Source organism: Scyliorhinus canicula, chromosome 13 (genome assembly GCF_902713615.1).
Source record: "Scyliorhinus canicula chromosome 13, sScyCan1.1, whole genome shotgun sequence".
In the NCBI taxonomy this organism is placed as follows: Eukaryota; Metazoa; Chordata; class Chondrichthyes; order Carcharhiniformes; family Scyliorhinidae; genus Scyliorhinus; species Scyliorhinus canicula.
In genome coordinates this window covers 92,544,002-92,688,180 of record NC_052158.1, presented here as the reverse complement: position 1 = coordinate 92,688,180, position 144,179 = coordinate 92,544,002, and the positions used below count along the sequence as shown (strand labels likewise).

At 45.6% G+C, this 144,179-nt stretch overlaps 1 protein-coding gene across 2 annotated transcripts; it reads right to left on the bottom strand.

Moving 5' to 3' along the window:
- Positions 1-68,585: 68,585 nt before the first annotated feature.
- On the bottom strand, positions 68,586-129,785 carry mfsd1 (major facilitator superfamily domain containing 1). Of its 2 annotated transcripts, none has more exons than XR_005462927.1 (17): positions 129,567-129,785; positions 116,162-116,214; positions 111,592-111,704; positions 111,459-111,501; positions 109,054-109,121; positions 106,639-106,747; positions 102,391-102,493; positions 96,912-97,010; positions 92,361-92,472; positions 88,164-88,220; positions 84,806-84,962; positions 83,637-83,734; positions 81,802-81,914; positions 79,765-79,812; positions 79,613-79,673; positions 69,808-71,405; positions 68,586-69,162 (listed from the first exon to the last, which is right to left on the bottom strand). XR_005462927.1 is itself a non-coding variant. In XM_038816948.1 (17 exons), the coding sequence occupies exons 1-17, from the start codon at positions 129,736-129,738 to the stop codon at positions 69,103-69,105; spliced, it is 1,578 nt and encodes a 525-aa protein (XP_038672876.1). In that variant the 5' UTR covers positions 129,739-129,785; the 3' UTR covers positions 68,586-69,102. The 2 variants fall into 2 exon arrangements, 1 of the variants encoding a protein (XP_038672876.1); XM_038816948.1 differs by having other exon boundaries at positions 69,808-69,919.
- Between the last annotated feature and the right edge of the window lie 14,394 nt (positions 129,786-144,179).

The window sequence follows — 144,179 nt, the reverse complement described above, 5'->3', positions numbered from 1 at the left end:
AACAGTGCTCCCCACTGTGCTACCATGCTGCCCTAAGAGCATGAGTGGCCATATGCTCCCTTAAGCATACACAACCGTTTAATAATAGCTGATGATCAACTTCAATTCCTCTTTCCTGCTATATCCATGTTAAATATGAATGCTTTATTAATTGGCAACAGATTTATTTTCTTGCCGTGCTCATAAAAAATCAATAAAGCTGTCATCATCACAATAAAACTTCAGTGCATCAAAATGTGATTTGTAGACAGTCATGACGAAATGTCTTTTATACTCCCATGGACAACTTGGCTGCCTCCAGCGTAAAGTATGAAATTGATTAAACTTTCATTAATCATTCATATCACTACTTAAGGCGGTCTTATGGCACAGTGGGTATCATCCCTGCCTCTGAGACAGTAGCTCTGGGGTTCAAATCCCACTCCACGACTTGATGGTCAAGGAAGGTGCATTCATACGGCAGCCAAACGGGTTGAACATCAACTTGAAAACTTTCCACCAGCTGCCAAAGGCAGGCGGTAAGAATAGGAGAGATTTCTGGTCAGCCATGTGATGGAAAGAAATTGGAGCTTCTGCCATCACTATCCATAGCTCCAGACGAGAACTTGCCTGTTAAGAACATAAGAACTAGGAGCAGGAGTAGGCCATATGGCCCCTCGAGCCAGCTCTGCCATTCAATGAGATCATGGCTGATCTTTTGTGGACTCAGCTCCACTTTCCGGACCGAACACCATAACCCTTAATCCCTTTATTCTTCAAAAAACTATCTATCTTTATCTTAAAAACATTTAATGAAGGAGCCTCAACTGCTTCTTGGGCAAGGAATTCCATAGATTCACAACCCTAAAGGCATATGTTGCCACAGCAATGTGGACTTCTTGAGGACTGACTGGCTCAAGTTGGTTTTTGACTGGTGTGAATCAGATTAATGCAACTATCACAGGGTTAGATCCCTTTTCCAGCTGGGATGGATTCGACACCTGCCCCCTTGTTCTACCAATGATGGAGGTTGTGGCAGATAGCCCTAAGCAGAGAACTGAAGAAAAAGAAGAATAGGTCTTTATACAGGTGTGCTAATCAAGTGTTGGTTGCATATCAATTGTGCTTAATGGGATGCATGTAGTGGGCATTAACCAGGAAATCAGTCAGGTTTTGTTCAATAGAAACCAACTGGAATTAGAACTGGGGTTGAAGTTTCAGTGATGCATGGGGAGGCAATGGTGTGGTGGTTCTGTGATCCAGAGACCCAGGGTAATGCTCTGGGCACTTGGGCTCAAAGCCCACCATGGCAGATGTTCACATTTCAATTCAATGGGAAAAAATCTGAAATAAAAACAATGACCATGAAATCATTGCTGATTGTTGTAAAAACCCATCTGGTTCACTAATTGTAGCACAGTGGTTAGCATGTTGCTTCACAGCTCCAGGGTCTCAGCTTCGATTCCCGGCTTGGGTCACTGTCTGCGTTGTCCTTCTTCCGGGTGCTCCGGTTTCATCCCACAAGTCCTGAAAGATGTGTACTGTCAGGTAATTTGGATATTCTGAATTCTCCCTCCTTGTACCCGAACAGGCAACGGAATGTGGCGACTAAGGGATTTTCACAGTAACTTCATTGCAGTATTAATGTCAGCCTACTTGTGATAATAAAGATTATTTTAAAGATTATTATTATAATTTCCAATTGGGGAAGGAAATCTGAAGTAGTCAGCAGTGAAACTATCAGAAAGCACTTAACTCTGTTTGTTGTGGTCCAGGAACTGTCAATCAAAGCTTGATGTTTATAAACATTGCGGTTAGTTTCAAAGCTGACCACTTCAAAGTCACTCAAGCATGAAGGGAGATGAACTGACAGCAGGGTGTGTGGCAGTTGTCAGTCACAACCTAGTAAAATCAATAAATAAGAGAAATGAATGAATGGCTTGTAGATCAAAGATCTGAAGGGATTTAAACCCAGCTGACTGTTTTCTTTCTTTCCAGGGATTGACAGGTGCTACTTCCCGTACCTACGCCAGGTGGATTGCCCAGGTTAGTTTTAAAGCATGATTTTTGTCACTGCATCAGTATGGACTGCTTTCTAGCTTCCAGACAGGAGTCTCTCTTCTGGTGTGGGGCTTCCAGTCAACACGGGGGTCTCTCTTAATTTAGGGAGTCTCTGGGGGGTCTCTTTTTTTAAGAAAACATTTTATTGAAGGATTTGTAATTTTCTGGGGTCTCTTTAATTAGGGGCTCTCTGGGGAAGTGGAGCAGTAGGGGGATCAGATCAGCCCTGTTCTTGGGGGGCAGGTCAAGAGGGTCAGAGGGCTGACCCAGAAAATCCAGAGGGGGGGGGAGAGAATTATGATGCCGGGGGGGGGGGGGGGGGGGGGGGGGGGGTGACTGAATTGCTTAGTGGAGCAGTAGCCATGGGACCTCGCTATCAGGCTGCCCGCTCACAATGGCAGCCCGATAGTGGGATTGCCTAGGTAATTCCTCGTAATCCTCGCCATGCCAAAATTTGCATCGCTAAGGACTGGGAATCGCTTTGATTTGTGCTTCCAGAGAATCCTGCACAATATGTTGAACTGAAATTATGATGGCATGGTGGATACGGCTGTATCAGTTCTTTCCAATTAGATACAGATTGTGTAAGTTATGTCAAGTGTCTCTTTTCTATGTTTGTTCCCACATATTTTCAATTTCGTTTTGTTAAGACAGTTCGTCAGGATGAGCCCTCACTGCTGTTACAATAGCCCCATCTTCCCACTCCTTCCCTCAGATTCTCTCCAGGGATGGTAGACTTTCACCATAGTCTACCTCAATGCTATGTAACTGAATATGTATTCTAAGTTATTTTACCACACTCCTTTCAAGTAAACCAAGTGAATTTTTGAGAGGTATGCAAAGCGAGTATGTATGCATCTTTCTAAAGCTGCAGTGCCCATGAAAGTGCTGCCAGGATGAAGTGTCAGTGTGTGCTCAACATTTGACAGGTTACCTTTCCGAGTTAAATCAAGCAGGCTGACAGTGCAATCAATGAATGACAGCAGATCTTGTATTGAATAAGTTACTGCTGCAGTCACTGTGCTAAAGTGCCAATTCCCATTTTATATTAGTGCAATACACACATTTATTGTGTTTTTTAATGAACAACGCAATTATCTAATATGCTAAAAATTGATCTGCTTTTAAGCAGTCTTTTGACAGTGGAAATTACTGATCCAACATAATGATACCAGTAAAAGCCAAATCCAATTAAATAAATTGGAAATGGATCTTTGCGGTAGGCATAATCATCAGAAAAAGAACCATTCATATAAAGCGATCTATTGGCAAAGATTTTGGGATGCTGCAGGCTCTACTTGATGATTCAAATTCGGTACAAGAAAGTTAGATTGAGAAAGTTACCTACAGTGGATGTTCAACAGGACAAGATGCTGCCAAGACAGATTTTATGTTGATTCTTTAACATGTGTCTACCTTCTTTCTGTTAATTGAGTAATTAATAGGAATAAGTTGAAGGGACGGAACAATAAAATTACTTCCTAAATGTGCATCTGTCTGATTGTGGAGTCAATGACAAAGGCTGGGATTTTCCAGTCCCAGTTTGGCGGCACAGCCAAAAGTCCATTGACTTTCTGCGGGACCAGACAATCCTGGCAATGAGTGGGGCCACAAAATCCTGCCCAAAGAGTTTTGGGGAGAGAGGTTAAGAGAAATGTCTTTACTCAGGGTTAATAGAGCATGGAATGCTCTGCCACAGGCAGTTATCTATGCAGGGATGCTATCATTTTTGAAGCGAAAAGTAACTAAACGTTTTAAGCAGTATAGTGAAGAAAACAGGTCAGAAGTATAAGTTTAGAATTGCTGTTGAAAGGAGCCATCACAGACGGTAGCCCAAATGGCCTTCTTCTGTTCTGAAAACTGTCCTGAAAGACTATTTTGTTAAATCCAATCAGATGGGGTAGAAAGCTCACTTTGTGATAAGTACCTATGATTATATTTTCGATCGTGTCAGTCATTCAGTTCTAAATGCTTTCAGGATAACGTGTAAGAATTGTTCATTTCCTTGCTTCATGTTTCCTTCTTGTTTACTCATGGTGAAGAATGGGACAATACAATGATTCTTAAACAGTGTCTCTATTTGAAGTATTCTGAAGTCATTTTAAAGCTTAACAATACTTGAAGTATGTTGACTGAAGCATGACATCAATATTTTAAATGTAGGCGTAAGCACCATCATGCATGTGGAATACAGTTCCATCTGTTATTTCAATTGTATGGATGAACTAAACTGTGGAAAGCTTGCACCAATAACAAGTAGTCCCATGCGAACAACAAAGAAATAAATAATCACTTTTATGCTACTTCTGTGAAGAACCAGCATGGCTTTGTAGAACACTGTCTATGTGGCATAAACAAATCAGATAATAGGTCAATTAATTAATTGGAAATTTTTCAGCAAGTCTGGCAGCATCTGTGGAGAGAGAAACAGAGTCAATGGCTGAAATTCTCCACTTGGGAGATAATAGGCGCTATCTACCGGCTGTGTCCCACCGGAACCAGGACGCAATGCGGCCGGCAGGTCCCGGGAAACGCCTGCCCTGGGATTCCCAACGGCTGTTACGCCTTATGAGATCTCATCAGATCTCCTGAGACGCCATGATCTGAATCCCGCCCACCAGTCTCACATGGCAAAATGAACTCCTCTGCAAGGAGTTACCCCCTTGGCCCACCGCAAGGTCCACCATGCCAGGCCCACACTGGTAGGGACCATCTGAGGGCCACTGCTCTCTTCCCCCCCCCCCCACAGTGCACTGCTTGCCCACCACCATACTATCAGCCAACACCCCCCCCCCCCCCCAATCCGCCTGGGACCCCTGTAAAAGAGAGCTAAGTGCAGTGCAATCAGTCCTTTGAGTGATTGGAATGCACTTAGTGCTTGGAATGCACTTGCATCTCTTTGATGTGGTAAACATTGGGGTTTCAGCGCTTGGACCACTGAACTATGAAGGGGGATAAATGAATCAAATCTGCAAATGGTTTGTAAAAGCTGTCAATCACAGACCACTTCTAGAAAGCTATTAATGGCTTGCAGCTGATGTATCAGCGGGAATAAGACGTAGGCCATAGCTGCCCTCCTTCCAGTAATGGACTCGTGTTACAGCTGCAGTTCTTCTCACTGCCCCTTTATAGACTGCTCTCTAGCTTCCAGTCTATTTTCTGGGGTAGGGAATGGGGGAGGGGGAGAGAGATAGGGTGGTCTGTGTTTAGGCAATGGGTCCCCGTGGGTGGATCTCCCTGTGATAGAAGTCCCTGGGAGGGCTTCTACCTATCACAGGGATCCCTGGGGGGAGGTTCTCCCTATTATAGGGGGCCCGGGAGGGGGAGAGAGTTACTCCCGTAATTGGTGATGGGGAGAGGCATCCATGCAATCTGGGGGTGGGGGACTGCAGGGGTGTTCGGAGCTGATTTGCAGTGCAGGGGGATCAGAGCCTTGTTAGCGGCTGCACACTCAAGATGGAGGCCATTAGCGGGATTCTCTCAGTTCATAAACCAGTTGCAATTCACATCCGGCGGGAGAACAGTGGGTTGGATTCTCTGTTTCAGCGGCTAAGTGCCGGCTGGAATGGAGAATTCGCAGCCGTTTTACGAGACCAAAATCGCCGAACTCTCACCGATTCCAGGACCGTGAGGGGCGAGCAGCGGTGCCAGGTGAAACTCCCGGTCTCCGTACCAAAAACGGGCGGAGAATGGCCATGTCCGTGGCTTTGCATGCACACGGCGACGCACCGGCCGTGTGCGGGTAGGACCCGCCAAATGCGACCCCACAGGACACACCCTGGCCACCCACCACCAGTCCCCCCAGTTCTCGCAGAGGGCCCCCCTGGCCAGCAGCACTGATCTCGGCCAAGTGTAGCAGCACTGGACACAGTCCACACCCACCACGCCGGGTTCCCAACCGCACAGGCCACACATCAACTGCGAGGTCGGGAGCCCAGCCCATCGGGGGCAGAGCATCACGGGAGGGACTGCCAATGCCACGCCAAAACCATTACAACGGCGTGCGGCATGCAACACGATGACACCGTTTCGGAACGGGCGGAGACTCGAAATCCGGCGATAGAACGATGCTGCCCCCGATTTGGGTGTCGGAAGGGATTCTCCGCCCGATCGCTGATTACGATATCCATGTCGGGCAGCGGAGAATCCCGCCCAGTATCCCCAAAACTGAGAATCCAGTCCTAACTGTTTCTCTCTCCACAGATCCTGCCAGATCTGCGGAGCTTTTCCAGCATTTTCTGCTTTCATTTCAGATTTCCAACTTCCACAGTGTTCTGCTTTCAATTCATTGGCAGCCGATGTTATCAGGACTATCAATGAAGCTCAATAGACCTTCAAGAGCAATTAGATAAAATCTGTAAATAGGTAGAACGGTTATTGAAAAATGAAAGGACTTGCTCATTGAAGGGGAAAGAAATGAACATAGTAGAAAGTTCATTGGGAGAAAAGTCTCAGATACATCTGACTGGTCCGAAAATTTAATAATCCTCAATTGTCCATTCTGTTATTTATCCAACTCTTCATGTTTTCGCTATTACTTTCCTCCATTGTCTCAGAATTTACCCACCATCTTTGTCCAGACAATACTGGTAAATCTCAATATGGCTTAAGCACGACCCTTTTCTGAGCTCACATCCCCTGGTTCTCGTGTTTGTGGCAATTTTGAAGACATTATCAGGATTCAATTTATCTCTTGTCGTAAGCCTCTTCAATACTTGGATAGAGCCAATTATTTTCCAAAATAAACAATGTCAGACCTCTCCACCTCGCATCTCAGAGGGCCGAAGATAAGCATCAGCTTGATTGTCCTGTCTCGGCTGTTGTAAATCATATTTTGGGTCTGACCATAAATATGTCTTGTAACAAATTACTTCCTAATGGTTTTCTGCTCTGTAGAAAAATCTAACTGGCTTTGAAAGCAGACCAAGGCAGGCCAGCTGCACAGTTCAATTCCCGTACCAGTCTCCCCAAAAAGGCGCCAGAATGTGGCGACTAGGGGCTTTTCACAGTAACTTCATTTGAAGCCTACTTGTGACAATAAGCGATTTTTATTTCAAGATCTCATTTGTTTTCTTGCTGTTCGTGTTTGTTCTTGTGACTACAGTCGACATTCCAAAAGACTAAATTTCTTCTCATGATATTCCCTGTTAACATGAAAGAACAATCATTGATTTACTGTAAAAGCCTAGTTAAAAAGGATGAAGGAATCAACTAACTGTCCAGATTCAAAGTGAAGCAAGGTATTAACATTCAAGACAAAGGGTTAGACTAATTCTCATGCTCAGAAGCAAAACAAATGGCTCCCAATTAAAATAATTTTCAAAAGATAATTCAGCATTTATTTGGATATTTACAATATTAGCAAAAGCAAAAAGGTGAGGTTTCAAACATTCAGATGTGGATAATCATATTAATTTAAAAATTAACTTTATTTATGCTTAAACAGATCAGCATCTCCATTGTAATAAAAAAAGAAAGGGATGTGTTACCTGTTTCTAGAAAATATAACACTAAATTCATGGCTGAAGACAGTTTAAAAGGTACGGGAATGATTATCTGCACCTTAAATGCGTACCAAAAGAAACTGCTTGCAGATTTACTGGTTAATAAGCAGATAGAAAATTAATAGAAATGATCAATTTTTGTTTTGAGTTCTTAAAATTAAAAGATTGTCCACTGTCTGCAAGGTGGGACAGGTCAGGAGTGTGTTGGAATATTTTGCATTGGCCTAAATAACTGCAGCTCCAACAACATTCGAAGCTCAACACCATCCAAGAGACAGCAGCCACTTAATTAGTACCCCATCCACCACCCAATGTTCACCCCTCCAACATCAGTGTAGCGCACAGTGGCAGGAGTGTGTAGCACCTGCAAGATGCACTACAGCAACTTATCAAGACTCCTTCAACAAAATTTTCTAAACCCACGATCCACCATTTAGAAGAGCAAACACAGAAAGTGCAAAGGAATAGCACAACTACAATTATCTTCCAAGTCACGTGCCATCCTGACTGGGAAACAATTTGCTGTTCTTTCTGTTATGATCCTAGTTGTTGTTGTAACTGGACGGGAAGATCCTAGAATGGATCACTGGATCAAAACCTTTCCTTTATTTGCTTAAAATATGGAGTAGAGTCGCAGAACTGCTAATTAGTTTTAACACCAAGAAAAAAACATTTCTTCAACATGCAAAGTTGGATTATTATACAATACTCCTTTACTCCCCCCTTAGTTTAACAATTGCACACAGATTTGAAGATTAACATGCATTACAAATTACATCTTAAACTACAATAATGTAATTCACACACAAAATCCCTTTTAAGCGCACAAGATGTCTGTGGTCAGAAACACTCGTCTCTGAAACCAAGTGAATATCTGTGGATTTCTCCTCAAACCCCCCCCCCCCCTCAGATGAATCTTACACCATGAGCCACCTTGTCTCACTGAACTCAGACTTCCACACGAGTGATTTCAAATTTCACTTTAGAAGTCACACCTTTCAAAAACTTATTTCAAATTATGCTTTCCCTCCATTGCTTCCATCAAGGTTTCGCTTTCAAGTTTTAGAACTCTCCCTTCAGGTTTCCTTTGTCTTAAAGGCTTTTACACACACCCCAAGGTCCAACCACAGTTTTCCACAATTATTTCAAATAATGGCCCATAACCTTCTGATTCCCCATCATTGCATTTAGGGAGGTACCCCAACGATGAACTGGGGAATCCCTCTCAGAAGTTCAAATGTTAGGGTTTACCTGGCAAAAAGAGCTGACCTCCTCTGGACAATTCCGCTGGGCTGGAACCATCCAACAGAAGCAATTTAAATCACTAACGTTGGATGGTTCTGTCAGTTTAACACTGATAGTTATTCTGAAAGAGTGAGAGGAAAATAATCACTTCGAACTCCACGTTAATTATTTAAAAAACCCAGACCGAGCCTCGCATAGGGCATCCCCCCCCCCTAAACACACAATCCACCAGGGGACGCACCTCTGCCAGAGATTTTCACCCTGACGAAGGTATAGGCCAATGTCTCCCCAATTTGAGTAATTTCTCACAAACTATAGCATGACTACAGATATTTTTCTAGCCTCTCACGGTTGTTGAAATCCCAGTTGGTGTTATAATTGGATGGGAAGATGACAGAATGGAACACTGGCTCAAAAACCGTTTACTAGTTTAAATGTGGAGGAACAGACCCACAGGACTGCTAATTAGTTTTAACAGCAAGGGGACTTCCGGTGGCTGTGATGAAGTAGGTGGGGGAAGGTGTGCTGAACGACTTTCCCCGCAGTCCATGACTCGAACTCGGAGTGAAAAGGGGGAAAAAGCAGCAGCAGCTCCCCAGAGAAAATGGGGGAAGGGATCCAAGATGGCCGCCAGCAGAGCTCCAGAGGAGTGGAAACAGTGGGCCCAGGAGCAACTACCTGCTGTCCTGCGCTGCTTCACAGACTTCAAGGCTGAGGTACTGAGCTCTCTGCAGGAAACAAACAGAAGGCTGTCGGAGATTCAGAGTTTTAACAGCAAGGAAAAATCATTTATTAGACATGAAAAAATTGGATTAAGATGCAATATCCTTTTATTCCTCCTTATTTTAACAATTATACACAGGTTTTAGGATTAACATCGATTACAAATAGTCTCATTTGAACAAAGTCCCTTTTAAGCATACAAGATGACTGTGGACAAATACACTCTCTGCTCTGAACCACAAGTGAATGTTTGTCGATGTCTCCTCAGGTGACTATCACATGAGAGTTTCCAAACTTCCCAAAAACAGACTTTAAAACCTTCTCTCATAAGTATGCCTTACCTTAGTGGTGTGCATTACAAATTCCAGACCAGGTTTTCCAAATTACACTGCTCTTTTTTAAAAAAATATTTTATTCGCGTCCTTTTTCACAATTTTTCTCCTGAATTTACACCCAACAACAATCAATAACCACGGTGTGTTTGCTATTTTTTCTTGTATTGTTATTAGTTATTAATTTACTACTTTGTATTGGGGGGGATTTCTGTTTCTGTTTCTGTTTAGTTTTACACCTTGTTTACTTTAACTGTTGGGAGAAAATTTGTTGTTGAAAAATTTGAATAAAAATTATTTTAAAAAAAACAATCAATTACCTACAACAAATATCTCAAACCCCATAAAAGTAACAACAATGTCATCCTCCCACCATGCCCAGACATCAGCCCGCATGTTAACATAAACAAATGACAAAGAAAAAAAGGAATCAGGGATTGCCCATAGCCATCTTTAACATACATAGCCCCCCTCCCCACCCACCCATCCCCCCCAACTAATGTTCAATGTTATCCAGTTCTTGAAAGTGCAGAATAAATAGTGTCCATGACTTGTAGAACCCCTCCGAGCTTCCCCTCAGTTTGAACTTAACCTTCTCAAGGGTCAAGAATTCCAACAGGTCCACTCGCCACGCCAGGGCACAGGGTGGAGAGGCCGCTCTCCATCCCAGCAGGATCCGCCTTCGGGCGATCAACGAGGCGAAGGCTATGATATCTGCCTCCGCACCTGTTTCCAACCCTGGCTGGTCCGACACACCGAATATGGCCTCCCGGGGACCCGGTCCAGCTTCACATGCACCACCTTGGAAATTACCCTAAACACCCCCTTCCAGTACTCCCCAAGCTTTGGACAGGACCAAAACATATGAACGTGATTAGCGGGGCCCCCCGCAACGTTCACACACATCTTCTACCCCTTCAAAGAATTGGCTCATCCTCGCCCTCGTGAGGTGTGCCCTGTACACCACCTTCAGCTGTATCAGCCCCAACCTCGCACACGAGGTGGAGGCATTCACTCTCCGGAGCACCTCACACCAGACCCCCTCCTCTATAAACTCTCCCAACTCTTGCTCCCACTTAGCTTTGATCCCCTCCAATGGTGCCTTATTCTTTTCCAACATAACTCCGTATACCGCTGACACTGTCCCCTTCTCCAATCCCCTTGCCGCCAGCACCTCCTCAAACAACGTGGAGGCCGGTTCCTCCGGGAAACTCTATATCTCCTTCCTGGCAAAGTCCTGAACCTGCATATACCGAAACACCTCTCCCTGCTCCAGCTCATACTTCGCTTCCAGCTCCCTCAATCCTGAAAATCGACCCCGAAGAAACAAATCTTTTAGAGTCATAATCCCCTTCTCTTCCCATTTCCGAAAGCTTCCGTCCCCCTCCCTGGCTCAAATCTGTGGTTCTCCCGGATCGGCATTTCCCTCGACTCTGCCCCCAACCCGAAGTGTTGGCGACACTGCCTCCATATTTTCAATGAAGCTATTACTACCGGACTCCCTGAGTACTTCCCCGGGGCTATCGGGAGCGGCGCTGTTGCTAGTACTTTCAATCCCGACCCCCTGGACAAACTGTCCTCCATTCTGACCCACTGGGAATCAACCCCTCTGGCCCAGCTCTGCACCTTCTCCACATTCGCCGCCCAGTAGTCGTACATCAGGTTCGGGAGATCCAAACCTCCTGCCTGCCTTCCCCTCTGTAGCAGCACCTTTCTAACTCTGGCCACCTTCCCTCCCCATACAAACGAGGTAATCCTTCCCTCAATCTCCCTGAAAAAAGACTTTGGCATGAAAATCGGTCGGCATTGAAAAATAAACAGAAATCGCGGCAACACATTCATTTTAACCGCGTGTACCCGACACGTAAGTGACAGAGGGAGACCATCCCACCTTGTCAGGTCGGCTTTCACTCTCCCCACCAAACTAGTGATGTATCTGCGAAGCCTTCCCCACTCCCGGGCAACCTGCACCCCCAGATACCTAAAGTGAGTTCCTGCCCTACGGAATGGCAGCACCCCACCCCTGGCTGAGACACCACAAAATACTCACTCTTATCCAAGTTCAGCCTATAACCCGAGAAAGACCCAAATACCTGCAGCAACTCCAATATTCCTCCTATCTACGCACTCGGCTCCGACACATACACCAGCAAGTCGTCGGCATACAAGGACACCTTATGCTCTATCCCCCCCCCCCCCCCCCCCCCCCCCCCCCTCTATTCCTTTCCATGCTCCCAAACTTCTTAATGCAATGGCCAACGGCTCAATCGCAAGCGCAAACAGCAGGGGGACATAGGACATCCCTGCCTCGTCCCACGGTGGAGAGAAAAGTATCTCAAACTGATATTGTTCGTGCGGACACTCGCCTTCGGCTCCTTATATAACTTTACCCAGTTCACAAATCTTGGTCCAATCCCAAACCGCTCCAGCACTGCCATCAGGTACCCCCATTCCACCCGATCAAACGCCTTCTCAGCATCCAGTGCCACCAGTTTCAAATTCCTAGGGGTGCACATCACCAAAAATCTGTCCTGGTCCACTCACGTCGACGCTATCACCAAGAAAGCACAACAGCGCCTATACTTCCTCAGGAAACTAAGGAAATTCGGCATGTCCACATTAACCCTTACCAACTTTTACAGATGCACTATAGAGAGCATCCTATCGGGCTGCATCACAGCCTGGTATGGCAACTGCTCGGCCCAGGACCGCAAGGAACTTCAGAGAGTCGTGAATACCGCCCAGTCCATCACACGAACCTGCCTCCCATCCATGGACTCCATCTACACCTCCTGCTGCCGGGGGAAAGCGGGCAGCATAATCAAGGATCCCTCCCACCCGGCTTACTCACTTTTCCAACTTCTTCCATCGGGCAGGAGATACAGAAGTCTGAGAACACGCACGAACAGACTCAAAAACAGCGTCTTCCACACTGTCACCAGACTCCTAAATGACCCTCTTATTGACTGACCTCATTAACACTACACCCTGTATGCTTCAACCGATGCCAATCCTTACGTAGTTACATTGTATATCTTGTGTTTCCCTATTATGTATTCTCATGTATTTTCTTGTATTTTCTTGAATTTTGTTTAATTCCCTTTTCTTCCATGTACTGAATGATCTGTTGAGCTGCTTTCAGAAAAATACTTTTCACTGTACCTCGGTACATGTGACAATAAACAAATCCAATCCAATCCAATACCTCTGTTTCCTTCCCTTCCGCCGGTGCTATAACGACGTTCAAAACCTTCCTAATATTCGAAAACAGCTGCCTCCCTTTCACGAACCCTGTCTGATCTTCACTTATCATCTTCGGGAGGCACTCCTCCAGCCTACCCGCCAGTACTTTCGCCAATATCTTTGCGTCCACATTAAGAAGTGATATGGACCGATACGACCCACACTCCGTCGGATCCTTATCCTTTTTAAGCAACAGCGAAATCGATGCCTGCCCCAAGGTTTGTGGCAGCACCCCTTCCCTATCGCCTCTTCAAACATCCCTACCATCAGGGGTGCCAACTTATCCTAAAATTTTTTATAATATTCCACCGGAAACCCATCCGGCCCTGCCACCTTCTCCGACTGCATCCTCCCAATCGCGTCTTTTATCTCCTGCTCCAGGATTGCTCCTTCTAATGTAGCCCTGTCTCCCTCCCCTAGCCTCGGGTACTCCAACCCATCTAGAAATTCCAGCATCTCACGGTCTCCCTCGGGTGGCTCACACCTGTACAACCTCTCTTAGAATTCCTCAAAAACCTTGTTAATCAGCTCCGGAACCACCACCAACTTCCCGGCCCTATCCCTTACCTGAAGAATTTCCCTTGCTGCTGCCTCCCTCCAGAGCTGACCTGCTAACATATGCCCTGCCTTGTCTCCATGTTCATAAACTGCACCCCTCGCTCGTCTCAGTTGGCACACCGCCTTCCTGGTGGACAGTCGGTCTAAGCTTGCCTGTAGTTCCTTGCTCTTTCCCAGCATCGCTGGGTCCCCATCCTCCGCATAACTCCTATCTGCCTCCACCATCTCATCTATTAGCCTCTGCCACTCCAACCTCTTCTCTTTGTCCACCCTGGCCTTAAACAAAATTACCTCACCCCTCACTACAGCCTTTAGAGCCTCTCAGACGACTGCCATTGACACCTCACCCGTACAGTTGAATCTTACATATTCCTTAATTACCTTTTCAATTTTTTCACAGAATACTTGGTTCCCCAAAAGCCCCAAATCCAGTTTCCAGCCCTGCCTTTGCACTACCCCCTTCTCTAGCACCATATCCACCCAATATGGCGCGTGATCTGACACAACAATTGCAGAGTATTACGACCCCTTGACTCCAGCCAGCAAAGCCTTTCCCACCACAAAAAAGTCAATCCGCGAGTATACCCTATGGACTGCTGAGAAAAACGAGTACTCCCAATCCCCTGGGTGCAGGAACCTCCAAGGGTCCACCCCTCCCATTTCCACCATTAGCCCAGCCAGCGCCTTTGCCCCCCCCCTGATGGGACCAGCGAGCACGGCCGTGATCTGTCCAATCTTGGCTCCTGCACCAAGTTCCAGTCTCCCCCCCCCCCCCCCCCCCCCCCCACAATCAGCTCGTATGTGTGCAAGTCAGGATTGGCTCCAAACACCTTCCTCGCAAATCCCTCATCATCCCAGTTGGGACTGTATACACTTACCAGCACCACTAATCTCCCGTCCAGCGCCCCTGCCACAATCACATATCTACCACTACCTTCTCCATCTGGAAGCGTACCCTTTTGCTGACCAACACCGCTACCCCTCGAGTCTCACCTGGTCCTTCACCCTCAAGTGAGTCTCCTGCAGCATTGCCACATCAGTTTTCAGACTTTTAAGATGCGCAAGCACCCTTGACCTCTTGACCAGACCTCCTAGCTCTCTCATGTTCCACGTGACTCTCCACAACTCTTCAACTCTCCACAAATTAGCTACAATAAAACTTAAAAGCTTCTCTACCTCACAAAGCCCCAGTCCAGTTGTTAAGCAGCCACTGCTGGTGTATTTACTCTTTACACTATAGCCATCTCTGAGCACAACAGATACACAGTTAGAACTTAACAAACCCCCACACATACAAACACTTTTGTCCAGCATGAATCTAAATATAGGTTTTATTCTTCCTTCCACAGAAACATTAATTTAAACACACTTAAAATTATTCTTTATTTCTAATATTTATGAATACAACTGTAATCCCTTTAAACTACCTTTGTTTTCCTAACATTTCCCTTTCACTGGGTCAAAATCCTGGAACTCCCTTTTTATTTTCTGGAAAGTCAACTGGTGAAGGATTGGGCTGAAGCCAATCTTTATACGTTTTTATATTTATGAGTTGTACATTCTAAGCATACACCTCTATAGACAGGATGGTCTACATCTGAACCTGAGGGGCACCAATATCCTGGGAGGGAGATTTGTTAGTGCTCTTTGGGGGGGTTTAAACTAATTCAGCAGGGGCATGGGAACCTGGATTGTAGTTTTGGGGTACGGGAGATTGAGAGTATAGAGGTCAGGAGCACAGATTTGACTTTGCAGGAGGGTGCCAGTGTTCAGGTAGGTGGTTTGAAGTGTGTCTACTTCAATGCCAGGAGTATACGAAATAAGGTAGGGGAACTGGCAGCATGGGTTGGTACCTGGGACTTTGATTTTGTGGTCATTTCAGAGACATGGATAGAGCAGGGACAGGAATGGTTGTTGCAGGTTCCGGGGTTTAGGTGTTTTAGTAAGCTCAGAGAAGGGGGCAAAAGAGGGGGAGGTGTGGCGCTGCTAGTCAAGGACAGTATTACGATGGCGGAAAGAATGCTAGATGGGGGACTCTTCTTCCGAGGTAGTATGGGCTGAGGTTAGAAACAGGAAAGGAGAGATCACCCTGTTGGGAGTTTTCTGTAGGCCACCTAATAGTTCTAGGGATGTAGAGGAAAGGATGGCGAAGATGATTCTGGAAAAGAGCGAAAGTAACAGGGTAGTTGTTATGGGAGACTTTAACTTTCCAAATATTGACTGGAAAAGATATAGTTCGAGTACATTAGATGGGTCGTTCTTTGTACAATGTGTGCAGGAGGGTTTCCTGACACAATATGTTGACAGGCCAACAAGAGGCGAGGCCACATTGGATTTGGTTTTGGGTAATGAACCAGGCCAGGTGTTAGATCTGGAGGTAGGTGAGCACTTTGGAGACAGTGACCACAATTCGGTGACCTTTACGTTAGTGATGGAAAGGGATAAGTATACCCCGCAGGGCAAGAGTTATAACTGGGGGAAGGGCAATTATGATGCCATTAGACATGACTTAGGATGTGTAGGTTGGAGAAGTAGGCTGCAAGGGTTGGGCACACTGGATATGTGGAGCTTGTTCAAGGAACAGCTATTGCGTGTTCTTGATAAGTACGTACCAGTCAGGCACGGAGGAAGGGGTAGAGCGAGGGAACCGTGGTTTACCAAAGAAGTGGAATCTCTTGTTAAGAAGAAAAAGGAGGCCTATGTGAAGATGAGGCGTGAAGTTTCAGTTGGGGCGCTTGATAGTTACAAGGAAGCGAGGAAGGATCTAAAGAGAGAGCTAAGACGAGCAAGGAGAGGACATGAGAAGTCTTTGGCAGGTAGGATCAAGGAAAACCCAAAAGCTTTCTATAGGTATGTCAGGAATAAAAGAATGACTAGGGTAAGAGTAGGGCCAGTCAAGGACAGTGGTGGGAAGTTGTGTGTGGAGGCTGAGGAAATAAGCGAGATACTAAATGAATACTTTTCATCAGTATTCACTCAGGAAAAAGATAATGTTGTGGAGGAGAATGCTGAGACCCAGGCTATTAGAATAGATGGCATTGAGGTGCGTAGGGAAGAAGTGTTGGCAATTCTGGACAAGGTGAAAATAGATAAGTCCCCGGGGCCTGATGGGATTTATCCTAGGATTCTCTGGGAAGCCAGGGAAGAGATTGCTGAGCCTTTGGCTTTGATTTTTATGTCATCTTTGGCTGCAGGAATAGTGCCAGAGGACTGGAGGATAGCAAATGTGGTCCCTTTGTTCAAGAAGGGGAGTAGAGATAACCCCGGTAACTATAGGCCGGTGAGCCTCACGTCTGTTGTGGGTAAAGTCTTGGAGAGGATTATAAGAGATACAATTTATAATCATCTAGATAGGAATAATATGATTAGGGATAGTCAGCATGGTTTTGTGAAGGGTAGGTCATGCCTCACAAACCTTATCGAGTTCTTTGAGAAGGTGACTGAACAGGTAGACGAGGGTAGAGCAGTTGATGTGGTGTATATGGATTTCAGTAAAGCGTTTGATAAGGTTCCCCACGGTCGGCTATTGCAGAAAATACAGAGGCTGGGGATTGAGGGTGATTTAGAGATGTGGATCATAAATTGGCTAGTTGAAAGAAGACAGAGGGTGGTGGTTGATGGCAAATGTTCAGAATGGAGTTCAGTTACGAGTGGCGTACCACAAGGATCTGTTCTGGGGCCGTTGCTGTTTGTCATTTTTATAAATGACCTAGAGGAGGGCACAGAAGGTTGGGTGAGTAAATTTGCAGACGACACTAAAGTCGGTGGAGTTGTAGACAGTGTGGAAGGACGTTGCAGGTTACAGAGGGACATAGATAAGCTGCAGAGCTGGGCTGAGAGGTGGCAAATGGAGTTTAATGTAGAGAAGTGTGAGGTGATTCACTTTGGAAAGAATAACAGGAATGCGGACTATTTGGGTAATGGTAAAATTCTTGGTAGTGTGGATGAGCAGAGGGATCTCGGTGTCCATGTACATAGATCCCTGAAAGTTGCCACCCAGGTTGATAGGGTTGTGAAGAAGGCCTATGGTGTGTTGGCCTTTATTGGTAGAGGGATTGAGTTCCGGAGCCATGAGGTCATGTTGCAGCTGTACAAAACTCTGGTACGGCCGCATTTGGAGTATTGCGTACAGTTCTGGTCGCCTCATTATAGGAAGGACGTGGAAGCTTTGGAACGGGTGCAGAGGAGATTTACCAGGATGTTGCCTGGTATGGAGGGAAAATCTTATGAGAAAAGGCTGATGGACTTGAGGTTGTTTTCGTTAGAGAGAAGAAGGTTAAGAGGGGACTTAATAGAGGCATACAAAATGATCAGAGGGTTAGATAGGGTGGACAGTGAGAGCCTTCTCCCGCGGATGGAGGTGGCTAGCACAAGGGGACATAGCCTTAAATTGAGGGGTAATAGATATAGGACAGAGGTCAGAGGTAGGTTTTTTACGCAAAGAGTGGTAAGGCCGTGGAATGCCCTATCTGCAACAGTAGTGCACTCGCCAACATTGAGGGCATTTAAAAGTTTATTGGATAAGCATATGGATGATAATGGCATAGTGTAGGTTAGATGGCCTTTAGTTTTTGACCTCCCATGTCGGTGCAACATCGTGGGCCAAAGGGCCTGTACTGCGTTGTATCGTTCTATGTTCTACCCCCTAATCCATACGTCACTGTTTCAGTCTGTGTCAACCTATAAGCCCATCCTTTTCCTTCTTAAGATTTACTGCTCAATTGTTAGAAAAAGCACCATAACATAATTATCAACAGTAGTTAGCACTGCTGCCTCACGGCACTGAGACCCGGGTTCAGTCCTGGCCCCGGGGTCACTGCCTGTGTGGAGTTTGCACATTCTCCCCGTGTCCGCATCGGCTTCACCCCACAACCCAAAGATGTCCTGGGTAAGTGGAGTGGCCAGGCTAAATTGCCCCTTAATTGGAAAAAAAAGAATTGGGTACTCTAAATTTAAGAAATAAAAATAAATAAATAAAAATATAACATGAATGTCTGAAACAGCTGGAACAACAGTGAAACTAAAAACAAAACTGTTCCAAATTAATTAATCTAGACTGTGATCATGAAAGTAGATTCTGTTTTTTGATCCACTACCACCAAGGGTTCAGGTGTCCAAGGTGATGAGAGGCATGGATAGAGTGGATAGCCAGAGACTTTTCCCAGGGTGGAAATGGCTGTCACAAGGGGACACAATTTTAAGGTGATTGGAGGAAGGTATTGAGGAGATGTCAGAGTGGGTGTGTGGAATGCACTGTTAGCGGAGTCATTAGGGACTTTTAAGCACTTTTGGACAGGCACATGGACAGCAGTAAATTGAAGGGGTGTAAGTTAGGTTGATCTTAGATTAAGATAAATGGTCGGCACAACATTGTGGGCCGAAGGGCCTGCACTGTGCTGTACTGTTCTATGTTCTAACTCGCAAACCGTTAAGTGCCAGAATCTCTTGCTTGGTCAGGGTGCAAAGTGCAAATTTTTTAAAGGAAGTGCTGCACATTGTTCACCAAGATACCAACCATGTTGCAAAGAATTACAATGCACTTTACACAAGAACATCCTCTCAACTAATTCATGGAGGGCATCAATCTGAGGACTAAATTATATTCAGTAATAGTGGGGGCAGGGGAAAGAAATCCAAAGCAATACAAACGTACCCAATGCACGTGCAGTAAACAGTGTTGATGGAACCCTAAAAGCAAATCAATTTTCCTCCTAAATGAGGAATGGCATATGTTGCAAAGGAAGGATGCTTAAAATACTGAATTATAACCACATTTTGCATCAATGTACAAATCCTGAGAGGGATTCTCCTGTCCCCCTGCCACTTATTTCTCGGCAGTGCACCGTTCGCTGGCAGCGGGATTCTCTACTCCTGCCACTTGTCAATGCGATTTTCCATTGAAGCTACTCTAAACCAGGGGAAACCTGCAGACAAGGGTACACTACCAGCGGGAACTAAGTATCCCAACAACTAGAGAATTCCAGCCAACATTTGTTTTTTTGAAGAGCACATACAAATTTTGGAGTGTGATTCACCGAAAAATGACTGAGGCCTCGATTCAAGCAAATGAAACAAAGACCCATAGCAAGCGCGTATAGCCGCGTGTTTCCTAACACTCTCAGCCAATGTCACACATAGCCCTGTTTTGAACACTGGGGAGCTACCCCCAGCCCAAACACACTTTGGGAGGATCCTTACTCTGGCACCACAGTGCCTAAAGGGCATGCAGCTGGGGGCCTCTGATCCCCTGGGAAACCCCCACAAGGGGCAGCGCGGTAGCATGGTAGTTAGCATAAATGCTTCACAGCTCCAGGGTCCCAGGTTCGATTCCCGGCTGGGTCACTGTCTGTGCGGAGTCTGTACATCCTCCCGGTGTGTGCGTGGGTTTCCTCCGGGTGCTCCGGTTTCCTCCCACAGTCCAAAGATGTGCGGGTTAGGTGGATTGGCCAGGCTAAATTGCCCTTAGTGTCCTAAAAAATAAGGTTAATGGGGGTTGTTGGGTTACTGGTATAGGTATATGTCGGCTTGAGTGGGGTGATCATTGCTCGGCACAACATCGAGGGCCGAAGGGCCTGTTCTGTGCTGTACTGTTCTAATTCTAAGTGCCGTTTGGTCTGGACCCCATTTGTGGGGACCAGGCCTGAACGGCACGCACCCAAAGTCTCTGAGGCGAGAGGGGATTAATCCCAAAGCCTCAGGTACCTCGGGAATCTGCATTTTGGAGTGAGACTTACAGTCTCACTTTAATATGTCGATTTGCCAAAGAGTGATCCCATCCACAATGGGCGGGTTTTACATAACAATGTCTCGCAAGATTGTGTTGGATCTCGTGAGGCATTGTGAGCCGGGTAGATCCCGGGAGCAAGGTCTCCTGAATTCTATCTGCTGCACTGTGCCGTGTGGCCATTGGATTGCACCCTAAATGTAATTTTGGGTGGGTTTGGTGGGATGTTTCCCATCAGCTTTTTGGGTGAGATCCAGACCTGTATTCATCCACACAGTCTTTAGGGCTTGGGGAGCTTCTCACTGGTCAATCCTGTACTTTGAATTGTTTTCTGCAGTGAGAAACTAAACTCGTCACCAACACCAGCTCCTCAGAGATGGTGGTGCCATTTTGAAAGAGTGACCCAATCTCAAAGTGAGGTTGAGGGTTCCCCACACCCCCACCCATAGGAAAGACCCTCGACCCCTGAGGGGCAATGTACCCCATCAATAAATGTTATCATGATGTTCTCCCCACAACCCAGGCTTGCTCCATATCCATCCATCTTTGTGGACATCATGGCATTGCCCCCCCCTCGCAAGTGACCATACCTCACCATAGGGTTGCTGAGGGCCCACCAAACTTTCTGTGCTCTCTTCACCCACCCAACCTTCATGCTCCCCCCCCCCCCCCCCCCCCCCCCCCCCCCCCCGCCCCCAGGCTCAGTTTCTTGACACGGCCAACCTTTCACCTGGGCACTTCCCCTGGCACCCCGGCAGTGCCAACTTGGCACCCTGGTTATGATGCCTGGTTGGCACTGCCAGAGTGCCGGCATACCCGAGGGAGTGCCAGGGCACTGTCCTGCCCTGTCCCCAGCCACCTGAGTGGCTCCAATGGCCACCGAGGCCTCTGGAGTGGCTATCACATCTCTGGCTGTGGAGACTTGGTGCAGCCGATGAATCCAGGGAGCCGGGAGACTTTGGCCAGTGAGGTCATGATCCAGATCACAGTGGGTGCCATGGGTCAGGTGACATGCATGTGGTTAAGCAAGGCCAGTGTTGGACCTCTTCCAGGCGTAACAGGAATCACTCCGGGCACTATGCAGTGGAAAGAAACGCACCCATGAACATTTGGGAAAAGCAAGTTTGGGTCCACACCAAAGCAGGTGTGAAAACCCAAGCACATTCCTTCAGAGGATTTCTGTGCGGTATCAGCGTAGGCCTTAACTTAAAATGTACATTTTACTTGCAGTGTCAGTGCAAGGCGAATTGTTGCAATTAATCCTACACCTCCTTGGTGAATGTACACTAAGGATAAGTGGGAACCTATTTACTAGGAAATTAAGGCAGACAACAACACACTAGGCTCTATTACTGTAATAACATTTTGGAACAGTTTTTATTGTTAATTCTTTTGGAGCTGATTTGTGTTTAGATTTACTGCTGCCATTCTATGAAAAGCACAACTCATTAGAATAAGTGGTTTCTTCACAGATTTGTATCCCTTTGTTAAGAAGTCTTAGCAGACTTGTTCGTTTCAGAGTAAAGGAATAACTGAAATCTTATTAATTTCACTGCATGCATTTCGGATACAAATCTTATCTAATAGATTTGCATTACAGTTGAACCAAATTATTTATAAGGCCTGTTACCAGTTGCCAAGAACTAATATTCATCCAACAATATTCACATCAGCGTAAAATAAATGAATAATTAGACTGCTGTATGTAGTTAAAGCCATTAAATAATATTGTGCATTTGTAAGCCACGGGCGTGATCTAACCAAATTGGTTCCAAGTATGGTGGCAAGCGGGATCCGCCAGGTGTTTCCTGAGGGCCGACAGGGCGAGGCCGTCACTGGTATCTAACGTTAATTAGGGCACTTAATGATGCCACACAGGCTTTATACCGCAAATGAGTGTCCCGCCAGCTGATTCGCTGGTACCGCACCTGGCAGCTTCCCGCCAACGAGGAGGAGTAGCACTTAAACTGATCCCGCAGAACAAACCCCAGACAGCATGCAGCCATGTCACCGCACAGACCAGCTCCATGATTCGGGAATGCCGACCTGGCCATGCTCATGGACGCGGTCGAGTCCAGGATGGATACCCTCTTCCCCCGAGAGAATCGGAGGGTCAGCCAGTGCTGCCTATGAGGCAGTGGCAACAGTCGTCAGCTTGGGGAGTGTCACCAGGAGGACCATGACCCAGTGTTGCAAGAAAACCAACGACCTCCACTCATGAGTTGGAATCGGCCCCCTGGCACCGGTCCCGTCCATCACCCAATCCATCAGGCAAACCAGCCTCCCATCCATTGTCTCTGTCTACAATTCCCGCTGCCTCGGAAAGGTAGCCAGCATAATTAAGGACCCCACCCACCCTGGACATACTCTCTTCTACCTTCTTCCGTCAGGAAAAAGATACAAAGGTTTGAGGTCTCGTGCCAACCGACTCAAGAACAGCTTCTTCCCTGCTGCCATCAGACTTTTGAATGGACCTATCTCGTATTAAGTATTTTTGTTTTAAATTTAGAGTACCCAATTAATTTTTTCCAATTAAGCGGCAATTTAGTGTGGTCAATCCACCTACCCTGCACATTTTTGGGTTGTGGGGGTGAAACCCACGCAAACACAGGGAGAATGTGCAAACTCCACACGGACAGTGTCCCAGAGCCGGGATCGAACTGGGACCTCGGCTCTGTGAGGCCGCAGTGCTAACCCACTGCGCCACCGTACTGCCCACCTCGTATTAAGTTGAACTTTTCTCTACACCTTGCTATGACTGTAACATTATATTCTGCAATCTTTCCCTCCTTCCCTATGTACGGTATGCATTATCTGTGTAGCATGCAAGAAACAATACTTTTCGCTGTATACTAATACATATGACAATAATAAATCAAATCAAAGTCTGCCATCCCCGACAAGTCTGCACCTGGCACCACCCTCCGCAGCATGCCTATTCCCTACCACGCCCCACCTGCATGAAGCATTCGGTTTGTGATGTCCCCATCTGTGTCCCTGCAGGAGAACAAGGTGGCATGGTGAGGCATTTGCCACCGCCAAGTTGGCAAGGGACATCCAGCCCCAGGCCCTCCAGAGGACCCCCGCCAGAGGCATCAAAGGCCAGAGGATGAGGTAAGCAGCAGCCTGCCCCCACCTCTGATGTGTATCCTGGGGACACACCTAAACATAGAGTGTGGAGTGCTAAGCACATGGGGGATCACTGAAAGGGCACTGGGGGTGGGGGCGGCACCATCGGAAGCTAGGGACAGTTGGGGTCTCTATTGCACTTGCACAGCATTAAAACACTTTACACTACAGACATGTGAAGCCTCTTGTGTATATTATTCTCCACTGTGGGCTGGCCTGTACCCCGCCCTCCTCCAGTTACCCTCTGCCCTCCCACCTCCACGACATACCTTGTGCAGGTGATGGGTGTGAGCACACACTCAGCAGTCAGACTATGTCATAGATTGAGGAGCACTAGAGCTCAGCTCACAGTGGGTTATCATCAACCCACCGGCCTTGTACATTGACCCACTGACAGTGCCGAAACAGGCTCATCCCCCTGGGAGGGTGTAACAGGGTGATGGGAGAGGGTGGCATGGTTGTAAGCGGGATTGTGGGTGGGATGGAGATAGTGGGTGCAGCGACGGACAAAGCCACGTCCTATGAGAATCGGCCGAGGCTGAGGGCCTCCCTAGTCCTCCGGGCATACTGGACCCTCACTGCCACCTGCCCTCCATCCTCCGGTTGTTTCTGCGGGTTCTCCCCGGGCTCGTTCTACAGCACGTCTTGGTCAGGCTCCTCCTTGGAGGTGGCCGCATGTTTCTCCTCCTCCTTCACCTCCAGTACATCGCCCGCTGCTGTGCCAGATTGGGGAGGGGAGAGTAGACTACCACAAATCCACTTGGGAGCTGTGAAGTGCTCACATTATGAGAATTGCAATTCCCGATTTGCAATAGCCTTGAGCTGTGTGGTCAGGGTCCGCCACGGTCAATGGAAGGTACAGTGACCTTCACCATATTACCACGGACGGCGCTCTGTCACTGGGGTATTTGGTGGAACAGACAGGTAGCAGACGGAGCTGGCCCATTATGGGTATACATAATCCAGGGTTGTGGCATGCTCCCCATGCACTGAGGCAGCGGACCCGATTTTGGCCTCACCCCCCTGACACGACAAGACCAACATTGCGCCCAACATTTCCTGAATCTGAAAAGAAAATCTGCTATCCAGGCTGAAAGTTAAATGAAAAGCATATTGTCGCCTTGTCAAAGAAAACTGCAAGCCCTCAAATAATTCCTACCTTGCTGCATTGCCTTTCCGTTTGATCCATATTCACCAACCTCATACTTTCCAACTGAGCACTACCTACATGTCGGTCAATCATTTTGAAAACTGAATTGCTTTTAAGAAGCCTTTTCAATGTGGGTGCAAAGTACAGTGGATGAAATAATGCTCTATTTAGTGCCAATGCAAAAGGGATGTAAAAATACTAGCAGTGCAATATAAGACTGGCACAGAATAGAAAGACATGGAAAGATTACTGTGAGGTAAGGCCCTGCCTTTTGGCAGAGCGCACATAATGATGACAATATAATCTCTAACCTGATGCCCAGGATTTACTAGGATTCTTGAAATTCATCTCTTGATTTATTATAGCAAAATGTGAGATGTTGCTGTATATCATTGGCAGCTTCCACACTAACAGTGAGAATTTTGATTGCTTCAGCAACAGTAAAAAAGTCCTGTTAGGTTATGAAGTCTGGTAATTAAATTGGCACATACCTTGAAGCACAAAGCTTAGCAGTAAGCACGCAGCTCTCTCTCTTGGAAGTTGCAACACTTCAATAATTGCCAGGATACATACATTACAAAATCATCTTGGTTCATCAAACAGTCATGGAAAAAACACTGTTCCATGTTATGCAGCATCTCCAGATTAAGACAGGCAGAGCACAAGATCTTAATTGTTGTACATTTGGGAAATAATATGTGCGAGTTACATTGAGATAGTCTCGCAAGAGCTTGGAAATGCTTCCTGTTCTGTTCTTAATTATAATGCTTAATTATGTGATAATCAAAAGAGATATCAGAAATTCAAAAGCCCTGCACATTGAATATCAATTCTAAAATCATGTTTTATGCTGCGCAATAAAATAGGCAGCATGGTGGCACAGTGGTTAGCACTGCCTCCTCACAACAGGGTCCCAGTTTCAATTCCGGCCTCGGATGACTGTCTGTGTGGAGTTTGCACTTTCTCCCTGTATCTGCGTAGGTTTCCACCAGGTGCTCCGGTTTCCTCCCACAGTTTAAAGATGTGCAGGTTAGATAGATTGGCCATGCTAAATTGCCCCTTATTGACCAAAGGGTTAGGTGGCGTTACTGGGTTACGGGGATAGGGTGGAGGCATGGGCTTGGGTAGGGTGCTCCTTCCGAGGGCCGGTGCAGACCCGATTGGCCGAATGGCCTCCTTCTGCACTGTAAACTCTGTGATTCTATGAAAATAACCATGTTAACTAAATCTAGCCAGCTGTACAATGGAAATCTTGACTGTGCTACATCAGCATCCTATGTCAAGACAAACATAGCACCCACTTTCTTAATACGGCATCAATATCTCAGTGGTTTCTTTTTAATTGGCTGCTTCTTAGAACATAACAGTCAGGCCTTTTGATGGATGAATCCCATGCCTTAATATCCACTATTAAATTATAAATATATTTTTTAATATGCTCTGAAAGCAGTTGTTCTTGTTTGAATACTGAATGAAAAGTATAAGAAGAAAATTTGCAGAATACGTTTAGCACAATAATCACATGAAAGGGATTTTTAGCCAATGTAGACCCTCCAGTATGACATAGGGACAATGTTCCACATATTAATTCTTTGTGGATGACACAATTAGATGATAACACACGGTCATGATATATGATGGCTTGAAGGTTCAATAAACTCAGCTACAATCTGACCAATTATTTATAAACCATTTTGTGCTTGTCACACTGTCACATATTGGCAATCCCATCAAAATTATTGTATTTTGCCCCCACCAGCCTATTTTTGAAAATTTGCTCATCCTGAAAAAGTACGTCAACCAAAATCTGATACCCCAGGCCTAATTATACAGTTTCAATAATACTGATTGAGGACAACAGATGAAGTGATATCATTAACCATCCTCAACTCTCCGATATTTTTCCCTTTGTTGTCAGTTGCTGTTTGGCTTGAAGCATTGTCTTCAGAATGTCACATCCAATGTCAAGTTTCTGCTCAGTGAAAAAAATGTGTTGGAATTTTGGAGACAACTCAACGAACAGCAAAGCTCCTCTGTTCTAACCAGCCACAGAAAGAGCGAGGGTTAAAATTTTTACCATCATAAATCTAAACTATTTAGATACCTACAATAAGAGGTTGAATTAACTGACTGAATTTTAAAATTTTTCCTCAATCTTGAACAATCACACAATGCGGCTGAGTGTATATATGACAGCGACAGACAAAATAAATGTGTGTTCATCGAAAACAAATTAATGCGAATACTCTTAAAGACACGATATCATCTCAAATTAGTGAATTTCATCATAGCACATTTTCCTCGGAGATCAAACTGCTAGTGTCCATTCCAGTAACAAAGATAATAGATTAAGAGCCGTCATACATTAGAGGGAAAGAAATTTGAGAAACAAAATCAAAATACTTGATTTCATGCATAGCTGACTAGCCAACGGCAACACTACATTCCTGTAAAAACAAAATAATCATTGAACTTATGAGCTGAGTCTGTAAATACTGGAAGTATATCCAGGCTACTGGCAGATATTGGCACTTTTAACACATTCTTTATGTGGAAAAATGAACTTACACCTCGTGATTTATATTGTTTTTACCTCAGACTCGTTTCATTTAATCGAACAATCAACATCAATCTTTGGTCTACATTCCTAGTTTTGCAATCTGAGCAGTATATAGTTCGCCAAAGGGCAAATTAACAAATCCCGCAGTGCAGATTGAAGTGTTAACTAGCAACCAGCCTGCAGTGCTGTAATTTAGTCCGATATGGTAGAAATATAGAGCTAATTTCCAAACACAAAGTGATCAAAGTTCCCTTCCAGGTAATTAATTCACAGGTGAAGATGCACCACTGTATATTTACAGGATGATATGACACCACTACCTGTAAAAAATAAGAGTTGTATTCTCTCATCCTTCTTCAAAAGAAGGACATTTCCACACAATAAAACTAACTGCCTCAAAAAAGTAGTATCCTGGTAGATCGTCAATGGTACAAAATCAAAATACTGCAGATGCTGGAAATCTGCAATAAGAACAAAAAGTGCTAGAAAAACCCAGCAGTCAGGCTGCATCTGTGCACAGAAATGCTAGTTAACATTTCAGGTCAATGACCATGTTCTGATGAAAGGTCACTGACCTGAAACATTGGGTGGTATCTTCTGTTCTGGGTAAAGGTTGTCTGGTAGGAGCCGAAACCTTGGGAAAGCGGGCAGCATAATCAAAGACCCATCCCACCTGGGTTAGAAGCAAAATGGTAGATTAGATAGTCTTAACGTTTTGACCTTTAACGACCTGGAGTAAAGGAAACCAAAGGTTTACATTGTATTGTTTATGTATGTCCTATGTTTTTTCATGTATGGAACGATCTGTCTGGACTGTACGCAGATCAATACTTTTCACTATACCTCGGTACACATGACAATCAATCAAATCCAAATTCCACTCAGGGATGGGACAGCTGGCCATGAGCGACAGGGGCAGGCAGGAAGTTGCCATCCTTCCCTTATCTCCAAGGGTCAAGGGTCCTAGCGCCATATTTAAAGGGCACTCGGACAGCAATTCCTTCACTACGAGCCAAGGGCATCAGATTGTGAATTCCTCAAGATATCACAGAGCAAACAATTTGTTTGTTGCCCCACAGTTTAGTGATGCCTCCTGCAGATTTTCGTTCAGGCCATCCAGGAAAGATGGGAGATCCTATTGGCCTGGGGAACCAGCGGGAATTTGCCCCCCCCCCCCCCCGCCCCTACTCCTCCTGACAACAGTGTCCTGGTCGCAGTGGGCATTAGCACCCATGGGGCCCACGTGCCCAGCAGTGTGAATATTCCAATGTGCTCCACCAGGTTAAGTGGTACCATCTACTCACTTCAAAGTCACACTCAATAGTACATCAGACAGTGTAAACGTATGAGTGCAGATGGATGTCAGACATGAGCTTGGATAACTCAGCAGCAGATGGGACATGTGCACTGAATGTGTGGCAGTCACTTCATGCTAGCAATCTTCTATCAACTGCAAGACATCGTGCTTGTTAATCACTGACTGGGGAAGGCTCAGGAGCTGGCATAGGCATGCATGCTCTTCAACTGCTCATGGGCAAGAATGCTCAAAACAGAAGGGAACGGGCCAAGACCAGCAACAGCATTCCAAGTATTCGAGTCCTCATCACCTTTGAGGAGGGGTTTGCAAAAATAGCCGGGGTGAACTGGGGCTGTGGCTATGCCAAAGGCTAGACAGACCTGCCCCAGCAAGCCATTGAGTATTCCTCCAGTCTGCAGTTGTCAGATGAGTCAACAGAGTGAGACATTGCTTAGATAAGGGAGCTTGCTTAGACATTAACTAAACCCTTTTTTCCTGATACCAACAAGGGCGGGTGGGGAAGCAACCCACCAAAATCACCAGCTCCAATCCCACCTCTGAGCATGATGACTCTCATTCCTCAGAGGAAGCAAAGTCACAGCATTCACCTTCACCCTCCACCAGTGTAGAGATATCCATCTCAGTGGGCACATGTTCTAGATTGGGCTCATGGTCACAATCTGGTCATCATATCACTAACATGGGTTCACAGCTGATGGAGAAAGTGACAGCCAATGTCTCTGACACTTGGAGGACTGCTGGACACCAGGCCCCTTCTCAACTGCAAATGACGAGCCTCAGATCATGGCCATGAGAGACATGTTGGAGATGTAGGGGGAAGCAGGGGAACAGCAGCAGAGATGCCAGAGTCCATGACCGACACCTGGAGGAGTCCCTCTATATCCTGTCTGCAGTCACGATTCTGGCTGAGAGCACTTGGCTGTCATCCTGTAAAGGGTGGTGGCCATGTTGGAGAACCAGATCCTACAGAACACTGAGTGCTGGCTATGCACACAAATCTGCACTCTATTGTTCTAGTAATGGGTGCAGAGCAGCAGTGGCTACGAAAGAGAGCAATGTGACACGTTGACCTACCCCCAGGTGCCCCATCTTCTTATAGAGTCAGGGAAGTGCCATTGCGCACAAACAGGGAGGAGGAATGCCAGCCAGGCACTCGAACCTGACGTTCAGCTTCCCCTCTGCAAGTGACCAATCGCCTCCAGCAGGTCATGCCGAGGAGGGTGACCCTGAGCATGGTGGGACCCTCTCATTCATGTCCCACGCGAGGACATCCAAAGTTCCCACAGTCAGAGCATAGCAGTCAGCAGGCTGCCTCTGCCGAAGCTATGGATGTCAGGACTGCATCTGGACATAGCAGTAGGGAAAGAAAGGTAATAAGTTTTGAAGGCACATAGTAGCATGGATGTACAACCTTTATATAGTTTTGTCACTTGTAAATTATGTTCACTTGCGTTGTTTGAAAGTTTCCTGGGTTCACAGTTTGCTGTTATTTACTTCCATGGTTGCGGCCATATAACGGTGTGGAACTTGGTCACCTAGCAGAATCCAATAATGTCCTCCATTAATGTCCACTTTGCTATTATCAACAAAGTGTATTATCAACGCTGAATATACCAACATGAGGATTCTTAAGCACTGGCCATCATTTGTACCAGGGCAATATTATACAATCCATTATGTACAAATCACTAGTTTCAGCGCTGAGAATGCAGTCTGTGCAGAGTGTGCAGTGAAGTCATTGCATCTCCTGCTGTTGTTGCTTGATGTGAGATGTGGATCCTCAAGAGGAATTAAACAGGCTTTGTGAGTGGCAAGGAACATGGTCAATGCAATTTGAGGGTTAAAGATCTCCACTGTGGTCTGAAGAATAGTAAACCGGAGGCTTCCCTTGATGGTAGGACTTGACAAGGTGTGCACGTCCAATTGTTCCTGGCTGTCCTTGTTCGAACTTACATTGAACTAGCATGCAGGTGAAGGCTACAGGTAAGGAGGCAAGAGGAAGTTGACCTTGACTGTAAGAAGGATTCAGTGGAGGATTAAGGGGCTTTGGGTGCAGTTGATTGTAGCCTTTGTGAGACCTCACATGGAGAATTGTTTGGCCTGCTCGGCTCCATATAAAGAGTATGAAAAGTGTCTGCACAAAGGGATTACAACCAATGTGCACCAGACATCATTAAATGACCAGGATATTATCCCATCAGATGAGACTGAATGAAATGGGCCAGTGTGCTAGAAAGTGTGGAGGGCAGTGAGGCTATCTATGTGAAGCATCAAGCTCTTGTTAGCACTGCTGCCTTATAGCGCCGAGGACTCGGGATTGATCCAGGCCCCAGGTCACTGTCCGTGTAGAGCTTGCACATTCTCCGCCTGTCTGCATGGGTCTCACCCCCACAACCCAAGAAGTAGTGCAGGGTAGATGAATTGGCCACGCTAAAATGTTCCTTAATTGGGATAAGAATCGGGTACTCTAAATCTATTTTTAAAATGAAAAAAAAAGAGCTCTGCAGTCTCCATGCAGGAAAGATATTTACCCTTACTGGAGTGTCCAGAATGATGGAACAGAATCTTGCAGTAATGCTAAGACCATGCAGGATAGGGTTTGGTAGGAACCTCTGCAATTGGAAAGTCATGAGAGGTTGGACCTCACACCCCTCAGGGCAGTTGAAGAACTGTCTTTGAATGGACTCCAAAGTTACTCTTGGGAATGACAATTATGCTAAGGGTTTTGTGGTTACTGTGGGCAAGTGGCGATCGAGTACCAGTTACAAGGACTTCCTGATCAAGGTGCATGGAGCAGCAATCTCGAGGGTCACATGATCTCCTCATGTTCTTCTTCCCTGTGCACCCAGTTTTTGGTTCCATCTCGACGAGCTCTCTGTAACATCTACTACCCTTGGGAGCAGATGCGAGGGTGAAATGAATGCATCCCTGCCAAGGTCAGAAACCATATTGCTTTCAGTGTGCCATGCATAAGGCCTTTGTGAGGGCATGGGAAAAATGTAATTTCTACTTACAGGTGTCCAAGGCCGAGTGAGAATGGTGTGTGGTGGATGTCCTGTTGTGCACATCTGGTGCAAGGGGTCTGCATATTTGTGCAGTTTACCATATGCAGAGGATCTCACCAGGAGCAGGGCAGATATTAAAAAGAGCAATATAGAAAAAAGAATACAGCACAGGAACAGGCCCTTCGGCCCTCCAAGCCTGTATCGGTCATGGCCAAAATCCTCACACTTCCTAGTGCCGTATCCCTCTATACCCATCCTATCCATGTATTTCTTGAGATGCCTTTTGAATGCCGTTAATGTATCTGTTTCCACAACCTCCCCTGGCAGCGCGTTCCAGGCACTCACCAGCCTCTGTGCAAACAACCTACCTGATATTGCTGAAAACCCAACGCTTTGGCTGCTTTCTTCTCAGGATGCAAGTGGAATTTGGAAATTATGCACTCTCCTGAAGAGGGCACCCATTACCTCCCGACTTGTACATCATTGACTGGGAAATGTCGGCCAGGTCTCTCGGGATCAAGTACTTCTACAGCAAGTTTACAATATTAACTAATAATTAACTTCAATGTTATGTACAGGGAAATAGCATTTGTGTTGTATCATTTGCTAAGTAAACCAACTAAAAATGTAGCCAAAATCCAATATCTTACTGCATTATATCCAGAAATCTAGGAATCTGTTGCAACTGAAATATGAGCAAAATGGATATCATGTATGAGAAATACCATTTTTCTATTCTGTTGTCTAATATTCAAATAAACAATGGCAACTACATTGAATGTATGTAAGAAATAACCACCAGATGGCAACCTGATAGCATACCAAACATGTCTAGTATCACAACATTAAATCCAGATTAATAATAATCTTTATTATTATCACAAGTAGGCTTTCATTAACACTGCAATGAAGTTACTGTGAAAATCCCCTAGTCGCCACACTCCGGTGCCTGTTCGGGTACACTGAGGGTGAATTCAGAACGTCCAAATTACCTAAAAGCACATCTTCTGGGACTTGTGGGAGGAAACCGGTGCACCTGGAGGATACCCACACAAACATGGGGAGCACATGCAGCCTCCACACAGCGTCCCAAGCCGGGAATCGAACCTGGAACCCTGTCGTTGTGTAGCAACAGTGCTACCCACTGTGCTAACGTACCGCCCATAAACCTGCCCATCATTCTCTTCTTGAGGAAATTTCCATTCATTGGCCTATTCTAACAAATGGGCACATTTACGATATCCCTCCAAAGTAATTGATGGATTTCAACACATCGCAGCTACATCTTCTTTCACTCAGGCATTCCGTCAGGGTGCAGATGACTTGCCTCCACTCCAATTTGATGGGTTCTGAGATGGCTGGTAAGTCTAATGCACAATCTGCAGAGTCTGTGGGACAGGTGGTGGCTTAAGGATCGGCACAAAGTGCGAGAGGTTTGTGCACTCTCTCCAATTACCTCTGCTTGCTCTCAAAGTGTCTCTATGTGTTTGGCGCCTTCCCAATCAAAACCTGCCTGTGGTGATCCACCACTGTGTAATTGTGTGTGTGCCTGTATTAGGGGATGTACAGCAGTACCTGTATTACAGGTTTGTCGGTAGCCCCTGCCGGCTAACTCCGCCCACAGGGAGCAGTATAAATATGTATGAGTTCTCCTGAGCTGCCATTCTACCAGTTGCAGTCGGAGGACAAACATCTCACGGTAATAAAGCCTCTCTTGTACCGATTCGAGTCTTTAAGTGCAATTGATAGCGCATCACTGCCCCATTTTGGTTGATCACAAACCAGGGAATCCCATGAGTCAGGTAAGAATGTTTGATCAGATTATCCAATTCACCTAACAAGCACGTCTTTCACGACGAGTGGGAGGAAACCAGAGCGCCCAGAGGAAACCAAAGCAGACATGGGGAGAACATACAGACCCCACACAGAGTGACCCAAGCCGCAAACTGAAACTGGGACCCTGCTGCTGTGAAGCAACAGTGCTAGCCACTGTGCTACCGAGCCGCCCCTTTTGATTTGAAATCCTAGCTCTCATACTCCTTTGCTCAGACGACTAAAGGCTGAGCTGATACATTGGAGGAAATCATTCCTTTCATTGTCTATGCCTGCTTTCGTCAAAAGAAGGCTCCCAAGATATGGAAAATGATCCACTTTTTCCAGGACCTTGCCATTGATCTTAATTGATGGAGCTGGTGTGCTGTTGGAGCTAGTTGGAAGACAACCTTGGTCTCCCAGCTGAATGGCCCGTTTTCACATATGCTTCAGAAAAAGATATAACAATGACCTGAAGCTCTTGAGTGCACACAGTGGTGCAATACAACACAGCCTCTGGAGCCAGTTGAATCCCTGAAATTCTGAGATCAGGCCAAGTAACCCTCCTGCCCAGCCATACAACTTCATATCAATCATCTGGGAAGAGGAGTTGAAGCTGGGGGACCTCGGGGACACGATGACCATGAGCATATTTGAGAAGGGAGACAAGTCTGATCGTGGTAACTACAGTGGCTTCTCCCTGCTATCTGCCACACGGAACGTCATTATAAGAATCCTCCTCAATCGCCTCTTCCCAGTAGCTGTGGAACCAATTTGCACTGTGTTTTTTGAACATCGAAATGCACCACAGACATGGGGCTGGATTCTCCCAAAATGGGGCTATGTCCCCATGCCAGGGTAAAAACGCTGGCGTTTCACTCCGAAGCTGATTCAATGCCCTTCAGGGAACTAGCAGGAACCCAGAGTGATTTACACAGCTTTAGCTGCGGGTACGGACCCCCGCACTTCCGGTTTCGAGTCCGCGCATGTGCATGGCGGCGGCCTCCAGCGGCCGCACCGAGCACCATGGTGGACTCGGTCCGCAGAGGCAGCTGCAAGATGTAGGCCCCCCTCCCCGATAGGCCGCGCGCCCCAAGTTCAGACCGGACCTATCTGTCCTCCTGCCGCCCATAAGGCTCCCTCTCCCCCACCATGGTGGATGTGGACTGAGGTTCGCGAGCGGCAATAGGTGGTTATAATCACACCGCCGGGAATTCGACCGATTGGGAGCGGAGGATCACTGGGCGGGTCTCTGGCAATGGGCCCCCAGCCGCATGGAGTACTCCGCGAAAACATTGACTCTCGGGTGACAGAGAATTGTCAGACCGGCGCAGGGTCCGATTTTGGCGCGAAAGTTGATTCTCCACCCCCACGCCAAACGCGATTTCGGCTAGGGGCTGCAGAGAAACCAGCCCATGATCTTCACTGCATGGCAAATTCAAGAAAAAGTAATAAATATGAACCGCTGTATATGGCTTTTATTGACCTCATGAAAGCTGTTGATTCTGTCGACCCTGAAAGTAAAATGAGTACCCTCCTCAAATTTGCCAGCCTTCAGAAATTTGTCACCATCCTCCACCTACTCTAGAATGGCATGCAAACCATGATCCCCACCAGTGGAAGATTTCAGTCAAGACGGGCCAAAGAAGGTTGTGTCGTTGCACCAACCCTCTGCCATTTTCCTCACTGCAGTACTGTATCTCACCCCAAGCAAATTATTTGCAGGCGTGGAGATAATTGACAGAACAGACACTACCTACCAGGTAATCAAATGCTGCAAATAAAAAAACTGAGAAGAATTACTAATCAGCCTCAAAAGCCTACTTCATCGCATCACGAGGTTGCAGGCATTCATTTGCCAACTATTTTGCCCAATCTGTCATTGTTTATTAGGCCAAGAGAGAGATAGGTTCGATAAGTTATTCAATCCTACATGTATTTTATCTCATCGAAGAATGTCCTACAAATTTTGTATGGTGCTGGCTTTCTTGATTTCCATCATAGTACATAAAATAATTAAATATTCCAGATTCTTCCATAATTATTAGAGGGAATTGTGTTCTACCAGCAGGAAAAGCCAAACAGACATGGCAGCAAAGTGGTATATAATTGACTCCAAACCCCATGAAATCTCATGGCCATCAATGCAAACATGGGCATGGAATCTCCCTGCTGATTACTACCTACCAATACCCTTCAGCTGCTGAATCAGTACTACACAATGCTTAACGCCACATGGAATACGTACTGAGACTAGAACGTGCATACAATGTACTCAGGACTCCAATGTCCATCACTAAAAGTGGCTCTGTTTATCATTGCTGACCACGTCCTGAAATATATAGGCCAGATTGGATTTACGGCAGGTTTTGAGAAAACCAAGACGAGCAAAAAAAAAACTACTCTTCCTCACCAATCTACCTGCCACAGATGCACCAGTAGGAATGGGCGCTGCACAGCCCTTGTGGAGATGAGTCCCCTCTTCACACTGAGCATATCGTTCAGCGTATTGTGGGGTACTGTCAACTGCAATAGAGTCAGCAGAGATCTGGCGTTTTAAAACTGCACATCCAAGGGGCTGTGGGCCAACAACGACTGAACTGTAACCTCCGTATCGCTCACTTTACCATTACCATCAAGCTAGGTGACCAACCCCAGTTCAATGAATATGGAAGAGCATGCCAGGCACGGCATCAGGAATACCAAAATGAGGTCTCAACACAGTGAAGCTATAGCAAGACAAGAAAAGAATTACAGTCACACGTGTTAAACAGTAGAAGTAGTTTGTTACAGGCAGAGCTCAGTGATTCCACAACCAATATATCAGACCATTCTGCAGTCTTCCTGCCACAACCAGTCAAGAATGGTGCTGGGTAATTAAGCTAGTAATAGGAGGAGGAGGCTCCATGAACATTTCCACCCTCAGCAATGGTGCAGCCTTGTGCAGCAGTGGCCTATCTCTACTCACTTCATCAGTGACTTTCTCTCCACCTTGGGGTCAGAATCGGGTATGTTTACTGATGATTGGAGTATTCAGTACCTTTCACAATGCCTCAAGTAACGAAGCAGTCCACTCCTGCATGCTGGACCTGAGCTACACCCACTTCAGAAATGCTAGGCAATGCACATCTTCAATAAGAGTGTCCAACCTGCTCCCTATGATACTCAATGGCATTACTATAATTGAGTGACCCAAAATCTGGAGGACACCATTGACCAGAAATGTAACTGGATAAGCCACACAAATGCTGGGACTCTAAAGAGCGAGTCGCAAAATGTATATTCTGGAGTAGTGACTCACCTGACTCTTCAAAATCTTACCACAATTCACAAGTCAGGCATGTGGAGGAATAATTTCTGCTTGCATATCCCGCTGGATGTTCAGAATTCAGAGCCAGAGCTTTGCGCTCCACTAACCAGGTGTCTCTGAGCAGTTTGAGACGTGAGAATTTACAGCTCAGCCAAAGATTGGCTCCAAGATCTAATTAGTCATGCACCAAACCATAAGCACTTTTTTTGCAAAAGGAACTTACCCAGCAGATAGCAAGAGTATTCATTTCTCATATGGACTTTTGCCCAGAGTCAAGGATTTGAAATGTATTCCAACTCTAAATTAGAATTAATGTTTCCATGGAAACTGATGAAACGTCTTTGATGATGTCAGGCATGAAACTAATTTGCATCAGATCACTTGAGATTGCAGATTACATTTCTGAACTGAGAAAGAAACAGCAAGTCGCCTTCTCAGACAAACCTACAGCTCCCTTCTTTGCCTCACTTGGCATCCTCCGAACCATCCATTTAGGCAGTCATCGCTGCCTGATTACAAGCAGCAACCTTTATCACCCCATCCTTTGCACTCGGACATTCCCACCCAGATGTCCCCTTGATTTCACCCAGTGTTGCTGCAGTAAACACTGCCATCAGATCAGTTATCACCGCTCCCCTCTGTATCTCCCTTCAGAATGACCATTCACTTGGATGATAAGGACCTTGCCACTCATGAGCTTCTTGGAAATGATTGTATCAGCATCAAGGCCTCAACGTAAACCTAGTCCAGGGTTGATGAGACCTTCCCTCTAAATGGAGTCTTGCTGCCTGCGTATACATTCCACCACTTTCCCCACCCAGAATGTATCAGCAGTTATCTTGAATGTACACCTTGGTCTATTCTTCCAGCACTTTCTCTTCCTTTAAGCATCTCATTTTATTCCATTCCTTTCGTTTCTCATTTAAAATCCTCAGTCTCCACCACCCTCCCAGGTAATGACTATTGTGTTAACGAGCCATCTTCACTGCAATCCTCGCAGCCTCTGCACCAAGCAACTTCTCAGCCTCAATGACTTCAACCTTCTTCTGGTGATGCTGTCCCTCCTCAGTCCATTCCCCTCCAATCCTCCCTAAATAACGTCCTCCACATGACCTCCCCTACACATTTCCACAGTTATCCGACGGCCATCTCATAGAGCCTCACTACTCCCATCGTGACAATCACAGATGAAACGATCTGTGTGGATGTTGTATCGATCTTCGCCCACATAGAACATAGAACAGTACAGCACAGAACAGGCCCTTCGGCCCTCGATGTTGTGCCGAGCAATGATCACCCTACTTAAACCCACGTAACCCCACATTAGCCTTTCTCCTCCCAGCCCTACTTCCTAACGTATCTAACCCTGGAAAAACTCTCTTCCACTCCACTTACAATTGCACTTTCAAAATCCAAAATTCTAACCTTTGACTCTCCATTCAAGACATTCTGTCGCGAGGTAATTTTTTCAAGTGCACCCTCATTTCCAACTTTGATTCCATGTTTCCCATTAGAACAAATACTCTCCTTCACTCTGGTCATACCACCTAGCGGTTTGGATCAGTAATTGGCTAGCTGAAAGAAGACAGAGGGTGGTGGTTGATGGCAAATGTTCATCCTGGAGTTCAGTTACTAGTGGTGTACGGCAAGGATCTGTTTTGGGGCCACTGCTGTTTGTCATTTTTATAAATGACCTGGAAGAGGGTGTAGAAGGATGGGTTAGTAAATTTGCAGATGACACAAAGGTCGGTGGAGTTGTGGATAGTGCTGAAGGATGTTATAGGATACAGAGGGACATAGATAAGCTGCAGAGCTGGGCTGAGAGGTGGCAGATGGAGTTTAATGCGGAAAAGTGTGAGGTGGTTCACTTTGGAAGGAGTAACAGGAATGCAGAGTACTGGGCTAATGGCAAGATTCTTGGTAGTGTAGATGAACAGAGAGATCTCGGCATCCAGGTACATAAATCCTTGAAAGTTGCCACCCAGGTTAATAGGGCTGTTAAGAAGGCATATGGTGTGCTAGCCTTTATAAGCAGGGGGATTGAGTTTCGGAACCACAGGGTCATGCTGCAGCTGTACATAACTCTGGTGCGGCCACACCTGGAGTACTGCGTGCAGTTCTAGTCACCACATTATAGGAAGGATGTGGAAGCTTTGGAAAGGGTTCAGAGGAGATTTACTAGGATGTTGCCTGGTATGGAGGGAAGGTCTTACGAGGAAAGGCTCAGGGAATTGAGGTTGTTTTCGTTAGAGAGGAGAAGGCTGAGAGGTGACTTAATAGAGACATATAAGATAGTCAGAGGGTTAGATAGGGTGGACAGTGAGAGTCTTTTTCCTCGGATGGTGATGACCAACACAAGGGGACATAGCTTTAAATTGAGGGGTGAGAGATATAGGACAGATGTCAGAGGCAGTTTCTTTACTCAGAGAGTAGTAGGGGTGTGGAACGCCCTGCCTGCAACAGTAGTAGACTCGCCAACTTTAAGGGCATTTAAGTGGTCACTGGATAGACATATGGATGAAAATGGAATAGTGTAGGTCAGATAGGCTTCAGATGGTTTCACAGGTCGGCGCAACATCGAGGGCCGAAGGGCCCGTACTGCGCTGTAGTGTTCTATGTTCTATGTTCTATGGGTGCAGCCATAACCTCCAGTCCTTCAAGTAAACACCGCGGTATGGTAGCATAGTGGTTATCACTGTTGCTTCACAACTCCAGGGTCCCAGGTTCGATTCCCTGCTGGGTCGCTCTCTGCGGAGTCTGCACGTTCTCCTCATGTCGGTGTGGGTTTCCTCCAGGTGCTTGGTTTCCTCCCACAATCCAAAGATGTGCAGGTTAGGTGGATTGGCTATGCTAAATTTCCCTTAAGTGTCCAAAAAGGTTAGGTGGCATTACTGGGTTACGGAAATAGGGTGGAGATGTGGGCTTAAGTAGGGTGCTTTTTCCAAGCCTTGGCAGACTCGATGAGTCGAATGGCCTCCTTCTGCACTGTAACTTCTATGATTCTATGAAATGCATGGACAACTGGGTTAGTGACAACAAGGTGCCAGATAGAGTATAATGTTAAGAAGTGTGCGGCTATATAAAATAGAAATTCAGAATATTATTTAAAAAGCATGAAACTTTTAAATGTTGATGTTCAGAGAGATTTGGGTGCACTTATACAAATAGTACAGAAAGGTAATCGCAAGCAATTACAATGGGAAATGGCATGATCGCCCTTATTGCAAGGGGACTGGATTACAAGAACAAGCAAATCTTGCTACAATTCTCTAGGACTTTGGAGAGACTACACGTGGAGTGCCATGTACAGTTTTGGTCTCCACATCTAAGAATGGATATATATATCTTGGGAGATTGTACAGTGTGATGTGTTGGGTATGCTGTGTTTACCATAGCAGTGAGAGAGACAGGCTACCAACACTTGTAGAAGTACAACTCTATTTTATTGAGCTATGAGCTGTTAAACATACTTGCACTGTGGGTTGACACTATGCTGAGTTGACTGGAGACCTGAGGCTAACCTGACCAGACTATCCTGCTAGCACATGGTGGATGTTCATGTTGCTGATCACGGGCTCTGGCTGTCTCAGAGGCTGCATCCCAAGAGAGCGGGAAAACTCGTGCCCTCTGACTTTATAGTGGCCATGTCCTGTCTGGTGATTGGCTGCTGTGCTCTGTGTGTTGATTGGTTATTCAGTGTGTCAGTCAGTGTCTGTCTATGCACCATCATATACTTGTGTGTATATTATGACACAGTGAAGGTTCACGAGATTGGTTCTTATGATAATCTGAGTAAAGAGTGTCTATGTTCCCTGGAATTTAAAAGAATGAGAGGTGATCTCATTGAAACATACAAGATTCTGAAGGGCTTGATGGAAACACGGAGAGGTTGTTTCCCTCGGCTGGAAAATCTAGAATCTAGATACAGGGCACGATCTTCCCAATGAGAACAGAGTCCCGTAGCAAGCACATTCAGTCATGCGTTTCCCGGCGCTTGGAGCGCCGACAACACCACACGATTGAATGCCCATTTGGGTAGATATGGGTATCAGCAGAGAATGCCCCGACGAGGCCACACACACGAGACAGAGAATGGAAGTGAACTGTGGCTTTAATCGACTAGAGCAGTGCCTGCCTTCGACTGCTCTGCAATGAGAGCTGCCTACAGGGCAGCTGCTCTTATACCTCCCCTCAAGGGAGCAGAGCCAGGGGCGGAGCCCACAAGGGCACCAACATGATACAATTAGTGTAGTACAGTATAATGGGCCATAGGTGGAGCCCACATGGGCAACAGCGTGGTACAATGTAATACAGTGGTGAATGGTTACATAATACATTCACCACATTCACCCCCTGTTAAAACAAAATGAAGTCTGGCAGGGGTGAAGGGCTCACAGGTTCAGTCTGTCCAGCGTCCTGATCGTGCCCCGAGATCGCCGGAGCTCTGGTGTTGCAGCGGGCACGGGTGTTGAACTTGTCGGTGCGGCCATGGGTGGTGAACTCGTCGATGCGGGCACAGGTGTGGATTCCGAGAGCGTGTCTTCAGGAGCTTCATTCCTGTAGGTCGGCGAAGGGGGGAGGACGTATAGGAGGGGGTGTGGAGGCCATGGAGAGGCGGGGGCGTTGTTCGGTGTAGGTTGATGGGGGTAGGTTGGGGTGATGGCAGTGGCTCCTGCGGGTGCCAGGTCCCGGAGACCGTATCCTGTCGGCCGTCGGGGTGCTCTACGTATGCATACTGGGGGTTGGTGCGAGGGAGCTGGACCCTCTCGGCCAGGGGGTCAGACTTATGGCTCCTTACGTGTTTACGGAGTAGTACGAGCCCCAGTGTCTGCAGCCAGGACGGAAGCGAAACCCCGGAGGTGGATCTCCTAGGGAAAACAAACAGGCGGTCATGAGGGGTCTCGTTTGTGGCTGTGCAAAGGAGTGACCTAATGGAGTGGAGGGTGTCGGGAAGGACCTCCTGCCAGTGGGAAACTGGGAGATTCCTCAACCATAGGGCCAGGAGGACGGCCTTCCATACCGTTGCATTCTCCCTCTCCACCTGTCCGTTTCCCCGGGGGTTGTAACTGGTAGTCCTGCTCAAGGCAATGCCCTTATCGAGCAGGTACTGACGGAGTTCGTCGCTCATAAACGAGGAGCCCCGGTCACTGTGGATGCAAGTGGGGAAAACGAACAACCGAATATAGGGCCTTAGTGACGATGGCCGCGGTCATGTCAGGGCAAGGGATTGCAAAGGGGAAGCTAGAGAACTGGTCAACAACATTGAGGAAATATGTGTTGCAGTTGGTAGAGGGGAGGTACCCTTTGAAATTGATACTGAGGCGTTCAGAGGGCCGGGATGCCTTCACCAGGTGGGCCTTATCCAGACGATAGAAGTGCAGCTTACACTCCGCGCAGATTTGGCAGTCCCTGGTCATGGCCCTGACCTCCTCGGTGGAGTAGGGCAGGTTGAGGGCCTTGATATAGTGGAGAAGCCGGGTGACCCCCGGGTGGCAGAGGTCATCGTTGATAGCCCAGAGTTGGTCATCTTGCGCACTGGAGCTGGTGCTGCGGTACAGGGCATCTGCGGACTCGTTGAGCTTTCCAGGACAATACACTATATCGTAATTATAGGTGGAGAGTTCGATCCGCCACCTCAAGATCTTATCGTTCTTGATCTTGCTTCGCTGTGTATTGTCGAAATATGAAGGCTACCGACCATTGGTCGGTGATGAGGGTAAACCTCCTACCAGCGAGGTAGTGCCTCCAGTACCATACAGCCTCCACGATGGCTTGAGCTTCTTTTTCGACTGAGGAGTGACGAATTTCGGAGGCGTTGAGGGTACGGGAGAAAAATGCTACTGGCCTGCCTGCCTGGTTAAGGGTGGTGGCAAGGGCGACCTCTGACGCGTCGCTCTCCACCTGGAAGGGGATGGACTCGTCCACCGCACGCATTGCGGCTTTGGCAATATCTGCCTTGATGCGGCTGAAGGCCTGACTGGCCTCATCCGCAGGTGGGAAGATGAAAGCTTTGATTAGTGGGCGGGTTTTGTCCACATAGTTGGGGACCCACTGGGCGTAATAGGAAAAGAACCCGAGGGACCTTTTCAGGGTCTTGGGGCAGTGGGGAAGGTGGAGTTGCAGGAGTGGGTGCATACGGTCGGGCCCTAAAACTCCGTTTTTCACGACATAGCCGAGGATGGCTAGTCTGGTTGTGTGGAAAATGCATTTCTCCTTATTATGAGTGAGGTTGAGGGCTTGGGTGGTTTGGAGAAACTTCTGGAGGTTGGCATTGTGGTCCTGCTGGTCGTGGCTGCAGATGGTGACGTTGTCCAGGTACGGAAAAGTGGTCCGCAGCCTGTACTGGTCCACCATTCGGTCCATTGTCCTTTGGAAGACCGCGACCCCATTGGTGACACCGAAGGGAACCTGGAGGAAGTGGAAGAGGCGGCCGTCTGCTTCAAAGCACGTGTAATGGCGGTCCTCCAGACGGATTGGGAGCTGGTGGTATGCGGACTTCATATCGACCGTGGAGAACACCCGGTAGTGTGAGATCTGATTAACATGTCCGCTATCCGGGGAAGTGGGTACGCATCGAGGTGCGTTTACCGGTTTATGGTTTGGCTGTAATCTACAACCATCCGGTTCTTTTCCCCGGTCCTGACGACCACCACCTAAGCTCTCCAGGGGCTATTACTGGCCTCGATGATCCCTTCCCGCGAGTCGCTGGACCTCGGACCTGATAAAAGTCCTGTCCTGGATACTGTACCGCCTGCTCCTGGTGTCAACGGGTTTACAGTCGGTGGTGAGATTTGCAAAGAGTGGGGGGAGGGTCGACCTTCAGGGTCGCGAGGCTACATACGGTGATAGGGGGTAGGGGCCCACTGAACTTCAGGGTCAGGCTCCTGAGGTTGGCCTGGATCGCAGAGCGCAGAGATCGGGGCGTTCGTATAGTCTAAAGTTTGCGTATTCAACGCCTTGTATCGCGAGGGTCGCGACAGTATACCCCCGGATTTGCACTGAGTGCGATCTGGAAGCGAGGGAGATTGTTTGAAGTGCGGGGAGGATTTGGAGCGAACAGCGCCTTACCGTGCCTGTGTGAATGAAGTTCTCCATGCTCCCGGAGTCGCTTACCTGAATAGTTATCCAGGAAGTGTTGGACAGATCATCATGGCGTTCCGGAGGTGCTTTGGGTGTGACTGGTCGAGGGTGACTGCGCCGAGTTGCGGGTAGCCGGCGTGGTCAGAGGTGGTAGTGTGGTCCCAAGATGGCGGCCCCCATCGGTCGCACGTGTCAGGTGGCGCTGCAGATGGCGGCCAAGATAGCGGACCCTGTCGGTTGCACGTGTCGGGCGGCAAGTAAGATGGCGTCCCCCATGAGTCGCACATGGAGGGCCGCGTGGGAGACGGTGGCCAAGATGGCGGCCCCATGGGTCACACGTATTGTGCAGAGTCGAAGACGGCTGCCCCCACAGAGAACACGAGGCAGGTGATGTGTCCGGAGGGGGGGGGGGGAGAGAAAGAGAGCCGGCAGGCCTGCAGCCATGCTGTGGGGTGCACGGGCCTGAGAGTCGAGCTTGTGATCTGGAGGACTTGGACCAGGCCAGGCAAACTTTGGCATAGTGTCCTTTGTTGCCGCAGTCGCTACAGTTCGTGTTCCGAGCCGGGAAACGCTGCCTGGGGTGCTGGTGATGGCCGCAGAAATAGCAGGGTAGCGCCCCGGTTTGGGCGGGCAGCCGCATGGCACAGGCCTGGGGTACTCTCTGGTCGGGAGTCCACTGTAGCCAGCTGGGATGGCCACGTCCCGATTACAAAATGGACACTTTGCAAAGAATGCAGAGAAAATGGACAATACTGAGAAAGCAAGCAGGTGCAAGGTTTGTCTGTTGATTGGAGCTGTAGCTCCCAGACAAGACCGATACTGCAAAGCCATTACCATACTAATGAGCCATCTCCGGGGACAAAAAGGTAACATTTAAGTAAACGACACCCCGGCGCCAGAGGAGACTAGAATAAAGCAGGCCAACGGCCACCTAGGAGACACCCAGCAATCTGGGCACCCACCCCTTTATTGGAGGAAATCGATAGGCATGATCAAGAAGCGGTCCAATTAATTGGGGCAAGTTCAAGGCCCGCCCAAAAGCGCGCAAAGCCCCTTTGGGTATAAGAAGAATCACTCTCTTGGCCTTGGCTCTCAGCGATGAGAAACCTGCCTAGCAGCTGCACCAGAACAAGTAAGTCCAAAGTCAACGCACGCTACGAGACAGACGCTCCTAGCTACTATTCCGTACGAGCTCGACCCCAGCAGCCTCAGAACCGGACAACGGCCATTGTTCCTCTGACTGAGTGGGCACCCGAAGCTAAGTATAGGCTTTAGTAGTAGTGATAGTTTAGTTGGTAGAGTTTTGTGCACGAGTATATTTGACTGTGTATGTAAATAAATGAGCATTGATTTCAAACTTACTAACTGGTGTATCAGGTCTTTGATCAGTATTCGGTTTGAACCTTGTGGCGGTATCGAAAGATACCTGGCGACTCTTGAGCAAACGGAATTAGAATTAAGGAAGGCGACCATATTTTTTTTTAAAAATAATTTTTATTGAGAAATTTTGATTTTATGAAGGCGACCATATTAACCGCCATAAACAGAGCCAATTAAAGAGAGAACACAACGAGCAACTCCACGAGGGGGTCGCGTGGTTGGAAGGGAAAGCGTTGAGGCTTTGAAACTCTACTTCTAGGGAGGTGGCTAGTTTTACCGTCTCTTCTAGGTCGAGGGCGCCCTTCTTGAGCAAGTGCTATCTGACATAGTTGGACCGGACCCCAGCCACGTAGGCATCCCGGACGGCGAGTTCCATGTGTTGGGAGGCCTTGACAGCCTTGTAGTTGCAGCTTCGCGCGAGGACTTTGCGGTCACGTAGGTAGTCTTCCAGCGATTCCCCGGGGCGTTGGCGACGAGTGGTGAGGAGATGCTGCGCGTACACTCCGTTCACCGGCCTCACGTATCGGCGCTTCAGCATCGCGAGGGCGTCTGCATACGTGGTCGATTCTACGTGTTGTACGGAGATTCGATGGCTCACTCGGGGTGGAGGAGTCTTAGCTTCTGTTCCTCGGTGACGGAGGGCGAGGAAGAGGTGGCGAGGTAGGCCTTGAAACATCGGAGACAGTGTGAAAAAAAACCCTTTGGCTTCCGCGGCCTGTGGGCCAACTTCCAGTCGGTCAGGTTTGAGGGCTGCTTCCATTGCGATGTTGTAGTTGATTAAATTGATGCAACCATCAATTCACACGAGACAGAGAATGGAAGTGAACTGTGGCTTTAATCAATTAGAACAGTGCCTGCCTGCGACTGCTCTGCTAGTGAGAGCCGCCTACAGGGCAGTTGATCTTATACCTCCCCTCAAGGGGCGGAGCCAGGGGCTGAGCCCACAAGGGCACCAACATGATACATTCCGTGTAGTATAGTACAATGGTCCATAGGTGGAGCCCACATGGGCAGCAGCATGGTGCAATGTAATACAATGGTGAATGGTTACCATAATACGTTCACCACACACACTTAGTCTCTTTTTCTGCCCCAAGGAACTCTGCTTGCCGGAACTCCTCAGTACGCCCAGAGGTGCACGACAGGATGCCTTGGATGTACCAATGCATCGACTCAGTGCAACTACCGAGAATTACAAACTTCCGAAGGGTAATTCCCCTCCCCTCCCCGCCCCGCCGCCCCCCCCCCCCGCCGCCCCACCCCCCCCCCCCCCCGGCCCCCGCCGCCCCCCCCCACACAACCTTTTCACTCTAACCACCCTGACCTCGCTACCCTACTCTTCCCCCCCCCCCCTCAGAATCGCCCCTCCCAACCCAATAGTCTTCACCCCCTCCTCCAACCCTCTTGACTCCCCCAATCCGAGCACCCAACTCCTGACCTTAACTCTTGGACCTGACCCAACCTCAGTACCCACGTCTTACCCTAGCCCTACCCCCTTACATACTTACCTTCTCTCGATAGCTTTTCACAAAGCTTTGGGACATTTAAACTCTTCACTTGAACAATACAGCAGCGAAAAAGAGGGCTTGGTTTCTGTGCAGATTCTCTCCGCTGCTCTCTCTGAAGTTAAGCACTGAGTGAGTTCTGCAGGATCCTCCATCGGCTGACAAACCTGAAAAATCAGTGGAAGATAAACGTGAATATTTTTGTCTGTTCAGGATCTGAATTGGGGGTTCCACCTCTGACCGGAAAATTTGGGCTAAATTCTCCTCCTAAAAGGTAGGTAACCAGCTCCATTTCCACACTCTCCTTAGGGTTGCCAACTGTGATTAAATGTATTCATGGACGGTTCATCACATGGCTTGCCAATAGGCGGCCAACAGATCCACCCTTGTGATGCACTGCCTTCCTAGGCCAGTTGGAAAGCAAAAGGATTCAATGCCGAGCTGAATGAAGTTTGACTGTCTGCCAAAAGACCGTGGCGGGGACTCTCCATTTCAGAAACTAAGTGTTGACGCCTGGACCGAATTGGTGGACTTCCACGACAACTAATTGACGCAGGCCGCGAAGCAGTTCATGAGCCATTAATGAGCTAGCACCGGGGCCTCATGGAAATAGAGCCCTGGGGCCGGACGGTTACCCAGCGGAGTTCTATAAGGAGTTAGCGCTGGAGGTGGCGCCACATTTATTGTGGATGTTTAGCAAGGCGCTGGAGAAGGGGGAGCTGCCGGAGATACTGACCCAGGCATCGATTCCGCTAATCCCGAAGAAGGGGAAGGACCTGCTAGAGTGTGGGTCATATCGGCCCTTATCATTGTTAAACATGGATGGAAAGTGTTGGCTCAGTTAGTGGCGTGGAGGATGGATGCGTTCCGGGGGTGGTTGCAGAGGACCAACCATGTTTCGTGAACAGCAGGCAACTTTCCAGTAACATCAGGTGGTTATTAAATGTGATCATGACCCTGTTGAAGGGACGGGTACCGGAAGTAGAGACCTCTATGGACGCGGAAAAGGCTTTCAACTGGGTGGAGTGGCAGTACCTGTTTGAGGTTCTGGGAAGGTTTGGGTTCGGGCCAAAGTTTGTGGCATGGGTGAGTCTGCTGTACGTGGCCCCGGTAGTGAGTGTATGGACAAACATACATAGAACATAGAACAGTACAGCACAGAACAGGCCCTTCGGCCCTCGATGTTGTGCCGAGCAATGATCACCCTACTTAAACCCACGTATCCACCCTATACCCGTAACCCAACAACCCCCCCCCCCCTTAACCTTACTTTTTAGGACACTACGGGCAATTTAGCATGGCCAATTCACCTAACCCGCACATCTTTGGACTGTGGGAGGAAACCGGAGCACCCGGAGGAAACCCACGCACACACGGTGAGGACGTGCAGACTCCACACAGTGACCCAGCCGGGAATCGAACCTGGGACCCTGGAGCTGTGAAGCATTTATGCTAACCACCATGCTACCGTGCTGCCCCAAACGAGATGAGTTCACGAGGTTAGGTAGCTTTGGGGAATGAGGCAGGGGTATCCACTGTCACCATTGTTGGTCGCGCTGGTGATAGAGCCCTTGGTAATGGTCCTTAGTAGGTCAGCAGAGTGGCATGGGATTACGAGGGGGAGCAGGGAACACCGGGTGTCGTTGTAAGCAGACGACCTGCTGCTGTTCATATCAGACCCACTGGAGAGTATGGGGAGAATTATGGGCTTATTAGAGGTTGGGGGACCTTCCAGCATTATAAGCTGAATGTCAGAAAAAGTGAGGTGTTTCTGGTGAGTGTGGCATGTTGGGGAGGCAATTTGGGTGTGTTGCCATTTAGGGTAGCCAGGGATAGGTTTAGATATTGGAGGTTCAGGTGACGGGGAGCAGGCGACAATGCACAAATGGAACCTAACAAAGTTGGTGGAGTAGGTAAGGGAGGACTTTTGGAGATGGGAATCGTTATACCTGACACTGGCGAGGAGTGCCCAGGTGGTAAAAATGAACGTTCTGCCAAGGTTCTATTTGAATTCCAGATCCTCCTGATCTGATTTTTCAGGAAACTGGACGCCGCGATTTCGGAGTTTATATGGGCGGGGAAGGTACCTCGGGTTTAGAGGGCCCTGCTACAGTGGTAGAGGTGGAAAGGGGGGTTAGCATGACCAGATCTGCTGCACTATTACTGGCCAGCGAATGCCGAGAAGATGAGGTGGTGGTGGGAAGGAGAGGGGTCAGAATGGGTCAGGATGGAGGCCGTGTCCTGTAGGGGGTCCAGCTTGAGGGCCATGGTGCCGGCTGCGCTACCGTTGGAACCGAGCAGATATATGGAGATCCCGGTTGTACAGTCCACGATTAGGGTGTGGAACCAGCTCAGGAGCCACTTCAGGACGGAAGGGGTATCAGTGCTAACGCCGCTGTGAGGGAACCACGGCTTTAAGCCGGTGGGGGATGGATGGCATTTATAAGAGGTGGAGAGAGGTGGGGCTGGTGAAGCTGAGGGAGCTATACCTTGAGGAGAGGTTTGTAATTCTAGAAAAGCTGCAGGCGAGGGTGGAGCTTCCGAAGGGAAGTGAATTCAGGTATATTCAAGTGAGGGACATTGCACGGAAGGAATGGAGAGGGTTTCCAAGCTGCTGGAGTATACCCTGCTGGAGCGGTTGCTGCTCCCAGATGTGGAAGAGGAGGGTAGGATTGGGGATATATATGGGTCGCAGGTGGTGAGAATCAAGGAGAAATGGAAGGAGGAGTTGGGGGGAGATAGGATGGAGTGTGTGGTGTGAGGCGATGCACAGGGTGAATACGACCTCTTTGTGTGCGAGGGTGAGTTTGATTCAGTTTGAGGTAGTACACAGGGCGCACATGACTCGGCAAGGATGAATGGGATCTTCCAGAGGGTGGAGGACCAATGTGAGAAGTGTGGGCGAGGGACAGCAAATCACGCACACATGGTCTGGGGCTGTGAGAAATTGGAGAGATACTGGGAGGGGGTAGAACATAGAACAGTACAGCACAGAACAGGCCCTTCGGCCCTCAATGTTGTGCCGAGCCATGATCACCCTACTCAAACCCACGTATCCACCCTATACCCATAACCCAACACCCCCCCCTTAACCTTACTTTTATTAGGACACTACGGGCAATTTAGCATGGCCAATTCACCTAACCCGCACATCTTTGGACTGTGGGAGGAAACCGGAGCACCCGGAGGAAACCCACGCACACAGGGGGAGGACGTGCAGACTCCACACAGACAGTGACCCAGCCGGGAATCGAACCTGGGACCCTGGAGCTGTGAAGCATTTATGCTAACCACCATGCTACCCTTCTGCCCCTAGGGTGTTTGGGACGTTATCAAAGATTGTGCAGGTAGAGGCCAGGCCGGGCCCTATGATGGCGATTTTTGAGGAATTGAAATACCGGAGCTGATGGAGGGGAGGAAGGCCAACATTGTGGCCTTCGCCTCTCTAGTTGCCCGGCGAAGGATTTTGCTGGAATGGCGGTCGACAATGTTGCCAGGAATGGCAGCGGGGTGAGGATCCTGGACGACTTTCTCCAGCTGGAGAAGATTAAGTTCGAATTGAGGGCATCAGCGGTTGGTTTTGAGACTCAGTAGGGATTGTTCATGACCATGTTCGAGGAATTGTTCGTTGGGGTGGGGGGTGAAAAGGAAGGAAAACTTGTACAAATTGTGAACTGTGAGATGTTCGATTAATTTATGCTTTTGTATTTTGGAATATGTTTGGAATAAAATACATTTAAGAAAAAAAGATAATTCCTCCTCGCAGAGGCAGAGCATTGAGGAGGCCCTGGAAAATACCACGCCAGGCCCGTTAATGATACGCCAACGGCTTCGACTGTACGTGCGGAGTATAGCGGCTGGTTTAGCTCAGTGGGCTAAACAGCTGGCTTGTAATGCGGAACAAGACAGCAGCGCGGGTTCAATTCCCGTACCGGCCTCCCCGAACAGGCGCCGAAATGTGGTGACGAGGGCCTTTTCACAGTAACTTAATTGAAACCTACTTGCGACAATAAGCTATTATTATAACCTGTTGTTGCCGCTGTTGAAGCACCAGAGCATGACATTCCGTTGGGCGCCTGGCGCCGGCCACGATTTTCACCCCAATTGCGTTTTACAATTCCAGCGTCGCTGGACAGAAAATACCGCCTCTTGATTTTTGCTATTTTCTATATTTCTATATCTGGTAAAGAGAACGGTACAAAGTAAATGACGAAAAAAAAGTCCCAACGATTTCCCTCCAGGATTGCACAGAGCAATGCCCTGCAAATTGATCCGAGGTCAATCCTGGAAGGTTGGCAACCCTAACCCTTCTTCAGGAGATTGGGGAAACTGAAGATTGGATAAGTCCCATTGGGACAAGATCTTGTTTTTCGTGGTAATATTTGAACCAATTATCAAGCTGTCTCAAAGCATTAGATAGGGCAAGATTATTATTGAATATAAACTGCTGAGATCCCCATGTTCCAGATCGGTTGTATCTGGGAGGCAGAATAAGTTTTGCCTTTGTTTGCTCTCACCAAGAGCTGCTGACAAGAGGTTTCAATCTATTACCAAGCACAGATAGAACTTCTTAGCAACAACATGGTTGTAAAATATTATGCGATAGGATACAAATATCACTCAGGCATTGCCCATTCTGTTCCAGGGAGGTCAATGGTTTCAATCCAACACTGAAGATTCACCTCCTGAAGACAACGTCATAAAACTAATGGACTGAAGAGACATGGATGAAGGCAGAATTCTTGACCCTGCCAATTCATCCCAATTGAATGCTCCAATTGGGTTCCTATGTCCGTTCCATGAAAACTACAAACACATCTTTTTGTTGCCCATTACTTACAGCCTGGTCTTCATCCCGGGCTTGCTGTCCAATGCAACGGTGCTGTGGTTAAACTGCTGTCAGAGTGGGCACCTGAAGCGGCACCGTCATTTATCCCAGTAATCTGGCAGTAGTTGACCTGCTCTACCTCCATTCTCTCCTCTTGCTGATCATGAAATACACCTTGAGGACAAGTGGCCCTTCGGAGACTTCCTCTGCAGACATGTGCGTTCCTGCTCCTATGCTAATCTGCACCGTGGCTGTGTGCGCTCTGCTGGGGTTCCCGGGCTAATCTGGCAGCGCGCGAGGCGCTGGGAGAATTGACAGCTGCAACCCGCCCTCCAATCCAATGACTAGAGCAGGTGACACCAAACATCCTGCAGTACCTCGTTACCCGTGGAGGGTGGAGGGGGGGGGGGGGGGGGGGGGGGGTGACAGACCCTGCGATCACCCGCCACCCCCATCCTCGCTTTCACGCAGCATCACAAGAAAAATCTCTTCTGAATGAATGGGAACTTACCGACACTATAAACGTTTTGCAGCTTTTTCGCTACCATATAGAGTTTATCGTGCAGAAAGAGGCCATTCGGCCCATCAAGTCTGCACCTGCCTTTGGAAAGAGGACCCCACGCCTCCACCCTATCCCAGTAACCCCACCTAACCTTTTGGACACTCAGGGCAATTTAGCATGGCCAACCCACCGAACCTGCACATCTTTGGACTGTGGAGGAAACCACAGCACCCGGAGGAAACCCACACAGACACAAGGAGAACATGCAGACTGCGCACAGTGGCCCGAGCCCAAAATTGGACCTGGGTCCTTGGTGCTGTGAAGCAACAGTGCTAACCACCATTACCGTGCCGCCTAATTTGTACACCTTTTAAATTAAACAGCGTCAGTCGATTACTTCAAGCCAGAAAAAAGTCAACATTTTTAAATCATATAACGCACCAAGAGAACGTGATTGTCTATTTAAAACATCCTAATATGTCATTCAATTATTTCAATTCTCTTCTGAGGAACTCTTACCTTGCACCTATCTATATTAATCAAACAAAATTGACAATAACGTACATTTTACTTTCACAGCAACATTCTTGTCACTGGTGTTTTATGATAATTCAGGTGAGGGCAGAGGAGCCAGTCTGTCTGCGAGCCATCACAAGTGTTGGGGGTAAGGTCATGGTCCCGTTCTCTCATGTGTCCTCGGCTCATGGCGTTGCATTGTTAATGACTTGTATTTTAAACCCGCCCATTGGCCACCTGCAGGATCGCAGGCCACACCTTGTGAACCACTGGGTTAGCGGTGGGGTAACAGGTTAAGATTCGGCCATTGTGGTCCGGGGTGTGGTCCAGTTGTACACAGCTGTACAACCTTACTATAAGTCTGGAGTCAGACTTTCGAAAAGAAGCAGAAGTTACATGCTGAGGGTGGAAGCTTTTGAGAATGTTGTCGTCCATTTTATTATGATATGCTGATTTGGTTGATGATTGGCACATCCCGATTGTCAAGGAAGAGAAATTATAGCAACACTCCTACACTAGATCACTACCTGATTCCTGGTGAAAAATAATGTGGGGGTGCCAAGTTTGAACTTGACTGTGACATTCTTCAGAGCGGGATACCCTACCCGGGTTTGGGTTTGATTATTCACAGAAGTGTACGTTGCCAGTATTAGCTCGATCTTACCGCAAGTTCGACCCACCAGTTGTTTTGGATGTTCCTCCGTTTCTGCTGAATGTTCCCTGCATTACAGAAGGATCTCTTTTTCTCTTGGTTGGCCGGCTGAGCCAGAAGAGCTGACTTTTTTTCGCTAGCAGTCATCAGATTTACAAGCAGTTATTTGTTGAATGAGGAGGTGACACAGTGGACTGCCTCTGAGTCAGAAGTTCCTGGCGAGTTCCATCCCACGACTTGTTGGCCAATGAAGGCACGTTCATAACGTGGTCACGTAGGTTGAGTATCAACCTGCTAGCCAATCCATTACACACGAACGACAGGCAGTAATAGCGGGAGATTTTCCTAGTCAGCCAAATGATGGTAAGAACATTAGAGCTGCTGTCTCTACCCATAGCTTCAGAATAGAACATGCATGTAGTCACAGCAACTCGGGCTCCTTGAGTAAACTGCCATGCCACTTACTTAGATGATGAACACATTTTGGTTTGTTACAGTCAAGTTTTAAAATATATTTTGAGACTATAGGTTTATATTTAGGGGGTCATGTGATCTGTTTTGCAGTTACCCTGACAGCAAGCTTGGGTAGTTTGATTGCAGGAGATCAAATAAGGCTTTGACTGTTTTTCTGAGGTGGTATTGTAAAGTATTTATGCTTGGAGACAATGCAGAAGCCTACGTTTACAATTAGACTCTTACTTTTACAAAGTCCCAGAAGTTGCTGAGTTGTAAAATGATGTGCTTTAAGCTCTACATTTACTTCCAAGATAATAAGAACAGGATTTACTGCTGATGGTGGATTTAATAAACTCTCCAAAAACTGAGTAAAGCGCTGGGAGATGATCGCTCGATGTTGCTTCTTAAAAAATAGGAATACAGGAACCCATTGGATAGTGGGAGCAACTGTTGACTGCTCGCTAAAAGGACTGCAATTCTTCTGCAGAGTGCAAGAGTGATAAATATACAAGGGAGTATGTCACATTCTGTCATTTAAAGTTGCCGACAAAAAGCAAACAGTGCTTTTAAAAAAACAAGTTTTTAATCATTTCTTACAATGGAAGTTTTAAAACATGAAATATTTTTGTGTCATTCTCAGCTCGTTACTGCAAATTTGAATTTAAATGTCATCAGTTTCTATGACAATCATAACAAAATGTCAAGCTATGAATGCTTCATTCTCTGCAATTTGAGATTTATTGTAGCCCATCCTCAACAGTGAAAGATAACCTGTAAACTGTGAAAATATTCTCTGAAGTTCAAAGAAGCTCTAATTTTCAAAAGAAATATACCACTTGGGAACCTGAATCTCAAATGCTCTGGACCAGAGGAAATCATATCCATTTATTTTTCAGATGTTGCAGTTTTGTTGCCCTATTCAATTCTTCCCAATCAATGCCCCTACTGGAAACCTAGCAAGAATAGAAAGAGTGGACGAACCTGCCATTGTGGCTCATCAAGTGCATTTCCTCTGTATATAATAGATGTATAATTAGGTTTACCACATAATCATGTATAATTAGGTTTAACATTTGATGTGTTGGGCAAGCTGGGTCTATGTGGAATGCGTGTGATGCAATGTAGAGAGACAGAGGCTTCCAACACTTGATGAGATGCAACACAACTTTATTGAACATCTAACTATATTACATGCTTAACCGTGGGTTGACACTATGCTGACTTGACTGGAGACCCAAGGCTAGCCTGACCAGACTAACTGACTACCACATGGTGTTTGTACTAACTGCTGCTCACGAGCTCTGACTGTCTCAGAGGCTGGATCCCAAGAGAGCGGGAAAACTGGTGCCCTCTGGCTTTATAGTGGTCGTGTCCTGTCTGGTGATTGGCTGCTGTGTTCTGTGTGCTCACTGGTCATCCTGTGTGTCACTCACTACCTGTCTGCACTCCATCATATACATGGATGTATATTATGACACCATTATAGTCTTATGATGTGACTCCAGACATGTGTGACTCTTAACTGCCCCCTCAAGGGCAATTAGGGATGGGCAATAAATGCTGGCACAGCCTGCGATGCCCATGAACGAATATTTTTAAAAATTGATCAATGATATTTGCCGGATAGTACTGTGAAAAAAATGCTTGCCAACATAACATCGAGTCCGGACCCTATCCAATACACCAAGAAAAAGTAACAAAACTGGAAATAGTATTCTACATCTGAGACCTCAATTTATACCATCTTAGAATAACTTTTTGATATACTTATAATAGATGGTCGTTTCAGGTTGATGATCTTTCATCAGAATTGGATCAGTCACCTCAAATGTTAATTCTGTTTCTCTCTATGCAGATGCTGCCAGCACTGCCAAGCATTCCCACAATTTCCATTTTTATTTCAGATTTCCAGCATCTGCAGTGTTTGCTTCGGTATCTTTTAAATGCATTTAGGCCATTGGATTTGGAGTTGTTTTATTGTCATGTGTACCGAGGTACAGTGAAAAGTATTGTTCTGTGTACAGTCCAGGCAGATCATCCCATACATGAAAAAAAACCTAGGGCCTACATAAATATACAATGTAAATATATAGGCACAGGCAACGGGTAAGCACACGGAGTGCAGTACTACTCAGTAGGGAAGATGATGTGAAGAGATCAGGTCAGTCCGTAAGAGTCATTCAGGAGTCTGGTAACAGTGGGGTGTTTTCAGATACTTGTATTATCTGCCCGATGGAAGAAGTTAGAAGAGTGAATAACCCAGGTGGGAGGGGTCTTTGATTATGCTGTCCACTTTCCCAAGGCAGCAGAAGATGTAGACAGGGTCAATGGATAGAAGGCGGGTTTGCATGATGGACTGTGCTGTGTTCACGATTCTGTAGTTTCTTACAGTTCCGGGCCGAGCAATTGCCGTACCAAGCTGTGATGCAGCCAGATTGGGTACTTTCTATGGTGCATCTGGAAAAAATTGATAAGAGTCAATGTGGACATGCCAAATTTCCTTAGCATCCTGAGAAAGTATAGGCGCTGTTGTGCTTCCTTGGCTGTAGCGTCGACATGGGTGGACCAGGACAGATTGTTGATGTGCACACCTAGGAATTTGAAGTTGTGAACCATCTCCAGCTCGGCGCACACACGGTGTGTGGGATACTTTGCTTCCTGAAGTCAATGACCAGCTCTTTAGTTTTGCTGACATTGAGGGAGAGATTGTTGTAATACCACTCCACTAGGTTCTCTATGACTCATAGTTGTTCAAGATCTGACCCACTAAGGTCGGGTCATCAGCAAACTTGATCAGAGTTCATTTAATAAACAGTTCATATTGAATAGTAACTGGATATGAAGATCAGTAATCACACAAATCCAGACCAACCTTTCATGTTCCATCATTTGATATGTATCATTCCACAAAAAACAGACATTAAAATATACCATTGCTGAACTTGTTCAGATCATTTAAATAAAAGCAAAATACTGCAGATGTTGGAAATCTGAAATGAAAACAGAAAATGCTGGAAAGATTAGCAGGTCTGACAATATCTATGGAGAGAAATAGTTAACCTTGTGCATCTAAACGATCCTTCTACAGTTCGATCATTTTGATTTGAAACGTTAACTTTCTTTCTACAGATGTTGCCAGACGTGCTGAATTTATCCAGCATTTTCTGTTTTATTTCAGACCATTCAAATGCTGTTGATCTCCATTCCATGTCACCCAGTAACAAAACTATGTTTTTCCAAAGCTTTTACTCAATTATGACAACAGGGCAGTGTGATCTGGTCTGAGAATTTTACTATTTACTACTTGTTTTATTACTTCCTGCTTGAAATATCAGCCAAATTATGTCCCAGAAAGGATCTGATGAAGCTAGAATAGAACCAAATTAAAACAATCTTAATTGGATAGCTCACTCACTGCTAACTCCAGGGTACCTGGCATATATACTATCCTGTCATCAATCACCGGATTTGGCTTCACTATGTTAAGCTGATCTATGTCTTGATCCTGTGAGACGAAACCACCTATTATTACATAGAAAAACACAGCACAGAACAGGCCCTTCGGCCCAAAATGTTGTGCCGAACCTTTGTCCTAGATTAATCATAGATTATCATAGAATTTACAGTGCAGAAGGAGGCCACTCGGCCCATCGAGTCTGCACCGGCTCTTGGAACGAGCACCCTACCCGAGGTCAACACCTCCACCCTATCCCCATAACCCAGTAACCCCACCCAACACGAAGGGCAATTTTGGACACCAAGGGCAATTTATCATGGCCACTCCACCTAACCTGCACATCGTTGGACTGTGGGAGGAAACCCACGCACACATGGGCAGGATGTGCAGACTCCGCACAGACAGTGACCCAAGCTGGAATCAAACCTGGGACCCTGGAGCTGTGAAGCAATTGTGCTATCCACAATGCTACTGTGCTGCCCTCAAGACCAAATTAATCTACAATCCATTATTCTACCATAATCCATGTACCTACCCAATAGCCGCTTGAAGGTCCCTAATGTTTCCGACTCAACTACTTCCACAGGCAGTGCATTCCATGCCCCCACTACTCTCTGGATAGAGAGCCTACCTCTGACATCCCCCCCTATATCTTCCACCATTCACCTTAAATTTATGTCCCCTTGTAATGGTTTGTTCCACCCGGAGAAAAAGTCTCTGACTGTCTACTCTATTCCCCTGATCATCTTATAAAGCTCTATCAAGTCGCCACTCATCCTTCTCCGTTCTAATGAGAAAAGGCCTAGCATCCTCAACCTTTCCGCGTAAGACCTACTTTCCAATCCAGGCAACATCCTGGTAAATCTCCTTTGCACCTTTTCCAAAGCTTCCACATCCTTCCTAAAATGAGGTGACCAGAACTGCACACAGTACTCCAAATGTGGCCTTACCAAGGTTTTGTACAGCTGCATCATCACCTCATGGCTCTTAAATTCAATCCCTCTGCTAATGAACGCTAGCACACCATAGGCCTTCTTCACAGCTCTATCCACTTGAGTGGCAACTTTCAAAGATCTACGAACATAGACCCCAAGATCTCTCTGTTCCTCCACATTGCCAAGAGCCCTACCGTTAACCCTGTATTCCGCATTCATATTTGTCCTTCCAAAATGGACAACCTCACACTTTTCAGGGTTAAACTCCATCTGCCACTTCTCAGCCCAGCTCTGCATCCTATCTATGTCTCTTTGCAGCCGACAACAGCCCTCTTCACTATCCACAACTCCACCAATCTTCGTATCATCTGCAAATTTACTGACCCACCCTTCAACTCCCTCATCTAAGTCGTTAATGTAAATCACAAACAGCAGAGGACCCAGAACTGATCCCTGCGGTACGCCACTGGTAACTGGACTCCAGGTTGAATATTTGCCATCCACCACCACTCTCTGACTTCTATTGGTTAGCCAGTTCGTTATCCAACTGGCCAAATTTCCCACTATCCCATGCCTCCTTACTTTCTGCATAAGCCTACCATGGGGAACCTTATCAAATGCCTTACTAAAATCCAAGTACACTACATCCACTGCTTTACCTTCATCCACATGCTTGGTCACCTCCTCAAGGAATTCAGTAAGACTTGTAAGGCAAGACCTACTCCTCACAAATCCGTGCTGACTATCCCTAATGAAGCAGTGTTTTTCCAGATGCTCAGAAATCCTATCCCTCAGTACCCTTTCCATTACTTTGCCAACCACCGAAGTAAGACTAACTGGCCTGTAATTCCCAGGGTTATCCCTATTCCCTTTTTTGAACAGGGGCACGACATTCGCCACTCTCCAATCCCCTGGTACCACCTCTGTTGACAGTGAGGACGAAAAGATCATTGCCAATAGCTCTGCAATTTCATTTCTTGCTTCTCATAGAATCCTTGGATATATCTCGTCAGGCCCGGGGGGGGGGGGGGGGGGGGGGGGGGACTTGTCTATCCTCAAGTTTTTCAAAATGCCCAACACAACATCTTCCTTTCTAACAAGTACCTCCTCGAGCTTACCAGTCTGTTTCACACTGTCCTCTCCAACAATATGGCCTCACTCGTTTGTAAATACTGAAGAAAAGTACTCATTCAAGACCTCTCCTATCTCTTCAGACTCGATGCACAATCTCCCGCTACTGTCCTTGATCGGACCTACCCTCGCTCTAGTCATTCTCATATTTCTTACATATGTGTAAAAGGCCTTGGGGTTTTCCTTGATCCTACCCGCCAAAGATTTTTCATGCCATCGCTTAGCTCTCCTAATCCCTTTCTTCAGTTCCCTCCTGGCTATCTTGTATCCCTCCAGCGCCCTGTCTGAAACTTGTTTCCTCAGCCTTACATAAGTCTCCTTCTTCCTCTTAACAAGACATTTAACCTCTCTTGTCAACCATGGTTCCCTCACTTGACCATCTCTTCCCTGCCTGACAGGGACATACATATCAAAGACACGTAGTACCTGTTCCTTGAGCAAGTTCCACATTTCACTTGTGTCCTTCCCTGACAGCCTATGTTCCCAACTTATGCACTTCAATTCTTGTCTGACAGCATTGTATTTACTCTCCCCCCAATTGTAAACCTTGCCCTGTTGCACACACCTATCCCTCTCCATTACTAAAGTGAAAGTCACAGAATTGTGGTCACTACCTCCAAAATGTTCCCCCACTAACAGAATCATTCTATGGGGCAAAGTAACCAATTTATTTTTCTAGTATTAATTGCCCACCGTGATTTTCCCCTCACCTGCAAGTTTGATCTGCAAAGAATTGTCTCAAAAACGGACACAATCTGTGTTGCTGCTTCTTTTTTTAAAAAATATTTTATTCTCCTTTTTCACATTTTCTCTCAAATTTACACCCATCAACAATAAACAATAATCAGCAACAAATGTCAATTCCCATAACAATAACAACGATCCCATCCTCCCACCAAACCCCAAACATTAGCCCGCATGTTTACATAAACAAATGACAAAAGGGAATCAGGGATCACCCATAGTCACCCTTAATACACACAGGCCCCTCCCCCCAACCCTCCCACCCATCCCCCCTCAACTAATGTTCGATGTTATCCAGTTCTTGAAAGTGCATAATGAATAATGCCCATGAATTGTAGAACCCCTCCGTCCTTCCCCTCAGTTCAAACTTAACCTTCTCAAGAGACAAGAATTCCAACAGGACACAGGGTGGAGAGGCTGCTCTCCATCCCAGCAGGATCCCCCCTCCCCCCCCCGCAACGTTCACACACATCTTCTACTCCTTCAAACAATCGGCTCATCCTCGCCCTCGTGAGGTGTGCTCTGTATACCACCTTCAGCTGTAACAGCCCCAACCTCGCACATGTGGTGGAGGCATTTACTCTCCGGAGCACCTCACACCAGACCCCCTCCTCTATAACCTCTCCCAACTCTTCCTCCCACTTTGCTTTGATCCCTTCCAGTGGTGCCTTATCCTCCTCCAAAATAACTCAGTACACCGCTGACACTACCCCCTTCTCCAGTCCCCCTGTCGTCAGCACCTCCTCCAGCAATGTGGAGGCCGGTTCCTCTGGGAAGTTCGGTATCTCCTTTCGGGCAAAATCTCGAACCTGCATGTATCTAAACATTTGCCAGTGCCACTTCAACCTCTAGTTTTGCCCCCATCATTATGATGATTTGCTCTCACCTCTTCTTCTACAGAATCCAATGCTTGTTCTTGTTCCATTCTCCATTCCATACCTGATCTCTCAACCATTCCTCTTCCCTCCTTACAAAATAAAGTGTGGGCTGGATTCTCCATTTCTGCGGCTAAGTGCCAGCGCCAATGGAGAATCCGTGGCACGATAGAAAATTGGCATGAATCCCTTACCGATTCCGGTGAGGGGCTAGCACTAGCGCCGCGTGGAACACCCGTGGATTGTGCGGAGAATGGACAGAGAATCGCTGGATCTCAGGCCGCGCACGTGTCGGGCGGACAAGCTGCAGCTGCGCACGCCTCCGCCTCACTGATCGCGCCGGGAAACATGGAACCGCCCATGCTGGACCACGTACCCGCCCACCCCAACCCAACAGCCAACCCCCTGGCCATCCTCCACCACTCCTCCAAATCCTTGCAGAAGCCCCTCAGCCAGTTGCACGGATCCTGGCCGAGTGTGGCAGCTCAGGACACTGTCCGTAGCCGGCATGCCAGGTTTCCGACCGCTGGAACCACACGTTGCCCGCGCCTTTGGGAACTTGGCCCCATCGGGGCCAGAGCATCGTGGGTGGACCAGCTGAGGACGTGCCATGGGCATTGCGACTGCCCATGGCACACAACCTGATAATGGCGATTTGGAGAAGGCAGAGTATCGCAAACCGACGCCTGCACCGATTCAGGCTTCGGAAGCCATTCTCCACCCGATCCCCATTTTGGCATCGAGCTACGGAGAATCCTGCTGTTCTTTAAAAATATCTGTTCTTTAAAAATACTTTTATTCAAGGCCTTTTCACATATGTGCACAAAATATCAGAAGAACAACACATCAACTCAATAAACAACCACAACCCTCCTGCTCCCCTGACACCAACACTCTGCCACGTTCCAGCTTACCCCATTTTAACCCCCTAATTCTTACTCCCCTCCCCACCGATGGCCCCTCAATCCTTCTTAAAACAAAAAATCGAATAACGGTTTCCACCTCCAGGTGAACCCCTCTACACCCTCGCAGAGCAAACTTGACCTTCTCCAGCAACAGGAATTCTGCCAGGCCACTCACCCACACCACCGATTTCGGCGTGGCTCCGAGTCCCTCCATCCCAGTGTCATGTGAGTGTATCTTTAAGATATGGGTGTTTATCAAATAGCTGTAGTGGATGTACCTTTGAGAAATGGGTGTTTATCAAATAGCTGCAGTGATGTCAGAGTGTGGGTGAAGCTGGGCTGTCTGTTTTACTTTCAGTTTGAGCTAGCAGCTACAGGCTGTGTTTAGTTTCATTTTGCAGATTGGGAACTGCATCCAGAGAAACCAGGTGTAATTCTGGTCTCTTTCTGCCTGAAAGGACTTCCTAATTTAAAAAAGTGATAACTGCTCTCAGTAGAGAATTTAAACCTGATGTCTGTGTTGAAGAGGGTATTTGTCTTATGGATGTTGCAAGGAAAGATGAAGGGTTACTTACAGAGTAAGTCTTTGAGGGGAGTATTTGAATTGATAGTTGCTAAGATCTTTACTGCGTGTGTTTAAAAATGTTAACTGAATTCATAGAATAAACATTGTTTTTTGTTTAAAAATACATTTAGTTCTCGGTTACATCACACCTGTAAAGTGGGCCCTTGTGCTCCCCATAACCAAAATCTATTTAAAGTTATGGGTCAGGTGAACTCCATGATACACTTTGGGGTTCTCTAAACCCTGGCCCGTAAGACCAGCAAAATCCATCTCTGGGCTATCAGGGAGGCAAAGGCCAAGACGTCAGTCAGCCTCTCACTCCTTGGACTCCCCGGTCTTCCAACATCACAAATATCGCCACCTCGCAACTCTGAACTATCCCTGGACTCGGAACCACGCCCACACCCAATACCTCAGATATCACATCCGGAAAACCCCTGCCAGAACCCCCTTAATCTTGGATGTGCCCAGAACATGTGGACATGATTCCCAACACCCCCCCCCCCCCACCCCTTCGGCCACACCTATCCTCTACCCCTGCAAAGAAGATACTCATCCTCGCCACCTTCATATGAGCCCTATGCATCACCTTAAACTGGATGAGGCTTAACATCACACACGACGAGGACATGTTCACCATCCGTAAATCCTCGCCCACATCTCAGCCCCCACCGTCACTCCCACCTCCTCCTCCCACACACTTTATATCCCCCACGGGGGATTCCTTCCATTTCCTCAATTCCTTATGGATATCCAACACCTTCCCCTCTCCTTTTTGTCCTTCGACAGCAACTTATCCTGCAACCCTGGAGGCAGCAGCCCCGGAAAGGATGGCACCTCTCCTCACGAAATACTGAACCTGCAGGTACCTAAAGCCATTCCCCCTGGGCAACTCATATACTACTTCCACGTCCTGCCGTCATCCTGAAACTCATACCCCAAACCCGCCGGTGCAAACCTATGGTTGTTGCAGATCGGCACCCACACCAACGCACTCTCTAGCCCAAATACTGCCGACACTGCCCCCCACACCCTTCAGGTTGACACCACCACTGGGCTCACGGAGTACCTGGCTGGCGGGAATGGTAAAGGCGCCAACAACAAAGCCCTTAAACTTGTTCCCCGACACGATGCCACCTCCACCTGCCATCAAACCCACTCCTCCACAGCCCAGCATCATAATTTTTGCTTTCTGCACCCGCCCAGCCAGCGACAACTTTTTCAAACCTGCCTTCATCCCCTCCACCAATCATGTCAAGTACAGTTTATGTAGCTGGGCCCAGCTCCGCACCACCTGAATACCCAGATAGCTGAAGCTCGTCCCCACCACCCTAAACAACAACTCCCCACGTCACCTCTCCTGCCCTCTGGCATTAATCAGGAACACCTCACTCTTTCCCATGTTCAATTTATATCCCGAAAACTGGCCGAATTCCCCCAGAATATCCATAATATCAATGCTGCCCACCGGGTCCGAGATATACAACAGGGTGTCTGCATATAGCGAGATTCTACGTTTGGCACCTCTCTGCTCAATTCCTCTCCAATCCATCAAAGCCCTAAGCGCCATTGCCAATGGCTCTATCACCAAGGCGAAAAGCAAGAGAGAGAGCAGGCACCCTGCATCAACTCAAAGTGCCCCTAACTCACTCTGTTCACCCGCATGCTCGCTACCGGCGCCCGATACAATCCACAAGTCCCTGCCCAAACCCAAACCGCCCAGCACCTCTAACAAATACGCCCACTCCACTGGATCAAAAGCCTTCTCTGCGTCCATTGCCGCCACCACCTCTACCTCCTGCCCGCCTGAAGTCATCATAAATACATTGAGTAGCCTCCATACATTCACCGGCAATTACCTTCCCTTCACAAAAAACATCTGATCCTCGCCTATCACTCCTGCCACACAGTCGCAACTTGAGCAACAGCTTGGTACCTACATTCAGGAGTGATATCGGGCGGTACGACCCAGACTGCTCCGGATCCTTATCAGAGGAGATGGAAGTCTGCGATGATGTAGGGGGCAGTGACCCCCCTCTACCTCGCTTCATTATACACTCTCATCAGCAGTGGCCCCAAGTCCGCCCCAAACATTTTATAAAACTCGACAGGGAACCCGTCCTGCCCCCGGGCCTTCCATCTCTGCATTATCCCCATACCATCCATCACCTCCCTCAGCCCAATTGGGGCCCCCAGGCCTTGGACCAACCCCTCCTCCACCGTGGGAAACTCCAACCCGTCCAGAACCATCTCATCTCATCCCCTCCTTCCCCATTGGGGGGTCCGAATCATACAGCCTCCTATAAAAGGCCTCAGACGCCCATTCACCCTCTCCATTCACCACCACCTTACCTCTCATCCCTCACCCTACTTGTCTTCCTTGACGTTGCTTGCTTCCTCAACTGATGGCATCCCACTCGCCTTCTCCCCATACTCATACACTGCCCCAACGCAACTGCCACACCGCCTTCCCCGTAGACACAAACCCAAACTCCATCTAGAACCACTGCCTTTCCTTCAACAGACCCTCCTCCGGTGCCACCGAGAACCTCAGGTTCACACTCAGAATCTCATCTGCCAGCTTTGCCCTCTCCTTTCATTTCAACCTCTCCCTGTGCGCCCTCTCACTACAGCCTTGGTGGCTGTGAACCCCTGTTCAATTCCACATAGCCCGAATGAAATCCTGCACTGCAGGGCAGTGGTGCAGGGCCTACCCTGAACCACCGGCAAATTCACCCACTGCAGTGCATGGTCAGCAACCACTCCAAATCCGCCATCAGACTCCTCAAATGCGTGAACACACAGACCTTGTTACTGACCCATTCAGCCCTTTCATATTCCACATGGCCAGCCTGGTCAGATGGCTCCCTGCCTCTTCCCCTGCCCATTAGCCATACCCCTCTTTGAGCCAGTCCCTGGCCTGCGTCACAGGCCCCTCTTGGCCTACCTCCAGATGTCCACCATTGATCCTTTCCCAACTGCGCCGCACCAACCACACCTTGTCAGCAACCCTCCCCATCTTCAAACAACAATCCAACCCCATTTCCACCCCCCACAGCTTCCTCGTAGCAAACCTCCACTTCACTCCCATTAACTAGCCCGCCCAGCTAGCATGATGGCACTTGCCCAAGAAACTTCTCCATCGTTTCCTCCCAACCACCAACACACAAAGAGTAATAAAAGGCACACTCACCATCACTGCTCCCCTGCCAAGATTTGCCCCGGGTTACCCACCCCATGCACTTTACAAAGCAAAGCACACAAATCTCCTCCAAAGTTTAATGTCCTCCTTTGGCATGTCAAAAAAAAGCTCCTTTTTCTGGAATGTCACCCACAGGCAGCCTGGGTACAAAACTCCAAACTTCATCCTCTTCTTAAAGAGGGCAACCTTTATCTGGTTGAACCCGACCACTTCGGCAGCTCCACACCCAGGTCCTGGTAGACCTGCAGACCACTCCCTTCCCAGGTACACTTCTTGGTCTGCCTCGTATACCATAGGATCTTCTCCTTATCCAAAAAGCGATGCAGTCGCATCACTATCGCCCTCGGCGGCTCCACCACCATGGCCAGGTCTTCCAGGGCCTCTTTCCTCTGCTAGAGATTTGGAGATTTGTTACTCAAGGACTCCACTGGCTGCTCCGTCGACCCCTGGTTGCACAGCGCACCACCCTGCCCTCCACTATCTTTACCTGTGGTGCACCAAGAAAACTCTCCTGCTCCAAATGCTCTTTCTTTCTCATGGCGCTCCTTGTCCGCTGATCCATGTACCAGCCACACCAGAGTATTACCGTCCCTGGGTACTCCTGCACCTTTTTCCTCTCAAATACCACACCCTTCAGGAGGGTAAAGACCAAGAAAAATCCACCCTGAGCTGGAGCTACGAAATGTGAGACCACTCAATCCACGGACGCCACTAGAAGTCCTAAAATAAACATTATCGCAGCCGCCTCCGAAATCTCATCCCGGATCCCTTCCTGTCCAGGTTTTCAAGTGGAATAACACTAAATTCCATTACAATCTCTCTCGCAACAACTTGTTTGCGTCACTTCAGCCCAGCTTCCATATTTTTTTTACAATACTCGGATGTTGAGAGGCAAAAATACAAATCAGTTCCTTTATGAACAGGATTGTGGCGGAATCTCCCTCCATCCTCAATCTCTCCACAACATTTCATATAATAAACTATTCATCCTTCCCTGCCTTTCCTTCACTGTCCTGGTCCATGGAATCATTCTTACCTGGTTTAGTTCTTACCCGAAATACAATTGGCACATCTCCATCAATGGCGTCTCGTTGTTCCTTTGTCTAGATCGATAACCTATCCTCCATCAATCTATCTATAGTGTAGCATGATGGGTATTCGGAAAGACATCAGCAAAGCCTGATGATTAAAAAAGGCAAATCCTGTATCAGCAGAAGCAACATAAACTGCGGGGGTCAGCAGTGAAGATTAGGGTGTGCAGCCAGGGAGTGAACACAGGTGCCGATTGGACAGTTGCTGTTGTTAGGCCTCGGACAGAATGATTGAACACAGACCCCTGTGTATCGTATTCCAGAGAGAATTACGACGCCTGAGAGAGTTAGACATGGACTTTTTCAGCATTCATGACTGAAGGTCATCTGTTAATTAGTGCTGTCCTGCGAGTACGTGACTGGAAGCAGGAGCAAGACCTCTATAAAAAGGAGAGACAGAAGCCTCTGAAATGATAACCTGCAGGAATAACCATTGTAAGAAGGCACTCCCTGGGATCAGGACCCAGACGCAGAGAGGACCTCGGGATCGACCAAGAGTGTGTGATCACTTTGCCTCTTAACAGGTGGCATTTAGGCCCAAGCCACGAGTTTTGATACCTTCCGTAGAAAGTTTTGATACTGCGCGTAACAAAAGCTTTTGACCAGAATTTTGATAGTGTAAGAGCTTTCAAATCTGTTTTGATACTTTTGGGGTAACTTGGTAAGTGATAGAGTTTGGTTTTATTTCTAGTTTTATTCATTATAGGGACTTGTTGAATGCATATAACTAATAAGCAAAATATTAAAAGTGTCTTGGCTGTGGGAACCCAGTCATTTTCTCATATAATCAATTAACCATTGTATTCAATGCTGAGAAGTGGTCCGTGTGTAATCAACCAATCAATTTTAGTTAGATCTCCGCCAGCTATGAAATATGGCAAAGCGTGAGAAACACAGTAAGACTACGCACGCAAGCACTGAGCTAATTTTGATAGGCACCAATCAATCTTAAGTAATGTCCAATGTTTGATTAACAATTTATCTTCTAAGTAACAGACATTCGTTTGAACAAACCGGGAGAAGTAGAAGCCAATTAATGCAGAGCAGTTAAACCAGAGACAAGAATTTCCTTAAAAATAGGACCCCGTGGTTCAGGTTCTTTGTCCCTGAATTCTTGAATCATCTATCTGTTTGTTTGTGTTTTGTGATTTCATTTGTGCTTGACTTTTTTCTGTATTGTTTGATATTTCGTTTCTACGTTTTATTCAGTTCTGCAGTCCTTATTCAAGTGTTCAGCAGTGAGTAACTGACAATAAACTTGTATTTTTGGACCGCCACCGATTCTTATTAGAAGAGAAAATTAAGAGTCCTCACAGTAAGGTACAATAAAGGAGATTGTATGATAATCTGAGAGTTTGAGTGTTTTATCCCGTACCAGCAGCCTCCCCAAACAGGTGCCGGAACGTGGCGACTGGGGACTTTTCACAGTAACTTCATTGAAGCCTACTTGTGACAATAAGCGATTTCATTTCATTTTCATTATGCTAGTTGACCCAAGTTTGAGGTCCAACAAACATTTTTCCCCTAAATAGCATCACCCATTTATCACAGGGTCAATTTTTCTGTGTGTAAGCCAATAATATCAGGTCCATGTCAATCACCCCTTGAGATCCCTCCACCACTTGTGTTGTTCAACTGCTTGTCTGACACTATCAATGATGAATACAACCTTGATTGATCAGAAACATCCAAGCCATTGTTTTAAACAAACCTTCACTCCATTCCCACTCATTTTGACACTTCTCTGGTTGAAACAGTCATGTAAAGCTGTGATACAAATGCTCAGATCAAAATTAAACTTCAAGTCCCATGTCCTATCTAACACGTGCTGCCACCTCTACAATATATTCTGACCGTATTCTCAGCCCATCTACTACCGTTGGACTTTCTTGCTTCATGCTTGAAAAACTACAAAACAGCCACCTGCATCCTGCCCATACTTGCCCATTCGCCACATTCTTGCTGATTTACACGCGCCATATTAAATTTAAAATCCTCAACTTCAAAGTCCCTCATTCCATTATCATGGTGTTGTCTGGCCTGCCTGCTAAATTATTCTGCAATTAATTACAACCATGTCCCCTTTTTTGGCAATAACAAAGTTTGGCTTAAAGGATTTAAAAAACACTTTATTCAATACAAAAATATAATTTACAGTGAATGTACCTTTCTTGGACATGTTGATAAAACATGCTGGAAGACTGAATAAAATTTGTATCTGCGCTCACAAAATTATGAATTGTTCAACTGCAACTTTAACAATGATTCCAGCCCAAATTACAACGCCAAAATTATGGAACTGTAAATTATCCAAAAACTTTGGAATTTTCCAGACGTTCAAGCTTGTTGAAATTCAGATTTTTTTTAAGAATGCTCAGGTTTCTGAACTACTCATATTCCAATTCAACTAAAACATTGGCTATTATGCAAATAAAATATTTATAATTTTAGATATATTGAAAACCTCATCTCTCCAAGTAGAAAACAGCATGTATGAAATAAACAACTTTGTGATAGTGTATCCATGAATAATTAGGAAAAAAGATTTATGTCCATGCATTTTCATCAACTTCAGAGTTATGACAATTAAAAGGCAGCAATTTTCTCTCCTTGTGCATCTTCAAGTTATTTGAGTATACTCCTATATGCCAGTGCAGAGACATGGAGGCTGCAATGTTCTGGTAACTGCAAGAACAAAAGTAACAGGTAAAGATCTCACATCTTGCAAACAACATATTTTACAGAAAATTAATGAATAAAATTAAAACATATACAAATCTTTCAGTTCTTGCATCGCCATCTAACCTGGAATGCTGTGAACAGCATAAAGCAAAATATTATTTAGAAAGCAAAATAGTGGGGCATGATTTGAAAATCAATGACTGAATTCCAGACCAAATTAAAAATACAGTGGGCTGGATTCTCCGCTATCGGGATTCTCCCTTGCGCCGCCAGCCCGGGTATTTCCCAACGGCGTGGGGCTGTCCACAATGGGAAATCACAGTGGCCAGCTGGCATGACGGTAAATCTCGGGGGCGCACCGCACCAGAAATGGGCGGAGAATCCAGCCCAATATATCTCTTTAAACCAATCCCGGACGATGTATCCCTGTTCAGTAGAATTCACTGCATCTAGGGTGCAGTAAGTCACAAGCTGCCTGTTCATGACATTTAGTTTATTTCTGGTTTCCTGTGGAGAATATTCAACACACCATCGCACAATCATAATGAAGGTGATCACCGTGCAACTTACCCTACTCCTTTACATTTGATGTGATCTCAATGCTATATTAAAATATTTTAAAATCAATTTTATATATCGTTCTCTTACTTGTGCACCAAGTCTGGAAAGGTATCTGTTCCTTACTGCAAAAGCATTCATTGGTTGAATTCTAACCAAGTCCTCGACTTGCTGTTGACGAATGAGTTCCTCTTTCTCAGCTCTGCAGAACAAAGCAAATCATTACAGCAATCATTTAGATTACTGGTGTGATCAGGCTTCAAACCAAACAAAATGGCAAGCAGTTAATGATAAAGCTAATTAAGAACTGATCAAAAGAGATCACTAATTTCATGTTTATTTTTCACATGTTATGCAGATACTAAGCAGGAATGTCCAATCTACATTCCCTCGGACCATAAGTGGCACCCAAAGTCCAGGTAACACAGCTCCATTTGCACCTTCGTTCCTTATTCAATTTATTTGTTCTCTAAATTGTGGGACGAAGATTTGCAAACTGCCCCCGTCAACCTCTTGCTTCATGGTGGATAAGTTCAAGATCTGCTTGTGCCAAAATATGTACTTTAATGAACATTATTCATAGCGGAGGCTTTGTCGTCTGTACTTATACGATGCACAAAGCCAAAAGCTTGGACACTCCTGTATCAAGTATCATTATACAAGTTCAAGAATACAATTTGAGCAAAGCACAAGCAGAAATTTGAGCAGCATGTATTTTTGTTCACTAAGAAAAGGAGACATAGATAAAATGAATTAGGTTTCCATTTATTTGTTTGTGAATTGTTAGTTCATTTTAGCATACAAAGCCTTTCACATTGAGCGTTTAGTACATCTGATTTTGTCAACTAATTGAAGTTCCATTCTTAGTTGAGGTGGCAAATAATGTAATGTGATTCTTTAAAGAATTTTTAAAAATGAGTTGTACTTGTTTATCAAATAAAAACTAACATGCATTTAAACAGTAAATAGAAAATGGACTGGCCAGCAGTCTTGCATTTTCTAAGTGCATTGCAATACACAAATACAAAAGTACTGCATGTTTTTTTCTACAATGTATTATTCACATAGCCATTCCAATTGTTTCACTGACAGTATCCATCATTGTTATTTTTTTTGGTTTAGAAGACAATACGCATGGTTTTAGTAGTAAGCAGCTAATTGCTTTTTAAGAAACATTATTCAGAACTTCAACATCATTCAGTGACGCAACAGTGTGATCCAACTTTCATCAGCATTATCACACAAGCTAAAATCAATGCTATGCAAGTGGTTACAAGTGTAAGAACGAAATTAGACAACTTACCCATTCATGGGATATCAACTCAAATGTTGACAATAGACTAGATATGACAGGACCTGCACCACATGCATATGTACCACATTTTACAACCATTATCAATTTCAGCAGGCATCAACTTGGCTCCTTCTTAAAAATGAGAAAATATACCAAAAATATTTGACGACCACCTAAAACGTCACAACTGCATATTTTAATATTCAGCCTTTTATAATCCTTTGTCAAAATTACAATTGATTGCAACCAAATTATTAGTGGTTTTCAATTAATTTAAGTGCTTTTCTCCCCCTCTTCCAAAATCTCTAGTGCATTAAATATATTCTTCAAGTTGATGTTTTGATGCTGAAAGGCTTTGTGCTTCTGGCCGAGAGCTGCTAGTCCTAATTCTCATCTGTAAAAAATTGTGGTGAAAATTACTGTTATGCATTCAGCTACATGGAATTATGAACACTAAAATGACCACTTATGGGTTTCCATTCCAGTTACACAAGCTGCTTTCCAAAGTTACAAGATAGTTAGTCCTATGCCACAAGTTACTACAGCTAATTAGAGTGTCACACTTTGTTAAATAATATAATTTTAAATGGTAGATACCATTCATTCCTGTGATTCGATTTGTTGTTTGACTGCACATGTCCAAAAGCCTACTCAAAAATATGGCTGAGGAAAGCACTGACAGCAGTTTTAGCAGTCTTCCGCATAGTGTGATTGATTCTGACTGGATCTGAAGTGATTATCAAGCAATATTTATCTCAGTTAAAGAGAAATAAGGATAAGAAACTATTCTGATTCAAAAGGGCTAACAGACAAGTACTTAAACCAGATAACATGATTACAATCTGTTAGATTTACTTAAATAAAGTGATGGAGACATTTTTTAATGGATTAGTTCATCGGTGGTCAGGCTGTCTTTTCATTTAAATAACAAGCCCAGTTCCAAATTGATGTATATCCAGACCACAGTCAATATCATTCATGAAGATGCAAGTTTGGAAGTGTGAAAACAAGAAACAATAATCAATTTGAAAGGTGGTGGCGACAAGTGATGGACTATTGCACAGGAGGGTACCAAAGTAGAAAAGAATAAAACACAAATAAAATCTGATTAGAAAGAAAAAACAAAGTTAAGGTGGTCTAGAAGTAGTGTCTAAGTAGCTAGAAATAGACGATTACATGGTAAGTCTTGATTATAAAAAACAGTGGAAATACAGGAAGGAAAAACTAATAACATGGTGCTGGGAGAGAATTTCAACTTTGGCCATCTGTTTTGTGCACACAAAATGGAGGTGAGGCCTCCAAATGTCATGTTGCAATCTGTGGCAGCTGATTTGGACCAGGAATGTAATTAACATCATAGGTCGGGCAATCTCCAATCAGGGTGCCCAAATGAAGCAGGAATGTTCCTCTTGGGCACACAGAACAACTGCAGTCTACTGCCAGTGCATTTGAGAATCTGCCTGGATCCAACCTGCTGACCAATTCTGTGAAGCAGCCAGCTGATACCCCACCAAGCTGCAGTTGGGCACTTGGTTGGGGATCAGTTTGCTGTCAGAATTTAAATATTTAAAGCAAAAATTGGCTCTGGCTTAAGATGGCACAGAACAGATGTGAAGCAGCAACTCTGCCAACCTCATGGCCATTTTTGCTTCATTGAATTTCACTTCCACTGTGTCTGCAGCTTATTAGGAACTCTCAATAAAGACAAGAAATATCATAAGAGGGGAGGAGACAAACCTTTCCTTGCACCTAAATCAGAGGTGCAACTGAGCTGTCCAAAAATAGGATCAGTAATATTTTTAAAAACAGATTTTGAAGAATGAATTGCATGGCACAAGTGTTCAAATCAAGCCGCTAGCAATGCTGTTGGAAAGGTTAAGAGTTCTATCTGAACTCCAAAGAAGTACCAAGGCCAAGGAAGTTAGGGGAAGATGGTTCAGAATTGGGGTCAAAAGCAAAGAACCTTATTGTCATCTTTACCAGTTCCAAATATCACTTTGAAACCTCATGGTATATGTTACAACGGAGTAGCAGCCTCATGTATCAGAAGGGGGTCATTAAACACCCTACACAAGAGATTTATGGTGTTCAAAATGAGGTTATAAATCAAAGGGTTCACTTAAATGTCCGATTCACCACTGAATCAGAGTGTAATAGAATAAGTTTATTAATCACCCCAATAAATTGGACAACTGTTGCTAGCTTGTAAATTAAATTGAATTTAACAGTTTCATTTTTACCATAAGAACTGGTATTAATGCCTGAACTTTCTCCATAATAGTGCTTGAAGGCAAAATGTTGGAACGTGCAACCAAGTCAGAATACATCAGACCAAGACAACCAACACAAAAATGAGTGCAGAGTGAAAACATTAACACTGACATTTCACCGATTAGAAAACTCAAGGCTAATCCTTTCAATACCAAAAATTAGTAAAATATCATATGGCAACCTTCAAACACACAATCCGGTTCCTAACAATTACCAAAGAGGAGCACAGGTTTGAGATCAACTGAGCTTCAGAATATCTGGAACTGCTCCATAATTTGTCACTGCTCTTATTTACAACTTAATTCTTCTGAAATTACCAATGTATCACACTTCCCCAGCGTTAAAATTTAAAACGTGATGAAAAAAATCTGTTCTACAAAGTGAAAGTCTCATCAATAAAGACGATTAACATTTCAAAGGAGCAAAATTCAAAGATTTGAATGTGACTAACTAGACATTAATTTGTGCGGGGTGCAGAATAAAATGTGCAATATTCTAATTTTCCCAAATGTCTTGACTTTCTATAGGAAACTTCCTCGTTTACATTTTATGGTCTTCTGCATTTTCTGTTCTGGTCCTGGGGGCCCCTCCATTATTTTACGAAGAAAAAGCCATATCCAAATGTTTCTTTCCATTCTATATTGTGGTATCAACTACCAACATTTTAATACGTGCACACTTGCCAGGTCCAAAGGTACAGTGTGGGATAGCGTACACTACTCACTGAGAAGTGGCTTGCAAGCAAGTGTGTTTATCCTTTCAGCACACTGCACTCCCGATGCATTTTGTGGACAGGGAATGCTCTGCCTTTCCTCTCTGATATGCCAAAATTTCAGAACTCTGTGAAACTGCCAAAATTTGTGACGTTAAAATACTAAAGCACAATTGTCGTCCCTATATCGCTTTCCTGTTGTGGATATGGAATAACAAACTACTTATTTCTTGATTGTTGCTGCAAGCACAATTGATTGAAATATCTTCAGAACAGAACGCATCAGAAAGCTTTACAACCCCTAGCTGCATCACATATTTCATTTAAGCAAAACTCAGTCTGGAAGAGACCCAAAGCAGCGGCAAAAAGCCGAGAGAGAAACCACAGCACTAGTCTGCATCCCAAACAAAATAGGACAAAACTACAGAAAAGGAAGTTGGGAAAGTAACAATAAAGGATAGATGTCAGATAAAGTCTATATGTTAGGATAGTTCCATTCCTACTGCTAATGACTGGACTATATAAACAAACTTTCAGATGTGGGTATGATAAAATAGTTTTAAGGAGACTTCGCTTGAAGAGGACTGGATTTCCTATTGCCAATTTATTAGAAAAACTATTGTCCACAATTACTTCTATTAGATAGCCAGGAATTATAGTAAAAAATAAAGTAACGGTGCTTGAATAATAATCTGTGCACAACAAGCACGCCCAGATTCAGGTGAAACATGGGTGATTGTGTGGAAACCTTTGTCCTGCAGAGTCTCAAACATACTTTCCAAACAATTATGCAAATATTTGGCCAGTTCGTTATAGGAAAACAAAATAATTGTAACCTCTGGTAGAAAAATGGAATAAAAATTGTAAAAAAAATTAAAACTTATATTTTCCAATCATTTTATTTGAAGCAATTCCATAATTTTACTATACAGATATCTTGTGTTTCCTATTTTGCAAACCTAAACTATTTGGCTGGAAAAGTCTACGATTAGCTATAACTCTAAATTTTTGTGCAGTTCAGCAACTTCAGGATTGCAGCACCTTAATGTTAATTATCTCAGTCATTAATATAACTCTACAACTCAAGTTTCTTCAATCTTTGCAAAGGTTGGCCCAATGATGGAACACAAGGCATCTTAACATATTATGTTTCTAAACAGTCTTACAGGTAATCAACTGCAGACATATCTGGGCAGCTGACAACGATTAGGATTTTTTAAAAATTGAAGCACGTTAGTATATTGAACTGTTAAACAGAAATAGACCATTACAATCAAGCAGTACATAAACTTCACCAATCAGAATCAAGCAATTGCTTCAGGCCTCAAAAGAAAAAGAAATTACCTCTGAACTAGATTTTGATCAATCATAACTTTTCCAATTCCTTTGAAAGAGGTTAGTTTTTGTTCACTAAAGTCATTGGAATCAGATGCAGAAAAAGAGGAACTTCAGAAAACGCTGGACAAGCAGCAGGAAAAATAGCCTCTTTCATAAAAAGCATCGAGTGTGCAAAGCAATTGAAACAGGATAAGATCATTTGCAAGCCGTTCCTCAGTGGGTGACGTACAGTAAATATGCAAATTATGCCTTTGTCAAAACAGGTAAACTTGGTGAGTGATATAGATCATTGGTACTTAGTGAGACAGCACATCAGGAGCTCCAACAGGCCAATCCAGATTTGGTTTGTGCTTGAAGGTCACCATTCGTCCTACCTGCCAATTCCTCCAACTAACCTTTGGGCTGGGCTGGGTGGTTGTACAAAGAGAATTAGAGCTCAATTCATCAGACTACTCATAACCTCCTCTCAGTAACTGGCATTGACAGAGTCAAAGAGCAGAGTGCCCTGCAGCAGTTGATCAATCAGACTGGGAGACTTAAAGCAGGAGGGAGAATATGGAAACCTCAGTAATCACATCTTGAAACTATGATGTGGAGATGCCGGCATTGGACTGGGGTGAGCACAGTAAGAAGTCTTGCAACACCAGGTTAAAGTCCAACAGGTCTGTTTCAAACACCGAAGCACCGAGCACCGAAAGCTAGTGTTTGAAACAAACCTGTTGGACTTTAACCTGGTGTTGTAAGACTTCTTACTATCTAGAAACTAAGCTGCTCATGGATAGAAGTTTCATTACTTTTTGTTTTGAAACTTAAAATGTCTAGCCATGCATACACCATCATTGCTTTAAGAGCTAGAACTACAGCTTTCCTTTACTGTAGACCATTGGTGCATGCCAGCACTGCAGGAAGTAAATATTATAAGCTGCAGATGGTTAGCCTGTGGTTCAGAGTAACACCAACAGCACTGGTTTGATTCCCATTCTGACTGAGGTAGGCTTGGGCCTCCTCTCCTAGAATCTGAGAGTGTAAAGCAATAGCAACCCACCACTGACCAAAACTGCCAAGAAAATGGCTCACGGTAATCCATTTGTAGACAATGAGCCAAGGGCCCAGTATTGGGCAAAGCAAATAAATGAAGCTATTCAAGAGCAGCATCTGGGAGAGTAAAGCAGCAAAACCCAATATAAAAGATTCACAGTTCATAGTAAAAACCTTCAAGGTATGGTAGAATTTGGATTTCTGGTACAAATTAGAGCTTGAAGCTTTTATATTACATCCCGTCTGGCGTAGGTAATAGATTCATTCAATTCAATAAAAACATAGATGACTAGGTCACGTTTAAATATACTTAACCATATGCTTAAAGCACAATGGATTGCTATTTAAACTTTTAAGCAGGATAGTTTAGACAGAACAGTTATCTTCAAGCAAAAAGCTTAAACAATTTGACAATTGTCAGGTTGAGCTACACACAAGAGCAAAGAAAAGTAAGCAAAGTGAATACTGTTTTTACAATAAACATTTGATATCGAAATTGGGATTTTCAAACAGGTGGCGTTTTACTGTTTTATAATATCAAAGCGTTGAGCAATTTCGCTCGAAAGAAAATACAGGAAAGTTTTTTTCAGCATCAGTGAATTCATAGCTGTGAAATTTGCTGCTTAAATCGATTGCACAGAAATAAGCCGAAGGATATGTGCAATAAAAGTAGTGACAAAACATTAGTCAATTTTGGAACGTATCAAATGAAAAACAAATCTTCTCGTTGCAACTGTATTGTATACTGCAAAATCTTTCAATGCTGCTACCACATTACGTTCAATGCTATAATACTGGATTGAATCCCATCAAGGTCATTAAAAAAACCGAAAAACATGGAGAGTTAAAACTGACATTTTACCCGAGTCAACAGTTTTAGTCAAACATGATATTCTTCGCTACAAAAATATTGAAACATTTTATCACATACAATTTTCCAACAATACTATACGGCAAGAAGAGGAGCTACTCTGAATAACTGGCTTAACGACAGACACCGTTCTATTAGAATAGAATAGAATCCCTAAAGTGCAGAAGGAAGCCATTCGGCCCATCGAGTCTGCACCGGCCCTTGAAGAGAGCACCCTACTTAAGTCGTTGCCCCAACCCTATCCCTGTAACCCAGTCACCCCACCTAACCTTTTGGATACTAAGGGGCAATTTAGCATGGCTAAACCACCTATCTTTGGACTGTGGGAGGAAACCCACACAGACACAGGAAGAAGGTGCAAACTCCACACAGACAGTCACCTGAGGTCAGATTTGAAGCCGCATCCGTGGAGCCATGAGGCAGCAGTGCTAACCACTGTGCCAGCAACCATGCTGACCAACCAGCAGAAGATACAATTCAGCGGGTGCACGCTGTCATTCTGCTAAGATGGAGCCAGTCACCTTACTGTGATGCTTTATCTTTACCAGGCAAGACATGAGTAGCTGACAGAAGTGAGAGTCAAATTGCCAACTTCAGTGGGTTTCTAGGACCTTGCCGTTTTCAGTAATTTCTCAAGCCTTATACAATCCAATAGTTCAGCTACATAGAATGGAATACTGTATGACTCTGTATTCAGAAAGTAAGCGGTTTAAATAACCGTTCCAAAAAAAAACATGCACTGCCCTAAATAGTGTAGAAGGAATCATTAATCGAAATGCAGAATACAATGGATGCTGGAAATCTGAAATAAAAACAGAAAGTGCTGGAAATACTCAGCACATCAAGCAACGTGGAGAGAGAAACAAGTTAATGTCTCAGATCCGTGATCTTTTATATGCTAAGTATTTCAATTATTTTCTGTTTTTACTTCTCAGATATTATTAGTTGTCTCTTAATTTTTAGGATATCCTTTTATAATAATAATTTTTATTGTCACAAGTAGGCTTACATTAACACTGCAGTGAAGATATTGTGAAAATCCCCTAGTCATCACACTCCGGTGCCTGTTCGGGTACGCTGAGGGAGAATTCAGAATGCCCAAATTACCCAACAGCACATCTTTGGGGACTTGTGGCAGGAAACCGTAGCACCTGGAGGAAACCCACGCAAACACAGGGAGAAGTTGCAGACTCCGCACAGACTGTGACTCAGCCGGGAATCGAAGCTGATATCCTCGCGCTGTGAAGCAACAGTGCTAGCCACTGTGCTACAGTGCTGTCCATGGGCTTACCGAAATTGAGGGGATTCTGTGGTCTATATGGTAGACTGGCTGTACATGAGAGAATTCAGAGTTTCCAATCCACTGACCTACACCTGAGATTGCTACATTGACATGTAAAAGATGCCAGGGAGTCCAAAATGGAGCTATGTATTAACAGTTAACTAGAACAGGGGTATCAAAGTTCTCAATCACCTAATGTTTCTTGGTGACTCTACTTGTATTAGCTTGTTTTTATGTGAATATTGACAAATAATGCATTAAAATAACAGATAAGGCATTTTTTTCCCACCCATATCCTTTGTTGGTCTCTAAATATGTATTAATTTTTTAAATATAAATTTAGAGTACCCAATTTATTTATTTTTTCCAATTAAGGGGCAATTTAGCGTGGCCAATCCACCTACCCTGCACATCTTTGGGTTGTCGGGGGCGAAACCCACGCAAACACAGGGACAATGTGCAAACTCCACACGGACAGTGACCTAGAGCCGGAATCGAACCTGGGACCTTGGCGCAGTGAGGCAGCAGGGCTAACCACTACGCCACCGTGCTGCCCCAAAATATTTATTAAATTTAATGGATTTTTAAAACCATATGCACAAAAGGTGTGTTCCACATCCAATCTTTTTCATCAGTGATAATGTAAGCCTGCTTGTGACAATAAAGATTATTATTTTCTCCCTAGATATCACAGCATTTGCTACAGCTACAGGAGATACATTGAAACTGGGAAATGCCCACACTAGAAGCTTTGTCGAATGCCAGTTCTTAAACACAGTAGAGATTACTGAAAGTTTGGGCTATTGAGACATTAATATCTGTCTGCAATGATTTATTTTTCTCACCCCCCCCCTCTCAACAAAAAGGTGATTTGCTCACAGAATTCACATATCCAAATGTTTTAAATATAAGTAGTCAGTAAAAAGCGGACTTATCTCTCAAAACAGTTAATTGCACATTAATCTTTGAAACTTAACCACATTTTTCAATTACTGGCAGTGTTAACCAAATTTTTAGTCTCCCATTCTTACACACTCATTGATCTAAGTTTTAAAACCTCGGCCGCTTCAACCAAATAAGAGTACTCACTCTTCTGCAGCAACAGCTTGCCGTTTTAAACGATTCCCTGCGGTCACATTGAGGTCACCTTCTAAAACGTTTAAAACAAAGATCATTACGAATAATTTTGGAGGCACTTTGTAAGCGTGATGTAAAGAAAAATGTCATTGCTTTGTTCATACCTGACAACAGATCCACAAAGTAGAGCGCTACAACAGCTATAAATGCCACTGGAAGATAAAAAGAAAAACTGATAAATATGCAACATTGAACTGAAAAAAAAACCAAGAAGGTACATGCAAACCTAGTCTCAGAATTAAAGCTTTTTGAGTATCGCTGAGAAAGAACATGTTGAAGCTTTACATTTTGCACTCAGGACATTCGCAAGAACACCAAATGTAAAAGGAACAACAATTTATATTTCATGCGAAGAGTGCCATCTTATATTAATCTTCTAATAGATGCCTGCTAAAATTTCTCTATGATTTGGAGAACCTATCCGAAGACATTGGAATTTATATTTCTGGCCTTGGTAAGGATAAAAACCAGCTGCAAAGCATGAACACTAACATTATAAATTTTGATTGTATGAGAAAGCACTTTGATATAATTTTAGAAGAGAATACATTTGAAAGAAACAAGTTAAAGACACCACCACAGAATGGCATTTTAAGGAAACAATGATCTTGGTTAAAATACTACGGGCCTCTGTGGAGGAACACCTCCTCACCAGGAGAGGTAACGACATTCAATTTAGGGTAATGCAACCCATCACATTCCTGGTCACAGAATACTTTTCTATTGTTTTGTAACAAAATTATGTTCCACCAATTAACCACCATTATTCAGGGTGTTTGTGCTGGTGGTAGAGAGAGAAAGTTGAAATATCATTCACTAAACGTCAACAGTACCAGCCATCCAAATTACTACTCATTCCACCATATATAGATGACACACCAGAACTCAAAAAGATAGAATAATGTCGCAATAAAAGTACTACCTAGTTCTATTTTATTGAAAACTTGTTCAAAACGGAATCAAACTAATCCCAAGTACTTATAATTGTTATACCCAAGGCAGTTTTTCTAAATGGCAAAATAAACCAAAATTCACCTTTAATCAGACCAGTTATGATGTTTTGGAACTTGAATTATTTTGGAGAAAACTGGAGGGGTGGAGAGGTCATGTAACAGATTCTGAAGTCTGCCCGACAACAAGGTTGGCTGGCTGGCTTGGTTGTTGAATATTAAAAGTGGCGGGGGAGGGCCTCAGGTTGTTTTCTGGGAATAAGGTGCAAGATAGTCACACCTGAACACAATGACCTAAGCGACTGTGCTAAGAGTGGACAGTCATTTCGTTACAGATGTTAGAGTGTCAGCATTTGTAAACGGTACACTTTAAACTGTTTACTTAACAGAGATAATTTGGGGTCTAGAGGATAGCTAATTAGCATTTCTACCTGGATACAAGGCCAGATATCCCTGAAACTCTCAGACACAATCTGTCTACAAGAACCTAAGGGAGAGAGCAGAGAGAAATAGAGTCAGCAAGTCTCTATTATTCACCATACAGAATGCAGACAGGATTCTCCACTCGGGTTAAAGAAACCAATTTTGAAAGGGTTCAAATTATGGTAGAAGATTTGCCTAGTCTTGGCTAGAGAGATGAATCTGCGCTGTGAACGACTGTTCTGGGATTAAGAGGTATCCAGGTGGGAAAGGAAAAAAAGTCAACTTGAATTGTTTCCGGAGAAGTGACCACTTAATGAACTTATATAGTCAGTCATTTTAGAAGTCAATGGGAAATCTTCCTCTAGTTTAGAATATGTTGCTTATGAAAATAGTGTTTCAATGTTGCTTTTAGTTTGTTAGTGAATGCCTTGACTTGAAATATTGTGTGATTCTGTCAGTGGAAGCTCAATTTCTTTTTAAAATTATCAGTCTCCTTGGCAATGTAACACAAGGTCCCATTTTCACACCATCTACTTTTTTTAAGTACGCTTTGATAACAGTTCTATATTGTTAATTAACATTCAATATCTTAAGGATTGAGGACTAACGTAGCACCAATATTTCCTTTCAAGTCATAAATCTTGATATTTTAGTATTTATGCTGGTCAGACTGGCCCATCTAAAGTTGAAATATAATTCACTAAACGTCAACAGTACCAGCCATCCAAATGGTCACAGAAAAACTAGTGCTGAAAATACAATACTTACCACAAAGGCAAGCACAGAAAAATACCTCGAGAAGTAGATATCCTTTGGAATCCAATATATAACCTGCAGCAATTGAAATCACTGCAAGACCCAAATTTTGTATGGACTGCATGCTGAAATGACATGTCTAAGCATTAAAATGGGAAAAAAATACAAGCTTACAAACTGTTGAATTCTGCAAAGAAAAACATAATCTGAAATATTTTTAAAGTAGTTCAACATTCAGTGCCTCAAGACTGTGAAACAGGAGGGTGCTCAACATGGAACATTCAAGAAGAGTGATGAAGAAAAGATGCAATGGCTTTAACAAATCTTAAGTGTAGTCACAATGATAATAAAGGAAATGTAGCAGCCAATTTGCTAACACCAAGGTCCTAAGAGAATGTTTTTGTGATGTTAATGCTTCATTAAATCTAATGACCTGTTTATACTACACAAATTCATTTTACACCACTGCAACCTTAAGAGTACAATAAGCAGACAACACAAATACTAAATGTTGAAATGAATTAAGAAAATCTTCTTCATGCACATTCTAGGCAAAGACTTGTCCAGTTGTGGAACAGGATACATGATCAGTTTACAATCTATAATAAAATGAGGATTTTCCTAAAATTGTGTCAACGCATCATGTGACAAGTTGGCCTTAAGCCAAAGATCCCATGTGAGCCAATATGGAGGAATCTCATTTTGAGATTATAAAAAGCTTGCAGTGGAAACGTTAAAAAAATTCTTAAAGGCTGAACTTCAGGTACTCTATCCTTATTCAGGTCCATCCAGTGCACATGCGAATGCAATCTTGTCGGTTAAGTTTCCCACTCATGTTCCTCAGGACCATCTGTCTAATCTTCTTAAAACTGTGTTTGAGATTTCAACTATTCTAAATCACCATATTGAGAAATCAATTATTGGACAGGTTATTTTCAATCTAGCTCTCTGCAAAGAGAAAATGTTAATTAATAACTTTCTGGTAAAGACCCCTCTCTGGAAGAGTGGCCACCATAGTACAGAATTTTCTATTGAATCTTAAAGTAATTTCATTGCATCCAAAACAAAGGTCTTAAATGTGAACAAAGCAATTTACGCAGTTTGATGAACTTTGCAATTTGCAAAAAGCTTGTATTCTTGTAATGTCCCCTGGTCAAAGTGAAACCAACAACATTCTGGAAAGGCTGGTGCAACTGGCAGTGAGATCATTTCTGAGAAGTGATCTGGTAACTGGCGGTTGCTATGGAAAAGAAAGCAAAGGCACAAAAAAAATACAAATAGAAGCCAATTGGGGATATCAGGTTTCAGCCTGCTGGCACAATTCACAATAACTCCTGGTAACTCCCAAGCAGAGTCAACAGATTCATGAAGGGAAATCATGATCGCTCAAACTTTTTTTTGAGGTGTAACTTGTAAGACAGGTAAGGGGGAACCTGTGGATGGAGTGTGGATTTTGAAAACATTTCCAATAAACTGTCACAAAACAGGTCATTACACAAAATTAGGACTCATGTGATTCAACAGTTAGGCCCCCTTCCTGTAGTTATCAGCACATATTTGGGTGTTCTGTGCATCAACAGTTCACCTGTACTGCAAACAGGTGGAAAACAAATAGAGGTTAATTTTTACAGCTGTGAAGTTGCAAAGCCTCATTTGAGGACAGATTGCATTAACGACTTGACCTCAGCTCCACTAAGATGACAGACCACAGATACTACTTTTACAAACATCAAGTACACTTTGATATTTTCCTTCCAACCATGGCATCCAAACTCTTTGCTGCCAGCTTACTTTAATCTACAAATATCTACAGCCATATTGAAGTGATTTGGATTGTTATTACTTACAAGCCATAAGCTGTTCCCAGCTGGTGTTCAGGAACAACAAAGGCCACCATTGGCCACAATGCGCAGGCAAGCAAAGAATAGGATAGTCCCATTAGACACTGAAATAAAAAAAACACTTAAAAATCTGTACCTGAAAGCAAAGCCTTTTTTTAAAAACTGGCCTCAAAATGAATAAAGCTAGTGGAAATGTTCTAGTCTGCAGAAGTGAGACAGCGGACGTATTGTGACGCAGTGGGTAGCATCCCTGCCTCTGAGCCTGAAATTCCAGGTTCAAGTCCCACCCCAGGACTTGATAGCCAAGGAAGGAGCATTCATAACGTGGTCAACAGGTTGGAAATCAACCTGTGAAATCCTTCCACCTCGCCAATGGCAGGTGGGAGAGACTCTTGTTCCGCCATTCTTGATGCGGAGTGGTGTCCCTCAAGGTATAAGCCTCTAAGCAACAGGCCAGAGATGTGTTCCAGGAAAAGCTTCGCTAAGGGAAAAGATGTACGTCTGTCTTGTGCACCACTACGTGTGGGAAGAAAAACAAAAATGTGTGATTTTTCAAACCTTTGGCCAATGAGAATGACAACCACAGAAAATAGGTTAAGGTTCTACTTACTGGAGAAAAGTATCCTGCACAGATTTACCTACAAAATCTGAAATAAAAATCTGAAGCTTTAAGGTCTTCATTCTATTTCAACTGCAGTAGATTCCTCATTTCCACAGCACTTTGCTATTTTGCAGTTATAATCACAACTTTAGAGCCTTGAAGCATCAAAACAATTGAATCAGATTTCTTATTGAAAAGTGGCAAGGGTGGGGGATGGGGAGAAAAGTGCTAAATTCTGTAAAGCATTTCTATTAGGCTTGACACAAAAATGATTTGGGTAGGAATGAACGAATACACTAATACTTTGGGAATCGGGTCGGAAACCAGCTTAGACAGATGAATTATATCTATTCACAACCAACTTTGATTTTATGTTTAACAAGCGTGAGTAATGAACCTAGCTGCTACTGAATGATAGTTGAAGTCATAGTGTGTTTGTTTGTGGTTGATTCCAAATTATTCTCTTTTAACCTCTGTCCGTCTCTCCTCCCCTCTTATTAAAACATGTGAAGGGAATAAAAATCTTCAGGACAAGACACAATTAAAGTTTCCTTAACCTATTGAGTTGTGTTACCATGGCAATCCAAGGGTTCCAGAACGTGAATGCCAACATCATGTGAGAAGCCAATGTGATCAGTACAGCAAACATCACCCAAAATATATTCTTTCCTACTTTATCCACCAGAAGTCCCAGAACAGGTGAAGCTGGAGCAGAGAGAATGTACACAATGCTAAAAAAGAAAAACAACCATAAATTTTAATTCCCAGGGACCCATTCAAGGAACTGCACAACAAAATTAAGTTTCAGCACATTTACCATAACAAACTAACTAAAAGCAAAATTGCCTAAATATTATTTTGTAAATTATACTTTAAACTGCAGGAAAAAAATCCCTTGTTAATGCTTTAATGCAACCAAAAATCTTCCTCCGCTGTTATACTTCACTCTACCTCTTAAGCACTCTATTCTCCTGGAGCCCGCCCAAAGTGATTCTCATCTCCCAGGGGCTTCCTTCCTTTATTTTTTCAGCTAGATAACTTCTAATTCCCCAAACTGGCTTTCTTAGTGACAGTCACCTTGAAGATCCCTCCCTGTAGTCAAAGCTAAATGAAGCTTCCAGGCTTGTTTAAAGCCTCAAATTATTATTTTTTCATTCCAAGCACAAGCTCCCTCTTGTATCTTTGCATGGTGAACCATAGAGACTTGCTGTCTTTATCTCTCTGCGATTCTTGCAGATGGACCCCATTTATGAGGTTCAGAGACATATCAGGAAAATTCACAATCTGCTCATCCAAGGGCTTCCTACACTCTTCACTTCCGCCCTCCCTCAAAGCCTATCGCCATGGCAACATGAATCACATAGCCAGGTAGAAATGCTAATTAACTATCCTCTGGAGTCTCAACTTTCTTAATCTAATTTGGAATTAAACGGACAGATTGAAGTGCAATTGTTAATAAAATCTGCCAATCTTAATACTTCTCTGGCTGAGGCCAACCATCTAACTATCGTCAACTTAGCTGTTCATGTCATTGTTTACAGGCATGAATATCTTGCACCTTCTTCCCAGCAAAACAACCTGGTTTCCCCTTTCAGAGTAACCAATGTGACCAGCACACCACACACAACCCAAAATGCATTGTTTCCTACTGTATTCACCAGAAATCCCAGAACATGAGAGCCTGGAGCAAAGGTGATGGACGCAATATACAACAGATAGTGTACGGAAAGTCTCAAATATAGTGAAGCTGAGAGCTGGACCACAGTTGACCTTGGGCAAGAAAAATTACAAACTAAAGTAAATGATGTTGATGAGTTTGGTTTCTAGATTCTTAATATCATGCTTCCAAGTTCGAAAACAGAAAATGCTGGAAATTTACAGCAGGTCTGACAACATCTGTGGAGAGAGAAACAGCTAAAATTTCAAGTCTAGATGTCTCTTTGTCAGAGCTAGAGAGGATTGGAAATAGAATGAGGTTTATACTGTTGCAGAGGGGAGTGGGGGGGGCGGAGTCTGGTAGGACATTATTCAAAACAAAGCTTTGTAGGGCTGGATAGAGGGTCTACAATAGGTGGAGGCTGGGGAATAGATTGACAGATGTCATAGACAAAGGGAATGTGAATGGTGGTCATCATGGTAAGAAGGGTCTAATAATGACAAATTCAGAGATCAGGATATGTTAATAGCACAACAAACGTAAGCTTTGTGTCAAAGGACAACCTGGGACAAGACACAGATGGCCCTAGTGAGGTGGGATGGGAGGAGGACAGTGGTAAGAGAAAACCAGTATGAAAGGCTGGGATGGAAAAATGAATCAATAGAAGAAGTGAAAATAAACTGACAACTAAAAATGGGGTGAAGGTGGAGGAGGGAGTTCATAGCCTGAAGTTGTTGACTTGATGTTAAGTCTGGAAGACTGCAATGTGCCTAACTGGAGATGTGTTATTCCTTCAGTTTGCGTTGGGCTTCACTGGAATACTGCAGCAGGCCAAGGGTGCACATGTGGACATGAGACCAAGATGGCGTGTGGAAATGGCAAATGACAGCAAGGTCTGGGTCATGCTTGTGGACGACCCAGCATCCAGACCTTCCTAATGCTTGCCATTTTAACTGACCATTCTGCTCTCAGGTCCCCATGTCTGTCCTTGGCCTGCAGCAATGTCCCAGAGAAGCCGAAGCAAAATGGAGGAACATCACCTCATCTTCCGATTAGGCATTTAATGTCTTCCGGACTTAGCAGGCAGTTCAACAACCTTAGACTGAACTCTCTCTCTCGCTCTTTCACCTTTACCCCATTCTCATTTCTATCAATTTATTTTCATTTCTTCCATCCTGCGTTCCATCTTGGTTTTTCCTTACCACCATCCCTCCCTACCCTGTTCCAGGTTGTCCTTCGACACACTGCTTACTTTTGTTCTGCCATGAACACATTCTGGTCTCAATCTGCCACTATCAGCACCCATCATAGCCTCAATCACCATTTACATTCTGCTTGTCCTTTGTCCACGACATCGTCAATTTCTCCCCAGCCTCCAACTCTCGCTGACTCTCTATCCAGCCCACTGCCTCAGCCACCCCCCCCCCTCCCCCCCAGTCTAAATCTCATCGCGTTTTCCAGTTCTCTCTAGCTCCGACAGACATCCAGACTCCAAATGTTAGCTCTGTTCTCTCCCCACGGATAATGCCAGACCTGAGAGTTTCCAGCATTTTCTGTGTTTCTTTCATATTCCAACATCCGCAGTTGGTTGCTTTTATCTCAATATTTCCAAGGATTCTCTCTCATTTTCTGTGCCCCCCGTCCACGTGCTTACTGAAGGATGATGATAGCGGAATGTAGGGTAACCCAACTGACCAGAATGCATCACCAACAAACGGTCAAAATATTCTGATTATTCCAGTGAGGAAAATAATCATATTTAAAATACGCCTCGAAAAAGAGAATCTTAATTCATGCGTATTAATCTTTTAAGAAAGAAAGCAGGCACAACTTGCTGAAAAAAAAGTGGTTTAAAAATCCAAGCCAAATAAACAGAACGCAACAAAAAAATTAGGATTTTCTAATTCAAGTGCAAGAATGGCGTTTACAATTATTGCTTTAAGTTTTTTTTTTAAACGAGACACCAAACCTTTGAAGTGCTTCGTCCATTATTAACTTTCAACAGCTCGAGAATAGATTGTTTTCTTGTGTGTTGTGTGTGTGTGTGTGTGTGTGTGTGTGTGTGTGTGGGGGGGGGGGGGGGGGGGGGGGGAGACCCATGCACACACGGGGAGAATGTGCAAACTCACATGGCCAGTGACCCAGGGCCGAAATCAAACCTGGGTCCTGGGCGCCGCAAGGCAGCAGTGTTAACCACTGAGGCACCATGCCGCCCTAATATTGGACAGTAATTCAAGATTAATCAGGTCCACTTACTTGGCCATAAATTAATTACCTGTTGATTAAACTGGCTTGTTTCAGAGAAAAGTTGAATTTTTCAATGAAGAATACTCTGTATAAATACAAAAAAAGCACTTGGTCAAACACACACATTTAAGAAGTATAGACACGCTGTGGATGTATGGAAACTGAAATCTAATAGATACTAAGTTTTATACCGATTGGCCAGCAGTTTAATGCAGAGTTCCAATTTTACTTTGGAGTGGGCGACAAGGAGGAGAAAGTGGAGAGAAGAAAATAACACAAATCTATAGAGCTGGCTGACAAGAGTAACACTGGGCTTGCCTTATGGACACAGAGTAGAAACTCTGCCCAAAAAGGTTTTATATCAGAACAAAGAGTTTATTTTTAAAATTACTAACATTCTCTACAGATACTACAGCACAGATCACTCTTCAAAGAGAGAGTATGAAAGACAGTGGGAGATAGAGATGGAGGGGATTTGAAGGAAAAACCTTGCCCGAAGGAAGACGACCCAAAAACACTCAATCCTGATACAAATCTTTGAAGTGGCACTCAGACCAAGTGATTAATCTACCAATTTTGGATAAGTACCTGACTTGAGTTTTAGGATGCCATTCAAACAGATGTAGAAGGAAAATGAAGTCAAGGAGGTTGGTTTAGAAAGATTGTAAGCAACTTGTATTCATTGTACTTTTAATATCTTTACATCTTAAATAGTCAGTTAGATTAAAGTGTTATGAAAGTAGTTCCGAATATTCATGTTCTTTGATTTTGATGTATTAAAATTGATTGAGTGAACCTTGTGGCTTCAATCTTTCAGTAAATAGCTGAGGTTTTGAATTCTTAAACAACTAAAGACAATACTATTCTCCAGAGATCTTAACATAGCTACTATAAAAGAGCAGTCGTCTCAGGAATTCAAACATCACCTTTTGACATTTAACAATTGGTTAACTAAACGCTGCTTCCCTGAAATGCTCTGATTGACATGGAACTGATCCCAGCATAGTGTGTTCAACAAACCATCCAGAAAATTCTGGTTCATTTTCCTTTGCTGGTTAATCCTTAATGCCCTTAGCATGTTTTGCTAGGTTTGCTGGTTTCAATGTGTTCACGGCCCATTAAATAGAAGGCGATTTGTTGAAGGCGTTTGCTTTCCGGAGTACTCAACTAAAAGGGCTTTGATCTCTTCAATAATCAGATTTCTGTTGCACAGCAGTTCCACTCTTTTAGCATGGGTTTTGGGACAATCCAGTTCTCCTGTTTTATCAATAATTGTACTACAAAAGTGAGCTGGCCTTTTATACTGAAAAATTATTTTGTGGTACAACTCATGTTGCAACAAGAATCCGATTATAGTTGCACATTTTCAGCCTTGTGGTTGTAAACAGTTGAAATTCCACCCAAGCTCAACCCGTAGATTCCAACTTTTCATCTGGCACTTGCAAAGTTATAGAAGTTACAGTGCAGGAGGCCATTCGGCCCATCGAGTCTGCACCGGCTCTTGGAAAGAGCACCTACCCAAGGTCAACACCTCCACCCTATCCCCATAACCCAGTAATCCCACCCAACACTAAGGGCAATTTTGGACACTTTCCACAATGCTACCGTGCTGCCCAAAGTTGTGTCAAAAGTCCAATTTGACTTTTGAAATATTTTTTCTCAGGGTGTGGCCGTCACCTTCTACGCTAGAATGTATTGTCCATTCCTAATTGCCTCGAGTTAGTGGTGGTGAGCTTCCTTCTTGCACCTCTGTAACCTGTGTGGTGTAGGTATACCCACAGTACTGTTAGGGAGGTAGTTCTAGAATTCAGACCCAGCAGCAGTGAAGGGACAGCGAAGTTTCCAAGTCAGGATGGTGGGGTAACTTGAAGAGGAACTTCCAGTTGGTGGTGTAACCATGTGTTTGTTGCCTTTGCCCTTCTAGATGGTAGAATCCGAGGGTTTAGAAGGTGCTGTCTAAGGAGGCTTGGCGAGTTCCTGCAGCCAACCTTGTAGATGGTACACACTGTTATCACTGTGCATTGGTGGTGGAGGCAGCGAGTGATTGTAGGTGGAGTGCCAATCAAGTGGGTTGCTTGTCCTGAATGGTGTCATGCTTGAGTGTTGATGGAGCTGCACACATTCAGGCAAGTGAAGAGTATTCTATTACATTCCTGACTTGTTCCTTGTAGATTGTGTCGAGTATTTGGTGCAGCATTCCTCGCCTCTTACCTGCTCTTGTAGCCACAGTATTTACATGGCTGGTACAGGTCAGCTTCTAGTCAATGGCGACCCCCAGAATGTTAATACTGGGGATTCTGTGATTGTAATGCTATTGAGTGTCAAGGGATTATGGTTAAATAATCTCTTGTGAGAGATGATCATTGCTTGGTACTCATGTGGCGCAAATGTTACTTGTCACTTGTCAGCCCAAGCCTAGATATTGTTGCATTTGGACTTGAATTCCTTCAGTATGAGTGTCGCAAATGGTTTTGCACATTGTGCAGTCATCAGCAAACATCCCCACTTCTGACCATATGATGAAGGAAAAGTAACTGATTAAGATGATTGGGCCAAGGACAGTGATATTGTTTGACGAAGGGATATTGCTCTCATTTTCTACAAACTTTTCCTTTCATTTACCTCTAAATTAACTGGTTATTCATCGGATTTCTGTTTGCAGAAATAGACCATGCACAAAGTAGTTGCTTCCTCTCACCACACAACAGAAACAGATCTTGAAAGGAATTTGTGCACAATGTACTGATGGTTTTGAGAGAAATGTCAAAACTATGAACCGGATCATTCTTAAAATAAAGGTGTGTTAACATTGCAAGTCTCATTAATATGAAGATCAACCAGCAAATTCAGGGGATTATGAGGTGTAGAAAAGTGCAAATTTCCAGAACTTTCTGGTTGTTTTATGGTGCTTCACTATTTACTTTAAATGAACATCATCTCACCTTAACCACCCTGTTATCTTTAAGCCCTTGCTGGAAATGCACATTAATTGTCCATTAAACTCACCACAGAAAGTTGAATCTAATAATTAATAGCACATGCAACTTTTTAAGTGTGCTGAATGTTAATGCAACATCAATCAATGCCTCTGGTTCAGAATCTGAGCTACTTATTCTGATGTCTCATTCCTCCATGTGGTAAATTCTAAGATATGAAAGCCACATCTTATTTTCCCCTTCCTATTTTCTTTCTCCTCTGAATCTGATCTTTCTTTCCCTCTCCATTTCTCTTTGCCTGCCTGATTTTACTCTTAATTTGCATCCTTCACAGTAACTTGTATGCTGCTTTCTTAATCTTTAAAGCTAATTTGATAAGGAGTTATACCACTGCTTCCACCATTCACCAAAGGCCCAGATGCCCTGTTGTCCTCATCATACCAATTTTATCTTGTACTCAAAGTTATGATACAAAAGATCTTTGAGCTGAAGGATGCAAAAAAAGTCACGTATGCACGTCAGATATCCACTCCAGCAATATACGTTCCAAAATAATATATTTTCTTTCTGCTGAGTACCATCATCTTGTGACATGGCTTACCTTTGGGACTGATATTTTGAGCTCTTCTCTTTCCTAGCCATTACAATGATAGCCATTTAAAGGCATCTTTCCTCTTCCTGTTGAACCTAACTGAAGGCTTATTTTAAATCCTGTACACCAGGAAACCACTTCGGTGATGGTTTTTAAACAAAATTGGCACTTGGTCTCCCTGAAAGGTCACCATTCTTATAATCATCAGTCAGTATTACCTACTTCTTTAATTTTGTTTATTTATTCTTTAAATGAAGAATGAAGAAAACATAAATAATTTATTCTTTTAAGAGTTCAAGGCCGGATAACTTCTTAGTGTAGTTAAAACTACCCTATGTCCACTGAAAATTATTCATCCTTCTTTTTATTATTGAATTTATCTCATTGGAGATCTTGCAGCTCCAATTCAGCAAATCTGCAATATGTTTTCTCTCCCTCCAGAGCTATTTACCAAGTCGGCATGCAAGTTACTACAAATTATGTCAAGGCATTATGATCCTTCAAGTTTATGTTTTCAAACTTGGTTAAAGATTTGCTATGCATCTACCTCACAAACATCAATGTTATGTACAACAGGTTCTGATTTACCTGTACTTAGTCTGCCCAATGTCAGGTTAACAGCATCAAATTAATCCAATTGCTAAAAAACCCCTAAACATAGATTACTCTAAAGGTTGAAAAAATAAAATGCACTCACTTGCCAAGTCCAATAAATGGGAAAATAGCCACATAATAAAAAACACAAATAAGGAACATCATCCAGAGGGATAATGGGAAATCTTTCACATCTTTCAGTTTAACAACTTCACCTAGAAAGATTTAAAAAAATACAATGTTAAAAAGCAATTTATCATGTCATTTTTTAAAGCAACGCTGTTAACTTGCTGTAAATCGGTTGAAAGCTCACACACTTGTGATTGTAAATGGAACAAAATGACAAAGTTGTTGAAAAGAAGCCAATTTTCTAAGACTACCTACATTGGGTCAGGTAGCTCAGTTGGCTGGACGACTGGTTCGCGATGCGGAGCGGCGCCAACAGCGCAGGACTACACCCATGACTGTGTGACAACATTTAACTGCAACTCAATCTATAAGTTTGCAGAAGATATGACCGCGGTGGGCCACATCTCAAACAACAACGAATCAGACTACAGGAGGGAGATAAATCACTTGGTTGCAGAAAACAACGTCTCTCTAAATGTTGGAAAGATCAAGGAACTGATCATCGACTTCAAGAAGCGTAGCACGACACACACTCCTGTCTCTATCAATGGCTCCAAAGTGGAGATGGTTGATAGCTTTAAGTTCCTGGGCGTCACCATCACCAACAGTTTGTCCTGGTCCACTCACAATGATGCAACAGTCAAGAAAGCCCAACAACGTCTCTACATCCTACGGAAGCTAAAGAAATTTGCCATATCTGCATCGACTCTCACAAACTTCTACAGATGTGCGATAGAGAGCATCCTATCCGGCTGCATCACATCCTCGTATGGCAACTGCTCAGTCCAAGAGCGCAAGAAACTGCAGACTGTGGTGAACTCAGCCCAACGCATCACACAAACTTGCCACCCCACATTGATTCTGTATATACCTCTCACTGCCTCAGGAAGGCAGATAGCATCATCAGAGACCCCTCACACTCAGGCATTTCCTTCTTACAGACCCTTCCACCAGGCAGAAGGTACCCGAAGTCTGAAGACACACACATCCAGACATAGGAACAGCTTCTTCCCCACAGCTACAAGACTCAACAACTCCCCCTCGGACTGATCTGTTCCCTATAAGAATACTAGTCAGGGCGCCCTGCACTACACTTGCTCATGTATTTGCTTTGTTTGGCCCCTTGTTCCACACTACAACCAATCACTGTTTTGTCAATGTACCATTTACATAAGAACATAAGAACTAGGAGCAGGAGTAGGCCATCTGGCCCCTCGAGCCTGCTCCGCCAGTCAACGAGATCATGGCTGATCTTTTGTGGACTCAGCTCCACTTTCCGGCCCGAACGCCATAACCCTTAATCCCTTTATTCTTCAAAAAACTATCTATCTTTACCTTAAAACCATGTAATGAAGGAGCCTCAACTGCTTCACTGGGCAAGGAATTCCATAGATTCACAACCCTTTGGGTGAAGAAGTTCCTCCTAAACTCAGTCCTAAATCTACTTCCCCTTATTTTGAGGTTTATGTCCCCTAGTTCTGCTTTCACCCGCCAGTGGAAACAACCTGCCCGCATCTATCCTATCTATTCCCTTCATAATTTTAAATGTTTCTATAAGATCCCCCATCATCCTTCTAAATTCCAACGAATACATCCCCAGTCTACTCAACCTCTCCTCATAATCCAACCCCTTCAGCTCTGGGATTAACCTAGTGAATCTCCTCCGCACACCCTCAGGTGCCAGTATGTCCTTTCTCAAGTAAGGAGACCAAAACTGAACACAATACTCCAGGTGTGGCCTCACTAACACCTTATACAATTGCAACATAACCTCCCTAGTCTTAAACTCCATCCCTCTAGCAATGAAGGACAAAATTCCATTTGCCTTCTTAATCACCTGTTGCACCTGTAAACCAACTTTCTGTGACTCATGCACTAACACACCCAGGTCTCTCTGCACAGCGGCATGCTTTAATATTTTATCGTTTAAATAATACTCCCGTTTGCTGTTATTCTTACCAAAATGGATAACCTCACATTTGTCAACATTGTATTCCATCTGCCAAACCCTAGCCCATTCACTTAACCTATCCAAATCCCTCTGCAGACTTCCAGTATCCTCTGCACTTTTCGCTTTACCACTCATCTTAGTGTCATCTGCAAACTTGGACACATTGCCCTTGGTCCCCAACACCAAATCATCTATGTAAATTGTGAACAATTGTGGGCCCAACACGGATCCCTGAGGGACACCACTAGCTACTGATTGCCAACCAGAGAAACACCCATTAATCCCCACTCTTTGCTTTCTATGTCAATGTTCCCTGTTGATTATTCTTGTCTCTACTATGTACATACTATATACGTTCCTCGGCCGCAGAAAAATACTTTTCACTGTACTTCGGCACATGTGACAATAAATCAATCAAAATCAAAGGTTCGATCCCATACCAGCTGAGGTTATCCATAAAGGTCTGCTTTTTGAACCTTGCCCCTCATCTGTACAAAATGTTCCATGGGCCACAGCACTGTGCGCAGTTCTGGTCGCCACATTATTGGAGTGACATGGTTGCACTAAAGAGTGCAGAAGCGATTCACCAGACGCTGCCGGGGCTGGAGCGTTTCAACTAAGAGGGATTGGTTTAGCTGGGGTTGTTTTCCTTAGAGCCGAGAAGGCAGAGGAGGAAAAGTGATCGAGGTGTACAATATGAGACACATTGATAGGGTAGATAGGAAGCTTTTCCTCCTAGTTGAGGTGCCAATAACCTGGTAGCAAATAGGGGCAATTATAGAGAGGATCTGAGGAAACGCCCAGTGCGCTCTGGGAATCTGGAACTCATTGCCTGAAAGGATGGTAACATTTAAGAAGCATTTAAATGAGCACTTGAAATGCCATAGCAAACAAGGCTACGGACCAAATCCTGGAAAATGGGATTAGAATAGATAAGTGCTTGATGGCTGGTGCAGACTTGATGGGCCAAAGGGCCTCGTTTTGTGCTGAAAAACTATGACTCAATTTACATGATAAAAAATTTACAACATCAAACCTAGCAATGATAATTTTCCACCCTGGGATAGAGTACTTCAGGGATTTGTTTGTGGGAGGAAAGTTTGCCCGGGGAAACTTGAGGAGACATAGCAGTTGCCCAACAGAAACCGGTTCAGGTGAGGGACTTTGTCAGAAAAGAGGTGCCATCCTTTCCAGAGCAGCCACTCTGGTGCTGCAAGAAAAATTGTTCTCTGAGGATGACATCGGAGAGGGGAGAGTGGAGGATATACAATGAGAGCTGATGGATAGGGTGGGCCTTCCTGTGGAGGTCAGACACAAGTGGGAGGAAGAGTTGAGGGCTGGAGTGTGGAGGGAAGCCCTGTGGAGGGTGAATGCTTCCTTGTCGTGCGCGAGGTTAAGCCTCATCCGATTCAAGGTGGTGCACAGAGCCCACATGCTAGTTTTGAGGATGAGCCGGTTCTTTTCAGGGATGGAGGATAGGTGTGGACTGCGTGCGGGGAGGCCTCCGAATCATGTGCATATGTTTTGGGATTGTTGGAGGTTGAGGGGGTTCTGGATGGGGTTGTCGGAAGTAATGTCCAAAATCCAGGCGTAGGGGCAGCTCAGAGTCCAGAGGTGGTGATATTCTGAGTGTCGGAAGATGTAGGAGTTCAGGTGGAGAGAGAGGACGTTACCTGACCTTTGCCTCCCCGATAGCCCGGAAATGGATGCTGTGGCGTTGGCGGGACTCAGCTGCCAACGGCAAAGGTATGGTTGAGTGACCTGGCAGAATTTTGAACCTGAAAAAAGTCAAGTTCGCCATATGTGAAGTGGAAAAGGGGTTCACCCTGGGGTGGAAGTTGTTTATTGATTTCTTCAAAGTGAATTGAGGCATCAACTGGGTGGGGCGGGGGGGCGGTAAAGAGGAGGCGGGCTTGGAGGTGACAGGAATTTTGTACCAGTTGCCAAGGTTTGGCTTCTTTATTTTTGCATAAATGAAAATGCCTTCAATAACATTTTTTCCTCAAAAAAAAACCTCCCTCCCTGCAAAAACTTGCTAAATAAAATCTGCTACATAGCTCCTGGAGAGTACAACAGCATAACTTGATATGACACGAAATTATATGAGTCCCCAGGCATTAAAAAACTCCAGAAGCATTCTGCAGCAGAATTACATTGTATTCACACAGCATTAAGTATTGTTTGAAACATTTCCTGAATGCTTATTTGGAATATTAAGTTGCAAAGAACTCAGTGAACACTATTTAAATAGCTTAGCCAGGTTGTCGACACATCAAGTGCTCAAGGTTCTCAGTTTTGGTCAACAGCACAGGTGATACTGTCAAGTTCAGTCCTATTTTCAATCTTCTTGACTTTCAGAGTATTAATAACTGACAAGTTTTTTATTCTAAACAGTTAACATTTTAAAGAAAAGGCATTACTTCAACAAACACAGCAAGAAAATCAATTGATATTTGCAAAGTACTCAAAATAAATTATATTGATTACTGCTATTGCTGAACTTTAAAAATTCTCCAATTTCAATTCCATGTCTCAAAACAGCTGGAATGAGAAATAACCAAACTTTGAACTAACCCGTTTTTCCTTGATCTTTATTTAAAATCCTCTTGGCTCTTTTGTCCAAGTAAGCAATGGATAATGCACATAACAAGGAGAACACACATGTTGAGGCAGCTGTACAGAGAAAAGTTTAAAGAATTATTAAGAATATTAAACCACACATTTAAACACTCAGCAGGAACAAATGTAAAACATACTCTAAAGAGTTCAAGAAACGGGCTTCCAGTGGCAGCCATGGTGTGAGTGGTGGCACATTTGGTGGCTCCCGTTCGTGGTGCACATTTTGGACCTTTTACCCGGCTAACGGCGGAACTGAGTGATTGTAAAAGGTGCAGGAGGGGTGGAAGGAGAGTATCCCACCGCTGTATGGATTTGTGGATCAGAAGTGGTCAAAAAAGGAGGGAACAATTGTTGAAAGCTAGCGTGGAGCCTGCGACTCTGGGGAAGATGGCGGAGGGTCAAGGTCTGAGATTGCCAGCCCATGGTCAACGGACCAGCTAGTGAGCTTCTTCCACGAGAAGTTTGCCCAGCAAAGGAAAGAGAAGTTGGAGGCCCTGGCCAGGGTGGAGGATCCGATAAAGGCCAGGATCAACCGTATGGAGATGAGGTTAGAGGCCCAGGGGATTCAGAAGGTGGAGGAGGCAGTGAAGGAGGCAAGAGGAGCAGCTGTGGAGATGGGGTTGATGATAGATCAACCGAGGAGGCTACAGGAGAAGGTGGAGGACCTGGAGAACAGATCGCACAGGTAGAACATTAGGATTGTCGGTCTGCCGGAGGGCAGTGAGGGAGCGGACGCCGGTGCATATGTGGTGCAGACGTTCGAGAAACTACTGGGTGAAGGAGCGTTTGCTCGGCCCTTGGAGGTGGACCGGGTGCACAGGGCGCTTTTGAGGAAGACGCAAGGGAACGAGCCGCCGAGGGCGATGGAGGAGCAATTGCACCGGTTCCTGGATGAGGAATGGATTTTGAGGTGGGCCCTGTACTTGGGAAGGCAGCAAGCTGCGCATCTATCACGATCAACTGGGTACAACTGAGGACAAGCTTCAATAAGGTAAAGTCAGCCCTCTTCAAGAAGTGGATGAAGTTCGGCATGTTACACCCAGTGATTTGTGGGTAACGTACGAAGGCCAGGAACACTGCTTTGGGTCGCCAGAGGAGGCGATGGAATTTGTTAGAGATAATGGACTGGAAGGAGAAGGAAGACACTGAACTCTGGAGATGTTCTTATTTTGTATTTTGGTATTTTGGTTTTCTTCTGGTTTGTATGAACGACTTTTACACTGTATTTGGGACCGTTGCTCTGTTTTGGGTTTGTTTCATTCTTGGTGGGGAATGGTGGGTTGCTCTTTTCTTTGTGTTAGGTGGGGATTGCAAAGTTTGCACTGGGAGGATGGTTGAGCGGGAGATAGGGGACTCAATGGGGGTAGGATGCTAGGTGCCATGAGTGAGGGCACCAGGCTAGCTGGGCGAGCTAGCTCATGGAAGCGCAGTGGGAGGTGAGCAGATGGCAAGTGTGGTGATGGGGGTTGGAATTGTTATTTTGTCATGGGTTGGGGGTGGGGAGAGGGTGGGGTGCAGAAGTCTGTTGACAAGGAAGCGGTTGTTGAAGGGTGACATGGCAAGGGTCGATGACGGTGGGCGCCCAAGGGCGGGCCTGAGGTGGTGCGGGATGCTTGCTGGAGGCTGGCCCGGGAAGGACTATGGTTGATTGGGGGGGGGGGGGGGGGGGGGGGGTTGTGAGAGGGCTGAATGGACCAGTCAAGAGTGTCCGTGTCTTCGCACATTTGAAAAGCTTAAAGATTGATGTGGCAATGATACAGGAGGCCCACCTGAGGGTAGTGGATCAAACTAGGCTGAGGAAGGGGTTGGTAGGGCAGGTATTCCATTCAGGGCTAGATACTAAAACAAGGGGAGTGGCGATTCTGATTAATAATAAGCGGGCAGCATTCGAAGTGGGAAGCATAGTGGCGGACTCGGGGAGAAGATACGTTATGGTGAGCGGGAAGTTGGAGTGGTGCTGGTAAACATTTATGCACCGAGCTGGACGATGTACACAAGGCATGTATTGGGGAAGATCCCTGATCTGGACTCACATCGGCTGATTATGGGGGTGCCTTTAATACGGTTATAGATCCACGGCTGGATCAGTCGAGTTCGAGGACAGAGAGGGTGTCCGCGGCTGTGAAGGTACTAAAGGAGTTTATGGAACAGATGGGGAAGGTAGATTCATGGAGGTTTGGGTGGCTGAGAGATAAAGAGTACTAATTTTTTCCCCATGTCTACAAAGTGTATTCCCAAATTGGCTTTTTCATTACGTGGAGAGACACGGGACTCGGTGATAGTGGTGTCAGATCATGCCCCACACTGGGTGGAATTACGGTTGAGTAAGGAGGGGTGGAGTTTGCACATTCTCCCCGTGTTTGCATGGCTTTCGCCCTCACAACCCAAAAAGATGTATGGGTAGGAGGATTGGCCACGTTAAATTGCCACATAATTGGAAAAAATGAATTGGGTACTCTAAATTTATTTTAAAAAAGAAAAAAAAGAGTAAGGAGGGGGGAGCCAGCGCCCGCACTGTTAGATGTAGGGCTGTTAGCAGAGGAGGAGGTGTGTGCGGGTGAGGGAGGCCATTCGGAGGTTTGTGGAGATAAATGATACGGGGGAGGTTTCGGCAGCGACAGTATGGGAGGCGTTGAAGAAAGTGGTGAGAGGGGAGTTTATCTCGATACGGGCATTCAGGGAGAAGGCGGAGTGGGCAGAGATGGATAGATTAGAGAGGGAGATTCTCCAGGTAGACAGGAGGTCCTCGGAGGCGGGGTTGTTGAAGGAGCGGCAGAAGCTGCAGATGGAGTTTGGGTTGCTATCCACAGGAAAGGTGGTGGGGCAGTTGAGAAATGCGAAAGGAGCAGTGGATGAATATGGGGCGAAGGCTAGCAGGATGCTAGCGCTCAAGCTAAGGAAACGGAAAGTAGCGAAGGAGATTGGGAAAGTGAAGGGCAGTGGGGGGGGGAGGGGGGGGGGGGGGGTGAAATACGATCTTGGACCCAGTGGCGGTGAACAGGGTGTTTTAGGGACCTTTACAGCAGGTTATACGAGTCGGAGCCCCCAGCGGGGGTGGAGGGGATAAGGTGGTTTTTGGAGGGATTGGGGCTTCTGAGGGTGGAGAAAGAGCTGGCAGAGGGCCTTGGGGCCCCAATTGGGCTGTTTGAAGTAGTGGAGAGGCTGGAGGCGATGCAGTCGAGTAAGGCCCCGGGGCCAGATGGGTACCCAGTGGAGGTTTAGAAAAAGTTTTCAGGAGAGCTGGGGCCCCTGCTAGTAAGAGCATTTAATGAGGTTAGGGAGTAGGGGTGCTCCCCCCCCCAAACGATGTCACAGGCCTCGATTTCTCTCATCCTGAAGCGAGATAAGGACCAGAACAATGCAGGTCATACAGGCAAATCTCCCTTGTAAATGTAGATGCCAAGCTACTGGCCAAGATTTGGACCTGGAGAATAGAGGATCGAGAACAGTGGTGATAGGCGAGGACCGTTCAAGGTTTATGAAGGGGAGACATTTAGCGGCAAACATTAAAAAGCTGCAAAATGTGACTATGATGCCCTCCGACGGAAGGGAGGTGGACGTGGTGGTCGCCAAGGATGCGGAGCAGGCCTTTGATCAGGTGGAGTGGGAGTATTTTTGGGAGTACCTGGGGCGGTTTGCGTTTGGGCAGGGTTTTGTGGACTGGGTCCAGTTGCTGTATCTGGCACTGGTGGCGAGTGTGCGGGCAAACCGAGTGAGCTTAGATTATTTCAGGATGCACCGGGGGATATGGCACGATGCCCACTCTCCCCACTGTTGTTTGCCTTGGCCATAGAGCCACTGCCGATGGCGCTGAGAGAGTCAATGGACTAGCAGGGGATTGACCGGGGGGTTGGGGGGGGGGGAGAGATTGGAGAGATTGTGGGGATCCGTGGGGAATTTGGCCGGTTTCCAGGCTACAAATTGAAGATAGGCAAGAATCAGGTCTTTCTGATTCAGGCGAGGGTACAAGAGAGGAGATTGGGGGTGGATGCCATTCAAGGTGGTGGGAGGGACCTTTCGGTATTTGGGTATCAAGGTGGCACGGGAGTGGGAGCAGCTGCACAAGCTGAATTTGGCTCAGTTGGTGGTGCAGATGAAGGAGAACTTCAGAAAGCGGGATATGCGCCCGCTATCACTGTGGGGAGGGTGTAGATGGTAAAGATGATGCTTCTCCGGAGGTTTCTGTTCGTATTTCAGTGCCAGCATATTTGTATCCCGAAGGCTTTCGTTAAGCAGGTGAATGTGGTGATCTCTGGGTTTGTGTGGGCGGGTAAGACCTCCGCGGGTAAAGATGGTGCTGCTGGAGCAGTGTCGAAGGGAGGGGGGCTGGCCCTATCGAATTTAAGGAACTACTACTGGGCGGCGAACATAGCAATGGTCAGGAAGTGGGGGAGGGGTCGGTGTGGGAGCAGGTGGAGGGTCTCATGTAGGGGCACAAGTTTAGGGGCACTGGTAACAGCTCCTCAAGCCCGGTGGTAGTGGCAGCCTTGAGGGTGTGGGGACAGTGGTCGAAGCACATGGGAGTGGAGGGTGTGTCGGCATGGACACCTATTTTTGGCAACCACCGGTTTGCACCGGTGAGAATTAAGAGAATTAAGGAATCCCACAAGATTTCAAACATAAGGGAACATCTTTCGCGCCTCTTCCTATTTTAAGAAAAGTTTAAGTAGACCAGTACAAAACCAAATGAAGTCAATGGAATAATTTTGCTCTTTGTTGTTGCCAAACAACATTCCAAAGATGTATTCACTGAACTAGTTATGTACGTTAAAGGAATTGCATTGACAGGCAAATATCATAGCGGATACTAACTTTGATCAAAGAATTCTGCTCACCGCAAGGGAATATTGTATTGAAACAACTGTATGCCAGGACACAACTCATTCGTATAATTCAGTCATATTTATGCTACACAACAACCACTTTTGACACGTGATCTCTGGTCATGATGCACCAGTTAATATGCCAAAAGAACGAGCATCCTTCGGCATCTTGTTTTTTTCTTTATTCCTGACTCTTTTGCTATATTCCGAAGAGAGCTCTTTAGCTAACCTGGGCGCACAATACCTGAACAAGCAAATGCAGACTATATTAATAGAAAGGAAACTCATCGTTCAGATGGAAAGTTTAAAATGTAACCAACTCTTAAGACAATGTAAGTTAAAGACTGTGTTCACTGGCTAAATTGTTGTGCTTACTCAGTGATTAAACTTGTGAAGTGAGCTTGACTGACCCTCCATTATCCACTAAGAGACACATTTAAACTTCTGTGCCTGTTAATCAATGTCACTGGAGGAAGTGAACCTTCCAAAATTGGGATTGCAGGAGAGTAAAAATACATCCAAGCTATCAGCAAAGGCAAATCAAACATGGCCAAAATAAATTCCAGTTGGTATTCATGTCAGTTCCACTGAATGAAAACAAAGTTACAAACCTATCATGAGACTTATGCCAAGGGGAGTGTGATTCATAGAGCCCACCATCTTTGCTGCCTTTGCATAGATCCATCCCATAACGTTCATGTTCACAGTACTACCCTGTTAAAAAAAAATGTAGTTTAAACTTTGCACACTTACTTCAATGCAAGACTGATTCATGCAAGCTGCTGGTCATGTGTTTAATTTTTAAAAACTGCACGTCAATAAAAAATTCAAGTTTAAAAATTGTATATTCAAAAGATTCAATAGCCATACAAACTATATTTATCACTCCAGAGATAGATTCCACAGCCTCAACTTCCTCCTTCAACCCACAAGAAGGTTGGACAATATTTGGCATGTCTAATCTATAGGGTTCGTCAAAACTGCACTTCTGTCATGGATTAATGAGTTTTATGAAACCAGTTGCTACAAAGTGCTGCATCTAGTAAAGTTAATTGAATTGATTAATCAAAGATAATTAAATTCAAGCAAATAACACTGGATCTAAAGTAAATTACACACAACTAAACTTCTTTCTCTCCCCCCCCCCCCCCCCCCCCCCCCACCCCAAACACCCAAGTTTCATTTGAGTGAGAAGACCATTCCTTCTGTTCAGTGAGAATTAATGTTAATTGAATTAATTGGAATTGTGTGGGAACATTATAGCATTTTAATTTAAAAAATGGTTTAAATCTTTAGTTTTCGAAAAGCTGCTCAGTTCTGTATCTCCTCCTTGGACAAAGAACTTCACCAATGTAAATAGCCATTAGGAAGCAGAATGCAAGTGCAGCCTGGGTGAAAGTCTCCCTCCTTCAAATACAATGAAAAAGCAACAACCTAGTGACACAGGGAAAATTAGGATTTCAAATAAAGGATAACCTGGAACAGTCCTGGTCATCTCTCCAGTCAACTAAGTTTAAGAGAATTGAGTCACCAGTAGTCAATACTCATACACATTTCCTTAAAATAGTTGAATTGAGTTGGGGATGTGGGTTAACTCTTTTTCTTTAATAAGTCTCTCTGCAGTAGACATTTTCCAGAACCTCCAAAAATACTATAGAAACTGCTGTTTCAAGACACACGGATGGAATCCAAACATGCTTTGTCCGTTATTCCACTCCTTGTGGAAGGAAATTGCAAAATATATTTTTCTGAGAGTGGACATTGGTCAAATTTGTAAAACCCAAACTACCAAAGATCAGTAGAATCAGAGGAAGCAAAAAACAAAACTACCAAAGATCAGTAGAATCAGAGGAAGCAACTTAGAAATCGGAGTGAATATTCATATGGACAAAAACAATGGGTGATATATAATATAAAGTATTGGGCAGACAAAAAATAGGAAATATCTCCCGGTCTCCGAGTGGTGCTCAAATAATGAGAAAAGAAGTTTACAAGGCCTCAGACTTTCAGTAATTTGATGTTTGCCATGTCTTCCCAATGCTATCATAAAATAATTAGAATGGCAACAACACAGCGAAATAATAAAACAAGAAGTTAGAAAGAAATCATGATCAATCTGTATCTTGAGGAACGTGTTCGCTTCTGGTTACAGTAATATTAAGATAACATTCACAAATGTGGTGTAGGTGGATTGGTAACGCTAAAATTGCCCCTTTATAGGAAAAATGAATTGGATACTCTAAATTTTAAAAAGATAACATTCACACACAGGGAGCAGTGCAGCAGAGAGCAATTGCAATCCTCTGCACTGCTCCCTGTATGTGAATGTTATCTTAATATTACTGTAACCAGAAGTGAACACGTTGCTCAATATACAGATTCATCATGTTGTGAAGGTGGCTCCGAGTAACTTTGAGCTTTTCAATCTTCAAAGCAGGATTCCGAGATGTGATTTTATTTTTTATCATTCAGTCATGTGATGTGGACGTCTCGGACTAGGCAGACTAGGAGGAACATAAGACTGTATGCAAACAGTGTGAATAATTATTCTAGATGTCATGTGAGTGTTCATTTAAGAAAGGCTTTGGTCTTACGACATGGCTTAGTGATGGCATTGTGTGGGTGAAGCTGGGCTGTGGCTGAGAGAGATTTTTGGTTTCGCTCTCATTTTGTTTTGACTGCTGTGGACTCAGACAGGAGAAAGAAGTGTTTTGGCCTTTTCATTTTAAATATCTATTGCAGTAAAAATCACCTTGGTGGTGGCTTTCGATATAATTGCGTTCTGGCAAGGATTTAAACATGTTGGTGAGACGGGGTCAGAATCTTAGAAAAAAACAGTCTCATTCAAGTGAGAATGCAGAGTGCTGGGCCAGGCCTTTGGCTTATGGGGTTTTGTTTCTGAATTGGAACAGTTAAGGGGGAATTCATTAAGTGTTATACATGGATTAATGTAGCTGTGTGGCACCTTTATGTTTGTAATCGATAAAGCTTCTTGCTGTGTATTTATATAAATGTTGATTAAGTTCTTAGCTTATTATGATTAAAGTGTCCAGGAAGACTGTTGGATCACACATCAAGTGAAGGCTCTTGTACTCATTCTAGCCAAATTCAATAAAAGATGGTAGGTCAGGTGAACTCCATAATATACTTTGGAATTTCGAAACCCTGGCCCATAAGATACATATGAGTAGGACAAGGTGCCACAGGTTCAAGGTGGTAAAAGACATATTTTGCACCGTTATGTAGCCACCTGGGTTGGCCACTTCCCGACTTTAAAATGGAGATTCGCTAAGAACGCAGGGAAAAATGGACAGGTACAGGAAAGCAAGCAGAATGCAAAGCTTCCTGTATATTAAGACTCACAGAAAGCAGACAGCACTGAAACTGACGACCATCTGCATATTGATGAGCAATCCCCGGGAACAATAGCAACAGTTAAGATAATCGAGGCAAAGCCAGACTCCTCGGCGCCAGCAGGAGCCAAAACAAAAGAAGCCAACGGACGCTTAGGAACCGCCCAGCGATCAGGGAACAGCCCCAGTATTGGGGAAATCAAACCAATTGATTGGGAACATGGTCCAATCAATTCGAACCAGGTACGGGGTCCGCCCAAAAGGGCGCGAAGCCCCTAGGGACTATAAAGTAGAGTCCCCAAGTTCAATTCGTTCTTCTTGGCACCTGGCTCTCAGCGAGGAGAGACCGGCCTAACAGCTTCTTGGCAGCTCTCAAAGAACTCGACCGTGACTCTCAACTCAGAAGAGACTTGCCTAGCAGCTGCACCAACCAAGTAAGAGTCCAGTCAACGCACGCTACGAGATAGGCGCGCCTAACCATTAGTCCATACCAGCTGGAAGCCTGCAGACTCAGGATCGAACGAGAGGCCAATTGTTCCCCTGACCTAGTGGGTCCCTTTTCCAAAGCTAAGTATCGGCCTGTTAGTGTTAGAAATAGTCTAGTGAGTAGTATTTTATGCATGAGTAGCGATTGACTGTGTATATAATAAATGTATTTTTATTTGAAGATTACGAACTGGTGTATTGAGTTATTGATCAGCACTTGAACCTCGTGGTGGTATCATAAAGATACCTGGCGACTCTAGAGCAAGGTGATTAAACAGAGCAATTAAGTGTAAAGCACACTTAGCAACATTTAGCAACAGTTATATCAAGTTCTTCTTCACACAAAGTCAATCTTTTAAGAACCAAATAGACTGAAGTTAAGGAACTTGAGGATCATTCTGGGTTAATGAACCAAGATAGACGAAACAGTGCTCTTTACTTGTAATAGTTCTAGTGACGTCCAGAACTTGTCTTGAGGGATCCCAGATGCCAAATGGTACTCTATGTTTTGAGACTAGAAGAAGTAATTCTTGACAGGGTTTCATCGCTTTATCTCCCAAAATAATTATAAAGAATTAAGAATGCTTGCAACAGAACTGCACCCAAATAAAACTAAACTACCATATGTGGCAAGCACAAGCACAAAGGTTGCTTAAATAAATCAATGTAGGATACAATTAGGCTTTTTATGTTAAATGGTTGTTGCACTGGCATCTTCTCCTTCCTTCTCCCAGTCCTTATCTGGCACCCTCTTGATTAAACTAGCTGCCTAATACCAGTAGAATGTTCAATACGTGTATGAATCAAATAGCTTCCCTTACTTGATATAAATGTAAACTAGCAGAGCATAATATGTTGCTGTAGAACAGCTCTCGAAGTGTCCTTTTCAAATTAGCTTTCTAGTTTCCTATACTGCATAGGATGTTGCTCATTTCCAGACAATTGAATACGATTAATGTAATCATGATAAACTATTTGGATTTTTGTTACATCTCAGGATCTAATAAATGCTACTCATACCACTCTAGCCATGCTGAGCTGCAACCCAAACACAAGGTTTAGTTCTTTGCCTTTGAACCAGCTGACTGCATACGTGTTCTGTGCAACAGCTAGTGATTCCCCACCTATCCTAGGAAAGTGAAAAGAAACACGTGATTAACTTTCAATTGCTTTACAGATCCATTTTGCTTTCAATTACCTCCAGAACAAATTAAGCAGAGCCTTTCTGATCTCATGTTAGTAAAGGCATTGTGCAACCAAGCCTTCTCTGGTCAGGGGAAATAGCAATAAGATTAGAAAAGATGTCAAAGAACATCATACCAAAATCTACATTCTAAATTAATCAGCTATCCAACTAAATGTCATTTGGTAACCAATGAACATTCAAGCCCACCCAGAACTTGATCACAATCAAAGTTGACACTTTAAAGCTAGCCTTGGCATGAAGTCAAAAGAGCAACAAGGGGCAATTGAAAGGTAACAGATAGTGAAAAGTTATACACAATGCATTTATCCTTAAACCATACACAAGTGGAAGTAGATGTGCTTTTGAAGAGTATAGAATTGGACGCTCAGTACAGGGTCAAGAGGAAGCAGAGGCTTGGAATTACCTGGTTCAACTGCAAACGAGCTGGGAACGAGGGTGGTATCCATGGTGAGGAACAGTGTGTTGTGGGGGAGACAAAGGTTCTGATCTTTCCAATGCTCAATGAAACAAAATTTCACTTCATTCAGGATAAAATAGCAGGGGGCCATCAGATACATTGTTGAGGGGGGGGGGGGGGGGAGAGAAATAAGTGGTTGAGTTACAGCTGGATGACATCAACATACATGATGTCTTGATGAATGATTGGCCGAGGTGCAGCATGTAGATAAGAAATAGGTTGGGGTCCAAGGGTGGTTCCTATTTAGGCTTGAGGTAATGGTGTGAAATAGTAGAAAGAGAAAGCACTGCCAAAGATTCTCGGTCTGCTCTTGATGGGCAAGTGTGGAACCAGGCAACAGGAGCTCTGTTCAACTGGACAACGGAGGAGATACACTGCAGGAGTATGGTTGGACAACCTTGTTAAAAGCTCCAGAGGTCAAAAAAGAATGAGAAGTGACAGTGTACTGTGGTCAAATTCATAGAGCATGGCATTTACTGCTTTGGTTATTATTAATAATAATCATCTTTATTATTGTCACAATACAGCAATGAAGTTACTGTGAAAATACCCGAGTCGCTACATATCAGTGTCTGTTCGGGTACACTGATGAGAATTCAGAATGTCCAATTCACCTAACAAGCACATCTTTCGAGACATGTGGGAGGAAAACTGAGCACCCAGAGGAAACCCTTGCAGGCATGGGGAGAATGTGCTGACTCCGCACAGTGACCCAAGTAGGAATCGCACCTGGGACCCTGACGCTGTGAAGCAACAGTGCTAACCACTGTGCTACCGCAAGGTCCTTGTGTAGCTGTGACCGTGGCAGAAACATAATTGAAGTGGTTTAAACATGGAGTTGCAAGAAAGATGCGCACAAATTTAGGAGATGACAACAGGGTCAAGGGCTTGAGAGGAAAAGGAGACTGTACATAAACTGTTGTGTGCAAATGTTGAGAGGACTCTTGTACTACGGGCCAAAGGGTCACCTATTTTGGAATGAGGTGAAAACAAAACTGAGAATCTGTAGAATTCTCTACCCAAGAGCTGTGGATGTTCTAACGTTGAGTATGTTTGAGACTGAGGTGAAAAAGGGCTGGTTTAGCTCAGTGGGCTAGACAGCTGGTTTGTAATGCAGAACAAGGCCAGCAGCGCGGGTTCAATTCCCATACGAGCTTACCCAAACAGGTGCCAGAATGTGGCGACTAGGGGATTTTCACAGTAACTACGTACTTGTGACAATAAAAGATTATTAATTATTAATAGATGTTTGAGCAGGGTGGGCATCGAGTGAGAAAGTTGATTTGACATACAAGATCAACCACGATCTGAATGAATGGTGGAGCAGGCTCAATGGGCCAAATGGTCTAATCATGCTCCTATTTTATAATGTTCTCAACAATATGTGTAATATCTTTATCCAAAGATCCTACAATACCACCCAACTGTATTGTAGATGCAAGTCAGAAACAGTACACTCCCATGTAGAGGCCAGGTACTGCACGAGTATGATCTTCTACTTGTTGATGGAGAGGAACAAAAAAAACACTGCCACTTCATTACTTAAGATTACTTGGGCATGGTTATCTGACAACAGTCAACATCCTGATCTGTGCTATCTTAACATTAAGCATGACTAGTTTTGAATAAATAGGTTGATGGCATTAAAATAAAATAAAACAAAACATTAAAATACTCCATTGGAAAACTTGTACTACTTTGCCCAGCATTAATCTAATTATTGCTTCATTGATTGTGTTGTACATTTACTGGCATAAAATAATGGACTCACCCAAAGACAAATCTTCCCAGTTCCATCAGCCAAAATGCATTCAACAGTGCTCCAGTAGCAACAATAACCTTTAAAAAAGTATACATTTATATTGCTTTCCATCCATGTCAATTTCTTCACCTTTATTAGGTCTTCCACTCCTTGGAACGATGACACAAATTGACCCACAGAATAATGGCTATATACTCAATCTTCTCAAGACCAAACTAGACACCTTGTAACCAGACATATATAGGGGGCGCAGTGGAGTAGTGATATTGTCGCTGGACTAGTAATCCAAAGACCCCGAGTAATGCTCTGGGGACCCAGGTTTGAATCCCACCACGGCAAATGGTGCAATTTGAGTTCACTGTAACTCACTAATGTCCTTTCTGGGAAGGAAAGCTGCCATCCTTACCTGGCCTGTCCTCCATATAACTCTAGACCAGGGGTGGGCAAACTTTTCCGTGCAAGGGCCACATTCAGAAATTCACAATTTTAAAGGGCCGCATAGTATATTAAGTAAAATAATTAATATTTTAAATAGCCAAAATAAAAGGTCTTTAAAGAAAAAAAAGCACATTCATTTGAAAAACAAAGTAACTCAGTAAGTAACAGAACAATGTCAATGAGAATGATGCATCTGACTGCAGTCATTTACCAGTTTGTTGAAATCAGGTGTCAAGTTGCTTGTGCTGATCCTTAACACTGACAGAAGCACAGCCTAGCTGAGTCAACGATAAAAATGTGCGTAGTGGGGTGGATGAGTGGGGCTGCCTTATTGGTCGGTTTAGTTGGGTGTGCGACCAATAGGAGTCCAGGTTACAAACAATAATAAGGCTTATTGTTTGTAACCTGGACTCCAATTGGTCGCACACCCAACTAAACCGACCAATGAGACAGCCCCACTCATCCACCCCACTACGCGCGTTTTTATGCGGCCCGCCAATGAGGTGCCCGGAATCATAACCGGCATTTTTGAAAAGCCGCCGGGGAAAAGCCGCTTCAATAAGCGCATTTACTTCAGCGGCTTTTCCTCGGCGGCTTTTCCAAAATGCCGGTTATGATTCCGGGCACCTCATTGGCGGGCCGCATACAAACCTTTGTCGGGCCGCATGTGGCCCGCGGGCCGTAGTTTGCCCACCCCTGCTCTAGACCCACAGCAATGTGCTTGACTCTCAATTGCCCTCGGGGATGGACAATAAATGCTGACCCAGCCAGCGACTTGATTTCTGGCACCCAGGAAATAGTCAGACGATGTCTAACGAAGTGCACATTGCACTGAACCAGAAACAACATAACATGAGCTGTGCTTTTAAAGAGTCCAAGACCTGAAAACTGATCATTTTCCTTGTGCATATAGACTGTTAACAATCTCCTTTGGGCATCAAAAATTCAACAAATACTTTGGCGACATAACTTTGGCAATTAAAGGAAATTACAATGAAAGGTGCCTCTAGGGGGATGGCATTTCAGTTTGAAACTGAGGGGCACAGCTGCAATTAAAATGTTTAGGCAGAAAGTCCACACACTATTGAAATATTTAAAATCTAACTTCTAGGAGATAACTTCTGCATATCCAGCAGAATTTAAGGAACAGGAGGGAAATATAAAACGGTGCTGGCTAGCTGAAATCCAAGACTAGCAGTTGTATTCTACATGCACTCAAACAGGATCAGATATTAAAATTATCTAGTAATCGGACATTGGGGAGATGGCAGCATAGTGGTAATGTCAGTGGACTAGCAATCCAGAGTCAATGCTCTGAGGAACATGGGTTCAAATCTCAGCACTGCAGCCAGTGGAATTCACACTCAGTTCAGTGAAAGCTAATGGTGGCCATGAAAATATCATTGATTGTTTAAACCCCCATCTGGTTCACTAACGTCCTTTAGGGGAGGAAATCTGCTGACTTTACCCAGTCTGGTCTACATGTGATTCCAGACTCACAACAATGTGATTATCATAGAATTTAAGTGCAAGAGGCCATACAGCCTGTCGGGCCTACACCGGATTTGGAAAGAGCACCCTACTTAAACTCACGCCTCCACCCAATCCATGTAACCCAGTAATCTCACCTAACCTTTTGGACACTGCCAATCCACCTAACCTGCACATCTTTGGACTGTGGGAGAAAACAGGAGCACCCGGAGGAAACCCACGCAGACACAGGGAGAAAGTGCAAACGCCACACAGACGGTCAGCAGAGGCCAGAATTGAACCCGGGACCCTGGAGTTGTGAGGCCCCTATGCTAACCACTGTGCCACCCTCCAATTTGGCCTAACAGGCCACTCAACTCAAAGGCAATTGGGGTAACAGCGATGCCCATGAAAGAATTAAAAAAGGCACATACTCAAGAATGCAGTATTCTCAATTCCACCGGGTTTTATAAACAGTCACAGAATAAATGCCAATTTTTACTCACTTGTCCAACACAGACAAACAGGCTGAAGATTATTGTTCCCAAACTGTAAGAAAAGTTTTGAATGTCAGATTTGTAGCATTTCTGATCACACAATTTCACTTGTCTTCAGACGAAAATTAGTTGATTCCCTTACCGCATTCCAAATACCTTGTCCAGTAAAAATCCTCCAAAAAAGCAGAGGACAACATTGGGCCAGGAGTACCATGCATACAGTTGCATAAATGTGGCAGTACTAATCTTCATATCCTATCAAAGGAGAAAAATTTCAAACCAAGTTGGAATTTCAAATACTGCAGTCAAGAATCCTGAAATTTTACAAAACAGCCAACTGCATTGGTGTAAACATAACAATGCAACATAATGCACAATACTTACAACGACACAATGAAGTAATATGCCACATTAAGGAGCAATGAGACAGTTATTACATAAGGGTTATATTACTGGATTGGAGTGTGTTTTCGAATCCAGCTAATTCCACTTACTTTAAATTACAATTCCAAATTTTCTCGCGCCATTTTCCCCACTAAATAAATCAGATAATTCAGTTTCATCATAAAACTTTGTCATCATCACGAGGGAACTGTATAGTGACAACTCAACAGAAATGTTAGGCATATGTGGTCCTACATCTCAACATAAGCATTTTAAACCTCTAACATCATGTGCTTATTCTCATGCTACAAGTGCAATAGCACTGTGTCCCATGAAATCATTTTCATACTATGCAAAACATAGTATGTTTTCATACTATGCAAACATGCACCTGGTGTGTGTTTCTCGCAGTGATATCATTTGTGCCTATGCTAAGCTTAAACCAAGTATGCCCTTGACTTAATAAATGCTTGGTGTTAAATGCCAAATATTGCACAAATACACTCTCCTACACACCAAAAGCATTCAGAAAAACAGGAATGAACATGTGTTAATTGCACTTTTCCCCATGAAGTTACTGTTTTCAATTCATGAATGCTTGAATGTAACTGATTACTTCAATAGGCTGTTACATAAATAAAAATGCACAAACCAGTCAAAAGCTCTGGGATTTACGGATCATAATTTGATTATCCTTTTAACGACTAGATTTCAACAGGAACACAAGCACTCGTTAATTAATGTTAAACATAGAAAAACAAAATTTCAGAGATTTGCCTTCAGAGATCACGAGGGGTCTGGACAGTGTAGAGGGGGAGAAGCTGTTCTCATTGGTGGAAGGATAAGAAACAGAGTACACAGATTTACGATAACTGGCAAAGGAAACGATGACCACGAGGATAAACGTTTCCACATAATGAGTGATGAGGATCTGGAATGCATTGCCCGAGACTGGTGGAGGAAGGGTAAAATGAGACTTCCAACAGAGAATGGAATCATAATCTGAAACGCGAAAATTTGCAAGCCCAAGGGGCAATTGCTCTTTCAGAGGAACAGCAGACATTGTGGGCTGAGTTACAGCATCTTGTGCTGGAGCCACAAGGGCAAATGTACTAATTTGTGAAATAAGACAATAGAAGTCTGTCTTTGGCTTTATCATTGCTCTGCTCATTTTATCATATCATATAATCCCTACAATGCAGAAGGAGGCCATTCGGCCCATCATGTCTGCACTGACCCTCTGAAAGAGCACCCAGCTAAGCCCACTCCCCTGCAAGTAAGGGATAATTTAGCATGGCAAATCCACCTAACCTGCAAATGTTTGGGCTGTGGGAGGAAAGTGGAGCACCCGGAGGAAACCCAGACAGACACATGAGGAACATGCAAACTCCACACAGTCACCCAATGTCGGAATCAAACCCGAGTCCCTGGCACTGTGAGACAGCAGTGCGAATAATTGCACCACCTTGCTGAGATGTATGAAAGATACCACTAATTTTGTGTTTTGTACAACACATATAATCAATACTTCAGAGGGCATTAATACTCAGCAAGGTGGGGTGGAACTCAAGTCAGCTGTAGGTCAGAATGGAAGTGGTAGCAAACTCCTTTGCCCAAACTAGTTACATTTTTATGACAATCCAGAAGCTTTCAGGGTCACTTATCCCCTGGTGCCAGTCCACAAGTTATCAGATATATTGAATTTAATTTCAGAACTTTTCCATGGTTGGATTTTAACTCTCAACATTCAGGTTGCCAATCGAATAGCATAACCCATAGTATTAACGTGCACATAATTTAATTCAATAATACATCAATGACGCTTGTCCAAAGCATATTTATCAAGGCATTAAATATACTAAACCTTGAAGGAATGCCATAACATTTGACCTCACAGCTACTTCCAAACTAGTTCCATTATTTAACTTTAAGTAGGAAGTCTCACAACAGCAGGTTAAAGTCCAATAGCTTTATTTGAAATCACAAGCTTTCGGAGCACTGATCCTTCATCAGGTGAAGTGGAGGCAGCTTCACAGACACAGCTGCAAGATAGTTGCAGATCGGAACGTGAAGAATGGTTGGAATGCGAGTCTTTAAAGGTAAACAAGTCTTTACAGGGACAAACAGTGCGAGTGGAGCGAGGGATATCACAGGTAATCGAGATGTGAATTGTTTCACGGCAGGACAGTTCGTAGGATTCTGCAAACCCAGGCAGTATTGTGGGGGGTTACATGTAATGTGACATGAAACCGAGATCCCGGTAGAGGCCATTCTCTTGCGTGCAGAATTTGGTTACTAGTTTCTGTTCGGTGACACGGACACCGCGCAACAATCGGAAGGCAGGGGTGTTGACTTCCAGTCAGGGAACATTTCAGCAGTCAAGGACATTCGGCCTCCGATCTTCTGGTAAACATTCTCCAAAGCGGCCTTTAAGACAGACGAGAATGCAAATCGGCAAGCAGAAACTGGTAGCCAGGTTCTGCACGCATGAGGACGGCATCAACAGGGAGCTCAGGATCATGTCACATTCCATGTAACCCCCACCATACTGTCCGAGTTTGCAGAATCCTCCTAACTGTCCTTTCTTGAAACAATTCACACCTTGATTACCTGTGATTATCTCTCACTCCACTCACACTGCTTGTACCTATAGAGACAAGTTTACCTGCAAAGAAAAAGTTTACCTGCAGAGAAAAAGTTTACCTGCAGAGAAAAAGTTTACCTGCAGAGAAAAAGTTTACCTGCCGAGAAAAAGTTTACCTGTAGACTTGTTTACCTGTAAAAACTCACATTACAACCCATTCTTCACATTCCAATCTATTATCTTGCAATTGTATCTCTCCTATATATGCTGTGTTTGTGAACTTGCCTCCACTTCACCTGATAAAGAGCACTCTGATAGCTTGTGATATCAAATAAACCTGTTGGGACTTTAACCTGGTGTTGAGAGACTTCTTACTGTGCCCACTCCAGTTCAGCGCTGGCATCTCCACATCATTAACTTTTTAATGCAGTATTTTGTGCTTTCCTCCAATGCTTTCCATTAACAGCTTGGTAGAAGTAATAAAAAACAGTACATTTTGCTGCAGTTTATATTTGATTTTCAAATGGACGACAAATTAACGTACAATTATTTTCTCGCAGCTAAATTAGGCACAGAGGAAAAGCGGGATGGTTTGCAAATCCCAAAGCACAGAGGAAAAGCGGAGCAGTTTGTAAATCCCAAAGCTAAATCTCAACACCCCACTCCAGGTCACATCACTGCTGAATTGACTTAGAAGTATTCAATGGCATCAATACTCTAATACATTACTCAATAGAAGAGCAAACTACAGAAATATGCAGGCCAAAGAGTTTTTGTATATCAAACATAAAATTTGCCATGAAGCATGGCATTTGGGCAGCTTTAGAACATATATTTTTTTAAGTATTCAAATATTTGCTGAGGTACTGAAAAGTGGTATCCTGCTGCAGCTTTATTAATACTCCCTCCCTAAGAGCATCGTGGGTGCACCTACACCACATAGACATGCAGCGGTTCAGGAAGGCAGCTCACCACCTTCTCAGAGGCAATTAGGGATCGGCAATGAATAGTGGCCTTGCCTGCATCACATGAACGAATTTTTAAAAACACAGCTGAAAACAGATTCATCACCAAAGTAATAACTTGCATTCAGTGCTCACTCCGCCAACTGTGAGTAACGTGATTTTAAAGAACTGAAAATGATATTTTTTTTAAATGCAGAACCATTTACTTGATATTTGGTGCAGCGTCATGCTAAATTCAAAAAAATGCAATATCTAAAAGAAACTTCATTTTAAGAGCCTTCTCGAGGGCAAGCCAACAGTGGGAATTGATGAAAAGTCACAACAATGTTAAATTCAATCTGGAGGCATGACCAGTTGTAGGGTAGGGCTGCAACTGTGTTCTTAAAGTTGTGGTTAAAGGGTTTAAACAGAGAGAAAGAGACTTCAAACTCTCTGCAAAATGGTGCCTAAAATTAAAATCAAAACTGTTCTAAGCAGCCATTTCTAATACTCTTGTGCCTTTCACATAATAAACTTGAATGTATTCTGTAAAAGTGGTCAACAGATTCGGCAGCCACTACTGAATTCAAATAACAGATTTACTGAGTTGACATTATACAAGTATCATTGATGTTATTGACTATTAAATGTTGCCAAAAACATCAGAAGTACTTAAATATTCATCACAGAATTCAAGATACAGTCAAGACAGCAACCATATAATAAATATTCATAGCACTCCAATAGTTTTCTTTGAAGTTAGCAAGTGCTGTACCATATGTTTAAGATTTTCAACTTACACTCAGAAAATGGGTCTGCAAAGCAGCTGGGTTATCATAGCAGAAATAACTACCTGAAAGAGAGAAAAAAATATTAATATTGTTACGAATGTCTAATTTCATACATATGCTTTAGAGGTGTAGCTTTTTAGCCTTAGAATCGAATGTAAATGCAAGCTCAGTTGGGAAAAATCCTGGGAAATATCCAGAGGCAAACAAACAACACAAAAAGTACAAGATGACAACTCAAAAGGTAACTTATGCTTACTAAGTAAAATGATGAGAGTCATAAAGCAGCGGTGGTCTGGCTTAGCTAAAGAACAGAAGACATTCCTGTGGCTTCCCAGAATAATGGAAACCTTTGAAATAAAAAGGAGCTAATTTGTATTTTTACCTGGGAACAGGCTGTGTATGTTATATTGCCGTGGAGGTGGGCAGAGCTTTCTTTGAGGATTCTATGATTGAGTTTATCTTTATGAATTGTCAGGAAAACAGGTAATATTAAAAGATCTATAATTGTGTTGTTAAGAGTAGAAATGGGGGGCGGCATGTGGTGCAGTGATTAGCACTGGGACTACGGCACTGAGGACCCAGGTTCGAATCCCTGACCTGGGTCACTGTCCATGTGGAGTCTGCACATTCTCCCCATGTCTGCATGGGTTTCACCCCCCACAACCCAAAACTGTGCAGGTTAGGTGGATTGGCCATGCTAAATTGCCCCTTAATTAGAAAAAATAATAATTTGGTACTCTAAAAAATTTTAAAAGTAGTATAAATAAAGTATAGATTTAAGTAGGGTTTAATTAAGTGTGGATGTGTAAGGAAGGGTAAAACTATAGTTAGATTCATGCTAGACAAAGGTGTTTCCATATATGAGGGGTTGCTCAGCCCAAACTGTGCTTCTCTTGTACTTTGAGGGGCTTACCGCATGAAAAGTAAACAAGCGGAGAGAAGTAAAAGTCATTGCTCAGCAACCAGGGGTATCCTTAAGGGATGAAGGTTTTTTGAGTGTAGTATTAACTGAATTCTTGGCAGTTGGTTTTAGAAGGCTAGAGAGGGAACACCTCTCAGCTTTGCTGGAAGAAACGCCATACCATTAAGTAGTGGTTAAGAAAACAAGCGTAGCGAGAACAGCTAGTTAAAACCAGAGAAACGAAATAGAAGTCTGAAGTGAAGGAAACAAAGAGGAACAGCCTCAAGAACAAGGTACAAGTCCAAAGGCGGGGGTGGGGGGGGTGGAAAATCTGGTGCTGGATTCCTTGTTGAAAGAAGAGTCGAAGGTTTGTTTGGCACTATAAGTGGAAAACCTGGAGTGGAATATTAATGAAACCAGCAGAAGACAAGAACGGTTTGAAAGAAGATTTCAAAGCGTGACTTTTTGAGTGGAGTTTGGAAATACTCGTGACAATCATCTGAGGTGAATTTGAGGAGCAAACCACTTAAGATCGGCTGAGTGGCATTGGCCATTTTGTTTTAGTGTGAGATGTTATCATTGAAAACTGTATACATTTGTGAACCTAAGGGGAGAATAAAAGAGTATTGTATTATAATAAAACTTTTTGTGTTGAATAAATGTTTATTTTTTTATTATTAAAAACTAATTAGTAGTCCTGTGACACTGTTCCTCTACATTTGAGTCAGGGTAGAAGATCAGTAAAACTGAGTTTATAGCACAAGTCTTTGTAAACTACAGTGTCAAGTTAATCGTCCTTACATTGTTTAATTATTTTTGACGTACGATAAAGTTTGTTTTTGTTTTAAAAATTGAAAGCTTGTGGTGTAGTTGTGCTGGTTAATTCATGGATGTCCTGATTTCTTAACTTGGACTGTGTGTGTGTGTGTGTGTGTGTGTGGGGGGGGGGGGGGGGGGGGGAGAGGAGAGAAGAGGAGAGAAGCCCTGAAAAGCCTGGCCAAACAACTGACTGACTCAAATTGGAAACAGGTAATTTTCCAAACTCAGTTAGGCCTTCTCGCTCATACTCTTTAGTACCGAGCACTAAATGCCAACCATCAGCATTTTGCACAGTGACCATCAGTCAGCATTAGTAACAAAAACAGCACTGGATTTATAGCTTTGCACTGCCCCAAGTCACTTCAGGGTGCTGTAGAGAGGTGGTTCCCAACCTTTTCAGTAACACGGCACACTTTAATGAGAGACACAATTCTATGGCATACCCATTTTATTTTCAGCTGAATCGGTCAGATTTACTTAGTTAATCTGATTATGGTCTCACGAAAGGGCAAGCTTCAAAGCAAATTCGTTAGATTGCAGTTTTGGGAATTCTGCTTATGTTTGAAGCTTTAGTCGGGGTTGACTTCCAATTTGAGGAAGTCCTGGGACATTGACTTTAACCTATTTTGCAGTGACATGCTATTCATCAAATCACATTTCTTAGCCAACCCTTGTACGGGAAACGGTTTATTTATTCTTAACCATGTGTCTCACATGCTTACAACCCTCTGTCCATTCTCAGCAGAACAAAGTCTTCCAGAATGGATGTGCCTGCAATTTAACCACAACTGTGGACTGCAACTTCAGGGCCACAGATTGTCAACATGACTGAGTCAAGTAAAGTTGCACTGATGCCATGAGGCATGTTGCAGCCATGAAGAATTAAACAGGGACAATGGGAGGGAGCATTTTTTAAAAAATGTGTTTTGTAGTGGGTTGAGGGACGGAGGATAAACACGCAGTTACTCCATCACATTGTCAGCCTTGTGTTTTACTGCTGAACCAGAGGTGCCAGGACTGAAGGGAGTATGCCTGTCACTGTTATTTACTGGGCAGAAATGTCTCCAGTAGCAACTCATCCTGCACAGGCTGATCCCAGATTGTCTGCACACTCGCAGCAGGCAGGCAGGCCCATTAGTAACTCTGGCCACAATTCACGCCAATGCCTGTGATACATTATTTATGAATGAACAATGAAATTGAAACCAAGCAGCTGTATCTTTTCAAATGGGAAACGATCACAGCGATTGGGAATCATTACTGTAGAGACTGTTACGATAGTGCATGTGCAACTACGAACAAAACTGCTGCTGCTTTCTCGCTTGCAAGATGATGCAACAATACCAAAATTAAGGGTTGCGTCTATAAGCCTAAAATGCACATTAACTTGCACTTCCTTATTAAATTGAAGACAACAATCAGCAAAACCCAACTTACAAGTGCAATGTTGCATCTGACACTGATGGTATTGGTGAAGGATTGGAGCTTTGCAGTGGAATCAGCATTTTGTTTTTAGAAGCAGCCAGAATATTTTGATTAGTGTTTACTCATCAGCAATTTCTTGCAAAATCAACTCTGGATTCAACTTCCTGTGTGAGGTAATCTCATAGGCAACCCAATGTATGGGAACTATGCATGGACAATTGTACCTGAAGTCCTACTGGCAAGTTACTGTGCTCACAACTGCAATATGCAAAAACTGATGACTCATCATCCTCCAATCTCATGGATCAACCATTAACGATGATCATGATATCAATAATGTCTGGCTAATTCTCTCATCTCCATACCCACCATATAAACCCGACATGATTCCCCTGCCCTGAACTTGATTTTTTTTTCTAATTTCTTTCCCCCTCCCCTCTGCCTAGATGCTTAAATCTCATTTCCTTGCAAACCATCACCTGCTCATTCAAGGCCGGTCCAAATAAACTACTGCTCACCCAACTTTCCTTTCTGGTCCAGAGGAGAGTGGACTTGTAAATGATTGCCTCTTCTCAAGCCCTCTCTCTTGTTTTTAAAATGTTTTAATTCCCTCCTCAAAATACCCGGCCTCAATTGTGTCCTGGCAACCCATCAGCATCTTCTCTTTCCTCTTCAAACTCTTGAACACGCTGTTGCCTTGCAAACCTGTTCACATCTTTTACACAACTCTGTTTGTATCTCTCGAATCAGGTTTCCATCCTGGTATAGCACCGAAAGGTAACCATGTTTAAATATCCCCCCTCCTGCAATTTCTTTCAGTGAAGTATTAGGACTGAAGCCACAAACTCCATAGGTCACAATCTATTCAATTTTCTGCCCAATAGCTTAGGGTGGACTTTAATTTAGAAGATTTTTCACCTCCCGTCACTGAAACAACAATCGCCTATATATCTACACTTCTATCCCATCATGTCTTGATTCCCAGAGGGCTGCTCTCAAGTAATCCAGAAATACTGACAGAAGAGCATAATGGGGAATCAGGAAGGGAAATTTGTATACAATATTTGGCAGATAAAAATTGCAGTGCTGGAGGAAGTTAAAGGGGTGATATATATATATATATATAATTAAAAGGCCAACAACAAGGTTGTAGCTTTGACAGCATATATTGATATGCAGACATGGGCAGCTGAACAGATGCATCAATGGTGTACAATTCTATGATTCTATCAATGACTAGGTGTGCACCAAGGAGAGTTTGGCTTCAGCGGCAAGTGGATGGTGGGCATAAAAAGTTTGGTGAAAAGTTGGGGGTTGACTAATGCATGAAATATATTAATATATCAAAAGCCGGAAATCACCTTTTACGAGATCAACCTTTACTCATGTATATACAGTAATATCTCAAAACAAACTTGGAAATATTGAATGCTCATCTTTAACTTTCAAATCTTGTGTTATACTATTATAGAAGCATTACTAAGAGTGCTCTCATGAAATTACAATCCAAACATGAAGGCCCGCCTTCTCAACCTTGCCCCTTGCCTGAGGTGTTGTGACCCTCAGGTTAAATCACCATCCGTCAGCTCACCCCCCACAAAGGGGAAAGCGGTTTATGGTCTTCTGGGATTATGGCGACTTTACACTTTACACAGGCGCTTCAGACCCAACCACTTTCGGATCTTGCAGCATCAACCATGCAGAAAATGGACTTTGCAAGCTACAAATGATCATCTCAGGGAAATATTATTTGTAGATCCTGGGCGTGATTCTCCGAAATGGAGACAGTGTACGTGCCATCGCGAACGCTGTCGCGTTTCACGGCAGTACGAAATCGGCGCGGGCACTACCAATTGGGGGCCAGCACGGCACTGGAGCGGTTTACGCCGCTCCAGCCTCCCTTCCCGGCGCCAAATGGGCGTTGCGCCAACCTGCACATGCACAGTTGGACCGTGCCAACCCGCGAATGCACGGGGGACTTCCTCAGCGCCCCGGCCCCGGTGCAACATGGCGTGGGGGTTCAGGGGTCGGCCGCGTAATAAAATAGGGCCAGGGCTGGAGAGGCCGGCCCGGCAATCAGTGGGCCCTGATCGCGGGCCAGACCCCATCGGAGGCCCCCCCGCCGGTGAAAGAGCACTTTTTCCCGCCACATAGGCCGCCCCCCCGACCCTACGGCAGAGTTCCTGTCGGCGTCGCGGGAAAAAATGGTGCGAGCGGCGATTCTCCCATATGGCGCGGCCTGGGAGAATCGCGCCCCCTATATCACACTCATGCAGCAAGAATTCATTCCCCTTTATTCAGCAAACTTCATAGCTCTCTATGTAGTCTGCCTAGCCATTCCTCATAGGACAAATGTTTGGTACATCGGAAAGTGTGAGTCACAGCTAAAAATTCACAACCAAATTTAAATTTTGGAACTTAAATAGCTAAATCGTTATTACCAAAGATTTATTTATTGAAAAATCATGTCATTGCCAAGGGATGAATTCTGAAATAGAAGTTTTACAATCAATTACTAAGTATAACAGAAAAATACAAAGAAATGACAAAAAGAACAGAGTAGAATAAGGTACTGATTGATAGATGAAGGTCATTATGTCATATGGGGTCCAATCAATGGTTTGTTCATCTGACTATTCCTAAATCTTGCTGCTTAGTTAGCCGTTTTAAATTCCATAGATAGATGTGTGTGGGGGTAGCAAGACGTGAAGTTTGCATTTTGGCAGCTATCATGCAAAAGAATGGCAGTGTTAATCATATCTGATTTTGAGTGCCCCCAGTCCACAGTCATGTGAGTCATGAGTAACTATAGTAATTAGGGCTAAGAGTGACTCTGCAAGCCCTATTCTGAATACTTAACTGCTTGAGATTGCTGCTTTGTGATTCTGCTAAACCACTCGGGTGCCCCGTGTTCCAATACAGGACCAATAGATTATGCAAATGTTTTTTTTTAAACATTCATTTACGGATGTGAGCGTTTGGTGGCTAGACCAGTTTTATTTATTGCCCATCCCCAATTGCTCTCAAGGTGGTAGTGATAAGCTGCCTTCTTGAACCTCTGCAGTCCATGTGGTGTAGGTACACCCACAGTGCTGGTAGGGAGGGAGTTCCTGGATTTTGATCCAGCGACAGCGATGAAGGGTTCTTTCAGGGGGTGGTGTTTCCCCTATATCTGCTTCTAAATAGAGGCTGTGGGTTTGGTAGATATGGTCTAAGGAGCCTCAGTAAGTTGCTGTAGTACATCTTGTAGATGACACGCACTGCTGCCACTGTTCATCCACTGGGGAGGGAGTGAATGTTTGTGGATGGGGTGCCAATTAAGCAGGCTGTGTCTTGGATGGTGTCATATTTGAGTGCTTTGAAGCTGCACTCATCCAGGCAAACGTGGAGCATTCCTGACTTGTGTCTTGTAGATGGTGAACAGGCTTTGGGGAATCAGGTGAATTACTTGCCATAGGATTCCTAAGTTACGAGAGCATCACTTGAGAGGGATTGAAATATATCCTCAAACTCAGCTATAACTACCTCATAGTTGATAATATAAATGTTATTCCACAAGTTACATTTCATCACCAGATCACAACCTTTCATTTGGTCACATTAAATAGCATCTGTTCCTTGACCACCCAGCTCCCCTGCATTGCTCTTCTGGTTTTCATGATTACACTTTTCACATAGTACACACACTACTTTGTATTCTTGAACACATTTAATTTTCCCTCTGTACATTTCTTTTCTAAATGTCTGGTTCAATCAACCCTCACCCTATTGTGTTTATTGCTAATTGAATTAAGTTATCGGTTATCTTTAAATAACAGAAACTATCACACATACATGATTGAACTCAACACTAGATTAGTCTGGTTGAAGGCACATCGGAGCCTTACATTCTTTCATTCCAGTTTTCTAAACTGCCATGATTGCTTCTTCTACAGAGTATAAACCATGATGAGAAATAACATTAATTAATACTTGACAGTCCGAGAAGAAACCCACTTTTCCAATGAACTATTAAGTTCCTATATATATTCCAAAGTGCACACTGCAGTTCGAGTTCGCAAACATCTTCCCAGAATCACAGGATTGTTACAGCGCAGAGAGGCGCCATTTGGCCCATCACGTCTGCACCGACTTTCCCACAAGAGAATCATGGTTTTGCGCACTCTGCTGCCAACTTTACACATTATTTCTATTCTAGGGTCAACTAATACCCTTGTGAATGCCTCAATTGAACATGCCTTCACCACGCTGCCAGGCAGTACATTCCAGACCTGAACCACTTGTGAGAAAAACTTTTTCTCACTTCCCAATTGCTTCTTTTGCAAATCACCTCCAAATCTGTGCCCTCTCATTCTCGATCCTTTTACGAGTGGAAACAGTTTCTTCTAAAATACTCCGTCCAGCCCACTCATTATTTTGAACATCTCTATCAAATCTCCACTTAATATTTTTCTCTCCAAGAAGAACCGTCCCAACCTCTACAATCTATCCTCATCAATGAAGTTTCTCATTCACAAAGTCCTTACAGACGGAGGCCATTCATAAATTGCCCCTCCTATCTTTGCCCACTCACCCACCCTAATCTTGTAACCCTGCAACCCTGTCTATCTTGCACATCTTGGGACACTAAGGGGCAATTTAGTATGGCCAATCTGCCTAATGTGCACATCTTTGGACCGTGGGAGAAAACTGGAGCACCCAGAGTAAACCCACACAGACACAGGGAGAATGTGCAAGCTCCACACAAGAGTACCCCACGGTCGCTGTGAGGCATTAGTGCTAACCACTGTGCCAACCTGGAACCATTCTTGTAAACCTCTTCTGCACTTTCCCCATTGCATTCTTATCATTTGAATAGTGCGGTACCCACAACTGCACTCAATATTCCAGCCAATATCTAAGTAGTGCCCTGTATAGGTCCAGCACAACCACCTTGCTCTGGTACTCCATTCCTCCTTTATAAATTCCTCTTTAAGCATTTCACCCAACGTCAGAGCAAGTTTAGTGCAACGTAAACACATTGTCGATTCACAGCAAGTCACGATACAGTCAGAAAGGAGCGCCCCAAACCTCACGGACAACTGACATTAACTGTCACTACAAATTCCCCAACTAACATCAGGAATCCTAAAAGAACACATCCAGCAGCAACTTCCAGCTTCTCTATGATCACAAACACCAATATCACTTTCCCCCCCCCCCCCCCCCCCACTATCACAAACACAAATATCTCCTCTGCCCCCCACCACCACTGTCACAAACACCAATATCCTCCCCCCCAACCACTATCACAAACGCCAATATCCCCCCCCCCACCACCACTATCATGAACGCCAATATCCCCTCTCCCCCCATCACCATTATTACCAACGCCAATATCCCCTCTCCCCAACACCACTATCACAAACGCCAATATCCCCTCTCCCCAACACCACTATCACAAACACCAATATCCCCTCTCCCCCCACCACCAGTCACAAACACCAATATCCCCTCTCCCCCCCCACCACAAGTCACAAACACCAATATCCCCTCTCCCCCCACCACCACTGTCACAAACACCAATATCCCCTCTCTCCCCCCCCACCACCACTGTCACAAACTCCAATATCTCCTCTCCCGCCCACCACCACTATCACCAACGCCAATATCCCTCTCCCCCCCACCACTACTATCACAAACACCAATATCCCCTCTCCCCCTCCCCCCCCACCACCACTATCACAAACACCAATATCCCCTCTTCCCCCTACACCACCACACTGTCACAAACACCAATATCCCCTCTCCCCCCACAACTAGTCACAAACACCAATATCCTCTCTTCCCCCCCTTCGACAAACACCAATATCCCCTCTCCCCCCCACCACCACTGTCACAAACGCCAATATTCGCTCTCCCCCCCCACCACCACCACTATCACCAATGCCAATATCCCCTCTCCCCCCCAGCACCACCATCACCAACGCCAATATCCCCTCTCCCCCCCCACCACCACTATCACCAATATCCCCTCTCCCCCCCCACCACCAGTCACAAACACCAATATCCCCTCTCCCCCCCCCCCCACCACCACCATCACAAACAACAATATCACCACTCCCCCCACCACCACTAGTCACAAACACCAATATCCCCTCTCCCCCCCCCCCACTTTCACAAACAGCAATATCCCCTCTCCCCCCCCACCACCACTATCACCAACACCAATATCCCCTCTCCCCCCACCACCAGTCACAAACACCAATATCCCCTCTCCCCCCCACCACCACTGTCACAGACGCCAATATCCCCTTTCCCCCCACCACTATCACCAACACCAATATCCCCTCTCCCCCCCCCACTATCACCAACACCAATATCCCCTCTCCCCCCCCACCACCACTATCACAAACACCAATATCCCCTCTCCCCCCCACCACCACTATCACCAACACAAATATCCCCTCTCCCCCCCACCACCACTGTCACAAACGCCAATATCCCCTCTCCCCCCCACCACTATCACTAACGCCAATATCCCCTCTCCCCCCAACCACCACTATCATAAACACCAATAGCCCCTCTCCCCCCCACCACCAGTTACAAACACCAATATCCCCTCTCCCCCCCACCACCACTATCACAAACACCAATATCCCGTCTCCCCCCACCACCACTATCACCAACACCAATATCCCCTCTCCCCCACCACCACCACTGTCACAAACACCAATATCCCCTCTCCCCCCCCACCACCAGTTACAAACACCAATATCCCCTCTCCCCCCCACCACCACTATCACAAACACCAATATCCCGTCTCCCCCCCACCACCACTATCACCAACACCAATATCCCCTCTCCCCCACCACCACCACTGTCACAAACACCAATATCCCCTCTCCCCCACCACCACCACTGTCACAAACACCAATATCCCCTCTTCCCCCCCACCACTATCACTAACGCCAATAATCCCTCTTCTCCCCCCCCACCACCACCACCACTATCACAAACACCAATATCCCCTCTCCCCCCCCCCACTTTCACAAACACCAATATCCCCTCTCCCCCCCCCCCCACCACCACTGTCACAAACACCGATATCCCCTCTTCCCCCCCACCACTATCACCAACGCCAATATCCCCTCTCCCCCCCAGCACCACTATCACCAACGCCAATATCCCCTCTCCCCCCCCCACCACCACTATCACAAACACCAATATCCCCTCTCCCCCCACCACTATCACCAACGCCAATATCCCCTCTCCCCCCCCCCCCCACCACCACCACTATCACAAACACAAACACTATCACAAACACAACGCCAATATCCCCTCTCCCCCCCACCACCACTATCACAAACACCAATATCCCCTCTCCCCCCACCACTATCACCAACGCCAATATCCCCTCTCCCCCCCCCCCACCACCACCACTATCACAAACACAAACACTATCACAAACACAACGCCAATATCCCCTCTCCCCCCCACCACCAGTTACAAACACCAATATCCCCTCTCCCCCCCCACCACCACTATCACAAACACCAATATCCCCTCTCCCCCCCACCACCACCACCACTGTCACAAACACCAATATCCCCTCTCTCCCCCCCCCCCACCACCACCACTGTCACAAACACCAATATCCCCTCTCCCCCCACCACCACTATCACAAACACCAATATCCCCTCTCCCCCCCCCACCACCACCACTGTCACAAACACCAATATCCCCTCTCCCCCAACCACCACTATCACCAACGCCAATATCCCCTCTCCCTCCCACCACCACCACTGTCACAAACACCAATATCCCCTCTCCCCCCACCATCACCAACGCCAATATCCCCTCTCCCCCCCACCACCACCACTGTCACAAACACCAATATCCCCTCTCCCCCCACCACCACTATCACCAACGCCAATATCCCCTCTCCCCCCCACCACCACCACTATCACCAACGCCAATATCCCCTCTCCCTCCCAGCACCACCATCACCAACGCCAATATCCCCTCTCCCCCCCCACCACCACTATCACCAATATCCCCTCTCCCCCCCCCCCACCACCAGTCACAAACACCAATATCCCCTCTCCCCCCCCCCCCCACCACCACTATCACAAACAACAATATCACCACTCCCCCCACCATCACCACCACTAGTCACAAACACCAATATCCCCTCTCCCCCCCCCCACTTTCACAAACAGCAATATCCCCTCTCCCCCCCCACCACCAGTCACAAACACCAATATCCCCTCTCCCCCCCACCACCACTGTCACAGACGCCAATATCCCCTCTCCCCCCACCACTATCACCAACACCAATATCCCCTCTCCCCCCCACCACCACTATCACAAACACCAATATCCCGTCTCCCCCCCACCACCACTATCACCAACACCAATATCCCCTCTCCCCCCCACCACCAGTCACAAACACCAATATCCCCTCTCCCCCCCCACCACCACTGTCACAGACGCCAATATCCCCTTTCCCCCCACCACTATCACCAACACCAATATCCCCTCTCCCCCCCCCCACTATCACCAACACCAATATCCCCTCTCCCCCCCACCACCACTATCACAAACACCAATATCCCCTCTCCCCCCCACCACCACTATCACCAACACAAATATCCCCTCTCCCCCCCACCACCACTGTCACAAACGCCAATATCCCCTCTCCCCCCCCACCACTATCACTAACGCCAATATCCCCTCTCCCCCCAACCACCACTATCATAAACACCAATATCCCCTCTCCCCCCCACCACCAGTTACAAACACCAATATCCCCTCTCCCCCCCACCACCACTATCACAAACACCAATATCCCGTCTCCCCCCCACCACCACTATCACCAACACCAATATCCCCTCTCCCCCACCACCACCACTGTCACAAACACCAATATCCCCTCTCCCCCCCACCACCAGTTACAAACACCAATATCCCCTCTCCCCCCCACCACCACTATCACAAACACCAATATCCCGTCTCCCCCCCACCACCACTATCACCAACACCAATATCCCCTCTCCCCCACCACCACCACTGTCACAAACACCAATATCCCCTCTCCCCCACCACCACCACTGTCAGAAACACCAATATCCCCTCTTCCCCCCCACCACTATCACCAACGCCAATAATCCCTCTTCTCCCCCCCCACCACCACCACCACTATCACAAACACCAATATCCCCTCTCCCCCCCCACTTTCACAAACACCAATATCCCCTCTCCCCCCCACCACCACTGTCACAAACACCGATATCCCCTCTTCCCCCCCACCACTATCACCAACGCCAATATCCCCTCTCCCCCCCAGCACACTATCACCGACGCCAATATCCCCTCTCCCCCCCAGCACCACTATCACCAACGCCAATATCCCCTCTCCCCCCCCCACCACCACTATCACAAACACCAATATCCCCTCTCCCCCCACCACTATCACCAACGCCAATATCCCCTCTCCCCCCCCCACCACCACCACTATCACAAACACAAACACTATCACAAACACAACGCCAATATCCCCTCTCCCCCCCACCACCACTATCACAAACACCAATATCCCCTCTCCCCCACCACTATCACCAACGCCAATATCCCCTCCCCCCCCCCCCCCCCACCACCACCACTATCACAAACACAAACACTATCACAAACACAACGCCAATATCCCCTCTCCCCCCCACCACCAGTTACAAACACCAATATCCCCTCTCCCCCCCCCACCACCACTATCACAAACACCAATATCCCCTCTCCCCCCCACCACCACCACCAGTCACAAACACCAATATCCCCTCTCTCCCCCCCCCCCCCCCCACCACCACCACTGTCACAAACACCAATATCCCCTCTCCCCCCACCACCACTATCACAAACACCAATATCCCCTCTCCCCCCCCACCACCACCACTGTCACAAACACCAATATCCCCTCTCCCCCAACCACCACTATCACCAACGCCAATATCCCCTCTCCCTCCCACCACCACTATCACAAACACCAATATCCCCTCTCCCCCTCACCACCACCACTGTCACCAACACCAATATCCCCTCTCCCCCCACCACCACTATCACAAACACCAATATCCCCTCTCCCCCCCCACCACTGTCACAAACACCAATATCCCCTCTCCCCCCACCACTAGTCACAAACACCAATATTCCCCCACCCCACCCCACAGCTGTGGCCGGGCGACTGAAGCCGATTTCCCGGAGACAGGGTCTCTCTTTCCGGCTCGCCCCACTCACCGAAGCTCAGGAAGCACATGAGCAATAACACCACTAAGCGGTGCGGTAACCTCCGGGGATCGCACAGGGCCGAGGCACAGCCGTCCGACTCCCGGCCTGGGCTCGGCTGACCGTCCGACTCCCGGGCCGGCTCGCCGACATCCCGGGCTATCAGAGGTTCTCTCTCTGCCATCCCGTTCCCGGCCGCTGCCAGCCGCCGCTCACGTGACCCAGGTCACCTGACTCCCCAGACCAACCCAGCTGTCTCACTTCCTGGAGACAGGCCGGGGACTTCCTGGAGACCAGGTGAGCGGCGCAACAACTCCTCGATGCAGGAGCTATTAAATCTGAGAATCATAGAATTTACAGTGCAGAAGCAGGCCAGTCAGCCCATCGAGTGTACACCAGAATTTACAGTGCACAAGGAGGCCAGTCAACCCATCGACTCTACACCAGCCTTTGGAAAGAGCACCCTTAAACTCACACCTCCACCCTATCCCCCTAACCAATTCGCCTAACATTTTTTTGACACTAAGGGCAATTTATCATGGCAAAACCACCTAACCTGCACATTTTTTGACTGTGGGAGGAAACCGGAGCACTCGTAGGAAACCCATGCAGACACGGGGAGAACGTGCAAACTCCACACAGTAACCGGAGGCCGGAATTCAACTGGAGTCCCTGGAACTGTGAGGCAGCAGTGCTAACCACTATGCCAGCCACAATCCATTTTCTAGTGAAACAGGAAAGGCCCATCCCCAGCTGCCTTAACCAGACCTGGCTTCACTGTGAAATGATAGCACCAAAATCTGTATTTTCATGTAATGAAGTGTCCCAATGTGCTTTATAAAATAAAGTGTGCCTCACACAAAGATGTTAGGTCAGATTGATCACGAGCTTGGTCAAAGAGGTGGGTTTTAAGGGGTGTCTTAAAGGAGGAAAATGAGGTAGAGAGGTGGGGGGGAGGGAATTCAAGAAGCTTGGGGTTTAGGCAACTGAAGCCAGAGCCACCAGTAGTGGAGCAGTCACAATTGGGATTGCACAAGAAGTCTTGGGGGAGATTACATAGATAGGAAGGGATTTGATAACCAGGATGAGAATTTTTAAATCAAGACATTGCTTAACCACGAGGCAATATAGGTCAGCGACCACCGGGGTAACAGGAATAGGACTTGCTGCGAGTTTAGGCATGAACGGAGGAGTTTTGGATGATCTTGAGTTTACTGAGGTTAGAATGTGGAAGTACAGCCAGGACAACATTGGAATAGTTGAGTCAAGAGGTTGAAGGTTGGAAGAGGGTTTCCGCTGCAGATGAGCTGAAAAAGGGGGAGGTTCTGGAGATGGAAATAGGTGGTCTTTGTGATGGTGGGAATATGAGGTTGGAAGCCTCATCTTGGGATCAAATGTGACAGCAAGGTTGTGAACAGACTGGCTAAATCTCAGACTTTTACCTTGTTGTATTTGCAAAACCTCAAATACTTTTGACCAGTTTGCTTACTCAAAGGTTTTACCTCGGTGCCTTTATTAACGAGGAGAACAAACTACAAACACAAGTTCAAATTGAACAATGTTTATTTAACACAATTAACTCTTAAATTACCCACAATACTAGAGTACCCAAGATCAGTATATACTACCCGCAAAGATGGCTTGGTAGGGCTATGAATTTGATCACTGCGTTTTTCTGGTCCGTCATCACGAAACTGGTTTGCACTGGCAGTCCCTTCCTTGGTCTGGTCTAGTCTGGTCTTCTCTTCTCTGGTCTGGTCAAGGTCACCTCCCACGTCGTGTCTTCGCTTCTGAGGGGTCCGGAGTGCCTACTTTTATCCCCCTTTGGCTTTGCACTGTTTTCTCACTTCCTGTGGCCTTTTGCCAGTGGGTATTGAGAGGGGGTTTCAGTGTTCAATGATCCGATCGATGCCCGATTGACAGGTCACCTAGGCCCCCCCAGGTCTCCATCTCCAGTGACATTATGTGCACGTACACCTTTACCAAATAAGGTAAAGGCGGAACTCTAGGTGCCCGAGTGTCTGGCCCAGCCTGGACTTGCAACAATAGATCGGTGCATAGCAATCCGATCTATTATCTCTTGATGGCCAATTGACAGCGCAGGTCCGGACATGTCTTCGCAGCCTGTCTGACCTTTAATGTATTCAAACTTGGCCAGTTCGAATTCCCATGGGGCTGTATGCTGGAGTGACTGTGGCTATTTTAAAGTGTCCAATTCTTTAATTTAAAATGGCCAATTTTAATTGGGCCAAAAAGTAGGGCCCAAATAGGTCACCATAACCTGAGAGACAGATGGAGTCAGTAGCTAGGGAATGGAGTTAATGTGGATAAACCCAGAATTTTGATCCAATTATAATGAAGGAACGGCAATAAATATTCAAATCAGGAAGGTGGAGGATGCCTGACTTCGAGCTGATGTTGTTCCCATGATCTTGCTGCTCTCATCTTACTTTAAGGTTGATTGCTGGGCTGTGATGTTATAGTAAGTGTAGTGAGTAGCTACTGTGCATCCTGTGAGTAGTACATACTGCAGTCTTCAATGGCAAGTATAAGATACTGTATATTATCCTTGGAGGAAGTGCAGTGCAGATTCACCAGGAGGACATTGTGGTTGACAAGATTTAAATTCTGAGGACAGAGTTAGGGATGATTAAAAATTGTGTGTATACTCTTAAGGTTTGACGGTTGACAGGTGATCACATTTCTTGAACACCTCAAATGTTTTGTAAGAATAGATTCAGAGAAACTTAGCTCTGACGATGGAATCGCAGAGTGGAATTTTACACCTCACTCTCTCCTTCACCAGGGAGCAGAGTGGAGGGGGAGGGGGGTACAATTGTGGGCACTTACCAACCTCCACATATCAAATAATTTTACCAATTAATGACCACTTAAGAGCTTCCTTCCACCCTTGCTGATACTTTACCAGTGGCTCGGGAGCCCAACCGTGTGGCCACACGTTCGGGTCACAGGGGCCCTCCTGTTTGGAAATTCTGTGCTCTACCAGGCCCCAGCAAAATCCTCCCACTTACTGGGTGCCTGGCTCCACTGGCAATCATTATCAGAACATCTCACAAGTTGTTTACAAACAATGATCACATTTTGAAATGCAGACATTGTTGTTAATTAGATAAACAATGCAGTTAATTTGCACACAAATAACATTGAGTTAAACAGATGGTTATGTTGGTTGAGGGCTAATATTGTTTAGGTCAAAGAAAACCTTGGAACAATGGTAATTTGATGTCCACTTAAAAAGGTTGATGTGGCTTCTGTTTAAGGTCTTACCCAAAAGATAGCAAGCACCTTGAGCTTAATGTAGCATTCCTTCAATATGGCACTCCAGTGTCAGCTCAGATTATGTGCTAAATTTTGCAACTGACTCAATCCTGCATTTGTTTAGCAAATATTTAGTTTATGAAACTTTTGTAAGAATCAGGTCTCTTCCGTTTTTGTTAAGTTTCAAAATATAAACATAAGCAGCTTATCCAACTGTCTTTTCATTTCTCAGAAATACTGTTGAATTTCTTGTTTAGATCTTCGTATTTTTTTGAAGCCTGGGTAGGCTCAGCTCTGTGTAGACATCTGTGCATGCTCTTAACTTTGCTTTCTCCCAATCAACAAGGATGTAAAAGGCCAATATGACTAGTTATCTGTCCATGTCACAGTTCAAAATGTATGTAATACCACACTGCCTGCTGTAGCACAACTGAGGCATCAGCCATTGCCAACAGAGTTAGTTTTCTTTTTCCAACCCTCACTGTTAAGAAATATTGTCACATGCATCACAGAAGGCTGCTGCTGGTAGATGGTCAACAATATAATGCAGATGATCAGCAGACATTGGCAATATGGACTGTAATGAATGTAGGAAATTGTTAAATATATGTTTTACATATCTGTTGCAGTAGGTTTTTATAAATCCTGGTTAAACATATAGGCAGGTGATGTGTCTGCAAAAGATGCAATTAAGGTATCGTAAAAGTGAGATTATTATTATAATCATTTATTACAACCATTTATTTGTTTACCTATATAGGGCTAATGTAATTTTGCTTGTAGATAGAATGTAATAATAATAATAATCTTTATTGTCACAAGTAGGCTTACATTGACACTGCAATGAAGTTACTGTGAAAAGCCCTTGATCGCCACATTCCAGCACCTGTTCGGGTACACAGAGGGAGAATTCAGAATGTTCAAATTACCTAACAGCACGTCTTTCGGGACTTGTAGAAAGAAACTGGAGCACCTGGAGGAAACGCACTCAGACAAGGGGAGAATCCACACAGACAGTGACCCAAGCCAGGAATCGAACCTGGGACCCTGGAACTGTGAAGCTGAAGCTGAATAGTGCTACCCACCGTGCTACCGTGGAATTATGCCTGGGGATGAAGTATCCCTTCCTGACAGTTTACAAATTGTTGGGGTTTCTCCTCTAGTTTCCTAACATACATTAGTGTCTGGTCTGGGTCTGCTATCCTAACAGGAACATTTGACTCGAGGTTAGAAAACACATACTTGTTTCCGGTGATGGGGATGTGCTGAGCGGATATGTAAAAGATGCCTCTCCTCCTGGAAACTTGGAATTAGGCTAAAACCTGGAATGAAAAACCATCCTCCTCCAACACCATCACAACGAACGAGGCATGCCAGGCAAGAATTTGAGGAGTCGAAAGGACGACAGAATCAGCAAAAGCCTGCAGAGGATGATTGAGGTGACGACGACCACACAGAGCGACGAGGATTCGGCCGCACCCAAAAGGATGGGCAACCAGGTCATATGCCGGGCTACGGCCATTAACAAATGGATGGACCTCTTAACACAGGAACTCTAATTGCACAGAAACAGCATCAAATTAGAAATGATGGCGACGGTGAAGGCAGCGATAGCAGAGGCACTGGTCCCCTTTCAAGCGGTGCTAGAAAAGGCAGAGCAGTGACCGGAGATGACGATCAAAGAGCTGGAGAAGGCTGCGACCGACTACAGCGACCCGATTGCCTCACTGGAGATGGTGATAGCAAGGTTGGTGGTAACAAAAGGGACGCTGTGGGGGAAGATTGAAAACCAAGTTAACCAGTCACACCGTCAAAACCTCCGCATTGTGGGCCTACCGGAGGTACCGAGTGCAGGAACCCTATGGAGTACGAGGTCCAGATGCTGAGGAAGCTGGTTGGAGGATCATTCCAGCCAAAGCTGAGGAGCAGCCACGGGTCATCATCACGAAATTGCACGTGTACCAAGACCAGGAAAAGATCCTGAATTGGGCAAGGCACCCATGGTTCTGTAAGTGGGAGGGACACTCGATCCGGGTGTACCAGGATATTGGGGCAGATGGGTGAATGAACCAGGAGCAGAGTAGGTGAAGGTGGAGGAGAGTTCCTGCATAGGTATGCCCTTCCAAGCCCTAGCCTAGTAGCCACGCTCCGGGCATGGTACAAAATGAGGCAACACTTTGACCTAACCAAAATATCGACCATGGCCCCCATCTGCAACAACCACATGTTCACTCCCGCAATAATGGACATCACCTTCAAAAGGTCGAGACAGGACGAGGGGACTCTGACGGTTAGGGAGATGTACAAGTCAATAGAGTAGCGACCCTGGGGGAACCCGGGAAAGGTTTCAGTTGCCAAGAGGAAATGATCTGAGATACATTCAGGTCACAAACTTTGCCCATAAGGAAACAGCGACGTACCCCCAGTTGCCAGGACACTCGTGAGTAGAACTGCTGGACATGGGCGACCTAGGGAAGGGAAACTGTGCACACATGTGTGGGCGACAGTTGGAGGAGGTACGATTCCCCCCTGGATGACACACGGAAAAAATGGGCACAGGAACTAGGCACAGAGATATGGGGAGGACTCAGATCGAAGCACTGCACAGGGCGAACTTCACCTCCATGAGCGCAGGGCGGGGCCTAATACAGCTAAAAGTGGTGCACAGAGTGCACCAAACCAGAACTCGAATGAGTGGGTTCTTTCTGGAGGTGAACGGTGCTCGGTAGGCCTGGCCGACCACACCTATAAGTTCTGGGCTTCCCCAGAATTGGCGGGTACTGGACGACCTTCTCTGAGGTCATGTCCAGAATTGTGAGAGTGGAGCCATGCCCAAAAGTGGCGGTCTTCGGGGTAGCAGATCAGCCACAACCTTTCATGGGGAGGGAGCCGACACCCTAGCCTTTGGCCATGATCGGCCGCATGAAGAATCCTGGGCCAAGTATTCCAACAGGTCCCCCCCGCCACGCCAGGGCATAGGGTGGAGAGGCTGATCGCCATCCCAGCAGGATCCGCCTTCGAGCTATCAACGAGGCGAAGGCTACGATATCTGCCTCCGCACCCATTTCCAACCCTGGCTGGTCCAACGCCTCGAATATGGCCTCCCGGGGACCTGGGTCCAGTTTCACGTGCACCACCTTGGAAATTACCCTAAAAACCTCCTTCCAGTACTCCTCTAGTTTTGGACAGGACCCTGCACAAACTCTCCTCCATTCTGACCCACGGGGAATCAACCCCTCTGACCCAACTTCGCACCTTCTCCACATTTGCCGCCCAGTAGTAGTACATCAGGTTCGGGAGACCCAAACCCCCTGCCTGCCTTCCCCTCTGTAGCAGCACCTTTGTCAACATCCTTTGTGTCCTTATGCAGTAACTGATTCTGTCCTTCTACTTTGGCAGTTGCAGTCATTCTCAAATTTAATAACACTAATGTTCTGATGGATGTGTGAAAGTCGCCACAGTCTCCCAAGACCATAGGCTGCTCTTCCCTTTTGAGAGAGAGCTGATAGGTAGTGATTTAACTTGAGCGTCAGCACAACTCAGGCGAGGGGCAAGGTTAAGGAGGAGGGGCGTTCATGGATAACATCAGCCAGTACAGGACTTGAACCTGTGCTATTGGCGTCACTCCGCATCATGAACCAGCCATCCTGCCAGCTGAGCGAGCCACCCCAGTAGATAGGTATACGAGTCTGACTGCAGCAATATGCATTAGAGACTGGTACTATTCTGTTTCTAATGGTATTTCTCTCACTGTGAAAGCCAACTGATACTTGCGGTAATTAAATGAGAAATACAGAACATCAAACAGGATGACAATAACAAGGCGCAGTGGTTAGCACTGCTGCCTACGGTTCGATCCCGGCCCTGAGTCACTGTCTGTGTGGAGTATACACATTCTCCCCATGTTTGCATGGCTTTCAGCCCCACAACCCAAAGATGTTCAGGGTAGGTGGATTGGCCACGCTAAATTGCTCTTTAATTGGGAAACAAAAATAATTGCATACTCTAACTTTATTTTTTAAAAAGGATGACAATAACAAAACTCCATGCTTGCAATTTAGCTTTTGCCAGAATACCTGTATGTACTTGTGTATTTTTGCATTTGTTCCTCTGTACTTCATAAATCATTGCAATGTGGAAACACTGAAAGAAATATTGCTGATCATTAGAATCTGCTTAGTTATACTTTTGAATCAAATTCTCAGCTTAAAGTCAAATCATCCTGTTTTGGTTGTTCGCATCCTGAGACCTTGTCAAGTTATATTAAGTGTGAACATCACAGTTCAGTGCAGGAAGGAAGGAAGGAAGTCTAATGGGTAAGTGACTGTTCCTTTGTATTATAGAAACTGCCATCATAGCCTGGAGGTTTGTACAGAGGAACCATCAGGGGGACAAGATTACATTAAAAGAGAAGGTTCTGGACTTTAGTGAGGTGAGGAGTGGTGGGGAGGTAAACAGGGCTACCCTAGTGTCATGATGCAACCAATGAACACTCAGAATAGGACACAACCAATGGGCAGTCGGGACACTCAGAGGTGGCATCACCAAAAGGGGGAATGACATAAACACTATAAAAGGGATGAGACACTCACACCCTCCCTCTTTCCACAGACAGACATCTGGAGAGTTAGACAGGGTTGATCAGCAGCATCACTGTGGTGAATGTGTAACCACTATAATTCACACTATACATTACTGTGTCCCTGTGGGCTCCATCTGTGAGCCGTTGCACGGCTCTGCCCACAGGGGGAGATGAGGAGCATGTACAGGGCTCCGCCCTCGGCTCCACCCCCTTCAGGAGGTATAAGTGCTGCGGTCCTGCGGTCCACCTTCAGTTCAGCACAGTCGCAGGCAGGCTCCGTTGTAAGCCGATTAAAGCCACGTTTACTCCAACTCCTGTCTCTGGTTGAATTGATGGTTGCATCAATGACCTCCTCTGTTACAGATGAACAGAAACCCAGTCTCCTCCACGCACGGGTGAGCCATCGTATTTCTACTCAACTTAATGAAGCTGACTCTTATACTGAGGCCCTCACGATGTTAGACTCGACCGCCTGTACGTGAGGCCCGTGAACGAAGTCTACGTGCGACACATCTTCATGACTCGTCGCCAGCGCCCTGGGGAGTCGCTAGATGACTATCTACGCGACCTCAAAGTCCTAGCACGCGACTGTAACTTCAGGGCGTGACAGCCTCTCCGCACATGGAACTCGCCGTCCGAGATGTGTACGTTGCGGGGGTCCGATCAAATTATGTGCGGCAGCGTCTTCTTGAGACGGGCCCAGGACCTGGATGACACGGTAAAACTGGCGACCTCATTAGAGGTCACTTTCCAAAGCCTAACTGCGTTCCCGGCCGATCACGCGACCCTATCGTGGACCCCCGACCAAAGGCTGCCCCAGGCCTGCGCCGCGCAGCCACCCACCCACCACGGAGGACTATCGTGCCATTTTGCGGCCAGCCCGAACACCCCCGACAGCAATGCCCGGCCCGCAACGCGACCTGCAGCAGCTGCAGGCGAAAAGGGCACTTCGCTAAGGTCTACCTGGCCAAATCCAAAAACTCGAACCCCAACTCGAACACTCGCTCCTCCGACTCTCAGGCTCGCAGACCCCGTAACGTGACAGCGTGTCTGCCGACTCCGCCTCCGCACAACATGTGCGACTCACGGGTGCCGTCATCTTGGCCATCCTCCCCCACGCGGCCGGCCACGCACGATCCATGGGGGCGGCCATCTTGAACGCCATCTTCCTCGCTGCCCGCCATCTGCTATCCATGGGGGCGGCCATCGTGGACACCAGCTTCCTCGCCGCCCGTCACGTGCGATCCATGGGGGTGGCCATCTTGGACATCATCTTCCGCGCCGCACGCCACGTGAGATCAACGGGGGCCGCCATCTTGGCCATCACCCGCTACCCAACTCGAACAGTCATCGCGGGGCCACTCCAGCACCGCCGTCTACCCTCAACACAGCGCCATCACCTTGAACCACCTTGGACCAAGCACCTCAAAAGCTCCATGATGGCCGTCCGGATCAACAGCCACGAGACACCGTGCCTCTTCGACTCCGGGAGCACCGAGAGCTTCGTTCACCCAGACCTGGTAAGGCGTCATTCCAAACGCGGCAAACAATCTCTCTCGCCTCAGGGTCGCACTCAGTCCAAATACAAGGGTGCACCTCAGCGACTCTAACGATACAAGGCGCCAATTAAACGAATTTCAAATTGTACGTGCTCCCAGCCCTCTGCGCCCGCTCCTCCTAGGACTGGATTTCCAGTATAACCTCAGGAGCCTAACACTCAGCTTCGGCGGGCCCCTACCCCCACTCACTATATGCAGCCTAGCAACCCTGAAAGTCGACCCCCCCCTCACTCTTCGCTAACCTCACCGCCAACTGCAAGCCAGTGGCCACTCGTAGCAGGAGGTATAGTCTGCAGGACAGGGTGTTCATCAGATCTGAAGTCCGGCGCCTATTGCGTGAAGGAGTCATAGAGGCCAGTAATAGCCCCCGGAGAGCTCAGGTAGTGGTCGTCAAAACCGGGGAAAAGCTCCGGATGGTGGTTGATTACAGCCAGACCATTAACCGATTCATGCACCTTGATGCGTACCCCCTTCCCCCGGATTGCGGACATGGTAAACCAGATTGCACAGTACCGCGTATTCTCCACGGTGGATCTGAAGTCCGCATACCATCAGCTCCCAATCCGCCCGGAGGACCACCACTACACGGCGTTCGAGGCAGACGGCCGCCTCTTCCATTTCCTCCGGGTCCCCTTTGGCGTCACAAACGGGGTTTTGGTGTTCCAAAGAGCAATGGACCTAATGATGGACCAGTACGGGCTGCGGGCCACTTTCCCGTACTTGGATAATGTCACCATCTGTGGCCATGATCAGCAGGACCACGACGCCAATCTCCACCGATTTCCCCAGAAGCTCAGCCTCACCTATAATAAGGAGAAATGCGTTTTCTGCACCACCAGGCTAGCCATACTCGGCTACGTCGTGGAAAACGGAGTCCTAGGACCCAACCCTGACCGTATGCGCCCCCTCTTACGACTCCCTCCCCCTCACTGTCCTAAGGCCCTCAAGAGGTGCCTTGGATTTTTTTCGTACTATGCCCAGTGGGTCCCCCAGTATGCGGACAAAACCCACCCACTATTTAAGGCCACCCCTTTTCCCACGGTCAGCCGAGGCTCGCCAGGCCTTCTACTGCATCAAGGCTGACATCATTAAGGCCGCCATGAGTGCAATAGACGAGTCTGTCCCGTTCCAGGTGGAGAGCGACGCCTCAGAGGTCGCTCTCGCTGCCACTCTGAACCAGGCAGGCAGGCAGGCCAGTAGCGTTCTTTTCCCGAACCCTCTCCTCTTCCGAACTTCGACACTCCTCAGTCGAAAAAGAAGCCCAAGCCATTGTGGAAGCCGTGCAGCACTGGAGGTACTACCTCGCAGGAAGGAGGTTTACCCTCATTACCGACCAAAGATCGGGTGCCTTCCTGTTTGACAATTCGCAGTGGGGCAAGATCAAAAATGACAAGATCTTGAGGTGGAGGATCGAACTCTCCACCTACAATTACGATATCTTATATCGTCCTGGGAAGCTCAATGAGCCCCCAGATGCCCTGTCCCATGGCACATGCGCCTGCGCGCAAGACGACCGTCTTCAGATGATCCACAATGACCTCTGCCATCCGGGGGTCACCTGGCTCACCCATTACATCAAGACCCGCAACCTGGCCTTCTCCACTGAGGAGGTTAAAGCCGTCACCAGGAATTGCTTGATCTGCGTGGAGTGTAAACCACACTTCTATAGACCAGACAAGGCCCACCTGGTAAAGGCATCCCGGCCCTTGGAACGCCTCAGCATTGATTTCCAAGGGCCCCTCCTTTCAACTAATCGCAACATTTATTTCCTCAACATTATAGATGAATTCTCCCGTTTTCCGTTTGCCATCCCATGCCCCGATACGACCTCCCATACAGTTATCAGAGCCCTGCACAGTGTCTTCACCCTGTTCGGTTTCCCCAACTATGTCCACAGCGACAGGAGTTCGTCCTTCATGAGCCACGAACTGCGTCAGTACCTGCTCGGCAAGGGCATCGCCTTGAGCAGGACTACCAGCTATAACCCCAAGGGGAACGGGCAGGTGGAGAGGGAGACGCGACGGTCTGGAAGACCATCCTACTGACCCTACGTTCCAGGAATCTCCCGACCTCCCACTGGCAGGAGGTCCTCCTCGATGCGCTCCATGCTATTAGGTCCCTCCTTTATACGGCCACGAATCAGACTCCTCATTATCGCCTATTTGCCTTCCCTAGGGGAACTACTACGGGAGTCTCGCTTCCGCCCTGGTTGAGGACACCAGGCCCTGTCCTTCTCCGAAAACATGTTCGGACACATAAGACCGACCCCCTGGTAGAGAGGGTCCAACTCCTGCACTCGAACCCCCACTACGCTTTTGTTGAACACCACGCTGTCCGACAGGACACCGTTTCCCTGCGGGACCTGGCACCCGCAGGCTCTACTACCACTACCGGCGATGTACCTCCCACACTACACCCCACCCGACTTCCCATGCCCTGTGCCCCTGCGCCTATTTGCTTCCCGCGCTCCTTTCCACCCGACACACCAGTTCACAGGAACGAAGCTCAGGAAGAACCATCCCCGGAGTCCACCCCGAATATCCTTCCACAGCTATCCGAGACGGCTGCAACACCGGTGCTTTGTCGGTCGCAATGCACGATTTGGGCACCGGACAGACGGAACTTGTAGACCCGTCATCCCCGCCGGACTTGATTTTTTAACGGGGTGAATGTGTAACCACTATAATTCATACTGTACATTACTGTGTCCCTGTGGGCTCCATCTGTGAGCCGTTGCACAGCTCTGCCCACAGGGGGAGATGAGGAGCATGTATAGGGCTCCGCCCTCGGCTCCAACTCCTTCAGGAGGTATAAGTGCTGCGGTCTTGCTGTCCGCCTTCAGTTCAGCACAGTCGCAGGCAGGCTCAGTTTTAAGCCGATTAAAGCCACAGTTTACTCCAACTTGTGTCTGGTTGAATTGATGGTCGCATCAATCACACCCCAGCACGTGGCTTAGAGCAAGCTGGTACAGTTAGACTGAGTTACTACAGTTAGATTAGCAGAGAGTCAAACTCATTTGAGAACTGTGTTAATAGTTCAATAAACACTTGAACTCATTTCAGAGTCTGGAGCATCCTTTAGTTAAGACTGCATCAAGTAGCAGCCTGTGTTATCCGAAGCAGCATAACACAACACCTAGGACAGTGATGGCCCATCTGGGAAGAGCGTACGACAGTCAGAAGAAAAATACTTACGGAATCCAAAACTGATTACCTCAGGTCTGCAAGAAACCAGGTGCTATAATGTTGTGTAACTGTAATAATTACTCTATTTGTACTGTCTGAAGTAACAGACTTGCATTTGGACAACATGCTTGAGCCTGAACCACAAGGAATTATTTAACAAATTAAGCAGAATTCCTTCCATATTGGTGTCCCCTAGTGCCTTTGAATTAAAATGTTAAAAGAAACTCCAGTTACGCTGCTAGGCACGGTTGCAATGTGAGTGGTACAGTGCAATAAATTAGCGGGCCGTCGCTAGTTGACAAATTGAGTACTGGAATTAGGAACCGTAGTGTATTATTCAGAGATGTGTGGACAAAAAGCTAGGAGTGGGCAGAATATTAGTACAAAAGCAAAATACTGCAGATGAAAGGACATCGGTGAGCTGCAATGTTAATCACAGTTTCCTGCGCTGCCTGACCTGCTGAGTATTTCCAGTATTTTTGTTTTGATTTCAGACCATTGATATACGAGGTCGACACTCTGTGACATATATCAGAATTTACATAAAAGGTTACAGAGGGAAAGAAAATCAAACCGCATGATTGGAAAGCCTTGGTTATTCTGTGACGAACACAGAAAATAGCTCAAGGTTCGGACGAGGGCTTCCACAATGCGTGGGCCATTCTTAAGCCTGTTCCAAGACCTGTTTGAGGCCAACGGCGACTAGGAAGAGAGTCGAGGGGGAAGAGAGGGAGGAAGACAAGGGAATGCACATACAAGAGAAAGGGGCGAGGGGGGGAAACTCAAGGGAAGCACAAAACAAAGCATGGGGACAAGTGGAGGAGGGGAAGCGCCACGTGCCCCCACCCTCCCCCACAATAAAAACTAAAAGTCCCAGCAGAAAATGGCACCCAGAGCAGATGGCAACACTAAGAGGGGAACTAAACTACCGATGAGGAAAGGGGAGTGGCGGGGGAAGGGGGGACCTCATGTAAAAAGTGTTGTAAATAAGACATAAACTAAATACACGATACACATGTACTGTTACTCTGTAAAACTGGAAAATACCAAGAAAATGTTTGAAAAAAGAAGAATTAGAAAGGAGAATAAAGGAGAGGCAGAGATAATTAAGAGTAGGTTGAGTGAAATTGAGAAAATGATAGTGAACAAAAAGCTGCAGTGCAATTCCCTGTCTTATTTACGGATTGTGATATGTGACAAGATCAGAAAATTGATGTGTGCCAGAGCTGGGAGAGAAGGTGCTGGGAGAACAATACCAAAGGAAAACCCCTGAACTGGGCACCACCTTAAGAGATGTTCTTAAACAGCAAGTGAAAGACCGAAAACCATTGGAAAGGGAAGGAGTCATGAGATATACCGAAACTAGATTCAGGAACTGAAAGATCATTTGAGGCAATGGCAGGATCTTACATTTGCAGTATCATGTCAAACATTGGAGAACCGCACATTTCAGGATGAGAAGTAGAACACAGTGACATAGCATGTGTGGGGAGAGGAATGTCTGTCGGGGGCCTTGACCCTCCTCTGTGATCACCTCAGTCCTGGTGGTGATGTGGGCACCGACTTGGTCACCTGTGACTCCGGGAGTGTATTGTCCTTGTCTTCGTCACCCCTGAGTGGAGCCAATGGGAGGACGGATCCTCCTGGGGCAGCGGCTGCGGTGAGGTTTGTTGGGGGGAGGATGAGTGGCGCAGGGGTGAATGAGGCAACTGGGAGGAAGGGCAGCTGTGTCAGGTCGGGGGCCATGGGTGGGGATCCAGCGGGTGCCAGGTCCTGGAGGGAGACTGTGTCTGGCGCCCATCGGGGTGTGCCACAGAGGCGTACTGCGGCTCCGCGTGTAGGAGGTGGACCTTTCGACCAAAGGGTCTGACTTATGGGTCCGCACATGCTTGCGAAGGAGGACGGGTCCAGGAACTGTCAGCCATGTTGGGAGTGAGACCCCAGAGGTGGACCTCCTGGGGAAGGCAGACACCCGTTCGTGAGGGATCTCGTTAGTCGCGGTGCAGAGGAGCGATCGGAT

Bases quoted from the DNA above. Each gene is read 5' to 3' on its own strand.
- mfsd1 (XM_038816948.1), bottom strand. From the start codon at position 129,738: ATGGCAGAGAGAGAACCTCTGATAGCCCGGGATGTCGGCGAGCCGGCC. The intron at 116,215-129,566 runs GTGAGTGGGGCG...TCTCTCTTTCAG, and splicing joins CATGTGCTTCCTGAGCTTCG to GTAGTTATTTCTGCTATGAT. The intron at 79,674-79,764 runs GTATGAACAAAG...TAAACGTTTTAG, and splicing joins CTTTGTGGATCTGTTGTCAG to AAGGTGACCTCAATGTGACC.